The sequence below is a fragment of the Oncorhynchus masou genome, chromosome 28 (genome assembly GCF_036934945.1).
Source record: "Oncorhynchus masou masou isolate Uvic2021 chromosome 28, UVic_Omas_1.1, whole genome shotgun sequence".
Lineage (NCBI taxonomy): Eukaryota > Metazoa > Chordata > Actinopteri > Salmoniformes > Salmonidae > Oncorhynchus > Oncorhynchus masou.
Genome location: NC_088239.1, coordinates 40,423,337 through 40,562,034, shown reverse-complemented (window position 1 = coordinate 40,562,034; position 138,698 = coordinate 40,423,337). Strand labels below are relative to the sequence as shown.

At 43.7% G+C, this 138,698-nt stretch overlaps 3 protein-coding genes across 4 annotated transcripts; 2 read left to right on the top strand and 1 right to left on the bottom strand.

Annotated features, from left to right (window-relative positions):
* Nucleotides 1-35,427: 35,427 nt before the first annotated feature.
* Nucleotides 35,428-104,874, top strand: LOC135517579 (lysosome membrane protein 2-like). Its single transcript, XM_064942008.1, has 12 exons — nt 35,428-35,967; nt 45,488-45,645; nt 59,503-59,650; nt 60,001-60,192; nt 60,399-60,490; nt 62,324-62,443; nt 81,194-81,372; nt 94,763-94,881; nt 95,156-95,229; nt 95,405-95,456; nt 97,268-97,420; nt 104,411-104,874. The coding sequence occupies exons 1-12, from the start codon at nt 35,845-35,847 to the stop codon at nt 104,516-104,518; spliced, it is 1,518 nt and encodes a 505-aa protein (XP_064798080.1). The 5' UTR covers nt 35,428-35,844; the 3' UTR covers nt 104,519-104,874.
* A 3,951-nt stretch (nt 104,875-108,825) lies between these two features.
* Nucleotides 108,826-119,914, top strand: LOC135517576 (serine/threonine-protein phosphatase with EF-hands 2-like). Its single transcript, XM_064942005.1, has 18 exons — nt 108,826-108,877; nt 108,999-109,016; nt 109,184-109,192; nt 109,590-109,717; nt 109,971-110,025; nt 110,278-110,453; nt 110,683-110,797; nt 110,912-110,958; nt 111,083-111,249; nt 114,102-114,138; nt 114,833-114,982; nt 115,330-115,680; nt 116,015-116,200; nt 116,409-116,551; nt 116,924-117,030; nt 117,478-117,641; nt 117,748-117,835; nt 118,773-119,914. Exons 1-18 carry the CDS (start codon nt 108,826-108,828, stop codon nt 118,973-118,975), a joined length of 2,196 nt encoding a protein of 731 aa, XP_064798077.1. The 3' UTR covers nt 118,976-119,914.
* On the bottom strand, nt 119,911-138,416 carry nup54 (nucleoporin 54). 2 transcript variants are annotated; one of them, XM_064942006.1, is made up of 13 exons: nt 138,313-138,416; nt 133,727-133,807; nt 128,353-128,439; nt 127,908-128,063; nt 127,451-127,665; nt 126,988-127,175; nt 126,525-126,721; nt 126,058-126,112; nt 125,850-125,943; nt 123,900-124,007; nt 121,218-121,337; nt 120,707-120,817; nt 119,911-120,508 (listed from the first exon to the last, which is right to left on the bottom strand). In XM_064942006.1, the coding sequence occupies exons 1-13, from the start codon at nt 138,350-138,352 to the stop codon at nt 120,401-120,403; spliced, it is 1,560 nt and encodes a 519-aa protein (XP_064798078.1). In that variant the 5' UTR covers nt 138,353-138,416; the 3' UTR covers nt 119,911-120,400. The 2 variants fall into 2 exon arrangements, with proteins under 2 accessions (XP_064798078.1, XP_064798079.1); XM_064942007.1 differs by lacking the exon at nt 128,353-128,439.
* Nucleotides 138,417-138,698: the final 282 nt, after the last annotated feature.

Sequence of the window (138,698 nt, the reverse complement as noted above, 5' to 3'; positions counted from 1 at the left end):
TAACCTCCCTCCTACACACTGCTGCCACATGCCCATAAGCTTGACACCTGTAAAAATGTAATATATTCGGCACAAAAGATTGTGCAGAATAACTTATATATCCTGACATCACATTGTCGGGCAAAGCCTCAACATCGAAACTCAAAAGAACAGACAAAAACGATTTTGTTTCACCACTCATACCACCCTGTATGCATCGCAGTATACTACAAGTATCACAAACACCAGGAATCTTCCCCTTCAGTTGGTCAGCTTTCACATTTACCACTACCCCAGTAATCACTCCTTGCTTGTATCCAAAGTGGTTCTCAATGGTAAAAATGGTGCCCTTTTCTTGCGAGCAAAACAATTCACATCTCTTTCCCCCATTTGTTTAACACGGAGATCCGACTCTCTCTAACCAGCAGAAACACAAACAATTATCACAAGACCACTTCTGGTTACTCTCACCGATTCCACAGCACCCAACTTTGTTTTCACTCACCCTGAAGCCACAAATGGATCAGCCAAAAGGCAACTGTCCACTTTTTCCAAAAACTAAACTCCTACTGTCAGAGACTCATCTTTAACCTAACCCTCGGTGCAAGCCTCGGGCTAAGATAACTTCACCACACCTACCACCTCATTCACTTCCATTTCTCCTCCTGTCTTGAGCTCACTCTGCTTACACTTTCTACCAGTTTTCTTTATTAACAAACCATCTCCCTTTTTCCCGTCACTCAAGCTCGCCCTCTTCCTCCCTCTCTCAGACCTCCTCTACCTCTCTTTTTCCCTCCATTCCTCCTTATAATAATACTGCACTTCTGACAGACATTTTGTTCTTACCTTCTCAAGGGATGCCATTTAACCGGCTGTCACAATCTCCCCCGCAAATTAAATGTTCAGTTGATATAGTTCTAACATATAAGTTGCAATAGTGATTTTATTATAAAAACTTTTTCTTTCAGACAGCAATTCAATGCTCTAGTTTCTACTGTATATTTGAAATTGAGCATCTAGTTTACCTCATCATAAAACATAGGCTACACAATGTCTTGGTCAATTGAAAAGCCACATCATCTACACCTCACCTGGGGTGTATTCATTAGTGGTCATGTCTAGAAGGGATACAGCTTTTGTTTTGCATTTTGAATAACCCTACCTCGAACCGTAACTTAATTATCCTAACCAGTTACATTAATTATCCTAACCTGCTGCGTAAATTCTCCTAATTTGTTACGAAAAGTACATTTTGACAAAAGCTGCACGCCATCTAGACAAAACCTTAATTAGTCAGATTATGTTGCAAAACGTTGGTCTGTTGCAAAATGTTTTTTTTCTCCCAGTGATTGGGATAATAGTCTTTCTCACAACCTAATAACAGTTGACATTCACTCACCCTCACAACTGTCAAAATGATTCTTGTTGGACTAATTAATTTTTCTAGGCTGTATCACAACTGGCCGTGATTGGCAGTCCCATAGGGAGGCACACAATTGGCCCAGCGTTGTCCGGGTTTGGCCAGTGTATGCAGTCATTTTAAATAAAAATTTGTTCTGAACTGACTTGCCTAGTTAAATAAAACAGAAGTCACAAGACCATTAGTGAGGTTGGAAAGTGATGTTGGGTGATTAGGCCTGACTCGCAGTCAGCGTTACAATTCATCCCAAAGGTGTTCGATGGAGTTAAGGTCAGGTCTCTGTGCAGGCAAGTCAAGTTCTTTCACACCAATCTTCACAAACCACTTCTGTATGTACCTCACTTTGTGTACTGAGGCATTGTCATCCTTCAACAGGAAAGGGCCTTCCCAAACTTTTGCCACAAAGTAGAATATCATTATATGCAGTAGCGTTAAGATCTCCCTTCACTGGAAGGGGCCTAGCCAAAACCATGACAAATAGTCCCAGACCATTATTAACCCATTATTATACCATTATTCCTCCTCCACCAAACTTTACAGTTGGCACTATGCATTGGGGCAGGTAGCGTTCTCCTGGCATCTGCCAAACCAAGATTCGTCCGTCGGAGAACCAGATGGTGAAGCGTGATTCATCACTCCAGAGAGTGCTTTTCCATTGCTCTTCAGTCCAATGGTGGCGAGCTTTACACCACTCAGCCAAAGCTTGGCATCGCACATCTTAGGCTTGTGTGTGGCTGCTCGGCCATGGAAACCCATTTCATGAAGCTCCTGACTAACAGTTCTTGTGCTGACGTTGCTTCCAGAGGCAGTTTGGAACTCGGTAGTGAGTGTTGCAACCGTGAACAGATGATTTTTACGAGCTGAGTCGTTGTATTTGTATTTGCAGCAGCTCCTCTTCCTGGGAACCAGCAACATTAAGGCAGTTATATACAATTTAAAATATTACAGGACATTACATTTCATAACAGTTTTCTCAACACATTAAGGGTGTTCCCTCAAGCCACTACTCTACTATCACATACTGAGTACTGCGCCACTTTGAGAAATAAAATACTTAACAAATAAAGTTATCATATAAGGCAACTGTTTTTGCTCTAGATTGCAAGAAATGGCACTTACAGGTGTTCAAAAACCTTTATCAAGTGAAAATGGCTTAGTTGAGCTTTAGACATCATATTAAACAGGCCTTGAATATCAACTTGTATTTTAAGAGCAACAAGTTAGTACTTACAATGCATTCGGAAATTATTCAGACCCCTTGACTTTTTCCACATTTTGTTACATTACAGCCTTATTCTAAAATTGATTAAATAGTTTCCCCCCCTCATCAAGCTACACACCATACCCCATAATGACAAAGCAAACCATTTTTGAAAATATCACATTTAGATAAGTATTCAGACCCTTTGCTCAGTACTTTATTGAAGCATCTTTGGCAGTGATTACAGCATTGAGTCTTCTTGGGTATCTTCTTGGCACACCTGTATTTGGGGAGTTTCTCCCATTCTTCTCTGCAGATACTCTCAAGCTCTATCATTTTGGATGGGGATCGTCGCTGCACAGCTATTTTCAAGTCTCTCCAGAGATGATCCGATCAGGTTCAAGTCCGGGCTCTGGCTGGGCCTCTCAAGGACATTCAGAGACTTGTCCCGTAACCACTCCTTCGTTGTCTTGGCTGTGTGCTTAGGATCGTTGTCCTGTTGGAAGGTGAACCTTCCCCTCAGTCTGAGGTTCTGAGCACTCTGGAGCAGGTTTTCATCAAGGATCTCTGTACTTTTCTCTGTTCATCTTTCCCTCGATCCTGACTAGTCCCCCAGTCCCTGCTGCTGATGGTGCCAGGTTCCTCCAGATGTGACGCTTGGCATGCTGGTCAAAGAGTTCAATCTTGGTTTCATCAGACCCGAGAATCTTGTTTCCCTCTGGCCACTCTACTATAAAGGCCTGATTTGGTGGAGTGCTGCACAGATGGGAGAACCTTCCAGAAGGACAACCATCTCCACAGAGGGACTCTGGAGCTGTCAGAGTAACCATTGGGTACTTGGTCACCTCCCTAACCAAGGCCATTCTCCCCCGATTGCTCAGTTTGGCCGGGCAGCCAGCTCTAGGAAGAGTCTTGGTGGTACCAAGCTTCTTTGATTTTTAGGAAATAATGGCCACTGTTCTTGGGGACCTTCAATGCTGCAGAATGGTTTTGGTACCCTTCCCCTAGTCCTTGCCGCGACACAGACAATTCCTTCAACCTCATGGCTTGGTTTTTCCTCTGACTTACACTGTCAATTGTGGGACCTTATATAGACCGGTGTGTGCCTTTTTGAAATCATGTCCAATCAATTGAATTTACCATAGGTGGACTCCAATCAAGTTGTAGAAACATCTCAAGGATGATCAATGGAAAAAGGATGCACCTGAGCTCAATTTCGAGTCTCATAGCAAAGGTTCTGAATACTTATGTAAATAAGGTTTTTTTGTTTTTATAAAATTTCTTAACCTGTTTTCGCTTTGTCATTATGGGGTATTGTGTTTAGATTGAGGTAATCAATTAATGTCATACATTTTACAATAAGGCTATAACGTAATAAAATGTGGAAAAGTCAAGACCTCAATTTCACATTCATCACTGTCTGGTAGATAAACTGAGCTCTTCATAGGTTCCCAGCAGTCTCATATAAAACAGAGGGAGTGGATTGTGACGCTGTTTAGTAAAGACTCAGTAAACAGAACTGTGTTTAGGATAGAAATCAGTTGACATTCTTTCGATTCCAGTTAAACCACAGAGACTATGCTTTTATTTTTAGTTATTTTATTTCGGTGCTTTCGATCAGTGCCATCTGCATAGGCTCAGTGATGCTAAAACCTCTTCAGTGTTAGCATTAGCTGGCTGTAGCCTTTTTGCATTTGAACAATCATTCCTGACAGACTGAGTCTCATTGGGATGTATAAAACTATGGAAGTCTTTTGCAGAGTTAGATTAACTTGTGCTGCAAAAAAATAGGTTTTTGAAATGGCTGAGGGACTAGAGCTACCTGTACAGACAGTCTGGGGTCTTAGCAGAGTGCTACCCCTACTCTCTATGTTCTTCTCGAAGATAGCTGGGCTGTCAGTAAACAATTGTGCTTTCAGACGTGTGAAGATTAATCTTCTGTCTGCCAAATGGTTAATATATATTTTAATATATGGAGTTGTGTATTACGAAACCTGTGTATCTTTTGTGTTATTTACCAGGTATCTTTAATTTATTGTTGTGCACTACTTTCCTGCAATAGTCAGGGGTTTGAACATACAGTATTTTGTACTATGGCAATTTTGATGCTATTTTCAAAATGTTTTGACAGTGTCTGCTCTTTTTTGAGGCGTTGAGTTTGAAGCTTTTTCCTCACCCTTATTTTCTTGTATATCCTCCAGGTCATGTTAAAGCATTTCAGGTAACTCTGGATTCTATTGTAAAACATTGACTGAAGATTTAGATTTTTAAAGCAAAAATGTTTGAAGAGATGAAGTATACAAAACATTAAGAACACCTGATCTTTCCATGGTAGACTGACCAGGTTTTTCTAGGTGAAATCTATGAACCTGTATTGATGTCACTTGTTAAATCCACTTCAATCAGTGTAGAGATTAAGGATTTTTAAGACTTGAGACAATTGAGACATGGATTGTGTATGTGTGCCATTCAGAGGGTAAATGGGCAAGACAAAAGATTTGTGTCTTTGAATGGGGTTTGGTAGTATGGGGCCAGGCGCAACGGTTTGTGTCAAAAACTGCAACGCTGCTAAGTTTTCCATGTGTGTATCAATATTGGTCCACCACCCAAAAGGATATCCAGCGAACTTGACACAACTGTTGGAAGCATTGGTCAACATGGGCCATCATCCCTGTGGAATGCTTTCGACACTTTGTAAAGTCTATGCCCCCATGAATTGAGACGGTTCTGAGGGCAAAAGCGGGGGCTGCAACACAATATTAGGAAAGTGTTCCTAATGTTTGGTGTATTTGCTCTTGTACCCTCCATTAAGGGAATTTTGAATTGTTGCACCATTGGTTTGCTATATTCTACAATTCAACTGTAAATGCTGCCTTTTATCATACATTACACCAGGGGTGTATACTGACTTGCCAACCATAACATAAAATGATCTTTCACATTCTTTTACAGTCTCATTTCCTCCCCTTTTTTTACAGCTTGAATCTTAATTTACTGTTAATTTAGTTGGTATTACTGTAATAAAGCTGTCAATGTATAGATTTTAATAATTTTATTGAGAATGAAATACAGAAATGTCTAATTTATGTAAGTCAATTACATGTTATGAATTTGTCTCCCAGTGTTGTTGGAAAACACACTGCAGCAGGTTTTTCTCTAAAGATTTTCCTGTGCTTAGCACATGCTTGAAAATTAAGTCGTACTCAGTGATGTGTTGTGTTGGATTTGCACCAAACATTACTCTTTGTATTCAGGACAAAGTTTAAAAAAAATGCCAAGTGTTTTGCAGTTTTTTACTATTATTAAGCGATTAAAACAGTCAGAGTTGAATGGCTTTAGTCTCCATTGGCCTCATGGTGAAATACCTGAGTGGTTTCCTTCCTATCCAGCAACTGAGTTAGGAAGGACGAATGTATGTTTTTAAAAATACATTATAAGTGACCCATACACTGAGAAGACCTTATCTGTTTTATAGGCTTACTGCAAGTAGGCTAAACACAGACAAGACAGAAAGATAAATGCGGTAAGAGACCCACTAAAGCAGCACCGCCCCCTTAAGATTCTGAGCCTGTCTTGCAGGGTTGGTCTTACAAATCCAAAGCCCCTGGATTGGTGAGCATAATATACAAGGAATTTCTCAGAGCTGCTAATGAGAACATTGATGACCTTGTACCTAGCGGTGGGAATTCCGGTGAGGTGCCCACACCCAGGTAGTGACAGTACTGGCAACACTAGCTGCAGTAACCCATGGGGCGGGGGTCATACAGTCAGAGAGGGGGCAAATTATTGTGGTCCTGATAGCACAAAATAATCAAAGAACTGCACAGAAATGCTTGGGAAAATGGTCATATCGGGAGACGTGTATTGTGTGTATCAGATCTCCATCAGCTAGGACTTGACATTGGTTAATGAAATATCCCCATTATTGCAAAATCTTGCATGACTCTCAAACTGCTACAACTGTAAATGCATTCGCACATCAAGTCCTTTCTTGAGTTGGACTCAGGAATGGAACAACTTGAACATCTGAGCTTGTGGTTGTTTATGGGGGAAGGGCAGGGAGTGTTTGTATTACACATCTGTTGCTGTGGAGTAATGATGTTAAGGACAAAATAGGATGAATCACAATAACTGTTTTGCCAAAATAATTGCTTGACAAAAATGTAATTGTTGTAATGGCAATCATGGTTACAGGTAACAATCCTTAGCATGAACTGCCTACATTATTATGCATATTTTTTTATTGTGGAAATAAATTAAGATATGCAATATTTGTATCTTATAACTGTATATAATACAATCGAGGTGAGGGCTAACACAAATGAGGATTTAGTCAGGAATCGCCATGGACCACATGAGAAAAGCAAGCTTTTTGGAAGACGAGATCACAGCGACCGTAGAGGAGATTGAAGTTAGGCAACACGTATTATTCGGTGGACAAAATAGTGGGTTGACAAACAAAGCCAAACGGGTAGCTTGGGAGTGTGTCGCCGCTGCAGTGAACGAGGTGGGGCAGCAAGACCGAGGCTGATGTGGAAAAAAGGATAGCCATATACATAACCAGCAGGAAAATCACTTACGTAAAGTCTATACTTTTCGTGGAGATAAGATAATTTCCACGACAAAGTAAGGTTTTATAAATAACTACTTACACGTGGTTTTCTGCGTAAATCATACTTAAGATCGAAATTGATCATAAGTCTGTTTTTATAAATGAGGCCCCAGAGGGACAGGGGAAAGTTTTAGCAGGTGGAATAGTGGAGAACAATCAGAGGTTTACTTAGCAGCAATGCAAATATCAAGGTACAGCTATATGGACACTCAATCATACTTTTGAATGGTAAGTTTACAAACATGTTATAATAAATAGAATTGAAACTTGTATCTCATTATGGTGAAACAGATTTGGCTCATTAATCTATACGGTCCAAATAATGGTGATCCACACTTATTTGGAAATATATACAGTAATATATACAGCACCAATCAAACATTTGGACACCTACTTATTCCTGGGTTTTTCTTTATTTTTTACTATTTTCTACATTGTTGAATAGTAAAGACATCAAATATTATGAAATAACAAATATGGAATCATGTAGTAACCAAAAAAGTATTAAACAAATCAAAGTAGCCACCCTTTTCCTTGACAGCTTTGCACACTCTTGGCATTCTCTGAACTTGCTTCATGAGGTAGTCACCTGGAATTCATTTCAATTAACAGTTGTGCCTTGTTAAAAGTGAATTTGTGAAATTTCTTTCCTTAACTTCTTATGGTATAGGGGACGGTTGAGTCCCACTTGGGCAAAAAACGGAAAATGCAGCGCTGCAATTTTTTTTAAACTATATAAAAATCAAACTTTCATTAAATCACGCATGTAAGATACTCAATTAAAGCTACACTCGTTGTGAATCCAGCCAACGTGTCATATTTTTAAAAGGCTTTTCGGCGAAAGCATAAGAAGCTATTATCTGATGATAGCACAATAGTAAACAATGAGGGTAGCATATTTCAACACTGCCGGCGCTACACAAAACGCAGAAATAAAATATAAAACATGCATTACCTTTGACGAGCGTCTTTTGTTGGCACTCCAATATGTCCCATAACATCACAATTGGTCCTTTTGTTCGATTAATTCCGTCCATGTATATATATCCAAATGATAATTTATAAAGCGCGTTTGATCCAGAAAAAACAGCTTCCAAAAAACACAACGTCACTACAAAATATTTAAAAAGTTGCTTATGAACTTTGCCAAAATATTTCAAACTACTTTTGTGATACAACTTTGGGTATTTTTAAACGTTAATAATCTATCAAATTGTAGACGGGTCTATCTGTTTTCAATACAGGAAGACAACAAGCCAAGCTACTTTTCAAGTCTTGTGCAACTCTCAACAGTGTTACGCAGTTCCTAGATGGCCGTACTACTTCATTGCACAAATTAATAACTTCAACCAAATTCCAAAGACTGGTGACATCCAGTGGAGGCGGGAGGAACTGAAAACAAGTTCCAAAGAAATACAGTTTCCCAATGCGAACTCACTGAACAGACAGAGACCCCCCCCCCCCAAAAAAAAATCTGAACGGTTAGTTCTCTGGGTTTAGCTTGCTACATAAGTTCTGTTATACTCAGACATGATTCAAACATTTTTAGAAACTTCAGAGTGTTTTCTATCCAAGTGAAAATGCTGCCGCCCATCTCAACATCAACTGTTCAGCGTAGACTGTGTGAGAAATGGTCGCACTGCAATAGATTTTAATAGAAAGTTAGCAAAAATAGATAAGCTCTTGCTAACATGGTAAGGAAAATACCTGTCTATTTGTGGAAAAAATCACCCTGATTAACTTGAGTCATATCCCAGTTGACCTATTTGCCTTGCCTTACACCTAGCGAATTGTTTTTGAAATTATATGAGTAAAAATAATCAATTTTACTTGGAACGGTAAGCCACACCAAATTAAATGGGCCTATTTATATAATGAATATGAATTCAGAGGGCAGAAATTATTAAAAATTAGACCCCTCTAAAAATATAAATATTAGACCTCTCACTAAAGGCTTCAGTCATACAAAAGCTGCACTTAAATCTGAACTGGTTCTCTAGCAGATTAGTTAAAATTGTTTAAAGAATTGACTTTTTCCTCTTTATTCAGATTACAACTTCTCACTTACGGTTATTTAAAAATGAAATCAGCTCCAAAATTAAGCTGTTTTTAAAACAAGCCATAGAAAGTTTTTGCAATTTCAGTTTAATCCACCAAAAAAGACGGAACAAATAATACAACAAATATTATGGTTAAACTCATACACGAATTGATCAACAACAACAAAACATTTGGGGAAAGAATGTTTATGTCACGACTTCCGCCAAGGTTGGCTCTCCTGCCCATTCGGGCGGTGCTCGGCGGTCGTCGTCACCGTCCTATTAGCCACTACTGATCCCTTTTTCGTGTATCTGTTGGTTTTGTCTAATTGGTTTCACCTGTGTGTTGTTTAGTTAATTAGTGTCTGTATTTAATGTAGGTTGTCCCGCCCTTGTTTTGTGTGGGATTGTTTATTTTGTAATTTTGTTTTGTCTGTCGGTGTTTGCTGTTTGTTTTTTCTCCGGTTAGTCTTTATCCTGTTTTGGATATTTCACCCTGTCTGTATTTTGGGTTGACTGTTGTTTGTTTTTTGTTCACCGGAGAATAAACGTTATTATCGCATTCTGCTCTCTGCGCCTGATTCCACCCACCTTGACTAGACGTGACAGTTTAAAGTATAATCTTTTCTAAATTATATCATAAATAGGACTGGTGGAGTTATGTCACACAGGCAGCTAACAAAAATATATGGAAATGTCTGTCTAAACAAAACTTACAACCAACTAATTGCAGCATTACCGGAAAAATCGGAGAGGAAGGTAAAAAAGGGAATAAAGTAAGGAACTTGTCTGTCTGCCCTGCATTAAAGACCAAAATTTGGTTATAGAAAATTGTGCTAAATTAAAAAGTATACCAGTTTCATTGAAGGACTATATGTGCTATATAGATTGCAAAATAGTTGGGAAGAGATTTTTTATGTACCGATTCCATGGCATTACGGTTTATGAGCTGATAGACCAAATGACGCCGGATTCATAACTTAGAATTTTCCTATTTAAATTTTAGAAAGTTCTTGCAACCAATGTAATGTTATATATTGGGGATACAACCATCCCACCTCTGCAGATTTTCCTGAGAAGAGAGAATGATTAGATCATTTGATTTAGTACTCTCCATATGTAGCCTGTTTTTTGTCACAGGTTCAGGAATGGCTGAAGAATTGTAACATTTACCTGGAGCTAACTCTGCAAATAGCACTGCTGGCTGATTTGAAAAGTAATAGTCAATCGATCAATAATATAACACTTTTAGCAAATTTTTACCTTTAATTTTTGTGAAACATCACAGCACAGTTGATAAATATACAAATCAAAACTGAATCGTGTTCAGAAATGCATGTGAGGGGTTGAGTGGAGCTGAAGGGTAAAATATACTGAGTCTGTAAAATGTATATACTGTAGATTCAGAACTTTGGTGAAACAGCACAGTTAAAAATATATGGCAAATAGAAATCAAAACTGCATGTTCTAGAAATAGATGGGAGGAGTTGAGGGTAGCTGAAATATTATTATGAGCCGTTCTCCCCTCAGGAGCATCCACTGCACTACATTTACTGAAAAAATGTTATATATAGACCCAATATTGTTCTGCTATGGGGACAAAAGTTATATATTACTTTTTTCAGACATTGTATTTGTTAAACCATGCCCTATAATTGATTAGTATGAATTATTAATAGGTCGTGGCTATGGGTCTATCTGTGATTGAAGTGTGTGTAGGGGCAGTGGTCACCAGCTATTTTCCACACAACCATCACACATCTACCTCATATCTTCAGAGCTCTCCCCTCATCGGACCATGAGGGTGTCAGACTCCGGAACCTTCATCAGCCATGATAGATTCTACGGCTGTGGCTCGGGTCAATTCTTCCCCATCTCCCATCAGTCCTCGAGGATTCTTCTAAACCACTCGAGGCAAAAGAAAAGCCGGACCTCCTCAGCCATTTCACCAGCTGTCGTCATAGGCAGCTCTATGGTGAGAAACATCTCGGTTCCCTGGGAAAAAACCCTGTGCTATCCTGGAGCTCAAGTAAATGACATTACACAGCTGCTTCCTACCGTTCTATGACAGCTGCTGGGGGCTGACACTGTTGTAGTCCATGTGGGGTCAAACAACATTAGGAGAACTAGCTCGTAATATAAGGGCACAGGGCGAGACCCAGATGCAGACACGGGAGGCAGATGGTTCGAGTCTCTGATATGTTGTACAATCCAAGGGGTAGGCAAGAGAATGGTTGTGGACAGGCAAAAGATCATAAGGTCAGAGTCCAGGAGGTACAGAGGGGCAGGCAGGCTCGAGGTCAAGGCAGGCAGTATGGTCATGCAGGCAGTTGGATGCAGAACGCCTTCCAGAATTGGGACAAGAACTGAGGACCCCGATCCAAGAACATGTCGACCGTGAGTCCATGGAATCGGAAGATGTGCTGCCCCATGAGCTCGGCCGTCTCTTTGGCTAAAGGTAACTAGGGAAGAGGTATGAAATGGGCGTCTTTGGAAAACCATCTGAAGGGGGAAGCTCAGTGACAAAATCCAGGGAAATATGGGACCAGGGGCGATGAGGGACAGGGAATAGCTGAAGCAGGCCAGACGGAGCTTGCCGCGGAGCCTTGCTTTGAGCGATCACCATGCATGCGGCGACAAAGGCCAAGACATCAGGAGCCATGGTGAGCCACCAGAAGCGTTGTTGGAGGAAAGCCAGAGTACGACGAGCACCAGGATGACAGGTAAGCCTGGAGGATTGAGCCCATTCCAGGACCTGAGGCCGGGCCAAATCAGGAACGAGCATCTGGTTAGCCCCCCCTGGTAAATAACAGGGCCCAAAGAGCTTGCCTTAGGTTGAGTCGCTTGGCAGTGTGGAGGTATTCTAAATTCTTATGGTCCGTCCATACCAAAAATGGATGATCAGCCCCTTCCAGCCAATATCTCCACTCCTCCAGAGCCATCTTAACAGCTAGGAGTTCCCAGTTCCCAACATCATAGTTCCTTTCTGCAGGGTTGAGTTGATGGGACATGAAGGCACAGGGATGAAGCCTTTGGTCCTGGATGGATAGCTGGGAAGCGTCAACCTCAACCACAAACTGATGAGTCCGGTCCGGATGGATGAGGATGGGGCAGTAGTGAATCGCTGCTTTAGATCCCCAAAAGCCTTGTCCGCTGCTGGAGACCATGCGAATGGTACCTTGGGAGAGGTGAGTGCAGAGAAGGTGGCCGCCAGGTTGCTGTAGCCCCGAATGAAACGGCGGTAGAAATTAGCAAACCCCAGAATCCGTTGTAGCTGCACCCTGGATGTGGGTTGGGGCAAATCCACCACCACTCTCACCTTTCCGGGTCCATCTGAACATTCCCTTCAGCGAGGATGTATCCAAGAAAGGAGTTAGGGGAACGGTGGAACTCACACTTCTCATCTTTTACAAACAACTGATTTTCCAGGAGGCACTGAAGGACCTGTCAAACATGGAGAATGTGTTCCTGGGCAGAATGAGAGAAAGACAACAACAAAATGATTCAACATGTCCAGGAGCACATCGTTGACCAGGGTCTGGGAGATAGCGGGTACGTTGGTGAGTCCAAACGGCATGACCAGGTACTCAGTGTCCACTGGCAGTGTTGAAAGCCGTCTTCCACTTTTCTCCTTCACGTTTCCACACAAGGTGGTAGGCATTTCCGAAGGTCCAGTTTGAAAAAGATGGTAGCCCCCTGGAGATGTTCGAAAGTCGAGGAGAGGTAGAGGGTACTGATTTTTGATTGTAATGTCATTGAGGTCCCAGTAATCAGTACATGGACACAGGGTCTTGTCCTTCTTCCCCATAAAGAAGAATCATGCACCAGCAGGAGAGGCAGAAGGACGAACACTCCTAACAGCCAGAGAGTCCTCGATGTACTCCTCCATGGCCTTGGTCTCAGGACCAGACAGGGAATGCCGCCTGCTTCGAGGCAGTGTGGTGCCCGGGAGGAGGTCAATAGCAGAATCATAAGGATGATGTGGAGGAAGGGAGGTAGCACAAGCCTTGCTGAAAACCTCCAGTAGATCATGGTACTCTGTGGGAACTGCAGAGAGATCCGAGGCGGTACTCAAACCTGGAGGCAAACATTTTGGAGAAGGCTGCGCCGCCTTCAGGCAGTGTGAATGGCAGAACGGGCTCCAACCCAGGATTGACCCCCGTGGTCCAGTCAATATCGGGGTTGTGCTTCTGGAGCCAAGAACGTCCCCAAAAAATATGAATGTGGGGAGACTCAATGAGGAGAAGTTGTATTGACTCACCGTGGTTTCCAGTTACCTGTATATTAATGAAACTGCTGTAAGTGACTCTTCCAATGGAGCGGCCATCCAGTGCCCTGGCATCCATGGGAAAGGAGAGGAGTTGAGTAGGGATACTTAGTTCCGACACCAGGGTAGCGTCCATGAAACTCATCTGCCCCAGAGTCAATGAGCACCCGGAGAGACTGGTCACCCCACAGCAAGATCACATAAAAAATACATTTGGGTAATGGGAATTAGAGGGTTCCCAGTCATGCTCACCAGTGTACCTGTACCTACCAAGGATTCAGGTCTCTTCACTGGGCAGGTGGCTATGTAATGCCCTACAGCACCACCATACAGACAACTATTGGAGCTTAGCCTGCGTGACCGTTTCTTAGGCGATAATCTAGCTCTTCCCAGTTGCATAGGTTCCGGTGTATCAGACTCACCCTTCGTCGACGATTCTCGAAGGAGCTTGGGTGGCCTTGGATCCTCTTGGAAAAACAGCCTTTGGGGACTTCCAGATTCCTTCGGATGTGAGTGAGCCGCAGCGGTTGGACGAGAGTGACCTAGGCCAGACCTAGGTCCTAGGCTAGGTCCTCTCACTCCTGTGTTCCTGTGTCATTCCTGGTGATGAGGGAATTGAGGTCCACCGGTAACTCCCGAGCAGCTAGCTCATATTTTATCACCTCTGATAATCCGTGAAGGAAAGTATTGAATAGGGACTCCAGATTTCAGGCACTCTCGGGGCCAACGTGCAAAAGTCTACGGCGTAGTCTTCCACACTACGGGAGTCTTGACATAATTCCAGTAGTCTTCGGGCCGCCTCTCTCCCGGATACCAGAGAATCAAATACCTTCCTCACCGCTGCCATGAAGTCTTCCAGATCACGACAAATAGTGCATTGTTGCTCCCAAACTGCTGTAACCCTGGAGAGCGCCCTTCCCGACATTAGCGTAATAATATACGCTATCTTCGAGCGAGTGGAAGGGAACGAAGATGGCTGCAACTCAAAGATGAGGGACCACTGAGAAAGAATACCCCGGCAGGTTCCAGGATCCCAAGAATATCGCTCCAGAGGAGGTAAGCGAGGTTCTCGGGGGGCTGGGGTTGGCTGTACAAACCCACCACTAATAGCAAAAAGGTTACTGGGTGAGAGGTATCAGAGGTAGCGGGCTGCCTATGAGCTAACTCACTGATTTGCACCATAATAGCCTTGAACCCTTGGTCGTGGTGTTCCGTCAGGGAATGAAGCCCTTCCAAAAGGTTCAGCAGTAGCTCCTCATGCCTCCCAATAGTGGCTCCCTGCAGGGAGACAGCGTGGCGGAGCTGGTCCAAGTCTGCTGGGTCTGTAATGGCCAGTTCGTACTATAAGGGCACAGGGCGAAACCCAGATGCAGACACGAGAGGCAGATGGCTCATTTTAATCCAAGGGGCAGGCAAGAGAATAGTTGTGGATAGGCAAAATATCATGACACGGTCAGAGTCCAGGAGGTACAGAGTGGCAGGCAGGCTCGAGGTCGGGACAGGCAGTCTGGTCAGGCAGGTGGGTTCAGAGTCATGGCAGGCAAGGGTCAAAACCGGGAGGACTAGCAAAAGAGAGATCAGAAAAAGCAGGAGCACGGAAAAACATGCTGGTTGACAAGACGAACTGGCAACAGACAAACATGGAACACCGGAATAAATACCCAAGGACTAACTGGGAAAACGGGTGACACCTGGAGGTGGGTGGGGACAATCACAAAGACAGGTGAAACAGATCAGGGCATTACACGTACTGCTGAAAATTTGATTTTAAAGAACTGATTCTACCATCGCTGGGCCACGGCTGTGAAAAATTCAGGAGGCCACCAGCATTACACTCTTGGCTAAAAGACTTCTGTAAGTCTGTTGGCGTAACTTTTATAGATGAGTTATAGATGACACCTTTTGGAAACAGAAGATGCTCTACAAGAATGTCGGAGTTCATCCAAGTCATCTTTGCTCCTGGACCCTATGCATATTTCAAGGCTGTGCTGAGACTGATTTATCAGTGACCCAAGCCCTGCTCAGATAATCCCAGCCATTTTGTCGCTCAGTTGTCGTAGTACTGCTGCAAATTTACATTGTCCCAAGGCGTTGCCAGTCATAATGTAAGTAAGTTCATTTGTCCCTCTAACTCTTTTGAATACCTGTTAATCCTACAGCTATTATATAAAGTAACCATGCACCTATGAACCTGAATTATACAGTTAGCACTGAGGTTTGCCCTATTAGAAAGTCCACTGCGTGCAGTTCACCTTGCAGCTCAAACATAAATATCACTGTCATGTCTACCTCTCTAATAAGCCTCCCAGTAAATCAATAAAACCAATCAACTGCTAAAAAAGTCCACATTAACACACACTAAGAAATAAGGTTAATGAAATCAACAAGTTGCTCATAACAGATAACATTTACAGTTGAAGTCAGAAGTTTACATACACCTTAGCCAAATACATTTAAACTCAGTTTTGCACATTTCCTGACATGTAATCCTAGTAAAAAATTCCTTGTTTTAGGTAAGTTAGGATCACCACTTTATTTTTAGAATGTGAAATGTCGGAATTATAGTAGAGAAAAAAATAATTAAGCTTTTATTTCTTTCATCACATTCCCAGTGGGTCAGAAGTTTACATACACTCAATTAGTATTGGGTAGCATTGCCTTTAAATTGTTTAACTTAGGTCAAACATGTTGGGTAGCCTTCCACAAGCTTCCCACAATAAGTTGGGTGAATTGTGGCCCATTCCTCCTGACAGAGCTGGTATAACTGAGTTAGGTTTGTAGGCCTCCTTGTTCGCACACACTTTTCAGTTCTGCCCACAAATGTTCTATAGGATTAAGGTCAGGGCTTTGTGATGGCCACTCCAATACCTTGACTTTGTTGTCCTTAAATTTTGCCACAACTTTGCAAGTATGCTCGGGGTCATTGTCCATTTGGAAGACCCATTTGCGACCAAGCTTTAACTTCCGGACTAATGTCTTGAGATGCTGCTTCAATATATCCACATAATTGTCCTATCTCATGATGCCATCTATTTCGTGAAGTGCACCAGACTCTCCTGCAGCAAAGCACCCCCACAGCATGATCATGATCATCCAAGAAGGCGTAGCAGTGAAGACGTGTTTTGTTCGTGTCTCGTGTACTTTTGTATTTCTTGTATATATATATTTCAATTTTTAATTTGATTATACCTTCCGGTAACCTGCCTCACCCAATGTGATACGGTATCGCTATTATTTTTAATTTTAGAACACATTCAAGAACCTAACCTCAAGAACCTAACAGCTAATTAGCTATTCAGTCATTGTTAGCCACTGCTAGTGGCTTTTACCTTCTGCACAGATACCAGCCCTGTTCTTAGCCTGGATAATACTCTACCAGTATCGGACTGTCTCTCCACAACAACACCAGCTTCCTGCCATAATCCCTGGCATAATCACTACTTCTGATCTTCACAGCTAGCTTGCAGCTAGCTAGCTCACCGTGGCACCCAGTACCGAAGCTATCCCTGAGGCACACTTCCCGGCCTACTCAGCTGTTCACCCAAACCCCACTCATACACGGCTAGAGACCGATACTCCACCGGATCCTTGCTGTAAAATCTGGACCTTGGCACCGGATCACCGCTGCTACCGATTGGCTATAGCCACTGCCACAAAGCTAGTCATGAGCCAGGCGCATCTCCCGGCCAGCAAACTAAATTCTACAATTCCTCTTTCGCCATCTGGCTTGGATTCTCTATCGACACGGCGCCCCACCACGACTGGTCTGCCGACGAGTACTCCCTCCGCTGTGCCTTCAACCGGCCTCCGTTGGAGGGCTACTAACTTTAAACGCCTTGTCGCCTGCTAGTGTTGTGGCAGGTTCCCTGTTCCATCTACTGCTGCCTCCTGGACACTGATGCCTGCTGGACTGTCCATTAATCACGGTACTCCGTGATACCTCCTTTGTCCCACCTCCAACACATGCGGTGACCTCGCCCATTACAACCAGCATCACCCAGTGCCTGGCCTTACCTCCGCTGTAGCCGCACCCCACCATACATGCACATTATGCCCTGAATATATATTCTACCATGCCCAGAAATCTGCTCCTTTTATTCTTTGTCCCCAACGCTCGAGGCGACCAGTTTTGATAGCCTCTAGCCGCACCCTCATACTACTCCTCCTCGGTTCCGCGGGTAAACCCAGGCCCTGCATGTCCCCAGGCACCCTCATTTGTTGACTTCTGTGATCGAAAAAGCCTTGGTTTCATGCATGTCAACATCAGAAGCCTCCTCCCTAAGTTTGTTTTACTCACTGCTTTAGCACACTCTGTCAGCCCTGATGTCCTTGCCGTGTCTGAATCCTGGCTTAGGAAGGCCACCAAAAATTCTGAGATTTCCATACCCAACTATAACATTTTCCGTCAAGATAGAACTGCCAAAGGGGGAGGAGTTGCAGTCTACTGCAGGGATATCCTGCAAAGTAATGTCATACTTTCCAGGTCCATACCCAAACAGTTTGAACTACTAATTAAAAAAATTACTCTCTACAGAAATAAGTCTCTCACTGTTGCCGCCTGCTACCGCCTGCTGTTGCCGCCTGCTACACCATTTGTGAATTGATCGCCCCCCATCTAGCTTCAGATTTTGTTCTGTTAGGTGACCTAAACTGGGATATGCTTAACACCCCGGAAGTCCTACAATCTAAGCTTGATGCCTTCAATCTCACACAAATCATCAAGGAACCCACCAGGTACAACCCTAAATCTGTAAACAAGGGCACCCTCATAGACGTTATCCTGACCAACTGTCCCTCCAAATACACCTCCACTGTCTTCAACCAGGATCTCAGCGATCACTGCCTCATTGCCTGTCTCCGCTACGGGTCCGCAGTCAAACGACCACCCCTCATCACTGTCAAACGCTCCCTAAAACACTTCTGCGAGCAGGCCTTTCTAATCGATCTGGCCTGGGTATCCTGGAAGGATATTGACCTCATCCCGTCAGTTGAGGATGCCTGGTCATTCTTTAAAAGTAACTTCCTCACCATCTTAGATAAGCATGCTCCGTTCAAAAAATGCAGAACTAAGAACAGATATAGCCCTTGGTTCACTCCAGACCTGACTGCCCTCGACCAGCACAAAAACATCCTGTGGCGGACTGCAATAGCATCGAATAGTCCCCGCGATATGCAACTGTTCAGGGAAGTCAGGAACCAATACACACAGTCAGTCAGGAAAGCACAGGCCAGCTTTTTCAAGCAGAAATTTGCATCCTGTAGCTCTAACTCCAAAAAGTTATGGAACACTGTAAAGTCCATGGAGAACTCGAGCACCTTCTCCCAGCTGCCCACTGCACTGAGGCTAGGTAACACGGTCACCACCGATAAATTCATGATAATCGAAAACCTCAAAAAGCATTTCTCAACGGCTAGCCATGCCTTCCTCCTGGCTACTCCAACCTCGGCCAACAGCTCCGCCCCCCCACCCCCCACCCACACCCCAGCATCTTCACAAGGTCCTTGTTGTTCTGGGATTGATTTGCACTTTTCGCACCACAGTACGTTCATCTCTAGGAGACAGAACGCGTCTCCTTCCTGAGCTGTATGACGACTGCGTGGTCCCATGGTGTTTATACTGGTGTACTATTGTTTTTACAGATGAACGTGGCACCTTCAGGTGTTTTGGAAATTGCTCCCAAGGATGAACTTTCCTGAGGACGGCTCACCTCTCACAGTCCTGGGCGACTTTAACCTCCCCACGTCTACCTTTGACTCATTCCTCTCTGCCTCCTTCTTTCCACTCCTCTCCTCTTTTGACCTCACCCTCTCACCTTCCCCCCCTACTCACAAGGCAGGCAATACGCTCGACCTCATCTTTACTAGATGCTGTTCTTCCACTAACCTCATTGCAACTCCCCTCCAAGTCTCCGACCACTACCTTGTATCCTTTTCCCTCTCGCTCTCATCCAACACTTCCCACACTGCCCCTACTCGGATGGTATCGCGCCGTCCCAACCTTCGCTCTCTCTCCCCCGCTACTCTCTCCTCTTCCATCCTATCATCTCTTCCCTCTGCTCATACCTTCTCCAACCTTTCTCCTGATTCTGCCTCCTCAACCCTCCTCTCTTCCCTTTCTGCATCCTTTGACTCTCTATGTCCCCTATCCTCCAGGCCGGCTCGGTCCTCCCCTCCCGCTCCGTGGCTCGATGACTCATTGCGAGCTCACAGAACAGAGCTCCGGGCAGCCGAGCGGAAATGGAGGAAAACTCGCCTCCCTGCGGACCTGGCATCCTTTCACTCCCTCCTCTCTACATTTTCCTCCTCTGTCTCTGCTGCTAAAGCCACTTTCTACCACTCTAAATTCCAAGCATCTGCCTCTAACCCTAGGAAGCTCTTTGCCACCTTCTCCTCCCTCCTGAATCCTCCTCCCCCTCCCCCTCCTCCCTCTCTGCAGATGACTTCGTCAACCATTTTGAAAAGAAGGTCGACGACATCCGATCCTCGTTTGCTAAGTCAAACGACACCGCTGGTTCTGCTCACACTGCCCTACCCTGTGCTCTGACCTCTTTCTCCCTCTCTCTCCAGATGAAATCTCGCTTCTTGTGACGGCCGGCCGCCCAACAACCTGCCCGCTTGACCCTATCCCCTCCTCTCTTCTCCAGACCATTTCCGGGGACCTTCTCCCTTACCTCACCTCGCTCATCAACTCATCCCTGACCGCTGGCTACGTCCCTTCCGTCTTCAAGAGAGCGAGAGTTGCACCCCTTCTGAAAAAACCTACACTCGATCCCTCCGATGTCAACAACTACAGACCAGTATCCCTTCTTTCTTTTCTCTCCAAAACTCTTGAACGTGCCGTCCTTGGCCAGCTCTCCCGCTATCTCTCTCAGAATGACCTTCTTGATCCAAATCAGTCAGGTTTCAAGACTAGTCATTCAACTGAGACTGCTCTTCTCTGTATCACGGAGGCGCTCCGCACTGCTAAAGCTAACTCTCTCTCCTCTGCTCTCATCCTTCTAGACCTATCGGCTGCCTTCGATACTGTGAACCATCAGATCCTCCTCTCCACCCTCTCCGAGTTGGGCATCTCCCGCGCGGCCCACGCTTGGATTGCGTCCTACCTGACAGGTCGCTCCTACCAGGTGGCGTGACGAGAATCTGTCTCCTCGCCACGCGCTCTCACCACTGGTGTCCCCAGGGCTCTGTTCTAGGCCCTCTCCTATTCTCGCTATACACCAAGTCACTTGGCTCTGTCATAACCTCACATGGTCTCTCCTATCATTGCTATGCAGACGACACACAATTAATCTTCTCCTTTCCCCTTCTGATGACCAGGTGGCGAATCGCATCTCTGCATGTCTGGCAGACATATCAGTGTGGATGACGGATCACCACCTCAAGCTGAACCTCGGCCAGACGGAGCTGCTCTTCCTCCCGGGGAAGGACTGCCCGTTCCATGATCTCGCCATCACGGTTGACAACTCCATTGTGTCCTCCTCCCAGAGCGCTAAGAACCTTGGCGTGATCCTGGACAACACCCTGTCGTTCTCAACCAACATCATGGCGGTGGCCCGTTCCTGTAGGTTCATGCTCTACAACATCCGCAGAGTACGACCCTGCCTCACACAGGAAGCGGCGCAGGTCCTAATCCAGGCACTTGTCATCTCCCGTCTGGATTACTGCAACTCGCTGTTGGCTGGGCTCCCTGCCTGTGCCATTAAACCCCTACAACTCATCCAGAACGCCGCAGCCCGTCTGGTGTTCAACCTTCCCAAGTTCTCTCACGTCACCCCGCTCCTCCGCTCTCTCCACTGGCTTCCAGTTGAAGCTCGCATCCGCTACAAGACCATGGTGCTTGCCTACGGAGCTGTGAGGGGAACGGCACCGCAGTACCTCCAGGCTCTGATCAGGCCCTACACCCAAGCAAGGGCACTGCGTTCATCCACCTCTGGCCTGCTCGCTCCCTACCATTGAGGAAGTACAGTTCCCGCTCAGCCCAGTCAAAACTGTTCGCTGCTCTGGCCCCCCAATGGTGGAACAAACTCCCTCACGACGCCAGGACAGCGGAGTCAATCACCACCTTCCGGAGACACCTGAAACCCCACCTCTTCAAGGAATACCTAGGATAGGATAAGTAATCCTTCTCACCACCCCCCCTTAATGATTTAGATGCACTATTGTAAAGTGGCTGTTCCACTGGATGTCAGAAGGTGAATTCACCAATTTGTAAGTCGCTCTGGATAAGAGCGTCTGCTAAACGACTTAAATGTAAATGTAAACCAGACTTATGTGGAGCATGAGGTTTGAGGCAAAGCACAAACTATTTAAGAACAACCTCAAAAACTTCAAGAACAATACTTAGCCCCTTGCCAAAAAACATACATTTGCTATTAGCTATCACTGGTAGACATCACCATTGCAACATACTGATTATGGACTGTTGAAAGCATTTTCCCTGAGTGATTTTACTGGTGGTGAGGAGTTGGCAGCATCACTTCAGGTCACTATGCAGAAATCCATTTACTCTACCAGCTGGGTTAAGATGGGTGGCACAGTGTACAGAGTGGGACTGTTAGTTTGCAGTAAGATGGAGCATGAAATGCCAGTCTTTTGTAAAATAACTAAGATCATTGTGGTGACTAATGTATACCTATTGCTGGACACGTTGCATACTGATCATTTCAGTGAACATTTACAATGCATTCACTGTGTTTGATGGTGTTGAATTTGTTGTCAAAGTTGATCATCTGAAATTTTATAAGCCTTTTGTCCTTCAAAGTGCTTATGGTGCTGATGAGAGCCTTTATGTTGTTTGTTGTTTGACATGATTGAGTAATAGTCAGATTATTGACAACCAAAGAAAATTGCATACCTAGTTTTAGGACTTCCACTTGTGTTAAATAACAACTCTGAAAATACTCTTGTTCTCAAATAGTACATGTACTGAGGCACCTGTGATACACTGATTTCATTCTGATGTGCCTGTGATGCACTGTTTTCATTCTGATGCATCTGTGATGCACTGATTTAATTCTGATGCACATGGGATGCACAGTTTTCATTCTGATGCATCTGTGATGAACTGTTTTCATTCTGATGCCGCTGTGATGCACTGATTTCATTTTTAAGGAACCTGTGATGCAGTGTTTTCGCTGTGATGCGCCAGTGATGCACTGTTTTCATTTCTATGCGCCTGTGATGCACTGTTTTCATTCTGATGTGCCTGTAATGCACTGATTTCATTATGATGCACCTGTGATGCACTGATTTCATTCTGATGCACCTGTGATGCACTGATTTCATTCTGATGTGCCTGTGATGCACTGATTTCATTCTGATGCACCCTCTCATTGTGGCCTAAATAAATGAAACAAAACAGGGTCACTACTTTTGTAACAAATCCTTTATTGCACCCCTTTAACTCACCTGCAACTTGCAGGCTTGATTTATGAGTGGGAGAGAACCAGACAAAATGTGTTTATTTCCTAGTGTGAATATTTAGCACTTCCTGGTGTCAATTGAGCTACAGGATGCATTCTCTTGACTCAACACGGAAAGGTGTTGCTGCTTAATACTGAGGGTTTTGCAAAAACACTCCCATGGGTCATTTGGACAACACCTGAAGTGTTATCTTCAGAGAGTGTTTCAATATTAACACTGCAAAAAGTGTTAAATTAACACTGATGAGAGTGGACCTATAAAAAATACCATGCATGGTTTTAAATTAACACTTTCAAATTTGCCGTGTAGTGTTACAGATTAGTTAAATGAATTAAACAACAGCCTACAAATATGTCTGACAATGAAATACTCGCAAGTAAATAAAAACTACTGAAGGGGTGCCAATAGTGTCAACGACCCGCATTTATTTAAGCCTGAGTTTTCTGACAAAGAATTAAGGCCAGGGCCGTAACCAGGATTTGAGTTTTAGGGGGAATGTAATCACTTGCTCCGAGTTAGTATAATGATGAGTGTCCACGCGGGAGACCGGGGTTCAATTCCCCAATAGGGAGGAAGGACTGCTTTTTTTAGGCTGTAGGGTGTACTAGGGTGTACAATGTCCCTAAGTCCACAAAGCAGAAAATATGCTTGGAATTCAAGCTTTCTGATACGATTTCCAGCCTGTGGGGTCATTTCAGTTTTGCAAGGCATTGGTTGTTCAGTGGTAGAATTCTCACATGCCACTAAGGAGGCATTAGTTTGATTCCTGGCCAATGCAACAGCTTTTGAACATGGATTTTCGGCAAGTATATGCAAACCCCAAAGGAACAAATCTGTGTTAGATTGCCAGGCTATACAGAAAGAAGAATTCTCAACTGCCTCTTGAAAAGTCTGAGTTCTCTTTCATTTACAGTTTGGACGTTTATTCATTGTCAGTAGACTTTTGTGAATTCATTGTAGATTTCCAGTGTGTGAGGTGATTTACTTTGTGCAAGGCTTTAGTTGTTAAATGCGAAACGAATATCCAACTAGTCAGTGTCAACTGTCTTGAGTTTGGCATTTGTGACAACAATGTCCTTGGATTTCCCAAAAACACCTTACCTTCTAACTACTATTGTGTGGCTTGTGAGCGGTATAGAGCAAATTACATAGTATGAGTTTGTGAGAGACTCAGCTTTCCATAGATGAGTCATAATAGTTTCTAGCTCTAACCATTCAGCCTCTACAGATGTTTCAGTTAGAAAGGTTAGCACCCAACACTCCAAATTTAGGATTAACACCCAACACACATTTTTTCACACGGCCGACCCACCGTCCTGTGCCTAATAACTTGTCAGCACTATATCTACCAATTAAGTAACAATACGGTACGCCCGCTGAGGGAAGAGCCCTCACGGTCCTCCATCGCTTTTTACTATTATAGGGTAAACATGTAACCACTTGCTCCTCAAAAGGTTCTACAGCTGCACCATTGAGAGCATCCTGACGGGTTGCATCACTGCCTGGTATGGCAACTGCTCGGCCTCCGACCGCAAGGCACTACAGAGGGTAGTGTATACGGACCAGTACATCACTGGGGCTAAGCTTCCTGCCAGCCAGGACCTCTATACCAGGCGGTGACATGAAGGCCCAAAAAATTGTCAATGACTCCAGCCACCCTAATCATAGACTGTTCTCTCTGCTACACGCACGAAAAGCGTTACCTGAGCACCAAGTCTAGATCCAAGAGGCCTCTAAATAGCTTCTACCCCAAGCCATAAGACTCCTGGACATTTAATCAAATGGCTATCCAGAATATTTGCATTGCCCCCCCCCCCATTGCACCCCCCCCCCCCAATAACTCTCTGTTATTATCTATGCATAGTCACTTTAATAGCTCTACCTACATTTACATATTACCTCAATTACCTCGACTAACCGGTTCCCACGTACATAGACTCTGTTCCGGTACTCCCTATATTTAGCCGTGCTATTGTTATTTTATGGCTGCTCTTTAATTATTTGTTACTTTTATTTGTTACTTCTTTTTAATTAAAACTGCATCGTTGGTTAGGGGCTTCTAAGTAAGCATTTCGCTGTTGTATTCGGCGCATGTGACAAATAATGTTGAATTTGATTTCTAAACAACTATTTACTAAGTGTGCACTCATTCTCCGAGGCTTTTTAGTTGTTTTGGAGATGTCTGTAAAAACGTCAGGAGTTTCCGGACTGTTTTAAAATGGCTTTTTGTCCGGCATCTCGCCAACACACTGTTAGCAGCGTCTCTAGTTGCCTACTCAAATCAAATCAAATTGTATTGGTCACATGCACATGGTTAGCAGATGTTATTGTGAGTGTAGTGAAATGCTTATGCTTCTAAATCCGTGCACAAAACCTTATACACACAATCTAGTAAAGAGATGAGATACGAATATATAAGTATAAAATATATGGATGAGCAGTGACAGAGCGGCTAAGATGCAATATATAGTAAAGAATAGATAGGGAAGGATACAGGAAACATTATATACATATGAGATGAGTAATGCGAGATATGTAAGCATTATTAAAAAAGTGACTAGTGTTCCATTTATTAAAGTGGCCAATGATATCAAGTCTGTAGGTAGGCAGCAGCCTCTCTGTGCTAGTGGTGGCTGTTTAACAATCTGATGGCCTTGAGATAGAAGCTGTTTTTCAATCTCTCTGTCCCAGCTTTGATGCACCTATATTGACCTCACCTTCCTGTGACATCGGGTGTTGTAGGTGTCCTGGACGGCAGGTAGTTTGCCTCCAGTGATGTGTTGTGAATACCGTACCACCCTCTGGAGAGCCTTGCGATTGTGGGCGGTGCAGTTGTCGTACTAGATGGTGATAGAGCCTGACAGGATGCTCTCAATAGTGCACCTGTAAAATTTACTGAGGGTTTTCGTGACAAGCCACATTTTTTCAGCCTCCTGAGGCTGAAGAGGCGCTGTTGCGCCTTCTTCAACACACTTTCTGTGTGAGTGGACCATTTCAGTTTGTCACGATATGTACACAGAGGAACTTAAAACTTTCCAACTGATCCACTGCTGTCCCGTCGATGTGGATAGGGGGGTGCTCCCTTTGCTGTTTCCTGAAGTCCATGATGATCTCTTTTGTTTTGCTGACTTGAGTGAGAGGTTATTTTCCTGACACCACACTCCGAGGGCCCACAAATTGTCATGGACCACAGAGCTGGGCTTTATGGAAGAGTGGCCAGAAAATTACTTAATGAAAAGAATAAGCAAACACGTTTGGTGTTCGCCAAAAGGCATGTGGGAGACTCCCCTAAAATATGGAAGATGGTACTCTGGTTAGATGAGACAAAAATTGAACTTTTTGGCCATCAAGGAAAATGCTGTCTGGCGCAAACCCAACACCTCTCACCCCCCGGGAACACCATCCCCAGAGAGAAGCATGGTGGTGGCAGCATCATGTTGTGGGAATGTTTTTCATCATCTGAGAAACTGGTCAGAATTGAAGGAATGATGGATGGCGCTAAATACAGGGATATTCTTGAGGGAAACCTGTTTGTCTTCCAAAGGTTTGAGACTGGGACAGAGGTTCACCTTCCAGCAGGACAATGACCCTAAGCATACTGCTAAAGCAACACTTGAGTGGTTTAAGGGGAAACATTTAAATGTCTTGGAATGGCCTCGTCAAATCCCAGACCTTAATCCAATTGAGAATCTGTGGTATGACTTAAAGATAGCTGTATACCAGCATAACCCATCCAACTTGAAGAAGCTGGAGCAGTTTTGCCTTGAAGAATGGGCAAAAATCCATCATTGTCATGCTGAAAGACCCAGCCACGTTTCATCTTCAATGCCCTTGCTGATGGAAGGAGGTTTTCACTCAAAATCTCACGATACATGGCCCCATTCATTCTTTCCTTTACACGAATCAGTCGTCCTGGTCCCTTTGCAGAAAAACAGCACCAAACCATGATGTTTCCACCCCATGATTCACAGTAGGTATGGTGGTCTTTGGATGCAACTCAGCATTCTTTGTCCTCCAAACACGACGAGTTGAGTTTTTACCAAAACATTCTATTTTGGTTTCATCTGACCTTTTGACATTCTTCCAATCTTCTTCTGGATCATCCAAATGCTCTCTAGCAAACTTCAGACGGGCCTGGACATGTACTGGTTTAAGCAGGGGGACCCGTCCGGCACTACAAGATTTGAGTCCCTGGCGGCGTAGTGTGTTACTGATGGTAGGCTTTGTTACTTTGGTGCCAGCTCTCTGCAGGTCATTCACTAGGTCCCCCGTGTGGTTCTGGGATTTTTGCTCACTGTTATTTTGTGATCATTTTGACCCCACGGGGTGAGATTTTGCGTGGAGCCCCAGATCGAGGGAGATTATCAGTGGTCTTGTATGTCTTCCATTTCCTAATAATTGCTCCCACAGTTGATTTCTTCAAACCAAGCTGCTTACCTATTGCAGATTCAGTCTTCCCAGCCTGGTGCAGGTCTACAATTTTCTTTCTGGCGTCCTTTGACAGCTCTTTGGTCTTGGCCATAGTGGAGTTTGGAGTGTGACTGTTTGAGGTTGTGGACAGGTATCTTTTATACTGATAACAAGTTCAAACAGGTGCCATTAATACAGGTAACTGGTGGAGGACAGAGGAGCCTCTTAAAAAATAAGTTACAGGTCTGTGAGAGCCAGAAATCTTGCTTGTTTGTAGGTGACCAAATAATTAATTTCCACCATCATTTGCAAATGAATTCATTAAAAATCCTACAATGTGATTTTCTGGATTTTTTTTCCTCATATGATGAAAATTACAGGCCTCTCTCATCTTTTTAAGTGGGAGAACTTGCACAATTGGTGGCTGACTAAATACTTTTTTGCCCCACTGTATGCACGCTCAAGTTTTCTGTTTTTTTTTGTCTTATTTCTTGTTTGTTTCACAATAAAAAATATTTTCAAAGTGGTAGGCATTTTGTGTAAATCAAATGATACCAACCCCCCCCCCCCCAAATAAGGCTGTAGGTATTCCTCTTGTCCAGGTGGGATAGGGCAGTGTGATGGCGATTGCATTGTCTGTGGACCTTTTGGAGCGGTAAGCAAATTGAAATGGGTCTAGGGTGACAGGTAGGGTGGAGGTGATATTATCCTTGACTAGTCTCTCAAAACACTTCATGATGACAGAAGTGAGTGCTACAGGGCGATCGTCATTTAGTTCAGTTACCTTAGCCTTCTTGGGAATGGGAATAATGGTGGCCATCTTGAAGCATGTGGGGACAGCAGACTGGGATAGGGATGTATTGAATATGTCCGTAAACACACCAGACAGCTGGTCTGCGCATGTTCGGAGGACGAGGCTAGGGATGCCGTCTGGGCTGGCAGCCTTGCGAGTGTTAAATGTTTTACTCAAGTTGGCCACGCAGAGCCCACAGTCTTTGGCACTGTATTGTCCTCAATGCGAGCAATGAAGTTGTTTAGTTTGTCTGGGAGCAAGACATCGTTGTCCACGACGGGGCTGGTTTTCCTTTTGTAGTCCATGATTGACTGTAGACCCTGCCACATACCTCTCGTGTCTGGGACTCTACTTTGTCTCTATACTGACGCTTAGCTTGTTTGATTGCCTTGCGGAGGGAATAGCTACACTGTTTGTATTCGGTCATGGTTCCGGTCACCTTGCCCTGAATAAAAGCAGTGGTTAACGCTTTCAGTTTTGCGTGAATGCTGCCATCAATCCACGGTTTCTGGTTGGGGAATGTTTTAATTGAAGCTGTGGGTACAACATTACTGATGCACTTGCTAATAAACTCGCTCACCGAATCAGCATATTCATCAATGTTATTGTCCAACACTATGTGGACATTATCCCAGCCCACGTGATCAAAGCAATCTTGAAGCGTGGAATCCGATTGGTCGGACCAGCTTTGAACAGACCTGAACACGGGCGCTTCCTGTTTTGGTTACTGTCTATAGGCTGGGAGCAACACAATGGAGTCGTGGTCAGATTTTCCGAAAGGAGGTTAAGGGAAGGGCTTTATATGCGTCGCGGAAGTCAGAATAACAATGATCCAGGGTTTTGCCAGCCCGGGTCGCACATTCGATATGCTGATAAAATTTAGGGAGCCTTGTTTTCAGATTAGCCTAGTTAAAATTCCCAGCTACAATAGATGCTGCCTCAGCATATGTGGTTTCCAGGTTTCCAGACAAATTAAGTTTGTTCAGGGCCGTCGTTGTGTCTGCTTAGGGGGATATACACGACTGTGATTATGATCGAAGATAATTCTCTTGGTAGATTGGCATTTGATTGTAAGGAATTCTAGGTCAAATGAACAAAAGGACTTGAGTTCCTGTATGTTGCTATGATCATACCACATATCGTTAATCCTAAGGCATACAGACCTGCCCCTTCTTCTTACCAGAGAGATGTTTGTTTCTGTTGGTGCGATGCTTGAAGAAGCCAGGTGGCTGTACCGACTCTGATGACGTATCCCGAGTGAGCTATGTTTCCGTGAAACAAAGAACGTTCCAATCTCTGATGTCTCTCTGGAAGGCAACCCTTGCTCGGATTTCGTCTACCTTCTTGTCAAGAGACTGGACATTGGTGAGTAGTATGCTCGGGAGCGGTGCGCGATGTGCCAATCTACGGAGCCTGACCAGAAAACCGCTCCATCTGCCCCTTCTGCGGCGCCGTTGTTTTGGGTCGCCGGCTGGGATCTGATCCATTGTCCTGGTTGGTGGAACAAACAGAGGATCCGCTTCGGGAAAGTCGTATTTCTGGTCGTAATGTTGGTGAGCTGACGTTGCTCTTATATCCAATAGTTCCTCCCGACTGTATGTAATAAAACCTCATATTTCCTGGGGTAACAATGTAAGAAATAACACATAAAAAAACAAAATACTGCATAGTTTCCTCGGGACTCGAAGCAAGGTGGCCTTCTCTGTCGGTGCCTGAAGTTGCCACCATACAACACGTACATACAACACATACAGGCCTGGTAGAATACATGTATTGTAACCCGTAAAAATTATTTCTAACTATTAGGAGAGACTTGACGTGTTTTACACGTGAAACATTTTCAACACATTTCTGAAAGAAAATGATGTCTACCATCAAACTAATATAGGAATGATATGAGATATTATTTGGAGATTTTCAACCTTGCAATATTTCTTTAATTGTGTATTAATTGTGAACATTGTGTATTAACAGATGAATATAATATTAGACTTTTTGGCATTATAATGATCTTTAAATCATGTTTGAGGCATTCTCCAAGGTACAATTTGTACTGGACTGGTAGGAGACATGATTTGGAGAAATTCAGCTGTGAAAAAGGTAGGAGTGGTATACAGAAGATAGCCCTATTTGGTAAAAAACAAAGTCCATATTATGGCAAGAACAGCTCAAATAAGCAAAGAGAAACGACAATCCATTACTTTAAGACATTAGGTCAGTCAATATTCAAGTGCAGTCGCAAAAAACCTCAAGCGTTATGATGGAACAGGCTCTCATGAGGACCTCCACAGGAATGGAAAACCTGAAGCTAAAAACCTGGAAGACCCAGAGTTACCTCTGCTGCAGAGGACAAGTTCATTAGAGTTACCAGCCTCCGAAATTTCAGCCCAAATAAATGCTTCACAGAGTTCAAGTAACAGACACACTCAACATCAACTGTTCAGAGGAGACTGTGTGAATCAAGCCTTTATGGTAAAATTGCTGCAAAGAAACCACTATTAAAGGACACCAATAATAAGAAGAGACTTGGTTGGGCCAAGAAGCACGAGCAATGGACATTAGACCAGTGGAAATTGTAATTTGGTCTGGAGTCCAAATTAATGATTTTTGGTTCCAACAGTCGTGTCTTTGTGAGACGCGGTGTGGGTGAACGAATGATCATCACATGTGTATTTCTCACGTTAAAGCATGGAGGAGGAGGTGTTATGGTGTGGGTGTTTATTTGGTAACACTGTCTGTGATTTATTTAGAATTCAAGGCACACTTATCCAGCAAGGCTACCACAGCATGCTGCAGCGGTATACCATCCCATTTGGTTTGGGCTTAGTGGGACTATCATTTGTTTTTCAACAGGACAATGACCCAAAACACACCTCCAGGCTGTGTAAGGGCTATTTTACCAAGAAGGAAAGTGATGCATCAGATGACCTGGCCTCCACAATCCCCGGACCTCAACGCAACTGAGACGGTTTGGGATGAGTCGGACCGCAGAGTGGAGGAAAAGCAGCCAACAAGTACTAAGCATATAATGGAACTCTTCAAGACTGTCTAGTCCCAAGTTAACAAAGTAGGCAAAATTGGGGCAAGAGTTGCTTTCCAAAGAGATATCCGGGATTGTATCATATTCTGTTTCACGGAAACATGGCTAGCTGGGGACATGCTGTCGGAGTCAGCCAACAGGATTTTCAGTGCATCGCACCGACAGGAATAAACATCTCTCTGGTAAGAAGAAGGGCGGGGGTGTATGTTTCATGATTAACAACTCATGGTGTAATTGTAACAACATACAGTAACTCGGGTCCTTTTGTTCACCTGACCTAGATTTCCTCACAATCAAATGCCGACCGTATTATCTCACAAGAGAACTCTCCTCAATTATCGTCACAGCCGTGTATATCCCCCTGCGAGCGGATACCAAGTCGGCCATCAAGGACCGTCACTGAACTTTATGCAAACTGGAAACCATATATCCTGAGGCTGCATTTATTGTAGCTGGGGATTTTAACAAAGCTAATCCCAGTCTGCTGTTCCCACATGCTTCAAGATGGCCACCATTGTTCCTGATCCCAAGAAAGTTAAGGTAACTGAGCAAAATGACTATCGCCCCGTAGCACTCACTTCTGTCATCATGAAGTGCTTGAGAGACTAGTCAAGGATCATATCATCTCCACCCTACCTGACACCCTAGACACATTCCAATTTGCTTACCGCCCCAGTAGGTCCACAGACAATGCAATCACAATCGCACTGCCTTAATCTATCTGGAGAAGAGGATTGCCTATATAAGAATGCTGTTCATCGATGCTGTACAGCTTAGCATTTAACACCATAGTACCCTCCAAACTCATCATTAAGCTCGAGACCCTGGTTCTCGACCCCCGCCCTGTGCAACTGGGTTCTGGACTTCCTGATGGCAGCCCCCAGGTGGTAAAGGTAGGAAACAAAATCTTCACTTCGCTGATCCTCAACACTGGGGCTCCACAAAGGTGCCTGCTCAGCCTCCTCCTGTATTCCCTGTTCACCCATGACTGCGTGGCCATGCATGCCTCCAACTCAATCATCAAGTTTGCAGGTGACACAACAGTAGTAGGCTTGATTACCAGCAATGACGAGACAGCCTTCAGGGAGGAGGTGATGTGGTGTCAGGCAAATAACCTCTCAACATCAACAAAACAAAGGAGATGATCGTGGACTTTAAGAAACAGCAGAGGGATCACCCCCATATCCATATCAACAGAACATGAGTGGAGAAGGTGGAAAGTTTTAAGTTCCTCGGTGTACACATCACTGACAAATTGAAATGGTACACCCATACAGACAGTGTGGTGAAGAAGGCGCAACAGTGCCTCTTCAACCTCAGGAGGCTGAAGAAATTTGGCTTGTCAACTAAAACCCTCACAAACTTTTACAGATTCACAGTTGAGAGCATCCTGTTGGGCTGTATCACAGCCTGGTACAAGAGCTGCACCGCCCAGAAACACAAGGCTCTCCAGAGGCTGGGGTGGTCTGAACCATGCATCACCGGGGGCAAACTACCTGCCCTCCAGGACACTTATACAGCACCCGATGTCACAGGAAGGCCAAAAATATAATTAACAACAACCACCCGAGCCACTACCCGTTCACCCCGCTACTATCCAGAAGGTGAGATCTGTATAGGTGCATCGAAGCTGGGGCCGAGAGACTGAAAAACAGCTTCCATCTCAAGGCCATCAGACTGTTCAACAGCCATCACTAGCACAGAGGCTGCTGCCTACATACAGACTTGAAATAATTGGCCACTTTAATAAATGGAACACTAGTCACTTTAATAACACCACTTTAATAATGTTTAACAATATTGCATTACTCATCTCATGTCTATATACTGTATTCTACACTATTTATACTATCTACACTATCTTAGCCTATGCTGACATTTCTCATCCATTCCCAGCAGCACACCACTCTGCATCCCACTGCTAACTTGCTTCTGAAGTTAAGCAGGCTTGTTCCTGGATGGGAGACTCGATTCTGCTGGAAGTGGTGTTGGAGGGCCAGTAGGAGGCATGCTTTCCTCTGGTCTAAAAAGAATATACCATTTCCCTGTATAGGTTGTTGCCTTTTGGATGGGATGTTCAACGGGTGTCCTGCCTCTCTCTGTGGTCACTAACGATCCCATGGCACTTATCGTAAGAGTAGGGATGTTAACACTGGTGTCCTGGCTAAATTCCCAAACTGGCCCTCATACCATCATGGTCACCTAATCATCCCTAGTTTATAATTGGCTTATTCATCTCCCCTGTAACTATTCCCCAGGACATTGCTGTAAATGAGAATGTTTTCAGTCATCTTAACTGATCAAATAAATATCTATATATTCGTTTACTTGGATTTGTGTGTATTAGGTATTTGATGTGGAATCCTTAGTTATTACTTGTTGGATATTGCTGGACTGTCGGAACAAGAAGCACAAGCATTTCACTACACTTGCAATAACATCGGCTCACAATGTGTATGTGACCAATACATTTTATTTTATTTGATGTTGATTTTGGTTCTACCTGGATTATGTTGGAGAGGCTTCCATTAAAGAAGACTCTATTTGTTCTGTTAGACAGGTAACTCTTTATCCACATTATAGCAGGGGGTGTAAAGCCATAACACATGTGTTTTCCAGCAGCAGACTATGATCGATAATGTCAATAGCCACACTGAAGTCTAACAAAACAGCCCCCACAAGTCTCGCTGGCCAGACTCGTGTTGCTTAGACAAGTCAGAGGCTCTTGCGAGCATTATTAAGGGATGGGTTACACTGTTATCTGAATGTGCTGATAGTCTCACTTACAAAACTTGGGGTGGTCCTGACTTGTTATGGAGGTGCCCTACCCCTCATAGCCTAAATGTAATTTGATCCCTGCAGAGAACTCATACTTAGGAAATAACTGGCTATTTCATGGCCCTGAGGCCCTCTATATACAGTATGTGTAATACATGGGTGCAGCACTTATTCAACCCCCCTCTAAAAGTCTTTATTTTGATGAGAAGGCCCCCTAACCATTACTCTTTGCCCGAAGTTGGTAAAAGTTGGTAAAAGGTCTTCTGAAGACTCAGAAGGTCAGGTGTGGCTAAGGCAAGATAAATACAGTATCTGTATGTTTATATTTAGTTCTTCACTCTCTAAAAGTTCTGATTCAAAAAACATTTGGGTTATTTCTAGAATACACTCTGTCTGTATCATGAGGTGCATCATACTGTATGGATAGAGAGAGAAAAAAAGGCTTTGACAATGTATACTTTTATATTATTTGTAATTGCATCACTAGTCCATACAAATACAAGTTTACATAGATGCTCATTTGGCATGCTGCAAATGTATAGTGTCTGACATTATTTATCCTAGCCAGTGCCACACCAGACCTTCTGGGTATTCAGAGAACTTTTTAAGATAGCACTGCATTTCAGGGTCAAGACTCTCCTTGGCTCTCCTTGGCCTCAATGGCCCGTTACCATCCTATTATTTGTAAATTAGAAATTCAGTGCGAAATGAGGGGCAAACTAAACTGAAAATGTGTTTGTGAGAGAAAAGGAAATAACACTCTAAGCTTTAACACGCAATGTTTTACAAACTATGTCTTATTCGAGTAGTCAACATGTTTTGCAACTGACAAATTGTCTTTTAAACATCCTATAACTAAACTAATACCTTTATATTTGAATAGGTTACTATATGAAATGTCTAGAAGTTCTTATATTACTTATTACACTTGTTGACAGGGTTGGAATTATGATTTGACATTAGAGTTACAACTTCCAGCCCTGAATTTGCCCTTGTAGTTTGATGTCAAATAATTTCAATCCATGCAAATAGTGTGAAACAATTAATTACATAAAAAAAAAATATATATATATATATATATATTAAATTATCTCCACATGGATAATTGTTTATGACTTCAAATTATTTTATCCAGCTCACCATTATGAAGCAAGGATCTCGGTGATTTTTAGGCTGTCTGCCCATAACCTGTGTGAGTTGCAAGACAAGCCGAAGCGGGGACCGGCTAACCTGAATTTGTCCAATAACAAACGCTCGTTTTAATTGCAAAGCGTTTTCTACAGTGTGCACTAATGAATACAACAAACACTGTTACTTTTCCTCTCAATCAGGCAGAAACAGTAACCGTATTGACACACGTGTTGAAGGGAGAACAGCAGACATTGCGGTGTGACCAATCAACATTCGCTTAGCGCACAAGCGCGACCTTCTCACCACCCTACAAATATCCACTGGGATTATTCATACAGTTTATTACACCTTCACCACCCCGGATTGCAGACGACCTCCTTTTATTGTGAAAGATCTCATTATTAACCAGGCAGCAGATCACTAAATTTAGCATACATTCCTTTTCTTGCAATGACTTAAAACTAAGAAGAGTAAAGAAGTGGTTACCATTATAGTCGACTAGAATAAACAAATACAATCGGTAACTAATACAGAATCCAAGTTCTACCACTTTACAAGTTACGGAAAAACTGACCACAAACCACAAAAGAGGACAACAAGGTCAACTTTGACGATGCGTTGTGCTTAACGTATGCACGTGAACTGAAGGAACTGAACTGAAGGATAAAAGCGCAGCCGGCTCAGTTGCCACATTTCAACTGTATAGTCCTCTTCTTGCTGTTACAACTTTTACGCGCTGTTGTCCTGCATCATGACTCAAAGATCTTGTGCTGTATATGGAGTTGGGATTGTCTGCGCTCATCTGCTGTTCATCGGAATTGGTTTATTTGTGGCTCAAGTATTTCAAACTGTAATACATAACCGGTTAAAAAAGGTAAGTTAAGCAGAATGCACAAGTTTTTATAACTTTTCATGTTATATTTGCATGTCAAATATTCCACAGGTGTCAAATAAATCAAAATGCAGTGTTACAGCAGTGTTACAATGTCATGAGGCGTGGGAGCAAGTAGCTTAGGGGTTAAGAACCTTGGGGCATTTAACCGAAAGGTCATTTTTTGACTAGGTTCCTGAGCCAACTGAGTGAAAAATCTGTCAATGTGTTCTTGAGCAAGGCACTTATCCCTAATTGCTCTAGGGTTGCTGTCAATAATGGCTGATCCCTGGCCGTGACCTCACTCTCTGAGGGTGTTTCAGGGGAGTAGGATATGAAAACAATTCACACACATTTCCATGTGTGAAATAGGACAAATGTAAGCACCCGCCTAATGAGACAATCATAAATACAGGTTAGCGACTGCAAATCATCGGGCACCAATCTGTCCGAATAATTTTGCTTGGGGTACAGAGAACAAAGTATGCACCCCTGTGTGAAGTTCTCCAACAAACTGCAGCTGAAGTGTTCTCAGAATCAATGCATAGATCACTGAGTTTTAGGGGTTCTATCCAGACCAGGCTGGTCTTATAGACTAGATGTCACATAGTTAATGAAAATCCGGAACTCTCAAATTAGTATGATATGTTACACTTGGTATGGTTACATAAGTCAGTCAGTAAGTCAGGAATCCAATGTGCCATTTGTTTATTTCTGTGACTAATGCTACTACTTTTTGGAAAATGTGTTGTGTTCCGTTCTTATCCTGATGGTGACTATTCCTTTAAGTATATGTTCTGTTTTTATGAGTATATGTTCCGTCCGTCCGTCCGTCCAATGTTAGTCACAACAAATTTGAATTTGCAACATATACGTTTTTCAAATTCGTAACATATCATTCAAATTGGAATTTGCAGCATAACATACAAAATGGTTGATGAACATCCACAAATTAATACATCCATATTTAACATATCACACTAATTTGAGTGTCCCTGATTTTCATTCACTATGTTACATCTACCTCTGAGTCCAGGTTGTCCATATCAAAGTATGAGAATTGGGAAATACTTTTTTAAAGCATAGCAGGCCTACTTACCTATACAGAATAATTGCTCTCTAAGATAACAGATCTTTCCTTACTGAAATTATAATTGTTCACTGAAATCAAATCAAATCAAATTTTATTTGTCACATACACATGGTTAGCAGATGTTAATGCGAGTGTAGCGAAATGCTTGTGCTTCTAGTTCCGACAATGCAGTAATAACCAACAAGTAATCTAACTAACAATTCCAAAACTACTGTCTTATACACAAGTGTAAGGGGATAAAGAATATGTACATAAAGATATATGAATGAGTGATGGTACAGAGCAGCATAGGCAAGATACAGTAGATGGTATCGAGTATAGTATATACATATGAGATGAGTATGTAAACAAAGTGGGATAGTTAAAGTGGCTAGTGATACATATATTACATAAGGATGCAGTAGATGATATAGAGTACAGTATATACGTATACCTATGAGATGAATAATGTAGGGTATGTAAACATTATATTAGGTAGCATTGTTTAAAGTGGCTAGTGATATATTTTGCATCATTTCCCATCAATTCCCATTATTAAAGTGGCTGGAGTTGAGTCAGTGTGTTGGCAGCAGCCACTCAATGTTAGTGGTTGCTGTTTAACAGTCTGATGGCCTTGAGATAGAAGCTGTTTTTCAGTCTCTCGGTCCCAGCTTTGATGCACCTGTACTGACCTCGCCTTCTGGATGATAGCGGGGTGAACAGGCAGTGGCTCGGGTGGTTGTTGTCCTTGATGATCTTTATGGCCTTCCTGTAACATCGGGTGGTGTAGGTGTCCTGGATCAGTGCTCATTGATCATCAACCAGCCCATTCTGCCATTTAGTGCCTAGCCTATTCATTCCAATGAGTGTGTTATCCTTTCAATGCAGCTCTGTTTGAAAATCAAACCCATAATAAGAATGTTGGTAGATAAGTCACTACAATGATGGAATTGTATGTTGTTCACACACCTGCTAAACTAAACTATGGTATTTCAGCCTAGCGAGGAAGAGGGAAAGTAGGCTGTGTCAACATTTATCTCTAGGGAAAGAGCATAATTTACATTTTAGTGTGTACATATTTTGTACTACTTTTATGTTTACACAAATAGGCTACTGAAATTGTATTTTGCCAAATACTTCGATTTTGGATATCATGGGTGTGGCAGGGTCACATTGACATTGACAATAAGGTAGCATGTGAATATGTATTAGAGAACCCCTTCATAATCATTACACAATCTTAGTTTGTGTTTCCAGTCAATCTTCTTGTCTAAAGTGTCTACGTTGACACACTAAACTATCTAGGAAGCTTAACAAGCAAAACAGTAGGTCGTCTAATTTTAAAATACAGTTTTGAGTCCTTTGTTGTCAATAGCATTCAGTCCTCGATATGATAAACCTTTGTTGTGACATGACATGTCATTGTTGTTATTGTTGTTGTGATAAGTACTGTTCAAAATCACTGAGTGTCTTCTATGTGTGGCTTTAATGGGGCTGTGTTATGGTCATGGGTGCTTGCATGTGTTCTTCTTAATCTTTTCCATGTTCTCGTTTAAGCAGCTCAGTCAGAAGCATTTTCCTGAGCTGAACAAATTACTAAGGAAATACAGTGCCTTCAGAAAGTATTCATACCACTTGACATATTACATATTTTGTTGTTTTACAGCCTGAATTCAAAACGGATTAAATAGGGTTTTTTTCTCAACCATCTACACACAATACCCCATAATGGCAAATTGAATACATATTTTAAAATGTGTTGCAACATTTAATTAAAATTGGAGCTGTTGTCTGAGTGACCGAATTGTCCTTAAAGGTGAATTAATATCCCAGTGTCTGGTGGAAAGCAGGCTGAACCAGGTTTTCCTCTAGGATTTTGCTAGTTGGCTAAAGTTTTTGCATCTGGACACAGTAGCAGCTTTTTTGTTTCACCTTGCTGCCAAATCCTGATCTTCTGAGAAAATTATTTGAGGAGTCGCGTAAGAGGAAGAGGAATGGGAGATACAGGAATCGAGCAGTGCTGAGGCAGAGGGCTCGTAGTGAGGACGACTGGCTACTATTCTGAGCTTTGTGTGGTGATCTTTCTGGCACCCAGAGCTGCTGAGGCATCACCCAAGTGGGTGCTACACAGAGTGGAAGAGGAGAAGTCCAGTGGCTATAAGACACAGGCTGGTTCCCAGACTTGCCCTCTGCAAGATCATCAGCAGACTCCATCACCATCTACCCTCCTCTGACCAGCTGTATTCGCTCAAGCCATGAACTAACCCTCTCCATCTTTGGAGGATGCAGCTTTCAAAGACTTGGCTTCTATTGGTTGACCTGTCATGATATTTGCTTGTTTATGTTTGCTCTTGAAGCGCTTTGAGATTCTATGAAAAGTACTAGAGAAATGTGATAAATTATTATTATTATTATACATTTACATTACATTTACATTTAAGTCATTTAGCAGACGCTCTTATCCAGAGCGACTTACAAATTGGTGAATTCACCTTCTGACATCAGTGGAACAGCCACTTTACAATAGTGCATCTAAATCATTTAAGGGGGGGAATGAGAAGGATTGCTTATCCTATCCTCGGTCTTCCTTGAAGAGGTGGGGTTTCAGGTGTCTCCGGAAGGTGGTGATTGACTCCGCTGTCCTGGCGTCGTGAGGGAGTTTGTTCCACCATTGGGGGGCCAGAGCAGCAAACAGTTTTGACTGGGCTGAGCGGGAACTGTACTTCCTCAGTGGTAGGGAGGCGAGCAGGCCAGAGGTGGATGAACGCAGTGCCCTTGTTTGGGTGTAGGGCCTGATCAGAGCCTGGAGGTACTGCGGTGCCGTTCCCCTCACAGCTCCGTAGGCAAGCACCATGGTCTTGTAGCGGATGCGAGCTTCAACTGGAAGCCAGTGGAGAGAGCGGAGGAGCGGGGTGACGTATACCCATAACATGATGCAGACACCACTCTGCTTATGGAGAGTGGTACTCAGTAATGTGTTGTATTGGATTTGCCCCTAACACTTTGTATTTAGGACTAAAAGTGAATTGCTTTGCCAAATATTTTGAAGTATTACTTTACTGCCTTGTTGCAAACAGGATGCAATTTTTTGAATATTTGTATACCTTCTTTTCACTCTGTCAATTAGGTTAGTATTGTGGAGTAATTACAACGTTGTGTATCCATCCTCAGCTTTCTCCAATCACAGCCATTGCCCATCTAGGGTTCTAGGTCTTAGGAGTTAGCCAATTGGGTGACAGACAAGGCCTCTAAATCTTAGGAGTCTTCCAAATGAGTGAGAGACAAGGATTATAGATTGTAGGTGTCAGCCAATTGGGTGACAGACCAGGGTAATAGGTCTTAGGAGTCAGCCAATTGGGTGACAGACCAGGGTTATAGATCTTAGGAGTCAGCCAATTGGGTGAGAGACAAGTGTAAAATAAGCCAGATGTGAACTAGTAGTAACAGTTGTGCCACCCTGACATACCATCCCAGGTGCATCTGTCTTTCCATAAACAAATAATACATAGGAAATGTTGTCAGATAATTAGGGTAGTCTGCTCCAACTGACCTAAATCTACAGTATTACCCCTGTTTACCGTGAGATATGTAGAGCTTATGCCAGCCACACAAACCATGGTCCTTTACTCACTATCCTGATGTGAGACACACATACACATAAACACACACACTGTCTTGATGTGACTGACCTGACCAAGAATATACCACACAAATCTGGACTTTATCTCTGAATTGAATGTTACAAAATGTGGATGTTGAAACAACAAATGTTTGTTTAGCCTCTAGTGTTTGTTTAATTAGGTTACTCATTAAAGGGTTGTGTCCCAAATGGCACCCTATTCCCTATAAAGTGCACTACTACCCTATGGGCCCTGATCAAACGTAGCACACTATAAAGTGTGTAATTTGGGATGCGCAGGGAAACATACTGGAAATGCAACAGGTGCACAGACACAAACGCACATACGCACGCGCAGACAAACTTGTTATTGTCTTGGACCTCTCGGCATAGTGGACAGACCACTCCTCATATCAACTCATGGCTTGAAAGAGGGTTGTGGGCATATGGAATAAGGTGCCATTTGGGACAGAACCGAGCTCATAACCTAAACCACAGAAACCCTTCTGAACTCAGTAGTAGGCCCTCTTTGTGTGGTAAGCCTCTTTCACACAGCATGATAGGCTGGCTTATTGGGTAACAACGAGAGCTGTGGAACCCAATTCCCTATATAGTGATCTGCTTTTGACCAGCTCTGGTCAAAAGTAGTGCACTGTATAGGGAATGGGGTGCCATTTAAGACACAGCCCTGAAGTGTTTGGCAGCTCCACAACCCCTATCTGGGTCACTGTAGTAAAGGATCACCATCGGCCAACTAGAGAGGTGACCTTAGCCCAGACCAGAACAATGCCCACCAACATGTTAGAGAAGGCTGTATACGGAAAGAAATGTATGAATGCATTTGGTCTTAACCCCTAGCTTGTCAACATGAAGAAAGACCTCAACATCAAAGCCTACATCTTAGATCTGCACCAGAAAATGTTACATATTTTTCATAGAAAGTTGTGTGAAAACAACAACCCTGACTGAGGTTGATCACCTTCTATGCTGTGTTTATTTACTTTTATTTAACCTTTATTTAACTAGGCAAGTCACTCCTATCTAAGATGACAGGCACATTATCCTGAGCAACTCAGCTGGTCGTTTTGTCATTGGAGAGGTTGAGAGGGCATATCTTCGCCCCTCACCCACCACACCCACTGGTGGCTTGGGTCTTTGTCCCTGTGCTGGGGTAATTGTGCCACCGTGGCCATCATTAACACAGAGACATCCACTGGGGCTCTCTCTCCCTCTCTCTTCCTCTCTCGCGCTCTCTCTCTCTCTGTGAGTTTGTGTGTTCAGACCAGATGTCAGTGTAATGGAGCTCACCAATCACATGATCAACACACACACACAAATTATAGTGTCTCTCTCAGTCAGCTTGGCTGGTCAAAGGATTTCCATTGGTTACCGTAGACAAAGCGAGGGCCTTTCCTCTCCATCCCTCTACCACTCCTCCCCTCCATCGCCATACCCCCAAATCCCCAGGAGGCATGTTTTTTTTTCTTGCAGCCATGGCGTTCAAAGTTAGGAAGGAACTTTCAATTTCAAAACGTTGGATATGCTGCTCTAGCAGTTAAAGAGTTATGATTGAGGTAAATAAGTATCCTTTCATGGGAAGCCACCTAATAGCCACGTTGACTTTTTCCAAATTTTGTTACATTAATGCCTTCCTCTAAAACAGATTAAATTGTTTTTTTTCCCATCATCAATCTACACACAATACCCCATAATGACAAAGCAAAAACAACCTTAAATATCACATTTACATACGTTTTATTCAGAACTTTGTTGAAGCACCTTTGGCAGCGATTACTGCCTCGAGTCTTATTGGGCAAGACGCTACAAGCTTGGCACACCTGTATTTGGGGAGATTATCCCATTATTTTCTGCAGGTTGGATGGGGAGCGTCACTGCACAGCTATTTTCAGGTCTCTCCAGAAATGTTTGATCGGGTTCAAGTTTGGGCTCTGGCTGGGCCAGGGATGGTGTCAGGTTTCCTCGAGACATGACGCTTGGCAGTCAGGCCAAAGAGTTCAATCTTGGTTTCTTCAGACCAGAGAATCTTATTTCTCATGGTCTGAGAGTCCTTTTGGTGCCTTTTGGCAAACTCCAAGTGGGCTGTCATGTGCCTTTTACCCGAGGAGTGGCTTTCGTCTGACCACTCTACCATAAAGGCCTGATTGGTGGAGTGCTGCAGAGATGGTTGTCCTTCTGGATGGAGGCCACTGTGTTCTTGGGGACCTTCAATGCTGCAGACCTGTTTTCGCCTGTTTTTCGCTTTGTCATTATGGGGTATTGTGTGTAGATTGATGAGATTAAAAAAATAAAATAATAATAAAAAGTTAGCTATTTTAGAATAAGGCTGTAACATAACAAAAGGTGGAAAAAGGGAAGGGGTCTGAATACTTTCCGAATGCACTGTGTACCAGCGTAAATCAAATATTGACATGGTTGAGCATAGTAGATGTTTACATCAGTGGAGCTGATGTTAAGAAGTTACTTTAGGATTCATTCCTGAATCCTCATACTTTGTATCAAAGTTTATACTTGTTGAGTGCAAATGTAGCTTTGAAATCTGAACTGAATCACATTACATTTCACTGTTGTTTCACTGTATAGTGAAATGAGAACACTGAGCTATTGAAATGGATCTTGGAATTGCAACCTGATCAAACAGTAACAGTAATATTTGTTTATATCCTTTACAGGAAATCCAAATAAAATCCATTTAAATTACAGGTTGTAATGCAACAAAATAGGAAAAATACCAAGGGGGATGAATACTTTTACAAGGCACTGTAACGCTGCAGATAGCAATACTGGGTGATTTGAAAAGTCATAGTCAATCGAGCAATAATATTATAATTATTTTAGAAAAAATGTTTATCTTTAATTTACAATCTGTAGAAGCTATGAGAATAGAAAGGTTCAGTACTTTTGTGAAGCATCACGGCACAGTTGAAAAATATATAGCAAATAGAAATCCAAAATTGATGGTGTTAAGAGATAGATGGGAGGGGTTGAATGGAGCTGAAGGGTGGGACTAATAAAAACAAGATAACCAATGTAAAATATACGGGGTTTGTAAAATCTGTAGTTGAAGTTGGAAGTTTACATACACCTTAGCCAAATACATTTAAACTCAGTTTTTCACAATTCCTGACATTTAATCCTAGTAAAAAGCCCCTGTTTTAGGTCAGTTAGGATCACCACTTTATTTTAAGAATGTGAAATGTTAGAATAATAGTAGAGAGAATTATTTTTTCAGCTTTTATTTCTTTCATCACATTCCCAGTGGGTCAGAAGATTAGATACACTCAATTAGTATTTGCTAGCATTGCCTTTAAATTATATGTTTTGGGAAGCCTTCCACAAGCTTCCCACAATAAGTTTGGTGAATTTTGGCCCATTCCTCCTGACAGAGCTGGTGTAACGGAGTCAGGTTTGTAGGCCTCCTTGCTCACACACCCTTTTCAGTTCTGCCCAAAATTTTTCTATGGGACTGAGGTCATGGCTTTGTGATGGCCACTCCAATACCTTGACTTTGTTGTCCTTAACCATTTTGCCACAACTTTGGAAGTATGCTTGAGGTCATGGTCCATTTGGAAGACCTATTTGCGACCAAGCTTTAACTTCTGGACTGATGTCCTGAGATGTTGCTTCAATATATCCACGTAATTTTCCATCTTCATGATGCCATCTATTTTGACCAGCACCAGTCCTTCCTGCAGCAAAGTACTCCCACAACATGATGCTGCAACCACCGTGCTTCACGGTTGGGATGGTGTTCTTCAGCTTGCAAGACTCCCCCTTTTTCCTCCAAACATAATGATGGTCATTATGGCCAAACAGTTATATTATTGTTTCATCAGACAAGAAAACATTTCTTCAAAAGTGCGATCTTTGTCACCATGTGCATTTGCAAACCGTAGTCTGGCTTTTTTATGGCGGTTTTGGAGCAGTGGCTTCTTTGCTGAGTGGCCTTTCAGGTTATGTCAACATAGGACTCGTTTTACTGTGGATTTAGATATTTTTGTACCTATTTCCTCCAGCATCTTCACAAGGTCCTTTGCTGTTGTTCTGGGATTAATTTGCACTTTTTGCACCAAAGTACGTTCATCTCTAGGAGACAGAACGTGTCTCCTTCCTGAGCGGTATGACGGCTGCGTGGTCCCATGGTGTTTATACTTGAGGACTATTGTTTGTACAGATGAACGTGGTACCTTCAGGCATTTGGAAATTGCTACAGTTTTTTTTCTGAGGTCTTGGCTGATTACTTTTGATTTTCCCATGATGTCAAGCAAAGATGCACTGAGTTTGAAGGTAGGCCTTGAAATACATCCACAGGTACACCTCCAATTGAATTAAATTATGTCAATTAGCCTATCAGAAGCTTCTAAAGCCATGACATCATCAATTTCGGGAATTTTCCAAGCTGTTTAAAGGCACAGTCAACTTAGTGTATGTAAACTTTTGAGCCACTGGAATTGTGATACAGTGAATTATAAATGAAACAATCTGTCTGTAAACAATTGTTGGAAAAATTCCTTGTGTCATGCACAAAGTAGATGTCCTAACCGACTTGTCAAAACTATAGTTTGTTAATAAGAAATTTGTGGAGTGGTTGAAAAACGAGTTTTAATGACTCCAACCTAAGTGTATGTAAACTTCCGACATCAACTGCACCATGTTCTCACCGGCCTAAACACCAAAGAGCAGGCAATACAGAAGTTGAAGTGCACTAAACAGACCACATTATTCAGCATTATTCATATTCAAATTGACAACTGATGTAAAATGGGCTTTATAAAATACATTTGATTGATTGGTTCTATGTTTGTGTCTTTCAGGAGTTAACTCTGACAGAGGGCAGCCGTGTGTTTGAAACATGGAAGAACCCTCCTCCTCCCATCTTCATGCAGTACTTCTTTTTTAACGTCACCAACCCAGACGAGTTCCTGGCTGGAGCCAAGCCTTTCGTCTCTCAGGTTGGCCCTTACACATACAGGTAGGATTTGTGATGAATTGATGTAGTGTTTATAAATACTTTTTGAATGATGTATGAAGCTAACTTCTAGTTTATCGCTCAGGTTGGCTCATACACCTCATACACCTACATCATACACCTACAGCTATATGTAGGCAAAGCACCAGCTATATTGATATTTTAAATCACCCTTTATGTAGTATGACATTGCTTATAAATGATACGTGAAGCATTTATGTAGTGCTTATAAAGCCTTTATGAAGCGATTATGAAGCCTGTATAAGTTTAAAGTTTGACCAAACTAGAGACGTTTTTTAAGGATCTGCACACCAATAAAGCTATGTCCTGCTCCTTCCCTGACTTTTCCTAAATATTTGTATTTTACACTGCTCATATCCGTGCTGTCCATGCATTCAGCACATGACCACTCGCGCTGTAACATTTACAGTTACTTTGCTGCTATAAGCAAAAACTAAAACTAAAAACTAACATAATAAACAAAAAACTGAAATATGCTCTTCTGTAGTCAATGGATGATAGGGCGCAAGAAACCAGATGGAAACTGAAAGTGGCGCACGTAACTTCAGTTAAGTTTTGGTCAGCCGATGTTGAAACCAACTACTTGCTCAATTGCTTTGCATATCTGGGTGAAAAATCAACCAGGCCAGCGGTGAGTGACTGTCTGAGACTGTGGTTTTGAGACCCGTGGAAGCAGAAATGTGACCATTGGCAACTTTTCACTTTTATTTGCCAGGCAGACAAGTTGATTGCAAACAAGACTAGCCTGCTCGGAACAGTGAACAAACAAAGGTGGGAGCTACCCCCCTCTGCGCAAAACAACTGAGCAGTGGAGCTGTACATCAGTGATGGAGAGTGGTAAAGCAACACTCACGGTGTACAGATGTAATTTTGCATCCTCAGCACCATGCATCCCACTGGATCTGGCATGTGAGCTTTGTGAGAACCACATGACAGCAAAGAAAGAAGCTACAGCCGCCAAGCAGGCCGCAGGTCCTGCTCTCCCTCTTCCCCAAGCACCACAGCTCCCACTCGGGATAATAATAATAAGACACAATGTCAAGTCAAGAGGTGCGATTGATTCATGAGTAAAGGTACGGGTATAAGGGCACAATACAGTGTCTGATACAATTACCAAATGAGTGTTTTTATATCTTGTCATGAATATACTTCCATTAATATTTCTTCATGCAATTAATCCAGTTGTTCATACACTGGTGCTTTTGTTTAGGAATATACAGCAAATATTTTCACTTGCACCTGGCTGATTATATTATTATTATCATCTTTTCGTTTCTACTTTTCAAAATAAGCTATAACTGGACTTTATTAATTCCTATAAGTCTAAAACTAATCGAATCTACAAATAAAGTTGATCAAATTAATTACACTGTAATGTTTTTATTGTAAGGGAAACGAAAATAGGCTATAGGCCTATGTTTTTACTAGGACTTTGTAGAATTATACAAAATATATCCTTGACTCTAAGTGTAATGCATAGGTGTAATAGGTGGCAGGGAAGTCAGGCGCAGGAGAGTCAAATGGAGTGTAAAATGGAGTCTTTTAATAAAGTCCATGGAGTATGCTCCATAACACTAAATGTACATAACAAACAAACATGGGTACAAGGACCCGACGCGCACCTATACAACAAACACACTACACTGACAATAAAACAATCTCTGACAAAGACATGAGGGGAAACAGAGGGTTATATACACAACAGGTAATGAATGGGATTGAAAACAGGTGTGTGGGAAGACAAGACAAAACCAATGGAAAATGAAAAAAGGATCAATGATGGCTAGAAGACCGGTGACGTCGAACGCCGAGCACCGCCCGAACAAGGAGAGGCAACGACATCGGCAGAAGTCGTGACAGTACCCCCTCCCTGACACCGGCCTCGGGGACGACCCGGAGGTGCGAGGTGCATGGCGATCCGGATGGAGACGGTGGAATTCTGATAACATGGAAGGATCTAACACGTCCTCCACCGGAACCCAGCATCTCTCCTCCGGCCCGTACCCCTCCCAGTCCACGAGGTACTGAAGGCCCCTCGCCCGACTTCTCGAATCCAAAATGGATCGAACAGAGTACACCGGAACCCCCTGGAGCGGGCTAGCCACCATCGGCCTGAGAAGAGACACATGGAACGAGGGGTTAATACGGTAATGAGTGGGTAGTTGTAACCTATAGCATACCTCGTTCACTCTCCTCAGGACTTTAAACAGCCACACAAACCGAGGAACCAGCTTCCGGCAGAGCAGGCGAAGGGGCAGGTTTCGGGTCGAGAGCCAGACCCTGTCCCCTGGTGCGAACACTGGGGCCTCACTGCGGCGGACGGTCTGCGCCAATTTTCTGGCGCCTTATGGCACGCTGAAGGTGGACGTGGGCTGCCTCCCAGGTTTCCTCAGCGTGCCGAAACCAATTGTCCACCGCAGGGGCCTCGGGCTGGCTCTGATGCCAAGGAGCCAGAACCGGCTGATACCCTAATACACATTGAAAGGGAGTAAGGTTAGTGGAGGAGTGACGTAGCGAGTTCTGAGCCATCTCTGCCCAGGGCACGAACTTTGCCCACTCCCCCTGCCAATCCTGGCAATAAGACTGCAGAAACCAACCCACATCCTGGTTAACTCTCCACCTGCCCATTACTCTCGGGGTGAAAACCTGAGGTAAGACTAACCGAGATCCCCAGACGCTCCATGAACGCCTTCCAGACCCTTGATGTGAACTGGGGACCACAATCAGACACTATATCCTCAGGCACCCCATAGTGCCGGAAAACGTGTGTAAACAGGGCCTCTGCAGTTTGTAAGGCCGTAGGGAGACCGGGCAAAGGGAGGAGACGACAGGACAGGGCTCCGGGCAGCCGAGCGGAAATGGAGGAAAACTCGCCTCCCTGCGGACCTGGCATCCTTTCACTCCCTCCTCTCTACATTTTCCTCCTCTGTCTCTGCTGCTAAAGCCACTTTCTACCACTCTAAATTCCAAGCATCTGCCTCTAACCCTAGGAAGCTCTTTGCCACCTTCTCCTCCCTCTCTGCAGATGACTTCGTCAACCATTTTGAAAAGAAGGTCGACGACATCCGATCCTCGTTTGCTAAGTCAAACGACACCGCTGGTTCTGCTCACACTGCCCTACCCTGTGCTCTGACCTCTTTCTCCCCTCTCTCTCCAGATGAAATCTCGCTTCTTGTGACGGCCGGCCGCCCAACAACCTGCCCGCTTGACCCTATCCCCTCCTCTCTTCTCCAGACCATTTCCGAAGACCTTCTCCCTTATCTCACCTCGCTCATCAACTCATCCCTGACCGCTGGCTACGTCCCTTCCGTCTTCAAGAGAGCGAGAGTTGCACCCCTTCTGAAAAAACCTACACTCGATCCCTCCGATGTCAACAACTACAGACCAGTATCCCTTCTTTCTTTTCTCACCAAAACTCTTGAACGTGCCGTCCTTGGCCAGCTCTCCCGCTATCTCTCTCAGAATGACCTTCTTGATCCAAATCAGTCAGTTTTCAAGACTAGTCATTCAACTGAGACTGCTCTTCTCTGTATCACGGAGGCGCTCCGCACTGCTAAAGCTAACTCTCTCTCCTCTGCTCTCATCCTTCTAGACCTATCGGCTGCCTTCGATACTGTGAACCATCAGATCCTCCTCTCCACCCTCTCCGAGTTGGGCATCTCCGGCGCGGCCCACGCTTGGATTGCGTCCTACCTGACAGGTCGCTCCTACCAGGTGGCGTGGCGAGAATCTGTCTCCTCACCACGCGCTCTCACCACTGGTGTCCCCCAGGGCTCTGTTCTAGGCCCTCTCCTATTCTCGCTATACACCAAGTCACTTGGCTCTGTCATAACCTCACATGGTCTCTCCTATCATTGCTATGCAGACGACACACAATTATTCTTCTCCTTTCCCCCTTCTGATGACCAGGTGGCGAATCGCATCTCTGCATGTCTGGCAGACATATCAGTGTGGATGACGGATCACCACCTCAAGCTGAACCTCGGCAAGACGGAGCTGCTCTTCCTCCCGGGGAAGGACTGCCCGTTCCATGATCTCGCCATCACGGTTGACAACTCCATTGTGTCCTCCTCCCAGAGCGCTAAGAACCTTGGCGTGATCCTGGACAACACCCTGTCGTTCTCAACTAACATCAAGGCGGTGGCCCGTTCCTGTAGGTTCATTCTCTACAACATCCGCAGAGTACGACCCTGCCTCACACAGGAAGCGGCGCAGGTCCTAATCCAGGCACTTGTCATCTCCCGTCTGGATTACTGCAACTCGCTGTTGGCTGGGCTCCCTGCCTGTGCCATTAAACCCCTACAACTCATCCAGAACGCCGCAGCCCGTCTGGTGTTCAACCTTCCCAAGTTCTCTCACGTCACCCCGCTCCTCCGCTCTCTCTACTGGCTTCCAGTTGAAGCTCGCATCCGCTACAAGACCATGGTGCTTGCCTACGGAGCTGTGAGGGGAACGGCACCGCAGTACCTCCAGGCTCTGATCAGGCCCTACACCCAAACAAGGGCACTGCGTTCATCCACCTCTGGCCTGCTCACCTCCCTACCACTGAGGAAGTACAGTTCCCGCTCAGCCTAGTCAAAACTGTTCGCTGCTCTGGCCCCCCAATGGTGGAACAAACTCCCTCACGACGCCAGGACAGCGGAGTCAATCACCACCTTCCGGAGACACCTGAAACCCCACCTCTTTAAGGAGTACCTAGGATAGGATAAAGTAATCCTTCTCACCCCCCTTAAATGATTTAGATGCACTATTGTAAAGTGGCTGTTCCACTGGATGTCATAAGGTGAATTCACCAATTTGTAAGTCGCTCTGGATAAGAGCGTCTGCCAAATGACTTAAATGTAATGTAATGTAATGTAAATGACTTTGAAAACCGATCCACAACGACCAGGATCGTGGTGTAACCCTGTGAAGGTGGAAGATCAGTCAAAAAATCCATGACAGGTGCGACCATGGCCGTTGAGTAGAGGTTGTAGCTTACCTCTGGGCAGATGTCTAGGAGCCTTGCACTGGGCGCACACCGAGCAGGAAGAAACATAAATCCTCACGTCCTTAGCTAAAGTGGGCCACCAGTACCTCCCTTCAAGACAGCGCATCGTCCGACCTATCCCAGGATGACCAGAGGAGGGTGACGTGTGAGCACATTATATCTATCGGTCGCGGACAGCAGACGGAACGTACAGACGACCAGCTGGACACTCAGGGGGAGAAGGCTCTGCATGTGACGCACGCTCAATGTCCGCGTCCAGCTCCCACACTACCGGCGCCACCAGACACGAAGCTGGGAGTATGGGAGTGGGATCCATGGACCGCTCCTCTGTGTCATACAGCCGAGACAATGCATCTGCCTTAACGTTCTGGGAGCCTGGTCTGTAAGAAAGAGTAAACACAAAACGAGTGAAAAACATGGCCCACCTTGCCTGGCGAGGATTCAATCTCTTCGCCTGCCGGATGTACTCCAGATTGCGGTGGTCAGTCCAGATGAGAAAAGGGTGTTTAGTCCCCTCAAGCCAATGCCTCCACACCTTCAAGGCTTCTACGACAGCTAACAGCTCTCGGTTCCCCACATCATAGTTTCGCTCCGCCGGGCTGAGCTTCTTCGAAAAGAAAGCACAGGGGCGAAGCTTCTGTGGCGTACCCGAACGCTGAGAGAGCACTGCTCCTATCCCAGCTTCGGATGCGTCCACCTCCACTATGAATGGCAAAGAGGGATCCGGATGAGCCAGCACAGGCACCGAGGTAAACAGAGTCTTCAGGTGCTCAAAAGCCCTGTTCGCCTCAGCCGACCACTGCAAGCGCACCGGGCCCCCCTTTAGCAGTGAGGTAATGGGAGCTGCCACCTGACCAAAACCCCGGATGAACCTCCGGTAGTAAATGGAAAACCCCAAGAAACGCTGCAACTCCTTTACCGTGGTTGGAGTCGGCCAATTACGAACGGCTGTAATGCGGTGGCTCTCCATCTCCACTCCTGAAGTGGAAATCCGATGACCTAGGAAGGAGATGGATTGTTGGAAAAACAAGCATTTCTCAGCCTTGACATATAGATCATGCTCCAACAGGCGACCAAGCACCCTGCGCACCAGGGACACATGCTCGGCGCGTGTAGCAGAGTATATCAGAATATCATCGACATACACCACTACACCTTGCCCGTGCAGGTCCCTGAAGATCTCATCTACAAATGATTGGAAAACTGATGGAGCATTCATCAACCCATATGGCATGACCAGGTACTCATAATGACCTGAGGTGGTGCTAAATGCCGTCTTCCACTCATCACCCTTCTTAATACGCACCAGATTGTACGCACTCCTGAGATCCAATTTTGTGATAAAACGTGCCCCGTGCATTAACTCAATAATCGTATTGATCAGAGGTAGCGGGTAACTATATTTCACTGTGATTTTATTAAGACCTCGATAATCAACGCACGGGCGTAAACCGCCATCCTTTTTTTTTTACAAAAAAGAAACTTGAAGAGATGGGTGAAATGGAGGGCTGAATGAACCCCTGATGCAGGGATTGAGACATATGTCTCTATAGCCTGCGTCTCCGCTTGCGACAGGGGATACACGTGACTCTTGGGATATGCAGCGTCTACCAGGAGATCTATCGCACAATCCCCCCGTCGATGGGGTGGTAATTGAGTCGCCTTCTTTTTACAGATCGGCATATTCGGGGGGAATGTGCACGGTGGAGACCTGGTCTGGACTTTCCACCGTAGTAGCACCAACGGAAACCCCTAAACACCTACCTGAGCATTCTCGCGACCACCCCGTGAGAGCCCTCTGTGGCCAAGAAACAGTGGGGTTATGACAAACTAACCAGGGTAGGCCTAGCACCACAGAATACGCAGGAGAATCAATAAGGAAAAAACTAATCTTCTCCTTGTGACCCTCCTGCGTTATCATACACAAAGGTGCGGTTACCTCCCTGATAAACCCTGACCCTAATGGTCGACTATCTAAGGCATGAATAGGGAAAGGCATATCCACAGGAACAATAGGGATCCCTAAACTATGAGCTAGACTTTTATTAATGAAATTCCCAGCCGCACCTGAATCTACTAGCGCCTTATACTGGGAATGCAGTGAAAATTCAGGAAAAGAGACAGAGACAAACATTAGTGCAGCAGAGGGCTCTGGATGAGAATGGTGCCTACTCACCTGGGGTGACGCCAGAATACCCTGCCTGCCCTCTCTATTCCCAGAGGAACCAACCCGGCACCGACCAGCAGTGTGCTCTCTGCGACCTTGAATGGTGCTCGAGCGGGAACCCCCTCCGGTCTCCCTGCGCACCATCCCTCCCAATTCCATAGGTTCGGGAGAGAGGGTGCGGGAGGATGGAACAACCAGACCCCGATCTAGACGTCCACGAGGAGCCAGCATGTTGTCCAGCTTGATGGACATGTCCACCAGCTGGTCGAAGGTGAGGGTGGTATCTCTACAGGCCAGCTCCCGACGGACGTTCTCGCGTAGACTACACCGGTAATGGTCGATCAGGGCCCTGTCGCTCCATCCAGCGCCGGCAGCCAAGGTCCTAAACTCCAAAGCAAAATCCTGTGCACTCCTCGTCTCCTGCCTCAGATGATAGAGAAGCTCACCCGCTGCTTTGCCTTCAGGTGGGTGATCGAATACTATCCGGAATTGGCGGGTGAACTCCTCAAAATGGTCCAGCGCCGCATCCTCCCTACTACACACAGCGCTGGCCCATTCCAGGGCTTTCCCAGTGAGGCATGAGACGAGGGTGTAACTCTTCTCATGATCAGATGGTACTGGGGAGGCCGTGGTTAGATACAAGTTCAGTTTAAGGAGGAAACCCTGGCAGCCAGCAGCATCTCCGTTGTATCCCGTAGGTAGAGATAAATGGATCTTTGATTCCGGAGAGGAAAAAACGTTGACGGGAGATTCCGGTTGTGGTGGTGGCGCTGGAGAAACTCCCTGTCTCTCCCAGCGATCCATTTTCATGACAATGTGATCCATGACAGAGCTGATAACGTCAAGCTCCCTCGCTTGTTCTTGAACGCGTTCCTCCAGGTCCATGGGCATAGTGTCCTCTCCTGCTGACTTCATATATGGTCAGAGATTCTGTCATGCATAGGTGTAATAGGTGGCAGGGTAGTCAGGCGCAGGAGAGTCAAATGGAGTGTAAAATGGAGTCTTTTAATAAAGTCCACGGAGTATGCTCCATAACACTAAATGTACATAACAAACAAACATGGGTACAAGGACCCAACGCGCACCTATACAACAAACACACTACACTGACAATAAAACAATCTCTGACAAAGACATGAGGGGAAACAGAGGGTTATATACACAACAGGTAATTAATGGGATTGAAAACAGGTGTGTGGGAAGACAAAACAAAACCAATGGAAAATGAAAAAGGATCAATGATGGCTAGAAGACCGGTGACGTCGAACGCCGAGCACCGCCCGAACAAGGAGAGGCAACGACTTCGGCAGAAGTCGTGACACTAAGCAATCTTAATTCTCAGCTTTTTTTATTTTTCAATGTGTGTTTTAAAAGAGATGTGTGTGCAAAAATGTTCAGTTTCTCAGGGTCAATATTACAAGATCTAGAGAACAACATAAACATGCTTTTATAAGCATTTAGCACTAGTTTAAGATCAGTAAGCAATTTTTGAATTGAGTCAAAACCATGCTGAAGGTCATAAATGGCCTGTTGTACTGAGGGGGCACAGGAGTAAATTACTGAATCATCAGTGTGGAGATGAATGTTAGAGGTTTTAACAGATAGACCAATATTATTTATGTAAATACTGAAGAGAACAGGGCCCAAAATCGACCCTTTCAGCACACCTTTCGGAATATTGAGGAACTAGATTTGATACCGTCAGTAAGCTAGATATTGTAGTTTTTGAACCAATATAGGCCTATTTCAGACAATCTTTGAACAGGGAATGTGATTAAAGAAATAAAAGCTGAAATAAATCATTCACTCTACTATTATTCTGACATTTCACATTCTTAAAATAAAGTGGTTATATTATATTTTAATCACTATATTTTAAGTATGTGAAATGTCACATACTTATTTGTCACGCCTTGGTCTTAGTATTTTGTGTTTTCGTTAATTAGTTGGTCAGGGTGTGACATGGGTTTATGTTGTTGTATTTCGTAGTGGGTTTTTTAGTTATTGGGATTGCGGCTGAGTAGGGGTGTTGCATAGGTTTCGCTGCCCTGAGGCGGTTCTCAATCAGAGTCAGGTGATTCTCGTTGTCTCTGATTGGGAACCATATTTAGGTAGCCTGGGTTTCACTTTGTATTTCGAGGGTGATTGTTCCTGTCTCTGTGTAGTTTCACCAGATAGGCTGTAATTAGGTTTCACGTTCCGTTTTGTTGTTTTGTATTTGTCTCAGTTATTTCATGTACCGCGATTAATTTCATTAAAAGACATGAGTAACCACCACGCTGCATTTCGGTCCGACTTTCTTGCGACAAACGAAGAACGCCGTTACAATATTGGTTCAAAAACTACAGTATCTAGCTTACTGACGGTATCAAATCTAGTTCACCTTACAAAAGGTGTGTGACCAAGCTTTAACTCCCTGACTGATGTCTTGAGATGTTGCTTCAATATAGATGTCGCTTCAAAGTAGATGTCCTTAACCAACTTGCCAAAACTATATTGTTAACATATGGGGCTACGGGTTCCCAACTAGGAACACCCCCCCCCCTTCAGCCCAAACGGTGGCGCAGGGAAAGCAAAAATATTCTTAAAAATATTTAACCTCCACACATTAACAAGTCCAATAGCTTACATGAAAGATAAACACCTTGTTCATCTACCCAGCATGTCAGAATTTTAAAATGTTTTACAGCGAAAACATAGCACATATTTATGTTAAACCACCACTAGGAAAACATACAATATGTAGCCACATGGCTATGCAAAATAGCACAATCACAAACTCAGGATTAAAAGAAAAATAATTCACTAACCTTTTGAAAATCTTCATCAGATGACAGTAATAGCACATGTTACACAGTACATTTATGTTTTTTTCAATAATATGCAATTTATATCCATAAATCTCCATTTACATTGAGCCATGTTCAAAAAATGCAGCAGAAATGACCGGAGGAATTATAAATATCTCCGGCAGCTAACGCCAGATAACAGCAATAAACATCATAAACTTTGACTAAATATACATGTTCTACATATATTTAGAAAGATACACTTCTTCTTAATGCAAACGCTGTGTTACATTTATTTTTAACGTTACAGAATTCGTTCACTATTCAATAATCTGAGACGGCGCTCAGCCATTAGCATTATTTCTCTACTATGTTGGATTCGACAAAAATACAATTTTATAACATAAATATTCCCTTACCTTTGATGGTCTTCGACAAGAATGTCGTGGAAGGAGTGATACTTACCTAATATAACGTTTGGTTGCTGTTGGTATGTCTTTGTATTAGCAAACGCTAACATCTTCAGGTGAATTACCCCAAAAAGGACTTCTGATCACGAAAATTGCGCATCAAAAATTCAAATTTACATATTATATGTCGACTAAACTGGTCAAACTAAGTGCAGAATCAAGCTTTAGGATGTTTTTAACGTACAAAACAATTGGCGATTAAATCAAACATAACGAACTCTCTTCAGGCAAGCCGGAAAAAAAATACCCTTTTCACAGAGCGCGCACCTGAAAACTCGTGACACCTCAGTATTTTGCCCGCCAAGCAGTCAAAGCTCGTGCTATTTTCTCCGTTCCACGTCTCATTGAAAGACGAGAGCGCGCTGAAGAAATAGAAACTGTTCTCAGATCCATAGCTGGTTGGGAAGGGTGGGGGAGATGACGTCAAAGTTGCATTGCAGTCATGCGTAACTGGCCGACTCCCACCACGGTAAAGGAGTTGCAGCGATTCTTAGGTTTTGCCAGTTACTACCGGAGGTTTATCTGGGGTTTCGTTCAGGTAGCGGCTCTACGAAGGAGTGGCTTCGTAAGAAGCATTTCAAGGTCCTGGAGTGGCCTAGCCAGTCTCCAGATCTCAACCCCATAGAAAATCTTTGGAGGGAGTTGAAAGTCCAAGTTGCCCAGCAACAGCCCCAAAACATCACTGCTCTAGAGGAGATCTGCATGGAGGAATGGGCCAAAATACCAGTAACAGTGTGTGAAAACCTTGTGAAGACTTACAGAAAACGTTTGACCTCTGTCATTGCCAACAAAGGGTATATAACAAATTATTGAGATAAACTTTTGTTATTGACCAAATACTTATTTTCCACCATAATTTGCAAATAAATTCATTAAAAATCCTATAATGTGATTTTCTGGAATTTTTTTCTCATTTCGTCTGTCATAGTTGAAGTGTATCTATGATGAAAATTACAGTCCTCTCTCATCTTTTTAAGTGGGAGAACTTGCACAATTGGTGGCTGACGAAATACTTTTTTGCCACACTGTAAGTATACTCACCAACTAAAAAATAAGCAGCTGTAAAAGTGGAAATGAAAAATGCAAACAAAATGGAAATCAAAATGAAAAGGCCTAGAAAAGGCGTGGAAAGAACTGAAAACTGCTGTTCACAAATGCTCTCCATCCAACCTCACTGAGCTTGAGCTGTTTTGCAAGGAGGAATGGGAAAATATTTCAGTCTCTCGATGTGCAAAACTGATAGAGACATACCCCAAGCGACTTACAGCTGTAATTGCAGCAAAAGGTGGCGCTACAAAGTATGAACTTAAGGGGTCTGAATAATTTTGCACGCCCAATTTTTTAGTTTTTGACTTGTTAAAAAAGTTTGAAATATCCAATAAATGTTGTTCCACTTCATGATTGTGTCCCACTTGTTGTTGATTCTTCACAAAAAAATACAGTTTTATATCTTTATGTTTGAAGCCTGAAATGTGGCAAAAGGTTTATTATGGACAGATTTCTCCCCATCTTAGCTACTGTTAATGATTTGTTCCAATTCAGTTTCTGTAATAGCTGACGTGCAAAGTGTTGAGTCATCCGCATATGTCACGCCTTGGTCTTAGTATTTTGTGTTTTAGTTTATTAGTTAGTCAGACCAGGGTGTGACATGGGTTTATTATGTATTGTAGTTTCGTATTGGGGTTTGTAGTATATGGGATTGTAGCTGATTAGGGGTGTGTGTGTTTAATAGGTTTGGCTGCCTGAGGCGGTTCTCAATCAGAGTCAGGTGATTCTCGTTGTCTCTGATTGGGAACCGTATTTAGGTAGCCTGGTTTTCGATTTGTATTTCGTGGGTGATTGTTCCTGTCTCTGTGTAGTGTGCACCAGTCAGGCTGTATTAGGTTTCACGTTTCTGTTTGTTGTTTTTGTATTTATTAGTTATTCGTGTATAGTTCGTTCGTTTGTCTTCCTAATAAACATGAGTAACTTACACGCTGCATTTCGGTCTGACTTTCTTTCAACAAAAGAAGAACGCCGTTACAGCATACATAGACATGCCAGCTTTACATGCCAGTGGCATGTCGTTAGTAAAGATTGAAAAAAGTAAGGTCCGTCAGTTTTTGTAAAAGAAAAAGAGACCCACACAAGGAGAGACCCACACTCAGATGCAATAATTGAAAAACATAATATCCAACGTTTCGACAGACAAGCTGTCTTCATCAGGGTATAATGGCAAACACTGCGGGTGACCAGTTTATATAGTATCAAAAGTGTCTCATCATGGCAGAGACCAAAGGGAGCAAGGGTCTTTAAATTAACGATCCAGGCAGCCTCTTGTTTTAACAATAAATATATGATGTCCCCCCCTCTCCTAGGGAGACCTATGTGTGTGTCCTTTGACACTATATAAACTAGTGATCAACAGTGTTTGTCATTGACACACCATACCCTACCTTGTTTGATGTTTTTATTGTTACTGGTATTAGTTTTGAGGTTGCTTTGTCAAGTTGCTTTGACATTTGATCGCAATCAGGATTTTGCAAACTGCCAGATGGTGAAGCATGATTCCTCACTCCAGTGAATGCGTTTCCACTGCTCCAGAGTCAAATGGCGGCGAGCTTTACACCACTCCAGCCGATGTTTGGCAGTTTGACAGACAAATCTGGGTTTGGTGGATGCCAGGAGAACACTACCTGCTCAAATGCATAGTGCCAACTGTAAAGTTTGGTGGAGGAGGAATAATGGTCTGGGCTGTTTTTTACGATTCAGGCCCATTAGTTCCAGTGAAGGGAAATCTTAACGATGCAGCGTATAATAACATTGTAGATGATTCTGTGCATCTAACTTTGTGGCAACAGTTTGGGGAAGACCCTTTCATGTTTCAGCAGTAACAATGCCCCTGTGCACTAAGCAAGGTCCATACAGAAATGGTTTTATATAAGCCTACAGTTTCTTTATCTGAATCTCTGATATTCAATGAGATTTAAATCAATCAAATGTCTTTATTAAGCCCTGTTTACATCAGCAGACGTCACAAAGTGCTATACAGAAACACAGACTAAAAACCCAATCAGCAAGTAATGTAGATGTAGAAGCACAGTGGCTAGGAAAAACTCCCTAGAAAGGCAGGAACCTAGGAAGAAACCTAGAGAGGTACTAGGCTTTGAGGGGTGGCCAGTCCTCTTCTGGCTGTGGAGATAGTACATGGTCATAAAGGCCAGATTTTTCTTCAAGACGTTCAAACGAACAGCAGGGTCATTTAGAGGTCGAGTGTTCCATAGCGGCAGGCAGAACAGTTGAAACTGGAGTAGAAGCACGACCAGGTGGACGGGGGACAGCCAGGAGTCATCAGGCCAGGTAGTCCTGAGGCATGGTCCTAGGGCTCAGATCCTCCAGGAGGGGAGGGGGATATTGACTTTCCCCATGTCTCCTCTGTCCCAGGGAGTACAGGCCCAAGGAGAACGTGACCTTTTTAGAGAATGGGACAAGGGTCGCTGCCTACCAATGCAAGACCTTTGTGTTTCTGCCAGAGAGGTCAGTGGGTGATCCTGACGTAGACATGATCACAACCATTAACATCCCAGCTGTGGTGAGTAAAAGTGCGTGTGTGTGTTTACACTGTTATGAGCTCTTATTTTTCTCTTCGAAGGCCAACTATCATGTTTATGTAATGGTTTAACAGCTCCTAAGTTGAAGCATACCATTAATTTCTTAATTTTTTGCTGTTTTCTCTTTTTTCTTGTTGTTATTTTAAGTTGTTGTTTTTTGGTCATTGTGTATGACAATAAGTAATCTCTCCCACCCTTTCCATTAAACCCCCCCCCCCCCTCTCTCTCTCGCTCTCTCTCTGTCTCCCCCCTCTTATCTCTATTTATCTCCCTCTCTATCTCTCTCCCTCTATCTATCCTACACTCCCTCCCCCTCCCTCCTCTTGCTCAGGCTGTGATGAACAAGGTAAAGGATAGCTTCTGGAAGAGTTCTTTGGTGTCTATCTGGATGAACTCCCTGCATGTGGGCATGTTCATGACGCACTCCGTCAATGAGCTTTTGTGGGGCTTCAAGGACCCTCTACTGTCCCGCATACACCCCATGAACCCTGAGATCGACGAGTACTTTGGCCTCATGTATAAGGTAGGTCAGGGAGTGAATACAAAATACAGCATTTGACACACTCAACCCCTTTTAAGTTCTGTAAAGAACAATTTAAACTGTCTACGGTCCTTGATACCTGTTGTGTCTGCTGGTGGTTACCACTTTCACCTGAATATAAAATATTAATATAATAAAATAATATTAATGGCCTTTTAGAATGATTTTCCTTCTCTTTTCCACTGTAGAAAAATGGAAGCAATGATGGTGAAGTTGTTTACCATACCGGGGAGGCAGACTTCATGGACTATGGCAGGATAGCCAGATTTAAAGGAGAAAGGTACTGAAACATAGTGGCCATATTTGGGGAGTTTATCCCATTCTTTTCTGCAGATCCTCTCAAGCTCTGTCAGGTTGGATGGAGAGCATCGCTGCACAGCTATTTTCAGGTCTTTCCAAAGTTGTTAGATCGGGTTCAAGTCCAGGCTCTGTCTGGCCACTCTACTATAAAGGCCTGATTGGTGGAGTGCTGCATAGATGGTTGTCCTTCTGGAAGGTTCTCCCATCTCCACAGAGAAACTTTGGAGCTCTGTCAGAGTGACCATTGGGTTCTTGGTCACCTCCCTGACCAAGGCTGTTCTCCCCCGATGGCTCAGTTTGGCTGTTTAGCCAGCTCTAGGAAGAGTCTTGCTGGTTCCAAACTTCTTCCCTTTAAGAATGATGGAGGCCACTGTGTTCTTGTGGACCTTCATTGATGCAAACATTTTGTGGTACACTTCCCCAGATCTGTGCCTCGACACAATCCTGTCTCTGAGCTCTACCCAACAGTTGCTTCAACCTCAGGGCTTGGTTTTTGCTCTGACATGCACTGTCAACTGTGGGAACCTATATAGACAGGTGTGTGCTGTTCCAAATCATGTTCAATCAATTCAATTTACCTCAGGTGAACTCCAATCAAGTTGTAGAATCATCTCAAGGATGATCAACAGAAACAGGATGCACCTGAACTCAATTTCGAATCTCATAGCAAAGGGTCTGAATAGTTATGTAAATAAGGTATTTCTATTTTAATACATTATGGTGTATTTTGTGTAGATTAATGAGGATTTTTTTTAAATTTAATACATTTTAGAATAAGGCTGTAACGTAACAAAATGTGGGAAAAGTCAAACAATTTGAATACTTTCTGAATGCACTGTCTTAAGATATTTCTTAAAAGTGTCAACAGTTTCTGAAGCTCTCAGATCCTCTGCAAGACTGTTCCAAAGGCCAGGACCATAGTGACTTAAAATTAAGGCAGCCTCACCAAATGTTTTGGTTCTGATCTTTGGAATGACTTAACGACCAGTGACAGAAGATCATGACATGTTTTTGGGTGCCATGCCGAACAGTGCATTAAAAATCCATAAAGCAATTTGTAAATCAACAGACCATCGTTCAAAAATCATTCTCAAAAGTTGACTGCTGGATCCTCTTAGTCAATTCTTTAGAGAAATAAATGTACAGCACTCCAAAAGATGCTGTGTTGTAACTGCCTCCTACAATACATACTGCACATCATCTTCCCTGAACACACACTGGACATTCTGTTCAAGATTTATATACTTTATTCTAATGATATGAAACCCATCATTGAGTAAGTGTAAAGGACTGGAACAGAACAGTCCATCTGTTTCCTAAGAACTTCTTCATACTGCCAGATAGAAACAGAGGACAGGGTTATGACCCAAATGGCACAATGTTCCCTATGTAGTGCACTACTTTTGACCAGAGCCCCTATGGCCATTTGGAATGCAGACTGCAGCCCCAGAAATAGAGACTCCCCAGTGGCCCCTGGCCTAGCCAGAACCCAGAGCACAGAGCTGTGTGCTTGACACATCCTAGTACTTAGCCCAGTTGGAAAGATCTCAATGAAGACTTCCTGTTAGCTTTCTTCTAATGTAATAACAAACCTACCAGTATGTATCATGCAGCACCCTTTCATTCCCCCTTTGATTAGATAAAGCACAAATGTTGATTAGCTTTCTTTAATATGTTGACTGATAAATCACACAAGCCTAAACAATCAAGCATTGGGCTAGATGGCGATTTGTATTTAATAGGTATCATAAAGATGTACATGTATATTTTTTCTTTAATCAAGTTACATTTAGAAATACATTTTGTGTTTCAGCAAACTGAGTCTGTGGACATCTGAGCAGAGTAACATGATCAACGGTACAGATGGCAGTGCCTTCCACCCCCTGCTGTCCAAGAAGGAGAGACTGTACATCTTCAGTCCTGACCTGTGCAGGTAGGCTATAATACAGAATCTTACAGATCAGAACAGAACAGATGTCTCACTAAACTGTATCTCAGAGGTCACTAAAATGCACACATTTTGACAGGGTGGGGTCAAATCCATTTCAAGTCAAGTCAGGAAGTATTGCTTTTAAATGAGGAAATTGAAATGACCCCAACTCTGCTTAACAGTATGTCAAAGGTCAGTGTTGAATATATACAGTTTTACTTTGGTAAATGGATCCCACAAGAAAATTGTAAGTTCAGAAGCAATGTTGCTCATTTGAGTGATGGCCTGTGGGCTCATGTGTGACTTTTGTGGTAGTTTGTTTACTATCATATGAGGAGAGACAAACTTATCACGGAGTATATCGGAGTTATACTTGAACAAAATCTTTATTCTCTTATTAATAAGGGTCAATACAACACACACATATAAAGTGAATCGATTGAGTGAGCTATGATAATGATAGCTGGTCGACGAATCACCCTCAGATGATTCATTGAGAGCCCAGAGACAAAGGTACAAAGGTCTTTTATAGCCAAAATACACCTCCTTCAGTCTGCATGACAAACAACAGATGTATGGAATGGGTCACAAGGTTAAGATTTGTATAAAAGATACAAAGACTGTATCTGCTGTAAAAACTGTTATCATTGTGTAGAGACCAGAGTCTGGCCCCGAGCCATCTCTCCCTGGTACCTTCCAGTCAGGCGCACAGACACTAATCATGCTATGGAATGTCGGCTTGTTAGGTTTATCACTAATCCATCGTAAATCTTCTGTCATTGTTAAATCTTCCAGAGGCCCATCCTCAGTAGAACACACACAGATGAGTGTTTTAACAACCCCTTATTCTGTTGCATAAAACAACCATTTGATGCAATAACAGTATTATATAAGTATTATATCTTTATTATAATTAAGATTATAATCTTGTAATTTATCTCACATTCCCCAATGTTGAGAGTCCTCTCAATTTAAAAGAAAATTACAATATTTAAGAACATTAATTCACTTGTAGAACATGCATACATTCTTCATAAAACAAGAAGCATAAAAGCAATAATTCATTGCATGTATTCCTGCATGTGACAGGCTTGTATAGCACTGGCTCAGCCTTTTCCAAAGAAACTTCAAAGCACTGTCTCCCATTTCAACCTCCAACATAATGTGTCTGGGGAAGTCCTGATACACAGACACCTGCTTGCAGTTTATATGATTCAAGGCTATATCTTCATAGACAGTGAAAATCTAATATTTAATGCATAATGCAGTGCATGCAACAATGGAGTTTAATAAAATAAGCTTTCGTTTTCTATCACACTCTAATGGATCAGCAAGGTGGAAATAACTATTTCCATCCCAGAAACTAAAATCTTATTGGACAAATCCAGGTAGTGGCTCCTGATTTAAGTCAAATGTATTACGTTTGTGCCTAATGAACATGACCCAAGACAAGCATCATGATTCCACTATTTATAAGGCAATACCTATAGATAAAACATATTAGGATCAGTTTCACTCTCCGGATCAGAGTTCACCCTTTCCATTCACCAGGGCATGCTGAGAATAGTGTCAACATCTTTAGCTCACAACAGCAATCAAAACAATCAATCCATAATACATTAATTGCTTCACTCATATAGTTATTAACATATTACACTCAAATCAATCCTTCAGTTTTAAAAATCATTCAGTTACCAAATCAAATCATAATTAGAACCCAATTCATTACCCAATTCATTATCCAACCAAAGAATGACATTGCTCAGTGATAGGACCAATCACTTAAAATCCTCAATTTAACACACATCGACATTGGCAGAATGTACATGTATATTAACATACAGTATAATTATCCTATAATTCTAGTATTAACATTCGTATCATGATTATAATTACAGATCAGTGTCCTAATATATTCTTAATCTAAATGACTATAATTTTAGCAGTGTGTAGAGTGGATGGCCCATGATAATGTTCCAATTTCAATGTCTCACCTGAGCCACCACTACCTTTATCACCCATTAGGTCTTGTCCATTTGTCAACCAGTATACCAGCGACATAAGAGAAGTTTGGAACAGATTTATCCCCACCACATGGACTCCTGTCACACTCCTGAGAGAAAAAACAGCTTAGATTGGGTGCTGTACACCGGTTGCTGGTTGTCTCAGGTCTCTCAGTAGACAATAGATGTGGTGCGGACGGGGCTGTTTTGAACGCATTTGTCGCTCTTCTTCAGTCAGTTAGAGGGGGATTGGAAGTACACACACTGTTTGGTCCAATTATCTCTTCCATGCATTAAGACACCAACTAACACCTTTCATGATAACCTCAAGAGAGGACAGATCAGAACAGTTTAGTTCAGTTAATTTTTGATTCCGGAAATCCAGACTATATAATACTAAATTATTATACTATATTATATTATACTATATTATATCAATATTATACTATATTGACTATATGATAAATGATTACTTTTACCAACTATTCTTAATACCAATATCTAAACATATGTCAAAGAGAATAACACATTCTACTGAAACAATTTTTTCAAATTGGCTATACTCCCCATCACACTGTCAACTTCACCGCAGAGCCACAGGATAAGGAAGTTGGACCTATAACCCATCGGGAGAAATCCCAACCAGCCATCTGTCAGGACCCGATTACGAACCTGGGTCTCCGGAGTGAGAAACAGTCACTTAACCAACTGAGCCACGAATAGTCAGCAGATCCCAGAAGATGAGGCAGACACAGCAGTACTTAAGACTGTGTATTTAATAAAGTAAAAGGAGAAGTCCTTCAATACAAAAAAGGCAAATCCAAAAGGTGGTAGGAATAGCACAAAAAAGCCTCAAGAGATACTCAAAAACAAAAACAGAATTCCACAAGAGCATCCACCGGAATCGACAAGAATACACAGAACACTAGGGCTGGGTGCTAACATACAAACACAGAGCACAGAACTGAGGGAAACTAAGGGTTTAAATACAATCAGGGAAAACGAGGCACAGGTGCAAATAATAATGGGGAACAAGGGAAAAAACATAAGGTCAAAAAGCACAATGGGGGCATCTAGTGACCAAAACCCGGAACAACCCTGGCCAAATCCTGACAGAATCCCCCCTAGGAACGGCTCCTGACGTTCCTACCAGCTCTCTCAGGGTGGAGGGCCCTGAACTGACGAATGAGGTCAGGGTCCAGGATGTCTTTGGCAGGAACCCAGGAGCGCTCCTCGGGACCGTAGCCTTCCCAGTCCACCAGATACTGCCAGGACCGCTGCACCCGGCGGGAATCCAGTATCCGATGGACGGTATAAGCCGGCTGGCCTCCAATGACACGAGGCGGAGGGGGAGGTCTGTCTGCCGGGACAAGGGGAGAAAAAACAACAGGTTTTAACAATGAAATGTGAAATGTGGGATTAATCTTAAGGGATCTGGGTAAGTCTAGGCGATAAGAAACTGGGTTAACTCTCCTGGCAACCTTGAAGGGACCGATGTATTTTTGGGACAGCTTGCGAGACTCCACCCGTAGAGGTAAGTCTCTTGTGGAGAGCCAGACTCTCTGGCCGGGGCGCAGGATAGGCCCGGGACGGCGACGTCTGTTGGCTTGTTGTTGGTACCTCTGTGAGGAACGCATAAGATTAAGACGGGTCTTCCTCCACATAAGCCGACAGCGTCTGACGAACTTCAAGGCTGAAGGCACTCTGACTTCTGCCTCCTGGTCCGGGAACAATGGAGGAGCATAGCCAAACTGACACTCGTGCGGGGACATACCAGTGGAGGAGGAGCGCAAGGTGTTGTGCGCGTATTCGGCCCAAACAATAAAGGATGACCATGTGGACGGGTTGTCACGAGTCATACATCGGAGGGTGGTTTCCAGCTCTTGATTCATCCTCTCTGTTTGGCCGTTGGACTCCGGATGGTACCCTGAAGATAGACTGGCAGAAGCCCCCATGAGTTGGCAGAAGGCCTTCCAAAACCTTGAGGCGAACTGGGGACCTCTGTCAGAAACCATATCTTGAGGAATGCCGAAGACTCGGAACACATGATTAATTACCAACTCAGCCGTTTCCTTGGCAGAAGGTAACTTAGTCAGAGGGACGAACCTGGCCGCCTTTGAAAACCTGTCGATTATGACTAGGATAGTAGTATTGCCATGGGATGGAGGAAGTCCAGTAATAAAGTCCAATGAGATATGGGACCAGGGTCTGTGGGGAACAGGTAAAGGGTGAAGGAGTCCTTGAGGGCGGAGGTGAGAAGATTTGCCCTGGCAGCACACGGGACAGGCATTGACGAAAGTGGCAACGTCTTCTCTTATGGTAGGCCACCAGAACTTACGCTGGATGAACTCCAAGGTGCGACCTACGCCCGGATGACAGGTGAGGCGAGAGGAGTGCCCCCACAGAAGGACCTGAGTCCTCACTGCCTTGGGGACAAACAACCGATTGGCAGGACCTCCTTTCGGGTCCGGTTCGCTAGCTTGAGCACGTCTCACGGTATCCTCAACTTGCCACGAGATCGGAGCCACAATCTTAGCAGCAGGAAGGACAGGCATGTCCATGTCATCTCGAATGGCAGGAGCGTAGACTCGGGACAGGGCATCCGGTTTGAGATTCTTCGACCCGGGCCGATAGGTGAGGATAAACTGGAATCGATTGAAGAAAAGAGACCATCTAGCTTGTCTAGAGTTCAACCGCTTCGCCTGCTGGATATACTCCAGATTTTTGTGGTCCGTAAGCACTTGAAACGGGTGAGAAGCCCCCTCGAGCCAGTGTCTCCATTCCTTCAATGCCATCTTAACCGCTAGGAGTTCACGATCCCCCACATTGTAGTTCCTCTCAGTCGGGGTAAGCCGGAGAGAGAAGAAAGCGCACGGATGAAGCTTCTTGTCTTCACCCCTCTGAGACAGGACAGCTCCAACACCAACCTCTGATGCGTCTACCTCCACCACAAATGGTTCATCCGTAGTCGGTAGTATCAGGATGGGAGCAGAGAGAACGCGCTGCTTGAGTCCTTGGAAGGCCGTCTCAGCTTCTCTTCCCCACAAAAACCTTGCATTGCCACCTTTGGTTAAAGCTGAGAGAGGGGCTGCCACCAAGCTGAAGTTCTTGATGAACTTGCGGTAAAAGTTTGTGAAGCCCAGGAAACGCTGAACTTCCTTAACGGATTTGGGGGTGGGCCAATCCGCTACCGCCCCTACCTTCCATTTGGACTTGACCGGGTTCCACTACAAATCCCAGGAATTGTACTCGGGATGAATGGAATTCACATTTTTCCGGCTTAACGTACAGATGGCTGTCCAGGAGGCGTTTGAGTACTTGTCTGACATGCTTAGTGTGTTCTTGAAGGGAGCTCGAAAAGATGAGGATGTCATCCAAGTAAACGAACACAAAAATGTTAAGCATATCCCTAAGCACATCGTTTATGAGCGCTTGGAACACCGCTGGGGTGTTGGTCAGGCCGAAGGGCATCACCAAGTATTCATAGTGACCAGTAGGCGTGTTGAAAGCGGTCTTCCACTCGTCACCAGGTCTGATCCGCACAAGATGGTATGCGTTCCGCAGGTCAAGCTTAGTGAAAACAACTGCTTCCTGGAGCAGCTCGAAGGCTGTGGCCATAAGGGGTAGCGGGTAACGGTTACGGACGGTTATGGCATTGAGTCCCCGGTAGTCGATGCAAGGACGTAATCCACCGTCTTTCTTGGCCACAAAGAAAAACCCTGCTCCCGCCGGGGAGGTGGATGAACGCATGAGGCCTGCTTCCAGAGCGTCCTTGATGTAGGTATCCATAGCAGCTCGTTCGGGTGGAGATAGGGAAAAGATCCGACCCCTGGGGGGGCAAGTGCCCGGAAACAGGTCGATGAGGCAATCGTAAGGTCTATGGGGTGGTAGCATGGTGGCCCTCTGTTTGCTAAACACCAGTTTGAGGTCATGGTAACACTCGGGAACTCGGGTCAGGTCGATGGATACTAAAGACTCGGGAGTAGAACTCGGGGAATTCTGGAAAATACAAGTAGCTTGGCACGTAGGACCCCACTGCTTGATAGTGCCCACAGACCAGTCAATGTGAGGGTTATGGCTGTGAAGCCAGGGGTATCCAAGGACGAGAGGGAACTCGGAACAGGAGATCAAATGAAAGTTCATCAATTCCTGGTGTTGTGAAACTGAAAGTCGCAAGGAGGTAGTGACATGAGTGACAAGTCCAGATCCCAAAGGGCTTCCATCCAATGTAGTGACCCTCATGGGTTCACTTAGAGGTTCAGAGGGAACGCCATTCTCCTTCGCCCAGACACCATCCATGAAGTTACCTGCGGCTCCAGAGTCTACCAAGGCTTGAAGGTGAAGCTTGTGGTTGTCCCAGGAGAGGGTGACTGGAATGAGCAGATGGGAGTTGGACGGATGGGAGGAGGTTATGTTTCCCGTTACAGTTCCCCCCGGTCTGTACGGGACAGAGCGTTTCCCTGGAGCCCGGGACACGTGGAACGGAAATGGCCCGGTTTGCCGCAATATAGACAGCGTCGCTCCCTCATCCGGCGGTCTCTCTCAGCCTGGGAGATGCGTCCAATCTGCATGGGTTCCGATGGAGCCAGCGAGGAAAAAGGTGGGGACTCGGAGCTGGGACTGATAGGGGCTAGAGGTCTACGGTTGAGTTCTCTCTCTCTCAGACGCTGGTCAATGCGTGAGGCCAACTTGATCAGGGACTCGAGATTGTCCGGTGGTTCCCGAGTGGCCAGTTCATCTTGGATAGTGTCGGAAAGGCCTTTCAGAAAGCACACCGTGAGCGCCTCGTTGTTCCAGCCACTTGCTGCTGCCACCGTGCGGAACTGTATGGCATAGTCCGTCACGCTGCGCCAACCTTGGTGGAGAGTCAGGAGCTGTTTGGCTGAGTCAGAACCACTGCTTGGGCCTTGAAACACTCGTTTGAATTCCTCAGCAAAGGCAGAGTAGCTGGCACAGCAGGAACTATGGGCATCCCACACAGCAGTAGCCCAGGCCAGGGCTTTTTCCGACAGCAGGGTGATGATATAAGCGATCTTAGACCGGTCGGTGGGAAACGACGAGGGTTGTAGCTCAAAGGAGAGAGAACATTGGGTGAGAAACCCTTTACAAGCACTTGGATCACCTGAGAACCGTTGGGGAGGTGGAAGACGAGGTTCAGCCAGGGGGTTAACTGCCATGGGTACATGAATCTGAGGTACTGGGACAGGAACTGTTGCTGGGGTAAGACGATCAGATATTTGCTTAATGGAAGTCAGCATCTCCGACAGAAGATGAGAATGTCTAGCCATTAAGGCCTCTTGCTGAACCAGGGCGGCTTCGTGGCGTTGGACAGTCTCCTGGTGGTGGGACAGCATGGCAAAAAGGTCCTGGGAACTGGCTGCCTCTGGGTTCATTTTTGGCTCTGTGTTTCTGTCAGGACCCGGTTACGAACCTGGGTCTCCGGAGTGAGAAACAGTCACTTAACCAACTGAGCCACGAATAGTCAGCAGAACCTGAGATGAGGCAGACACATCAGTACTTAAGACGGTGTATTTAATAAAGTAAAAGGAGAAGTCCTTCAATACAAAAAAGGCAAATCCAAAAGGTGGTAGGAATAGCACAAAAAAGCCTCAAGAGATACTCAAAAACAAAAACAGAATTCCACAAGAGCATCCACCGGAATCGACAAGAATACACAGAACACTAGGGCTGGGTGCTAACATACAAACACAGAGCACAGAACTGAGGGAAACTAAGGGTTTAAATACAATCAGGGAAAACGAGGCACAGGTGCAAATAATAATGGGGAACAAGGGAAAAAACATAAGGTCAAAAAGCACAATGGGGGCATCTAGTGACCAAAACCCGGAACAACCCTGGCCAAATCCTGACACCATCAGACCTAATCTGGTGAGATTTGTATCAAAACGAACAGAACAAACAAAACAAGCAACACAGCAATACTCTTCTTCACATATCACTCAATACACTCCTACATACAGTTGAAGTCGGAAGTTTACATACACTTAGGTTGGAGTCATTAAAACTCGTTTTTCAAGCACTCCTGTCATGCATAGGTGTAATAGGTGGCAGGGAAGTCAGGCGCAAGAGAGTCAAATGGAGTGTAAAATGGAGTCTTTTAATAAAGTTCACGGAGTATGCTCCATAACACTAAATGTACATAAATAAACAAACATGGGTACGAGGACCCGACGCGCACCTATACAACAATCACACTACACTGACAATACAACAATCTCTGACAAAGACATGAGGGGAAACAGAGGGTTAAATACACAACAGGTAATGAATGGGAATGAAAACAGGTGTGTGGGAAGACAAGACAAAACCAATGGAAAATGAAAAAAGGATCAATGATGGCTAGAAGACCGGTGACGTCGAACGCCGAGCACGGCCCGAACAAGGAGAGGCAACGACTTCGGCAGAAGTCGTGACAGTACCCCCCCTGACGTGCGGCTCCAGCTGCGCGTCGACACCGGCCTCGGGGACGACCCGGAGGGCGAGGTGCAGTGCGATCCGGATGGAGACGGTGGAATTCTGATAACATGGAAGGATCTAACACGTCCTCCACCGGAACCCAGCATCTCTCCTCCGGCCCGTACCCCTCCCAGTCCACGAGGTACTGAAGGTCCCTCGCCCGACGTCTCAAATCCAAAATGAATCGAACAGAGTACGCCGGAACCCCCTCGATGTCTAGAGGAGGCGGAGGAACATCACGCATGTACTGGAGCGGGCCAGCCACCATCGGCCTGAGGAGAGACACATGGACGAGGGGTTAATATGGTAATGAGTGGGTAGTTGTAACCTATAACATACCTCGTTTACTCTCCTCAGGACTTTAAACGGCCCCACAAACCGCGGAACCAGCTTCCGGCAGAGCAGGAGAAGGGGCAGGTTTTCGAGTTGAGAGATAGACCCTGTCCCCTGGTGCGAACACTGGGGCCTCACTGCGGCGACGGTCTGCGCCAATTTTCTGGCGCATTATGGCACGCTGAAGGTGGACGTGGGCTGCCTCCCAGGTTTCCTCAGCGTGCCGAAAAGCAATTGTCCACCGCAGGGGCCTCAGTCTGGCTCTGATGCCAAGGAGCCAGAACCAGCTGATACCCTAATACACATTGAAAGGGAGTAAGGTTAGTGGAGTAGTGATGTAGCGAGTTCTGAGCCATCTCTGCCCAGGGCACGAACTTCGCTCACTCCCCCGGCCGATCCTGGCAATAAGACCGCAGAAACCTACCCACATCCTGGTTAACTCTCTCCACCTGCCCATTACTCTCGGGTGAAAACCTGAGGTAAGACTAACCGAGATCCCCAGATGCTCCATGAACGCCTTCCAGACCCTTGATGTGAACTGGGGAACCCCGATCAGACACTATATCCTCAGGCACCCCATAGTGTCGGAAAACATGTGTAAACAGGGCCTCTGCAGTTTGTAAGGCCGTAGGGAGACCGGGCAAAGGGAGGAGACGACAGGACTTTGAAAACCGATCCACAATGACCAGGATCGTGGTGTAACCCTGTGAAGGTGGAAGATCAGTCAAAAAAATCCACCGACAGGTGCGACCATGACCGTTGAGGAACGGGTAGAGGTTGTAGCTTACCTCTGTGCAGATGTCTAGGAGCCTTGCACTGGGCGCACACCGAGCAGGAAGAAACATAAATCCTCACGTCCTTAGCTAAAGTGGGCCACCAGTACCTCCCTTCAAGACAGCGCATCGTCCGACCTATCCCAGGATGACCAGAGGAGGGTGACGTGTGAGCCCAATATATCAATCGGTCACGGACAGCAGACGGAACGTACAGACGACCAGCAGGACACTCAGGGGGAGAAGGCTCTGCACGTGACACCCGCTCAATGTACGCGTCCAGCTCCCACACTACCGGCGCCACCAGACACGAGGCTGGGAGTATGGGAGTGGGATCCATGGACCGCTCCTCTGTGTCATAGAGCCGAGACAATGCGTCTGCCTTAACGTTCTGGGAGCCTGGTCTGTAAGAAAGAGTAAACACAAAACGAGTGAAAAACATAGCCCACCTTGCCTGGCGAGGATTCAATCTCTTCGCCTGCCGGATGTACTCCAGATTGCGGTGGTCAGTCCAGATGAGGAAAGGGTGTTTAGCCCCCTCAAGCCAATGCCTCCACACCTTCAAGGCTTCTACGACAGCTAACAGCTCTCGGTTCCCCACATCATAGTTTCGCTCCGCCGGGCTGAGCTTCTTCGAAAAGAAAGCACAGGGGCGAAGCTTCAGTGGCGTACCCGAACGCTGAGAGAGCACTGCTCCTATCCCAGCTTCGGATGCGTCCACCTCCACTATGAATGGCAAAGAGGGATCCGGATGAGCCAGCACAGGCACCGAGGTAAACAGAGTCTTCAGGTGTTCAAAAGCCCTGTTCGCCTCAGCCGACCACTGCAAGCGCACCGGGCCCCCCTTTAGCAGTGAGGTAATGGGAGCTGCCACCTGACCAAAACCCCGGATAAACCTCCGGTAGTAATTGGAAAACCCCAAAAAACGCTGCAACTCCTTTACCGTGGTTGGAGTCGGCCAATTACGCACGGCTATAATGCGGTCGCTCTCCATCTCCACTCCTGAAGTGGAAATCCGATGTCCTAGGAAGGAGATGGATTGTTGGAAAAAACAAGCATTTCTCAGCCTTGACATATAGATCATGCTCCAACAGGCGACTAAGCACCCTGCGCACCAGGGACACATGCTCGGCGCGTGTAGCAGAGTATATCAGAATATCATCGATACACACCACTACACCCTGCCCGTGCAGGTCCCTGAAGATCTCATCTACAAATGATTGGAAAACTGATGGAGCATTCATCAACCCATATGGCATGACCAGGTACTCAAAATGACCTGAGGTGGTGCTAAATGCCGTCTTCCACTCATCACCCTTCTTAATACGCACCAGATTGTACGCACTCCTGAGATCCAATTTTGTGAAAAAACGTGCCCCGTGCATTAACTCAATAACCATATTGATCAGAGGTAGCGGGTAACTATATTTCACTGTGATTTTATTAAGACCTCGATAATCAATGCACGGGAGTAAACCGCCATCCTTTTTTTTCACAAAAAAGAAACTCGAAGAGACGGGTGAAATGGATGGCTGACATATGTCTCTATAGCCTGCGTCTCCGCTTGCGACAGGGGATACACGTGACTCTTGGGATATGCAGCGTCTACCAGGAGATCTATCGCACAATCCCCCCTTCGATGGGGTGGTAATTGAGTCGCCTTCTTTTTACAGAAGGAGAGAGCCAAATCGGCATAGTCGGGGGGAATGCGCACGGTGGAGACCTGGTCTGGACTTTCCACCGTAGTAGCACCAACGGAAACCCCTAAACACCTACCTGAGCATTCTCGCGACCACCCCGTGAGAGCCCTCTGTGGCTAAGAAACAGTGGGGTTATGACAAACTAACCAGGGTAGGCCTAGCACCACAGAATACGCAGGAGAATCAATAAGGAAAAGACTAATCTTCTCCTTGTGACCCTCCTGTGTTATCATACACAAAGGTGCGGTTACCTCCCTGATAAACCCTGACCCTAATGGTCGACTATCTAAGGCATGAATAGGGAAAGGCATATCCACAGGAACAATAGGGATCCCTAAACTATGAGCTAGACTTTTATTAATGAAATTCCCAGCCGCACCTGAATCTACTAGCGCCTTATACTGGGAATGCAGTGAAAAATCAGGAAGCGAGACAGAGACAAACATTAGTGCAGCAGAGGGCTCTGGATGAGAATGGTGCCTACTCACCTGGGGTGAAGCCAGAATGCCCTGCCTGCCCTCTCTATTCCCAGAGGAACCAACCCGGCACCGACCAGCAGTGTGCCCTCTGCGACCTTGAATGGTGCTCGAGCGGGAACCCCCTCCGGTCTCCCTGCGCACCATCCCTCCCAATTCCATAGGTTCGGGAGAGAGGGTGCGGGAGGATGGAACAACCAGACCCCGATCTAGACATCCACGAGTAGCCAGCATGTCCACCAGCTGGTCGAAGGTGAGGGTGGTGTCTCTACAGGCCAGCTCACGACGGACGTCCTCGCGTAGACTACAACGGTAATGGTCGATCAGGGCCCTGTCGTTTCATCCAGCGCCGGCAGCCAAGGTCCTAAACTCTAAAGCAAAATCCTGTGCACTCCTCGTCTCCTGCCGCCGATGATAGAGAAGCTCACCCGCTGCTTTGCCTTCAGGTGGGTGATCGAATACTATCCGGAATTGGTGGGTGAACTCCTCAAAATGGTCCAACGCCGCATCCTCCCTACTACACACAGCGCTGGCCCATTCCAGGGCTTTCTTCTCACCCTTTTCTCAGGAAAAGGAGGAAACCCTGGCAGGAAACCCTGGCAGCCGGCAGTATCTCCGTTGTATCCCGTAGGTAGGGATAAATGGATCTTCGATTCCGGAGAGGAAAAAATGTTCACGGGAGATTCCGGTTGTGGTGGTGGCGCTGGAGAAACTCCCTGTCTCTCCAAGCGATCCATTTTCTGGACAATGTGATCCATGACGGAGCTGATAACGTCAAGCTCCCTCGCTTGTTCCTGAACGCGTTCCTCCAGCTCCATGGGCATAGTGTCCTCTCCTGCTGACTTCATATATACCGTCAGAGATTCTGTCATGCATAGGTGTAATCGGTGGCAGGGAAGTCAGGAGCAGGAAAGTCAAATGGAGTGTAAAATGGAGTCTTTTAATAAAGTTCACGGAGTATGCTCCATAACACTAAATGTACATAAACAAACAAACATGGGTACGAGGACCCCGACGCGCACCTATACAACAATCACACTACACTGACAATACAACAATCTCTGACAAAGACATGAGGGGAAACAGAGGGTTAAATACACAACAGGTAATGAAAGGGATTGAAAACAGGTGTGTGGGAAGACAAGACAAAACCAATGGAAAATGAAAAAAGGATGGCTAGAAGACCGGTGACGTCGAACGCCGAGCACCGCCCGAACAAGGAGAGGCAACGACTTCGGCAGAAGTCGTGACAACTCCATACATTTCTTGTTAACAAACTATAGGTTTGACAAGTCGGTTAGGACATCTACTTTATGGATGACACAAGTAATTTTCCCAACAAATGTTTCCAGACAGATTATTTCACTTATAATTCACTTTATCACAATTCCAGTGGGTCAGAAGTTTACTGTGCATTTAAACAGCTTGGAAAATTCCAGAAAATGATGTCATGGCTGTAGAATATTCTGCGGCAGGGTAGCCTAGTGGTTAGAGCATTGGACTAGTAACTGATAGGTTGCAAGTTCAAACCCCTGAGCTGACAAAGTACAAATCTGTCGTTCTGCCCCTGAACAGGCAGTTAACCCACTGTTCCTAGGCCGTCATTGAAAATAAGAATTTGTTCTTAACTGACTTGCCTAGTAAAATAAAGGTATAAAGAAAAATAGGCTAATTTATGTCAATTGGAGGTGTGGATGTATTTCAAGGCTTACCTTCAAAACCAGTGGGAGAAGGGAAAAATCAAAAGAAATCAGCCAAGACCTCAGAATTTTTTTTGTAGACCTCCACAAGTCTGGTTCATCCTTGAGAGCAGTTTCCAAATGCCTGAAGGTACCATGTTCATCTGTACAAACCAAAGTATGCAAGTATAAACACCATGGGACCACGTAGCCGTCATACCGCTCAGGAAGAATATGTGTTCTGTCTCCTAGAGGTAAACGTACTTTGGTGCAAAAAGTGCAACTCAATCACAGAACAAAAACAAAGGACCTTGTGAAGATGCTGGAGGAAACAGGTACAAAAGTATCTATATATATCCACAGTAAAACGAGTCATATATCGACATAACCTGAAAGGCCGCTCAGCAAGGAAGAAGCCACTGCTCCAAAACCTCTGGTCTGATGAAACAAAAATATAACTGTTTGGCCATAATGACCATCATTATGTTTGGAGGAAAAAGGGTGAGGCTTGCAAGCTGAAGAACACCATCCCAACTGTGAAGCACAGGGGTGGCAGCATCATGTTGTGGGGGTGCTTTGCTGCAGGAGGGACTGGTGCACTTCTCAAAAAAGATGGCTTCATGAGGGTGGAAAATGATGTGGATATATTGAAGCAACATCTCAAGACATCAGTCAGGAAGTTAAAGCTTGGTCACAAATGGGTCTTCCAAATGGATAATGACCCCAAGCATACTTCCAAAGTTGTGGCAAAATGGCTTAAGACAACAAGGCCAAGGTATTGGAATGGTCTTCACAAAGCCCTGACCTCAATCCTATAGGAGATTTGTGGACAGAACTGAAAAAGCCTGGCTGGTTCCCCTCTCTCCACTGGGATTCTCTCCTCTAACCCTATTACAGGGGCTGAGTCACTAGCATTCTGGTGCTCTTCCATGCCGTCCCTGGAAGGGGTGCATAACATGAGTGGGTTGAGTCACTGACGTGATCTTCCTGTCTGGGTTGGCGCCCCCCCTTGGGTTGTGCCGTGGCGGAGATCTTTGTGGGCTATACTCGGCCTTGTCTCAGGATGGTAAGTTGGTGGTTGAAGATATCCCTCTAGTGGTGTGGGGGCTGTGCTTTGGCAAAGTGGATGGGGTTATATCCTTCCTGTTTTGCCCTGTCCGGTGGTTTCATTGGATTGGGCCACAGTGTCTCCTGACCCCTCCTGACTCAGCCTCCAGTATTTATGCTGCAGTAGTTTATGTGTCGGGGGGCTAGAGTCAGTTTGTTATATCTGGAGTACTTCTCCTGTCTTATCCGGTGTCCTGTGTGAATTTAAGTATGCTCTCTCCAATTCTCTCTTTCTTTCTCTCTCTCGGAGGACCTGAGCCTCAGGACTACCTGGCATGATGACTCCTTGCTGTCCCCAGTCCACCTGGCCGTGCTGCTGCTCCAGTTTCCACTTTTCTGCTTGCGGCTATGGAACCCTGACCTGTTCACCGGACGTGCTACCTGTCCCAGACCTGCTGTTTTCAACTCTCTAGAGACAGCAGGAGCGGTAGAGATACTCTTAACGATCGGCTATGAAATGCCAACTGACATTTACTCCTGAGGTGCTGACTTGCTGCACCCTCGACAACTACTGGGATTACTATTATTTGACCATGCTGGTCATTTATGAACATTTTAACATCTTGGCCATGCTCTGTTATAATCTCTACCCGGCTGAGCCAGAAGAGGACTGGCCACCCCTCATAGCCTGGTTCCACTCTAGGTTTCTTCCTAGGTTTTGGCCTTTCTAGGGAGTTTTTCCTAGCCACCTTGCCTCTACACCTGCATTGCTTGCTGTTTGGGGTTTTAGGCTGGGTTTCTGTACTGCACTTAAACAATTGTTATCAAATACTAATTGAGTGTATGTAATCTCTGACCCACTGGGAATGTGATGAAAGAAATAAAATCATTCTCTCTACTATTATTCTGACATTTCACATTTTTTAAATAAAGAGGTGATCCTACCTGACCTAAAACAGGGACTTTCTGTCAGGAATTGTGAAAAACTGAGTTTAAATGTATTTGGCTGGTGTATGGTGTAAGGTGTAAGGTGTATGTAAACTTCCGACTTAAACTGTATCACTCAAGGTGTGTAAACTTCAATCTAAAGTACCTCCCCCATAATTTTGACACATGACTAGCAATGTGAGTAATGTGTAAAAAAAATAAAAAATAAAAAATAAAACAGTACTACTGGTTAAAAAAAATATATATATTTTCAAATAACAAAATCAAATTAGCATCACTACCCTTAATATCTCCATGAAGAAAAATAATTGTACCCATACGGTCATAGTAAAATAGACTTAAGACAGCCTACCCATAGTCAAAGGCAACGCCCTCTCCTTCTTCACATTGGTCCAAATCACAAATATGGCTAACTATAAACTTCATCATAATTATCAATATTACAAATTACCTTCAAATCACTATTACAAATGTATTATCCAAATGGCTTTCCAGTGAGGGTGATCAAACCACACAGGAAAGTCAGGACAGAGGTCAGAGGTCATACAAACCCTTCAAATAAGTGTTTCTTACTATATTAGACTAATTAATAAAAAACAGTCAAACATTTCATACATTTCGTATCCTAGGGTTCCAGTACGTTTTCAGTACTTGTCTTATCAAAAGAATTCATATGTTCAATTAAAACTCAGAAAATAATAACTTCAGAAAAATCCATGTATGTGTGTCCTTTTAAAAACTTATCTAGGATAGGGGGCAGCATTCGGAATTTTGGATGAAAAGCATGCCCAAATTCAACTGCCTGCTACTCATCCCCAGAAGATAAGATATGCATATTATTAGCAGATTTGGATAGAAAACACTCTGACGTTTCTAAAAATGTTTGAAGCATGTCTGTGAGTATAACTTATTTAGCAAGCGAAACCCAGAGGACAAAACATTCAGATTTTTTTTAGGTCACTCTCTTTTCAATGAGGTTTCATTGGGAATCCAGATTTCTAAGGGACCTTCTTGCAGTTCCTACCACTTCCACTGGATGTTAACAGTCTTTAGAAATTGGTTGAGGTTTTTCCTTTGTGTAATGCAGAAGTACGGCCATCCAGAACGAGGGTAACTTGAAGTGTTCTGTTAGATAGTTGCGCATGACCAGAAAGCTAGCTACAGTTTGTTTTCCTCCTGTATTGAACACAGATCATCCCGTCTTCAATTTTATTGATTATTGATGTTAAAAAATACCTTAAGTTGTATTATAAAAGTCGTTTGAAATGTTTTGGCAGAGTTTACAGGTAACTTTTGAGATATTTTGTAGTCACGCAAGTTGGAATCTGTGTTTTTCTGGATCAAACGCGCCAAATAAATGGACATTTTGGATATATATCGATGCAATTAATCGAACAAAAGGACCATTTGTGATGTTTATGGGACATATTGGAGTGCCAACAAAAGAAGCTCGTCAAAGGTAAGGCATGGATTATATTTTTACTTCTGCGTTTTCTGTCGCGCCTGCAGGGTTGAAATATGCTTCTCTCTCTTTGTTCACGGAGGTGCTATCCTCACATAATAGCATCGTTTGCTTTCGCCGAAAAGCCTTTTTGAAATCTGACATGTTGGCTGGATTGTGTAGCTTTAATGTGCTATCTTGCATGTGTGATTTCATGAAAGTTAGATTTTTATAGTAATTTATTTGAATTTGGCGCTCTGTATTTTCACTGGCTTTTGTCCAGGTGGGACGCTAGCGTCCCACATATCCCAGAGAGGTTGATACCTTGGCACAAAGACAAACGGAAAACTCACTAAACCCAAATGAAAAAGCACACTCACAATAAATCAAACATAGTATTTTAAAACACCAACAAATAGTCATAACAAGTGTTTTATGTGTGGGTATTTGCAAACCTTAAGGTAAAAACAAACAATAAAGGCCAGGCCTTATTTAATTTGGTAGTTTACGGTTTCAATCTCACACAACCCCTCTCCCCAAGACCATAGCCCTGTGAAACATTTCAAAGAGAGAAAATGACTACCCCCTTTATGCTGGAAAAATAATTCAATTTCATTAGCATTCACTATACTAATATCATAATCAGTAACCCAAAGGTTTTTACACACATTGGTTTAAGAATTAGGGAAGAGCTGATGCACTATGTCCCACATCGGCAAAATGTCCTTTGGCAATGACCGAAGGATCAAGTCAACTGGATGTACCAGTTTTGGGGTCAATTCCATTTGGAATTTCTCTTTAATTCCACATTGGAAGAATGTTAATCTCTCATGAAAAATAATGATATAAATGTAAAGTTAAATAAAGTTAAAGATCTAGTTGTGGATTTCAAGATTAGTTCAACTTAAAGATCATCTGGAGTTAGTATTAGGATTTTGGTCAATTACGTTTAGAATGTCAGTTTATGCCCTGAGTTAACTTAATTGAAATTGATCAGAAACCTGGGTACCAATACCCCAGGAATCTCCAGAAGTAATTTCCCCTGTGGGTGACTTGTTGTGAGTGACATGACCTGTGACCCCTTGACTAACCTATGCATGTAAATTGGAGGGTGTGTGGGTAGAAGCAAGTGTAGTTCAACACATGTTCACCATTACACAGCTTTCTGAAAGATGAGCTCATGTCTCAGACAATAAAGAGCGTTGTTGCAGGTGGCCTACCTGAAGGCCTGACAGTCAGACCTGGGTTCAAGTACTATTTGTAATAATTTCAGATACTTTAGCTGGGCTTGTTTCATCTTGCCTGGTATAATGGAACCAATAGAATCGTCACAATCGCCTCCAAGTAGTTTAGAACAAACTTTCAAAGGATTTGAAAGATTTTGAATACTATTTGATCCCAGGTCTGCTTACAGTATCCTTCCAGCCTTGGCTCAGACTGTGTGTTGGCATTCATCTTTTCTAAACACCACAGAATCCATGGCCATGTTTACAGTATGGTGCCTACACCATTATCTTATTGTCTAGTGCACTGCAGTTCAGTAGCAAAATTTAACCCTTTTCACTAGGGGGAATGCAACACTTAATTTAATTAAAAGACCACCCATACTGTTGGTGTGGCTCCATTCATTCATATCAGTCCAAATGTGAGCGAGATAGTTCCGCAGATATTATGAGCTGTATTAATTTTAAACATTAGTGGGGAATGCTCTAAGTGAATATTGTGCTTGTTTTTCATAATCATGTTTGTAATGTAGTATTTTATTGTGATTTATATTGATGTGTGTGTTTTTTATTGTGCAGGTCTCATTTGAAAAAGAGACATTGTGTCAATATGACACCCTGTTAGACAGTACTTTTTCTGTTGTGATCCTCAGGTCCATCTTCATGGAGTTTGAGAAGGATGTGGAGGTGAAGGGACTCCCAGCATATCGTTTCACCCCTCCTCGTGACGTGCTGGCCAGCAAGGAGGAGAACCCAGCCAACGAAGGCTTCTGTGTCTCTCCCAAAGAGTGCCTGGGTAGTGGAGTACTCAAAGTCAGCGTGTGTAAAAAAGGTAGTTAGCTCCAGCTCTCTACCTCCACCTCCTCTCCACCTCTCCTCTCTCTCTGCATTTCAGATCGGTGTAGTAGGCCCTATTCCATTTCAATCAGGTGTGTTCAGGGAACAAATTGAGATATACACACCCCAGAACACAGACACACTTACATGCACGCACGCACGCACGCACGCACGCACGCGCACACACACACACACACACCATATGATACAGCTGCACCATCGAGAGCATCCTGATCGGTTGCATCACCGCCTGGTATGGCAACTGCTTGGCATCTGACTGTAAAACAGCAGGGGCGGCAGGGTAGCCTCGTGGTTAGAGCGTTGGACTAATAACTGGAAGGTTGCAAGTTCAAATCCTCGAGCTGAGAAGGTACAAATCTGTCATTCTGACCCTGAACAGGCAGTTAACCCACTGTTCCTAGGCCGTCATTGAAAATAAGAATTTGTTCTTAACTGACTTGCCTAGTTAAATAAAGGTAATAAATTAAACGCACTACAGAGGTTAGTGCGTATGGCCCAGTACTTCACTGGGGCCAAAATTCCTGCAATCCAGGACCTATATAATAGACTGAGCGCCAAGTCATGTTATTGTGTTACTTTTTATTATTTTTACTTTAGTTTATTAGGTAAATATTTTCTTGACTCTTCTTGAACTGCGCTGTTGGTTAAAACTTCTTCTGCCCCTTTTTTTAAAGGAAACACTTTAAAGTTTGTGGAAATGTGAAAGGAATTTAACAGAATATAACACATTGGGTCTGGTAAAAGATAATACAAAGAAATACATCTTTGAAAGGCTATTACTCAAGCCCAGGCGCAATTTACATGTTGGCCACTTGATGGCAGCAGTGTATGCAGCATTTATGTTCAATTTTTTTTGTCACGACTACCCAAATGTGCCTAATTGGTTTAACTTTTCAAGTTCAAAATTGTGCACTCTCCTCAACAATAGCATAGTATTAGTTCACTGTAATATCTACCGTAAATTGCACAGTGCAGATAGATTAACAAGAATTCAAGCTTTCTGCCAATATCAGATATGTCTATGTCCTGGGAAATGTTCTTGTTACTTACCACCTCATGCTAACTGCAGTAGCCTACGTTAGCTCAACCATCCCATGGGGGACCCACCGATCCTGAAGAAGTTTTAACAAACTATAGTTTTGGCAAGTCGGTTAGGACATCTACTTTGTGCATGACACAAGGAATTTTTCCAACAATTGTTTACAGACAGATTATTTCACTTATAATTCACTGTATCACAATTCCAGTGGGTCAGAAGTTTACATACACTAAGTTGACTGTGTCTTTAAACAGCTTGGAAAATTCCCGAAAATGATGTCATGGCTTTAGAAGCTTTTGATATGCTAATTGACATCATTTGAGTCAATTGGAGGTGTGCCTGTGGATGCATTTCAAGGCCTACCTTCAAACTCAGTGCTTCTTTGCTTGACATCATGGGAAAATCAAAAGAAACCAACCAAGACATCAGAAAAGAAATTGGAAAACCTCCACAAGTCTGGTTCATCTTTGGGAGTAATTTCCAAATGCCTGAAGGTACCACGTTCATCTGTACAAACAATAGTACGCAGGTATAAACACCATGGGACCACGTAGCTGTCATTACCGCTCAGGAAGGAGACACGTTCTGTCTCCTAGAGATGAACGTACTTTGGTGCGAAAAGTAGAAATCAATCCCAGAACAACAGCAAATGACCGTGTGACGATGCTGGAGGAAACAGGTACAAAAGTATCTATATCCACAGTAAAACGAGTCCTATATCGACATAACCTGAAAGGCTGCTCAGCAATGAAGAAGCCACTGCTCCAAAACTGCCATAAACCACCACATTTTGCAACTGCACATGGGGACAATAGATCATACTTTTTGGAGAAATGTCCTCTGGTCTGATGAAACAAAAATATAACTGTTTGGCCATAATGACCATCGTCATGTTTGGAGGAAAAATGAGCACGCTTGCAAGCCGAAGAACACCATCCCAACAGTGAAGCACGGGGGTGGCAGCATTCATGTTGTGGGGGTGCTTTGCTGCAGGAGGGACTGGTGCACTTCACAAAATAGATGGCATCATGAGGATTGAAAATTATGTGGATGGAAAATTACATGGATATTTTGTAGCAACATCTCAAGATATCAGTCAGGAAGTTAAAGCTTGGTCGCAAGTGGGTCTTCCAAATGGACAATGACCCCAAGCATACTTCCAAAGTTTTGGCAAAATGGCTTAAGGACAACAAGGTATTTGAGTGGCCATCACAAAGCCCTGACCTCAATCCAATAGATCATTTGTTGGCAGAACTGAAAAAGCGTGTGCAAGCAAGGAGGCCTACAAACCTAACTCAGTTACACCCGCTCTGTCAGGAGGAATGGGCCAAAAACCTATTGAGGGAAGCTTGTGGAAGGCTACCCGAAATATTTGACCCAAGTTAAACAATTTAAACAATTTAAAGGCAATGCTACCAAATACGAATTCAGTGTATGTAAAGAAATATAAGCTGAAAAAAATAATTCTCTCTACTATTATTCTGACATTTCACATTCTTAAAATAAAGTGGTGATCCTAACTGACCTAAGACAGTGACTTTTTACTAGGATTAAATGTCAGGAATTGTGAAAAACTGAGTTTAAATGTATTTGGCTATGTTGTATGTAAACTTCCGACTTCAACTGTATTACGCTCCAAAATGACACCGTGGGCTGTGGTCAAAAGTGCACTATATGGGATAAGGGTGCCATTTGGGACAAAGCTCTTGTGTTATGAAGTCTTTTGCTTGCCATGCTAATGCCCACTCTCTCAGGTGACCGTGGCTAGCATTTTAGTCACACCACCACTCACTCAAACTCAAATCAAATAAAAAATTCAAAGTGCATTTAGAATTGCAACACAATTTGCATTAAAGCAATAATAGAAGAACATAGAAAGCAAAAATATCTATTATTAAAATCCGGCTCAAGAGGTGCGTTTTTAATAGTGATTTAAAAACCTCAATGGTGTTTGCCCCTCTTACCTGACAGGGCAAGCTGTTCCACAACTGATGTGTTTTAATAGAGAATGTTCCGCCCCAGCCTTGGTTCTGCATCTAGGAACCTGGAGTGGAGCGCCCTCACTGGATTGTAAGGAACAAGCATGTCTGTCAGATAAGAAGGGGCATGCAGTGACTTAAAAGTTAGGAGAAAGATCCTTAAAATCGAAAATCAGACTGATGCGTCACAGAGTAACTGGAGTGATGTGAATTCTCCTCAATTATAATCACAGCCGTATATATTCCCCCCCCCCCAAGCAGACACATCGATGGCCCTGAACTAACTTTATTTGACTCTATGCAATCTGGAAACTACATATCCTGAGGCTGTATTCATTGTAGCTGGGGATTTTAACAAGGCTAATCTGAAAACAAGACTCCCTAAACTGTATCAGCATATCTATTGTGCTACCAGGGCTGGTAAAACCTTGGATTTTTCTATTCTAACTTCCGCCCTCCCACCGGCCTCCATTCGGAAAAACTAACCACAACTCCATTTTGTTGCTTTCAGCCTATAGACAGAAACTAAAACAAGAAGCTCCCGTGCTCAGGTCTGTTCAATGCTGGTCCGACCAATCTGATTCCACGCTTCAAGACTGCTTTGATCACGTGGGTTGGGATATGTTCCGCATTGCGTCAAACAACAACATTGATGAATACGCTGATTCGGTGAGCGAGTTCATTGGAAAGTGCATTGACGATGTCGTACTCATAGCAACGATGAAAACATTCCCAAACCAGAAACCGTGGATTGATGGTAGCATTCGCATGAAACTGAAAGCGCAAAACACTGCTTTTAACCAGGGCAAGGTGACCTGAAACATGACAGAATACAAACAGTGTAGCTATACCCTCCGCAAGGCAATCAAACAAGCTAAGCGTCGGTATAGATACAAAGTAGAGTCGCAATTCAACGGCTCAGACACAAGAGGTATGTGGCAGGGTCGACAGTCAATCACGGATTACAAAAAGAAAACCAGCCCCGTCGCGGACCAGGATGTCTTGCTCCCAAACAGACTAAATAACTTTTTTGCCTGCTTTGAGGACAATACAGTGCCACTGACACGGCTCGCTACCAAAACCTGCGGACTCGCCTTCACTGCAGCCGATGTGAGTAAAACATTTAAACGTGTTAACCCTCGCAAGGCTGCAGGCCCAGACGGCATCCCCAGCCGCATCCCCAGAGCATGCGCAGACCAGCTGGCTGGTGTGTTTAAGGACATATTCAATCAATCCTTATCCCAGTCTGCTGTTCCCACATGCTTCAAGAGGGCCACCATTGTCCCTGTTCCCAAGGAAGCTAAGGTAACTGAGCTAAACGACTACTACTCCGTAGCACTCACTTCTGTCATCATGAAGTGCTTTGAGAGACAAGTCAAGGACCATATCACCTCCACCCTACCTGACACCCTAGACCCACTCCAATTTGCTTACCGCCCGAATAGGTCCACAGACGACACAATCACAACCACACTGCACACTGCCCTTACCCATCTGGACAAGAGGAATACCTATGTGAGAATGCTGTTCATCGACTACAGCTCGGCATTTAACACCATACTACCCTCCAAACTCATCATCAAGCTCGAGACCCTGGGTCTCGACCCCGCCCTCTGCAACTGGGTACTGGACTTCCTGACGGGCCGCCCCCAGGTGGTGAGGGTAGGTAACAACATCTCCACCCCGCTGATCCTCAACACTGGGGCTCCACAAGGGTGTGTTCTGAGCCCTCTCCTGTACTCCTTGTTCATCCATGACTGAGTGGCCATGCACGCCTCCAACTCAATCATCAAATTTGCAGAAGACACTACAGTGGCTTGATTGCCAACAACGACGAGACGGCCTACAGGGAGGAGGTGAGGGCCCTCGGAGTGTGGTGTCAGGAAAATAACCTCACACTCAACGTCAACAAAACTAAGGAGATGATTGTGGACTTCAGGAAACATCAGAGGGAGCACCCCGCTATCCACATCGACAGGACAGTAGTGGAGAGTGTAGTAAGTTTTAAGTTCCTTGGCGTACACATCACGGACAAACTGAATTGGTCCACCCACACAGACAGCTTCGTGAAGAAGGCGCACCAGCGCCTCTTCAACCTCAGGATGCTGAAGAAATTCAGCTTGTCACCAAAAGCACTCACAAACTTCTACAGATGCACAATTGAGAGCATCCTGTCGGGCTGTATCACCGCCTGGTACGGCAACTGCTCCACCCACAACCGTAAGGCTCTCCAGAGGGTAGTGAGGTCTGCACAATGCATCACTTAGGGAAAACTACCTGCCCTCCAGGACACCTACACCACCCGATGTCACAGGAAGGCCATAAAGATCATCAAGGACATCAACCAACGAGCCACTGCCTGTTCACCCTGCTATCATCCAGAAGGCGAGGTCAGTACAAGTGCATCAAAGCAGGGACCGAAAGACTAAAAAACAGCTTCTATCTCAAGGTCATCAGACTGTTAATTAAACAGCAACCACTAACATTGAGTGGCTGCTGCCAACACACTGACTCAACTCCAGCCACTTTAATAATGGAAATTGATGTAAAAATATATCACTAGCCACTTTAAGCAATGCTACTTAAATATAATGTTTACATATCCTACATTACTCATCTCATATGTTTATGTATATACTGTACTCTATATCATCTACTGCATCTTTATGTAATACATGTATCACTAGCCACTTTAAACTATGCCACTTTGTTTACATACCCTAGATTACTCATCTCATATGTTTATGTATATCCTGTACTCAATACCATCTACTGCATCTTGCCTATGCCGTTCTGTACCATCACTCATTCATATATCTTTATGTACATATTCTTTATCCCTTTACACTTGTGTGTATAAGGTAGTAGTTTTGGAATTGTTAGGTTAGATTACTCGTTGGTTATTACTGCATTGTCGGGACTAGAAACACAAGCATTTCGCTACACTCGCATTAACATCTGCTAACCATGTGTATGTGACCAATAAAATTTGATTTGATTTGATTTCTCTAGTATCTAAGAAAGGAAACAGAGATTTGAGATTGGCCTATTGTTTTTTATTTTTTAGTCCTATAATATTGTTTTTTTAGGTCTAATTACAGCCTATTTAAGAGATTCAGGGACTATCCCAGTATGGAAAGATGTGTTTACAATTATTAGTGGGAGAAGTTATTTGACAAGCTTCGTGGGTTTAGGGTCAAGTTGGCAGGTGGAAGGCTTGGAGTGCATAATGAGTTCAACCAAGTCAGGGGTGTTAAACAATCCAGAATAGCTGTGATCTCCTCATACTCCTGTAGGGTTTGTGGCATATCAGATGACTTCATTGAGATTTTAACTCTAATTGTAGTAATTTTCTCATTTAAAAAAATCATTAAATCTCTTACAGGTGAGGCTAGAAAATGCTCAGGCAGGCTGGGGCCTGCTTCTATGTGGGACTTGCTACAGTGCTGAAGAGAAATCTAATCTATTTGTTATCATCTATTAATTTAGGAGTAGGACGCATGCGCAGACCTTAAGGCTTGCTTGTAATTTGTGATGCTGTCTGTCTGTCTTGCCATGCCATGCCAGCCAGCGGACTTCAAGCTTGGAGGAATGCTATTGTGGTATTAATGCTAGAATCTATCATTTCTGCGAGGCAGCTAAAATAAAATCCAGGTTCAGCTGGACTATCAATTCAATTTAAAAAGTTCTAAGTACATGGTTTGAGAGTACAGAATTTTGAGGAGAGACTGATACATTTAAAATATCAATACCATAGGATAGGGCTAGATCTAGCGTATGGCTATGGCAGCGGGTGGGCACAATACATTCTTAGCAAAGACTAAATACTCTATAAGAGAGGAAAATGCTATTCCCAGGGCATCACTGTTATTGTCCACATGTACATTAAAATCATATATAATTACTATTTTGTCATATAGGATTACAAGGCTTGATAAGAATTCAGCAAATTCTGGCAAAAACATAGTATAAGGACCAGGTGGCCTGTAAAATTCAAGTAGTATTTTGCCTTAAGCATGGCATAGTTCAATTGTGCCAATTGTGCGGCTCCCTATGGGACTCCCAATCACAGCTGGTTGTGATACCGCTTGTTTTCTAACCAGAGTGTATGTAGTGACGCCTCTAGCACTGAGATGTTGTGCCATAGACCGCTGCGCCACTCGAGAGCCTGTTAGTAATAAGTTCATTTACAGTTTAAGTGTAGGTTTAGGACTGAGAGCTCTAATAGGCCAAGTCTGATAAATTGTTTAGTGCCTGTAGCTGAGATGTGATGAGTCTGTATCATAATAAGATTACTCACATTTGATCCAGGCTGTTTTTGTTGTCTTTGAAGTCTTTGTAGTCTGGGTCTGGGGTATACAGGTTGGATGGAATTAATCAAATCGTATTTGTCACGTGCCGAATACAACAGGTGTAGACCTTACCTTGAAATGCTTACTTACAACAATACAGTTTTAAGAAAATAAGTGTTAAGAAATTATTTACAAAATCAACTAAAGTAAAAACGCTTTTAAAGAACCAATAAAATAACAATAATGAGGCTATATACATGGGGCACCGGTACCGAGTCAATGTGCGTGGGTACAAGTTAGTCGAGGTAACTGAGGTAATAAGTACATGTACTATAGGTAGGGGTGACTCAGCATAGATAATAAGCAGCGAGTTGCAGCAGTGTAAAACAAAAGTGTGTGGGGGGGGGTTAGGGGTCAATACAAATAACCCCTAACCCCCCCCCACACACACTTTTGACATAAACAAACATGGGTACGATGACCCCACGCGCACCTATACAACCTAAAACTACACTGACAATAAAACAATCTCTGACAAAGACATGAGGGGAAACAGAGGGTTAAACAGAGGGTTAAATACACAACATCCCAGTGGGATTGAAAACAGATGTGTGGGAAGACAAGACAAAACCAATGGAAAATGAAAAATGGATCAATGATGGCTAGAAGACCGGTGACGTCGACCGCCGAGCACCGCCGAACAAGTGGAGGCAAGGACTTCGGCAGAAGTCGTGACAGTACCCCCCCTGACGCACGGATCCAGCAGCGCGTCGACACCGGCCTCGGGGGACAACATGGAGGACGAGATGCAGGGCAATCCGGATGGATATGGTGGAATTCTGATAACATGGAAGGATCTAACACGTCCTCCACCGGAACCCAGCATCTCTCCTCCGGCATCTACCCCTCCCAGTCCACGAGGTACTGAAGGTCCCTCGCCCGACGTCTCAAATCCAAAATGGATCGAACAGAGTACGCCGGGACGCCCTCGATGTCTAGAGGAGGCAGAGGAACATCACGCACTTCAAGCCTCCTGGAGCGGGCCAGCCACCACCGGGCTGAGGAGAGACACATGGAACGAGGGGTTAATACGGTAATTAGTGGACAGTTGTAACCTATAACATACCTCGTTCACTCTCCTCAGGACTTTAAACGGCCCCACAAACCGCGGACCCAGCTTCCGGCAGAGCAGGCGCAGGTTTCGGGTCGAGAGCTAGACCCTGTCCCCTGGTGCAAACACCGGGGCCTCACTACGGCGACGGACTGCGGCAATTTTCTGGCGCCTTATGGCGCGCTGAAGGTGGACGTGGGCTGCCTCCCAGGTTTCCTCAGCGCACCAAAACCAATTGTCCACCGCAGGAGCCTCGGTCTGGCTCTGATGCCAGAAGTGGCTGATACCCTAATACACATTGAAAAGGAGTAAGGTTAGCGGAGGAGAGACGTAGCGAGTTCTGGGCCATCTCTGCCCAGGGCACGAACTTCGCCCACTACCCCGGCCAATCCCGGCAATAAGACCGCAGAAACCTATCCACATCCTGGTTAACTCTCTCCACCTGCTCATTACTCTCGGGTGAAAACCTGAGGTAAGACTAACCAAGATCCCCAGACGTTCCATGAACGCCTTCCAGACCTTTGATGTGAACTGGGAACCCCGATCAGACACTATATCCTCAGGCACCCCATAGTGCCGTAAAACGTGTGTAAACAGGGCCTCTGCAGTTTGTAAGGCCATAGGGAGAATGGGCAAAGGGAGGAGACGACAGGACTTTGAAAACTGATCCACAACGACCAGTATCGTGGTGTAACCCTGTGAAGGTGGAAGATCAGTCAAAAAATCCACCGACAGATGCAACCACGGCCGATGAGGAATGGGTAGAGGTTGTAGCTTACCTCTGGGCAGGTGTCTAGGAGCCTTGCACTGGGCGCACACTGAGCAAGAGGAAACATAAATCCTCACATCCTTAGCTAAAGTGGGCCACCAGTACCTCCCATCAAGACAGTGTATCGTCCAACCTATCCCAGGATGACCAGAGGAGGGTGACGTGTGAGCCCAATAGATCAATCGGTCGCGGACAGCAGGCGGAACGTACAGACGACCAGCTGGACACTCAGGGGGAGAGGGCGCTGCACGTGACGCCCGCTCAATGTCCGCGTCCAGCTCCCACACTACTGGCACCACCAAACATGAAGCTGGGTGTATGGGAGTGGGATCCATGGACCGCTCCTCTGTGTTATACAGCCGAGACAATGCGTCTGCCTTAACGTTCTGGGAGCCTGGTCTGTAAGAGAGTAAACACAAAACGAGTGAAAAATATGGCCCACCTTGCCTAGCAAGGATTCAGTCTCTTCACCTGCCGGATGTACTCCAGATTGTGGTGGTCAGTCCAGATGAGAAAAGGGTGTTTAGCCCCCTCAAGCCAATGCCTCCACACCTTCAAGGCTTTTACAACAGCTAACAGCTCCCGGTCCCCCACATCATAGTTTTGCTCCGCCGGGCTAATCTTCTTCAAAAAGAAAGCACAGGGGCGAAGCTTCAGTGGCATACCCGAACGCTGAGAGAGCACTGCTCCTATCCCAGCTTTGGATGCGTCCACCTCCACTATGAATGGCAAAGAGGGATCCGGATGAGCCAACACAGGCACCCTGTCGATGGGGTGGTAATTGAGTCGCCTTCTTTTTTTACAGAAGGCGAGAGCCAAATCGGCATATTCGGGGGGAATGCGCAAGGTGGAGACCTGGTCTGGACTTTCCACCGTAGTAGCCCCAACGGAAACCCCTAAACACCTACCTGATCAGTCCTGCAACCACCCCGTGAAAGCCCTCTGTGGCCAAGAAACAGTGGGGTTATGACAAGCTAACCAGGGTAGGCCTAGCACCACAGAATACGCAGGAGAATCAATAAGGAAAAGACTAATCTTCTCCTTGTGACCCACCTGTATTATCATACACAAATAAACCCTGACCCTAATGGTCGACTATCTAAGGCATGAATAGGGGAAGGCATATCCACAGAAACAATAGCGATCCCTAAACTATGAGCTAAACTTTTATTAATGAAATTCCCAGCCGCGCCTGAATCTACTAGCGCCTTATACTGGGAATGCAGGGAAAAATCAGGAAAAGAGACAGAGACAAACATTAGTGCAACAGAGGGCTCTGGATGAGAATGGTGCCTACTCACCTGGGGTGATGCCAGAGTGCCCTGCCTTCTCTATTCCCAGAGGAACCAACCGGGCACTGACCAGCAGTGTGCCCTCTGCGACCATGAATGGTGCTCGAGCGGGAACCCCCTCCAGTCTCCCTGCGCACCATCCCTCCCAATTCCATAGGTTCGGGAGAGAGGGTGTGGGAGGATGGAACAACCAGACCCCGATCTAGACGTCCAGGAGTAGACAGCATGTTGTCCAGCCTGATGGACATGTCCACCAGCTGGTCAAAGGTGAGGGTGGTGTCTCTACAGGCCAGCTCCCGACGGACGTCCTCGCGTAGACTACAACGGTAATGGTCGATCAGGGCCCTGTCGCTCCATCCAGCGCCGGCAGCCAGGGTCCAAATCTCCAGAGCAAACTCCTGTGCACTCCTCGTCTCCTGCCTCAGATGATAGAGGCGCTCACCCGCCACTCTGCCTTCGTGTGGGTGGTCGAATACTATCCTGAAATGGCGGGTGAACTCAAAATGGTCCAACGCCGCATCCTGCTCTCTACACACAACGCTGGCCCACTCCAGGGCTTTCCCGGTGAGGCATGAGACGAGGGCAACAACACTTCTCACGGTCCGATGGTACTGGGGAGACCGTGGCCAGATACAAGTTCAGCTTAAGAAGGAAACCCTGGCAGCCGGCAGTATCTCCGTTGTATCCCGTGGGTAGAAATAAATGGATCTTCTGAGGTTCAGGAGGGGAAAAGTGTTAAAGGGAGATCCTGGTTGTGGTGGTGGAGGTGCTGGAGAAACTCCGTCTCTCCCCAGTGGTCCATATTCTGGACAATGCGATCCAAGGCGGCGCTCAGACAGTCAATCGCCTCAGCTTGTTCCATGACTCATTCCTCCACCTCCATGAGCGATGTGTCTTCTCCTACTGACTTCATAATTTGGTCAGAGATTCTGTCAGCGTTGTATGTATAGGTGGCAGGGAAGTCAGGCACAGGAGTCAAAATGGGGTGTAAATGGAGTCTTTTAATAATTGACCACGTAACATGCTCCATAACACAAAAATGTACAGACATAAACAAACATGGGTACGAGGACCCAACGCGCACCATTACAACCTAAAACTACACTGACAATAAAACAATCTCTGACAAAGACATGAGGGGAAACAGAGGGTTAAATACACAACAGGTAATGAGTGGGATTGAAAACAGGTGTGTGGGAAGACAAGACAAAACCAATGGAAAATGAAAAATGGATCAATGATGGCTAGAAGACCGGTGACGTCGACCGCCGAGCACCGCCCGAACAAGGAGAGGCAACGACTTCGGCAGAAGTCGTGACAACTACACTGTTCAGGATGTGGTTTTATTGGTCTTGTGAATCCTGAGCCATCTGTGTGTTGATCTAGTATTAGCTGCATCTCAAGGGTTTGTTTCTTTTGCTGCCCATTCACATTTGACATATTCCACTAATATATTGCAAACAAGAGGATCCAATCGTATTTGATTACTTCCTCATTGAGCTTGAACAGCCTCTCCCTTTTCTCGTCATCAGAGTTTCAGAGCAGGAAGGGGAGGACCATCCTCCTCAGTGAATTTTTTTTAAAGCATTTAAAAAGTTATCATTTTTAGATAAACTGTACCAAATACAGTCATGTCACCAAATAAATTATTAAAACACACTATTTTGCAAAGGTCTAAAGTAGCCTCAATAGCACTCTGTAGGGTAGCACCATGGTGTAGCCGGAGGACAGCTAGCTTCTGTCCTCCTTTGAGTACATTGACTTCAATACAAAACCTAGGAGGCTCATGGTTCTCACCTCCTTCCATAGACTTACACAGTAATTATGACAACTTCCGGAGGACGTCCTCCAACCTATCAGAGCTCTTGCTCTTGCAGCATGAACTGACATGGTTCAAATAATAATTAATGTAGTGCTGAAAGCTTAAGCTACAGCTAGCTAGCACTGCGTGCATAAAATGTGGTGAATAGTAGAAAATAGTTGAACAGTTTTGAACAAATTATTTTTTTCCTAAATGAAGGAGAAACAGGAGAGAGAGAGAGAGAGAGAGAGAGAGTGTGTCATTTTTTTCCACTTTCAGTTTCACTTACTTAGCTAGAAAATGCAGCTAGCTAGTTACGCCTACTGAAACACCCTGCTCAAACAGAGGGTTGCTATGTTAGCTATCTGGCTATGACTATCCAACACAACACTGGAACTCTTCTAAGTTGAGATAAGCTTTTGGTTTTACAAATGTATTGCCACTGGAGCACGCCGGTGTAACTTGATTACTGACTGTACACTGTAATGTTACTGCATGATTGTAGCAGGTTTGCTAACACGTTAGTTCTATTAGCTATGACATTACTTTAGCTAATATGGTAACAACGATGTAGGCTGTGTGTTGCGGTTTGGCTTGGAAAGGTTTATTCGCCTGGTCACATATGTATTCATTCTGCCGATTCTGTTGAAAATGTTTCTTAAACAGAAGCAAACTGAACAAAACGGGGATAAACGTACCTGAAATTGTCCAATATAATCTATTGTTTGCAACTGTTGGACTAATGATTACACCCAATACCAGCTAGATACAGGCAATAGTGTGTAAGACGGTGTTGATTGTCACTCTGTCCATGTGTCACTGTCTGACACATCAAATTTGTCTCTTGACCTGTGTGCACCAACATTGTAAACTTTCATTCATAGGCTAGGTTGTAGCAACCTCATGATGAGTATAGGTAAAATTTGAGTATCATGTAGAAGCCTAATAAACCTATCGCTGTTTCTTTTAACTGGATGAATGGAATATGAGTGACAGTCATCCAATATGCTGTAATAGAAATAAGGTGATGATCATGAAAAAAAAATGCACTGAAACTGCACTGACCACCATTGCTCTCCAGGTGCTCCAGTGGTTGTATCTTTCCCTCATTTCTACCTGGGCGAAGAAATGTACACTAACGCCATTGAAGGACTGAGTCCTGTGAGAGAGCACCACCAGACCTACCTGGACCTGAACCCGGTACACTACCCTCTAGTGTTCACTTCTCTGGGGGTCTGCCCTAGAGTAGAATAGATTGTCGACTTTAAAATGCATTGTTGCACCACCTAGTGTTACAATTGTGGAGAGAATTGCACCAACTGTAAAACATGAACATAAAACATGTTCCCAACCTACCAGCCTATATTTATTCATGTTTAACCTAGACATACATCATGTATCTAGTACATTGAGCATAACACCTGCAGTTCACATGGCTCATCAAAAGTGTGTATGTGTTTTTCTACACTTCCAGACCACTGGTGTTCCTATCCGTGCCAGTAAGAAGGCTCAGATCAATATCCTCATCAACAGAATCTCTGGCTTCCCGTGAGATATCACAAATCCACAACCCAAGTTCAAATAGCTAAAGGCTTTTATAATCTTTGTTTCTATATGATTTCCTTCCATTGTTTAATGATTTCCATCTCACAACCACCAATTATTTCTATATTATTTCCTTTCTTTGTTGAATGATTTTCTTACAATCTCTTCTCCTTCACAGGAAAACCAAATCCCTGAATGAGACTATCTTCCCTGTCATGTTTATCAATGAGGTAAGATCGACTACACAAAAACATACAACTTTGGGAGAATATAACATTTAATTTAAAAAAAAATAAGGTTTTATCTGAGCACTGAACGCAAATTTGCAATGACATCTCTGTCCTTTTCGATTGTACTGTATCCCTTTACAGGGTGCTGTGCTGTAAGTGACACCCCCAGATAGTACAGTCGTGGCCAAAAGTTTTGAGAATGACACAAATATTAATTTTCACAAAGTCTGCTGCATTTAGATTTAGTCTTTAGATATTTTTGTCAGATGTTACTATGGAATACTGAAGTATAATTACAAGCATTTCATAAGTGTCAAAGGCTTTTATTGACAATTACATGAAGTTGATGCAAAGAGTCAATATTTGCAGCGTTGACCCTTCTTTTTCAAGACTTCTGCAATCTGCCCTGGCATGCTATCAATTAACTTCTGTGCCATATCCTGACTGATGGCAGCCCATTCTTGCATAATCAATGCTTGGAGTTTGTCAGAATTTGTGGGTTTTTGTTTGTCCACCCGCCTCTTGAGGATTGACCACAAGTTCTCAATGGGATTAAGGTCTGGGGAGTTTCCTGAGTTTCCTGACCATGGACCATGTTTTGTTCCCCAAAGCACTTAGTTATCACTTTTGCCTCATGGCAAGGTGCTCCATCATGCTGGAAAAATGCATTGTTTGTAACCAAACTGTTCCTGGATGTTTGGGAGAAGTTGCTCTCAGAGGATGTGTTGGTACCATTCTTTATTCGTGGCTGTGTTCTTAGGCAAAATTGTGAGTGAGCCCACTCCCTTGGCTGAGAAATAACCCCACACATGAATGGTCTCAGGACGCTTTACTGTTGAAATTACACAGGACTGATGGTGGCGCTCACCTTGTCTTCTCCGGGCAAGCTTTTTTCCGGATGCCTCAAACAATCGGAAAGGGAAAATGAGAAAATGACTTCCTCAGCAGTCCAATCCCTGTACCTTTTGCAGAATATCAGTCTGTCCCTGATGTTTTTCCTGGAGAGAAGTGGCCTCTTTGCTGCCCTTCTTGACACCAGGCCATCCTCCAAAAGTCTTTGTCTCACTGTGCGTGCAGATGCACTCACACCTGCTTGCTGCCATTCCTGAGCAAGCTCTGTACTGATGGCGCCCCGATCCCAAAGCTGAATCAACTTTAGGTAACGGTCCTGGTGCTTTCTGGACTTTCTTGGGCGCCCTGAAGCCTTCTTCACAACAATTGAACCGCTCTCCTTGAAGTTCTTGATGATCCGATAAATGGTTGATTTAGGTTCAATCTTACTGGCAGCAATATCCTTACCTGTGAAGCCCTTTTTGTGCAAAGCAATGATGACGGCACGTGTTTCCTTGCAGGTAACCATGGTTGACAGAGGAAGAACATTGACTCCAAGCACCACCCTCATTTTGAAGCTTCCAGTCTGTTATTCAAACTCAATCAGCATGGCAGAGTGATCTCAAGCCTTGTCCTCGTCAACACTCACACCTGTGTTAACGAGAGAATCACTGACATGATGTCAGCTGGTCCTATTGTGGCAGGGCTGAAATGCAGTGGAAATATTTTTTGGGGGATTCAATTCATTTGTATGGCAAAGAGGAACTTTGCAATTAATTGCAATTCATCTGATTACTCTTCATGACATTCTGGAGTATATGCAAATTGCCATCATACAAACAGAGGCAGCAGACTTTGTGAAAATTAATATCTGTGTCTTTCTCAAAACTTTTGGCCACGACTGTACATTGTCAGTGAGTTTACAGTGTCTACTCTGTCTGTGCTGATATATTCTGCACCTTCTTTACCCCCTTCTTCAGACGGTGGTGATAGACGACACGTCCGCTGCGAAGCTCCAAAAGCTGTTGCTGATGGTGACGTTGGTGTCCAACTTCCCTCTCATCATTGTTGGTCTGGGGGTCTTGCTGCTGCTGGTGTTCATCTGCCTCATCGTCTGTGAACGCAAACTGAAGGTACCACTGACCTGTGTGTCTGTGGGAGTGTTGAGGGCTTAGCCGAGGGAGATGTGAGGTAAGGTAGAAGCAGAACAACATGTCTTTGAATCAATATACTATAGTTAGGGCCCAGAGTTTTTCCTGGTCAAGTCACATGGTCAAGAATAAGTCCTGGGCTCGGTTGGATAAAACATATTAAGTGTTTCCCTTAAGTAATATTTTCCCCTTACTTAAGGGAATTGTTTATGGGTGTTGCACCTCAATCGGTTTGAACCGTCATCCAACATGGAATTTCAAGTCAGAAACTCTGGCATCTTTCTAAAGCTCTGACATTCTGACCTGAAGATCACTGAAGTTATGATTTTACCTTCTTTTTGTTTTTACAAGTTTCCAGTTGTCTTAAGACGCCCATTAACACAATGCTAAATTACTTACATGTTTGTGTAACTAATCATTTTCTTAACTATGATGCCACCATGATTCAGTAAATGTCTTAACCAGTGCATCTTAAACCATTGTAAGAGTACACTGTATGCATGTGCTTCCATTATGTTTCTGTTCAGAATAAATTTAAACATATTGTTTTTGGCGAAGCTCTCTATTCAGCTCCTGTAAATCCTAATAATCCTACATAATTCTTCCCTTTATCATTAAGATATATTGGTTGTTCTTGATTCTTTATATCATTGCCTTCCTACATGTATAATTAGCATGATAGTTTTCTCATAATCCTCTCTTATGTTTGAGGTAGTGAACAGTATATACTGTATATTGTCATTGATAAAAATTATACACTATTTTGAATAACATACAGTGGGGCAAAAAAGTATTTAGTCAGCCACCAATTGTGCAAGTTCTCCCACTTAAAAAGATGAGAGAGGCCTGTAATTTTCATCTAGTGAATGACCTGCAGAGAGCTGGAACCAAAGTAACAAAGCCTACCATCAGTAACACACTACGCCGCCAGGGACTCATATCCTACAGTGCCAGACGTGTCCCCCTGCTTAAACCAGTACATGTCCAGGCCCATCTGAAGTTTGCTAGAGAGCATTTGGATGTCCCAGAAGAAGATTGGAAGAATGTCAAAAGGTCAGATGAAACCAAAATAGAATGTTTTGGTAAAAACTCAACTCGTCGTGTTTGGAGGACAAAGAATGCTGAGTTGCATCCAAAGAACACCATACCTACTGTGAATCATGGGGTGGAAACATCATGGTTTGGGGCTGTTTTTCTGCAAAGGGACCAGGACGACTGATTCGTGTAAAAGAAAGAATGAATGGGGCCATGTATCGTGAGATTTTGAGTGAAAACCTCCTTCCATCAGCAAGGGCATTGAAGATGAAACGTGGCTGGGTCTTTCAGCATGACAATGATCCCAAACACACCGCCCGGGCAACAAAGGACTGGCTTCGTAAGAAGCATTTCAAGGTCCTGGAGTGGCCTAGCCAGTCTCCAGATCTCAACCCCATAGAGAATCTTTGGAGGGAGTTGAAAGTCCGTGTTGCCCAGCAACAGCCCCAAAACATCACTGCTCTAGAGGAGATCTGCATGGAGGAATGGGCCAAAATATCAGCAACAGTGTGTGAAAACCTTGTGAAGACTTACAGAAAACGTTTGACCTCTGTCATTGCCTACAAAGGGTATATAACAAAGTATTGAGATAAACGTTTGTTATTGACCAAATACTTATTTTCCACCATAATTTGCAAATAAATTCATTAAAAATCCGACAATGTGATTTTCTGGATTTCTTTTCTCTCATTTTGTCTGTCATAGTTTAAGTGTACCTATGATGAAAATTACAGGCATCTCTCATCTTTTTAAGTGGGAGAACGTGCACAATTGGTGGCTGACTAAATACTTTTTTGCCCCACTGTATTAGTGATAATCCTGAAAGCTAAACTATTTTGAGGACACCACAGGAAGTTGGTGGTACCTTATCTGGGGAGAACGGGCTCGTGGTAATGACTGGAGCGGAATCAGTAGAATGGTATCAAAGACATCAAACACAGGGTTTCCAGGTGTTTGATGCTATTCCATTTGCTCCGTTCCGGCTATTATTATGAGCCGTTCTCCCCTCAGCAGCTTCCTGTGCCGGACACAGATTAAGTTTAGTCCTAGACTAAGAGGGTATTTCAGTGGAGATTCTCCATTGACCATATTTTTTAGTCCAAGACTCGGCCTAATCTGTATCCAGAAAACCAGACCTTTGTACAGCATAATACCAGACCTTTGTACAGGTCAAATAAAATAAAATTGCATTCATCACATGCACCGAATACAACCTTACATTGAAATGCTTACAAGCCCTTAACCAACAATGCAGTTTTAAGAAAAATAAGTGTTGAGTAAAAATATATACAGGAGGTACCGGTACAGAGTCAATGTGCGGGGGCACAGGTTAGTCAAAGTAATTGAGGTAATATGTACATGTAGGTAGAATTAAAGTGACTATGCATAGATAATAAACAGAGAGTGGCAGCAACGTAAAATGGGGGGTGGGACAATGCAAATTGTTTGGGTAGCCATTTCATTAATTGTTCAGGAGTCTTATGGCTTGGTGGTAGAAGCTGTAAGAAGCCTTGTGGGCCTAGACTTGGCGCGCCGGCACCGCTTGCCGTGCGAACAGTCTATGACTAGGGTGGCTGTAGTCTTTGACAATTTTTAGGGCATTCCTTTGACACCACCTGGTAATTTGTAAGTCGCTCTGGATAAGAGCGTCTGCGAAACGAAATGACTTAAATGTAATGTAATGTAAATGTATAGAGGTCCTGGATGGCAGGAAGCTTGGCCCCAGTGATGTACTGGGCCGTACGCACTACTCTCTGTAGTGACCTGCGGTCGGAGGCCGAGCAGTTGCCATACCAGGCGGTGATGCAACCAGTCAGGATGTTCTCGATGGTGCAGCTGTTGTCACAACCTGATCTGTTTCACCTGTGTTTGTGCTCATCTCCACCCCCTTCCACATGTTGCCCATCTTCCTCATTATCCCCAGTGTATTTTCACCTGTGATCTCTGTTTGTCTGTTGCCAGTTCGTCTTGTCTTGTCAGGTCTTACCAGCATGTTTTCCCTTCTCAGTGCTTTCTCAAGTGCTGTTCCCTAGTTTCCCCGGTTCTGACCATTCTGCCTGCCTTGACCCCAAGCTTGTCTGCAGTTCTGTATCTGCCTGACTCTGACCCGTTTACAAACCTCTGCCTGTCCTGACCCCAAGCCTGCCTGCTGTTCTGTACCTTATTGACTCTGCCCTGGATTACGGACCTCTGCCTGCCTTTGACCTGTCTTTTGCCTAACCCCTGTTTGGGTCGATAAACATCTGTGACTCTAGCTATCTGTATCTGTTTTTTTTCCTGAGTTTTGATAGTTGTAGAACTTTTTGAGGATCTGAGGACCCATGCCAAGTCTTTTCAGTCTCCTGAGAGGGAATAGATTTTGTCGTGCCCTGTTCACAACTGTCTTTGTGTGTTTGGACCATGATAGTTTGTTGGTGATGTGGACACCAACAAACTTGGAGCTCTCAACCTTCTCCACTAAAGCCCTGTCAATGAGAATGGGGGAGTGCTCCGTCCTTCCTTTTCCTGTAGTGTTGTTATCATAGCACCACACGGCCAGATCTCTGACCTCCTCCCTATAGGCTGTCAAATCAAATCAACGTTTATTTGTCACGTGCGCTGAATAGAACAGGTGTAGACCTTACAGTGAAATGCTTACTTACAGACTCTAACCAATAGTGCAAAAAAGGTATTAGGTGAACAATAGGTAGGTAAAGAAATAAAACAATACAGGCTATATACAGTAGCGAGGCTATAAAAGTAGCGAGGCTACATACAGACACGAGTTGATCAGGCTGATTGAGGAAGTATGTAGATATGGTTAAACTGACTATGTATATATGATGAACAGAGAGTAGCAGTAGCGTAAAATAGGGGTTGGCGGGTGGTGGGTGGGACACAATGCAGATATCCCGGTTAGCCACTGTGCGGGAGCACTAGTTGGTCGGTCTAATTGAGGTAGTACATGAATGTATAGTTAAAGTGACTATGCATATATGATGAACAGGGAGTAGCAGCAGCATAAAAAAAAGGGGTTGGGGGGCACACAATGCCCCAAGTCTGGGTAGCCATTTGATTACCTGTTCAGGAGTCTTATGGCTTGGGGGTGAAAACTGTTGAGAAGCCTTTTTGTCCTAGACTTTCCACTCCGGTGCCGCTTGCCATGCAGTAGTAGACAGATCAGTCTATGACTGGGGTGGCTGGGGTCTTTGACAATTTTAGGGCCTTCTCTGACACCGCCAGGTGTAGAGGTCCTGGATGGCAGGCAGCTTAGCCACAGTGATGTCAGAGGCCGAGCAGTTGCCGTACCAGGCAGTGATGCAACCAGTCAGGATGCTCTCAATGTTGCAGCTGTAGAACCTTTTGAGGATCTCAGGACCCATGCCAAATATTTTTAGTTTCTTGTAGGGGGAATAGGCTTAGTCGTGCCCTCTTCACGACTGTCTTGGTGTGTTTGGACCATTCTAGTTGGTTGTTGATGTGGACACCAAGGAACTTGAAGCTCTCAACCTGCTCCACTACAGCCTTGTCGATGAGAATGGGGGTGTGCCACTGTCGGTGAACTTAATGATGGTGTTGGAATCGTGCCTGGCCATGCAGGGAGTTAAGGAGAGGACTGAGCACGCACCCCTGAACGTCCCCCTTGTTGAGGATCAGCGTGGCAGATGTATTGTTACCTACCCTTACCAAATGAGAGCAGCCTGTCAGGAAGTCCAGGATCCAGTTGCAGAGGGAGGTGTTTAGTCCCAGGGTCATTAGCTTAGTGATGAGCTTTGTGGGCACTATGGTGTTGAATAATGAGCTGTGAATAGTGAATAGTGTAATGAATAGCATTCTCACCTAGGTGTTCCTTTTGTCCAAGTGGGAAAGAGCAGTGTGGAGTGCAATAGAGATTGCATCATCTGTGGATCTGTTGGGGCGGCAGGCAAAATGGTGTGGGTCTAGGGTTTCTGGGATAATGGTGTTGATGTGAGCTATGACCAGCCTTTCAAAGCACTTCATGGCTGCAGATGTGATTGCTACGTGACAGTAGTCATTTAGGCAGGTTACCTTAGTGTTCTTGGGCACAGGGACTATGGTGGTCTGCTTGAAACATGTTGGTATTACAGACTCAGTCAGGGTTGAAAATGTCAGTGAAGACACTTGTCAGTTGGCCAGCGCAAACTCGGAGTACTCGTCCTGGTAATCCGTCTGGCCCTGCGGCCTTGTGAATGTTGACCTATTTTTTAAGTGTTACTTACATCGGCTATGGAGAGTGTGATCACACAGTCGTCCGGAACAGCTGATGTTCTCATGCATGCTTCAGTGTTGCTCGAAGCGAGCATTGAAGTAATTTAGCTCATCTGGTAGGCTCGGGTCACAGGGTAGCTCGTTGCTGTGCTTCCCTTTGTAGTCTGTAACAGTTTGCAAGCCCTGTCACATCGGACGAGCGTCAGAGCCGATGTAGTACGATTCAATCTTAGTCCTGTATTGACGCTTTGACTGTTTGATGGTTCGTCGGAGGGCATTGCGGGATTTCTTATAAGCGTTTGGGTTAGAGTCGCGGTCCTTGAATGCGGCAGTACTACCCTTTAGCTCAGTGCGGATGTTGCCTGTAATCCATGGCTTCTGGTTTGGGTATGTACGTATGGTCACTGTGGGGATGATGTCATCAATGCACTTATTGATGAAACCAGTGACTGATGGGGTGTACTCCTCAATGCCATCAGAGGAATCCCGGAACATATTCCAGTCTGTGCTAGTAAAACAGTCCTGTACATTATCATCTGCGTCATCTGACCACTTCTTTATTGACACCCTGTGCTTCATGCTTTAGTTGTTGCTTGTAAGCAGGATTCGGGATAGAATTATGGTCAGATTTGCCAAATGGAGGGTGAGGGAGAGCTTTGTAGGAGTAAAGGTGGTCTAGAGGTTTTTTTCCTCTGGTTGCACATTTAACATGCTTATAGAAATTTGGTAAAATGGATTTAAGTTTCCCTGCATTAAAGTCCCCGTCCACTAGAAGCGCCCCCTCTGGATGAGTGTTTTCCTGTTTGCTTATCGCCTTATACAGCACATTGAGTGCGGTCTTAGTGCCAGCATCAGTTTGTGGTGGCAAATAGTGTGGTCTACAGCTTATCATGAGATACTCTACCTCAGGTGAGCAAAAACTCGAGACTTCCATAATTTTATGCACCAGCTGTTGTTTACAAATATAAACAGACCCCTTGTCTTACCGGAGGCAGCTGTTCTATCTTGCCGATGCAGCGTAAAACTGCCAGCTGTATCTTATCCATGTCGTCGTTCAGCCACGACTCGGTGAAACACAAGATACTACAGTTTTTAATGTCCCGTTGGTGGATTTTCATGATCGTAGTTCATCTATTTTGTTGTCCAATGATTGTACATTGCCTAATAGGACTGATGGTAGAGGCAGATTGCACACTCGCCGTCGGATCCTTACAAGGCACCTCGACCTTGACCCCGATATCTCCCGATATCTCGAATGACAGGGATTTGGTCCTTGTCGGATGTCTGAAAGTAAATCCTTTGCATCCGACTCGTTAAAGAAAAAATCTTTGTCCTGTACGAGGTGAGGAATCGCTGTCCTGATATCCAGAACCTATTTTGGGTCATAAACGACGGAGACAGAAACATTATGTACAAAAGTTACAAATAACGCGAAATAACACACATAATTTGTTAGGATGCAGCCCTCTCCTCCGGCGCCATTGGACAACAAATACTGTATCTGAAAGATTATGATCCTGAAAAGCTCTTTTGTCCAATGTCTTGCCACTAATATTGTACTCTGTAACCTCCCTCCCCCTCCCTCCCTCCCTCCCTCCCTCCCTCCCTCCCTCCCTCCCTCCCTCCCTCCCTCCCTCCCTCCCTCCCTCCCTCCCTCCCTCCCTCCCTCCCTCCCTCCCTCCCTCCCTCTACTCTCTCTCTCCCTCCTTAAACTCTCTCCATCTATAGATGACAACAAAGGAGGACACATCTTATTCTCCTGTGAGCAACAAGGAGGGTGACGAAAAAAATGTCAGCGCCTACATTGGCATGACTCCAATTATTGAAAAGTCTTGAGGAGCGAATAGGACGGTTTTGTTGTTGTTGCGATTCACAGATCTACTGTGTGTGAGTAGCTGTTCAGAGTTGAATTGTTGCCTTTCTCTGCCTCAAAGTTATAGTCTTGATCAATGTGACACAAGTTACACTATTATTGTGATATCTCCCCATTTGTTTGTTTGTTTGGATCTCGTTTAACCCACAATGGAGGCTATTCTTCCAAGAGTCCCTGTAATATTGGTTGATAATACACGTGACCCTTTGACCTGCTGTTTCAGACATTCTCTGAAAGTTAAACTGTTTGATACCTGTTATTCACTTCTAATCTCATTGTAATATAATGTAAATAAAAATACAATATCCTGTAACAAAAATATGCATCCTTCGTTCTTCCCCTGATTGAATGGATGAAAACAGTATGGTGGAGGGCTAAGTAAAGCCATCGCTATATTGCATGATTAGAGATGGCAAGGGAAGGGAACATGTTTTTTGAATCCAGCTGATCACTATGGTCCAGTTTCCCAGACACAGATCAAGCCTAGTCCTTCTCAATGGATAATCTCCATCGAAACAGCTTTTTAGTCCAGGACCTGGCTTAATCTTTGTCTGGGAAACCAGTCCTACTCCATGTGTGTGTCCTAAAGGTGTATGTATACTCATTTAGGTACTATGCTAGGAACTATGCCATTGTGCATCATGGGATGGTTTAAAATGTAGTATAATTCTCTACCCATGAGTGTCAAAGAAGGTCAAGTAAGTTGTAAAATGCTCTATTGAGCAATGAAGGCTAAACAATTCATGCAATGAGGATGTCCTTTTTATGAATTTGGATTCATATTAACACTGCAATTTTTTAAATGTTCTAATTATTACATTTCTACAGCTTATCACGTTTTTAATGCACTGATTAAATTGATAGTTGGTTGGTTGAATACGTTCAAATATGTAAGGAACGAAAATGAAGTCTAACTATGTTTATAAAAATATGTTACAGAAAATATCTCTGTCCATACCTAATACATAGGTTACCTTCACTATGAACTTGTAAGTGGTGATATGGTTGCAAGTCAGTGTCAAGTTGGTATGAATAGATTCGGGAGACAGGGCTGGAATGCGTAATAGTTTTTTTGTTAAGCCCAAATTACGCCCTGCCGTGTAAAGGCACTGGGACAAAGACCAAACAAACACGTAAAGCAACACAGGGTAGAAACCCAAAACAAAAGAGCGAGGAGTACCTCAAATAAATAACACATGCACACAATGATTAACACACTGGACGAGACCCGTAATCATCTGCGCAATCCAGAATGGCACAAAAGCCAAAAGACACAGCACAGGTACTCACACGCACCAACGGACATAGTAACAATAATCGACACCACTATGGTGAACAAAGGGCACATGCATACAAATACAATCAGTGGGAATAGGGGCCAGGTGTGCGCAATGAAAGTTCCAGAGGGATCCGTGACAGTGTGCATTTTTAAGTGTTATGTGTATGACATTTGAAATTTAGGGCCAGGTTTCATTTTGGGCCTACTTTTATCACGGTCACTGCGCTCAGACCGAGTGAGCTACGGTCAAGCTGGGCATCTCGTTGAACTCGGCACAGCCTAGAGAGTATGGTAATGCCATTGCAGGCTCTGTGTGTCTTTAATCCCCGCACAGTGTCACTCCATCCTTGCTGTCTGTGTGTGTGTGCGTGAGAGTTTTTTCTTTGACATCTGTTGGGTGAAATGACTGATTTACAGTTCATGAGGGTTGCCTAATCACACATACAAAGTTTTGGAAAGATCTGACCTTTTTAACCCGATAAGGTATTCATAACCCACATAGGCTTCAGGTTGAATTTCGGGGAGCAGGCAATGTATTCCTATTGGAAGAGAAGTCATTGCAAACTGTTTGATGTAAACACCTTTTCACTGTTAAGGGTTAATGCCACATGGTCAAGGTTAGGCTTGCACAGATCGGGAGGACCTCAGGAATGCTCCTGATGGCTTTGTGTTTCTTTAAGCCCCGCACTGTGTCTCTCCATCCTTGCTGTGTGTGTGTGTGTGTGTGTGTGTGTGTGTGTGTGTGTGTGTGTGTGTGTGTGTGTGTGTGTGTGTGTGTGTGTGTGTGTGTGTGTGTGTGTGTGTGTGTGTGTGTGTGTGTGTGCGTGCGTGCGTGCGTGCGTGCGTGCGTGTGTGTGTGTGTGTGAGTTTTTTCTTTTCTGTTGGGAGAAATGACTGATTACAGTTCATGAGGGTTGCCTAATCACACATATGAAGTTTTGGAAAGATGTGATCTTTTTAACCCTTCGAAACAGCCCCTATGACCCAATTTAAGGCACTTCCGGTTGACGCAGGAAACTGAAAGTGAACACATATCCTCCTTGGGGTAGGCTCTTACAGATTTTTGAGTTTTAAGTATTTTACGTTAAGAACTGACTTATTTACAGAGGGTTGAATGATTGAGTGTTATTTCAGAAAATCACAGAAAATCACAGAAATCACGTAGAGTTCCGAAACCCACCATAACGGATTCGTCTGAACATGCCGCAACTGGATATGTAATTTCTTGGGGAAAAAACACATTTGTACATTGTACGATTTCTCTTACATTATGATAGGTAAATGTCTGGTTCTTTTTTTCCTTACACCGTAGGTTCATGTACTTTGATGTGAAGCGGTCAAATTAGCCTTTAATCCCAGAAAAATGGCCTTAATGTTAAGGGATTTTTATGAATAATGAATCAATAATTATGTATACATTTCAATCAGGACTGACTAATCAGAATACTATTGTGTTACTGTATAGATGTATGAATTTTCTTTTAATCTTAGTACTGAATATAATGTGTGTAAATATAATCAAGAATTAGAACAATGACTCTGTTCCTTGGTAGAAATAAATGAACTTATCGTCAGACTGGCTAGAATGCTTATCTACACAGGAAGACCTTGGCTCGGTCATAAATTATTTTAAATTGGTAGGGAGACGATGTGGGAAGGCTTGAGATACTGCCTTTGTACCAGGGTGGGAGAAGAGACGGGACAGTTTGAAAAACTAATGACGTCAGGCCTCGACGCCATCTTGTTTCGGGGCTAACAGCCCATTAGTCCAAACCTATGCTCACCAAGTTTAGTCTTTTCCATTTAGGAGATGTTTTGTACATTTGCAATAAGATTCCATTCTCCATCTGGTGGAATTTACCAGGACAGCGGAAGAATTACAAAAATCTAAACATTTTAATAAACGGAAACTGAATGTCCGAGAGACTTCGTTTAATGACTTCCCACAAGATCTGGCCCCGGTGCACGGGCCGCCGCCATCGGCAAATTTTACAAACATTCACGGCCGTCTAGTAAGGGACCGTACATTTTCAATATGGAGTTTCTCATTGATCATACAGCAAATGCTGAAAAGTGGCCTTTATGTATGTAAATGAGATATTTATATATTTCATTTTCAATAAATGTGCAAACATTTCTAAAAACATGTTTTTACTTTGTCGTTATGGGGTATTGTGTGTGGATGGTGTAATGCAACAAAATGTGGAATAAGTCAAGGGGCATCAATACTTTCTGACAGCAATGTATATTTCTTTCTGCTATGTGTTGCCCTTTATCTAATCCTTCATCCATATATTCAGTATAGAGGCCAGCCATAGTGACTGTGAGGCTTAATCCTAATCCATTTATGGCTTGTTGTTTTGATTAAGTGGTCACGGGGCTTGGCTGAGAAGACACTTGGCGATTTTCACTACCAGCCTATAGCCATGGACTGGACTAGAGAGAGCTATACTACACCTGGAGCATGACTGAGGCCCTGTGTGTACCAACCTAGAGGTACCACCCATCATCACAAAAACAACTGGAACAAGTTGTCTCCTGTTTGAATAAATATGTCTGAAAAATCATCCAAACATCCCTTTTTCTTCCCTCAACGTGTTCTGGAGGCTGAAAAGAGTTAGAAAAATAAGGTCTTTGCTGCTGATGTGCTAAAATACTGAGGTGGAGACCTCATCGTGGAGAGGAAACCTGGCCAGGTAAGATGGGTCTTGCAATTGTGTTGCAGTTTTCTAGTGTGATGAAGGGATTTGACTGCTTGAAATAGAGAAGGTTGTTGTAAAATATGATCATTATAGGCTTTGTTGGTTGACTATAATTTCAAAATAATCTTGCCAGGCCCATTTTATATGTCCAAATATTAATCAATCACAGAACAGTTAATTAAATGCACATTTTAATCATGGAAATAGTGCTTGTAAATGTCTTCAAATAATAAATGCATATTCTTTTTTATATTTTTTATATAACTACAGTTGTACCTCACACAAGGTCATGGGATGTGGCTTTGCAAAATCAGACCAGCTGAAGAAACGCGACAGAGAAAGTAAATGCTTTTTCTCATGTATTATCACCTCTATAAACAATTAAACCATTATAAACCAGTTTGGATTAGCCTAGAGAGAAATGAACTAATCTTTTCTGTCTTGTTTTTCTGTTACTTATAGCCAGCCTCTTAGTCCCAGGTAAAGTCTTACAATTCAACATTTGGTTAATTCAAATTTGTTTTCAAAATGGACATCAATGTTATTATCAACATCACATACAGTGCACGATAACACTTGATTAACTATGATTAACACTTGTACTTCTTTGGTTTATGTGTCTTTGTTACCTACAACGTGATGTGAAGCTGCCACAGGTGAGTCAGTCAGTCTTCAGCTCGAGGACTAAATCACTACAGATCATTATGGGGTATTTGAGGATCTGAATTTGTAATCTATGACTGAGTGCTCCAGTAGTTACCATTAACATTATCATCAGACAAGCTAAGAATAGCTGTAGAACTCTTCAGACGGGTATCAGTCTACAAATAGCTGTAATACTGCTTTAAAAAAAAACTGAAGTGAAACAACTAAAGATATAGTAGGTCCCATAATGATAACTAGCTACAATTGCACGGTAAACCTGTGTGTTCTTTTGGTAATGGGATCGCGATAGCAATGAGAGGGTTGTGAGTTCACGTCCCACAAGGATCACATACTGTAAGTGCCTATGTGTTGTAATATGCTCTCTCCCGACGCTACTTATTCCCCCAGCAATGAGGGCAGCTCTACTAATCCAACGTTGGTACCGTCAGTACGTGGCACGGCTGGAGATGAGACGCAGGTGCACCTGGAACATCTTCCAGTCCATCGAGTATGCAGGAGAGCAGGATCAGATTAAGGTGGGACAACAGACATACATACATACATACATACATACATACATACATACATACATACATACATACATACATACATACATACATACATACATACATACATACATACATACCTAGCATTGCGGGAAAACTACACATTCATATGACACCATGTGATTATTTTAGTTTTCTTTTCAAATAGAATTTAATCAATTATGTATTTTCTTCTTCTTCTTCTTGTTCTTCTACTTCTTCTTGTTCGACTTCCTTATCTCAGCTCTACAACTTCTTTGGCTACCTCATGGATCACTTCACTCCAGCCAGCAGTGAGCGTAAGCTATCCTCTCACCTCTTCCCCAGGCTATAGGCGAAGAAGTCAGGTGTACGAGATTAGGGATGTGTCCCAAATGGCACCCTATTCTTCATATTGTGCACTACCTATGGGCCCTGGTCAAAGGTAGTGCACAACATAGTGAATACTAGATTGCCATTGGGGATGCAGCCCAGCTTTCCTCCCATTAGCTCATTTGACTAATTACCTACAGTACGTCCTCTGAAAAACCTGTGTCCTATCTCTATCTTAGGGAACCTGATCTCACACATCTTCCGTGAGAACAACATCTGCCGTAATGTAGATTGGGAGAGGTACTTCTGCTACAAGAGCATTGAGGTACCAAAGCTGTACTCTGGTCCCCATCTCTCTTTCCCCATAACATGTTCCAATGCAGCTGAGCTGGTGGAGGCCTTCAAGAACAAACAAGTAGGTATTCCTACTCACAAGTGATCCAGCAAGCAAGTGTAGGCAGGGCCATCAGTGGCCTCCATGTGCCAAACATCCATTCTACCACCAACTGTTGGGCAGAGGCTTGCCATTATGCTAGTTTTCTCTGCTGACTGCCGTCTGTTGTTGACTTTCTACTAACGACTTTCCTCTCACTTCTCGTTTTCCCTCAAGCGTTCTGTTCTTCTCTGTCTGTTTTTCCCAGTAGCAGCTCCATTCTCGCTATGTCCTTCAGCTCCTTGGGGAGACCTGGAGACTGCTGAGGATCCTCCCCAACATCAGCCAGATCTCCACCTGCCACAGCAAGGAGATCACCATCTGTGGTAGAAACATAACCACACATCAGGCTTTTAAACAATTCACTGGTTGTATAGCTTTATTGCTTCTTATGTTTTACCAACTTGTCACTCACTGGTAAACCCTCTCCCTCCCAACAGGAGACTTACATGGGCATCTGGAGGATCTTTTGTTGGTCTTCTACAAGGTGGATGCCACTTTTTTGTCAACGCACCACATTACAATTCACATGACATGGTTCCCATTCATAATGAAGGCAAACTAATTTAAGCTTTCTTTGTATTTGACATGTGCTTACCTATCCTGATTAGAATGGTTTACCATCATCTGAGAAGCCTTATGTCTTCAATGGAGACTTTGTGGATCGAGGAAAAGATTCCCTGGAGATCCTCCTCATCCTGTTTTCCTTTCTCCTGGTCTATCCTAATGATGTCCATCTGAACAGAGGCAACCATGAGGACCATATCGTTAACCTAAGGTACTATCAGACATACTGTATGTACAGTATAATCCCTGCACTAACATACATAACATGGACATGTCTACTTCTGCTAAGCTTCCCAGTAAAGCAATGAAAACAGTCAAGCAGTGCTAAAAATAGCCCACATTAACATATGTAGATGACATTCCTATTCTGACAATTCTGAAACTTACTTAGATAATACCTTTGATGATACATGGTTATGACATCTACAGAAAATACAGAAATGCCAAAGCTGTAGGTGTTGCCGTTTACATTCAGAACAAGTGATCGCACTACAGTAGCCATATCTAGGAAAACCAAACTTCCAAAGGCTGGGCCTAATATAGTGTATAAGAGGTCATACAATATGTTTTGTAGTGATTCCTATGTTGTTGATGTAAATAATACAGTGCCTTGCGAAAGTATTCGGCCCCCTTGAACTTTGCGACCTTTTGCCACATTTCAGGCTTCAAACATAAAGATATAAAACTGTATTTTTTTGTGAAGAATCAACAACAAGTGGGACACAATCATGAAGTGGAACGACATTTATTGGATATTTCAAACTTTTTAACAAATCAAAAACTGAAAAATTGGGCGTGCAAAATTATTCAGCCCCCTTAAGTTAATACTTTGTAGCGCCACCTTTTGCTGCGATGACAGCTGTAAGTCGCTTGGGGTATGTCTCTATCAGTTTTGCACATCGAGAGACTGAAATTTTTTCCCATTCCTCCTTGCAAAACAGCTCAAGCTCAGTGAGGTTGGATGGAGAGCATTTGTGAACAGCAGTTTTCAGTTCTTTCCACAGATTCTCGATTTGATTCAGGTCTGGACTTTGACTTGGCCATTCTAACACCTGGATATGTTTATTTTTGAACCATTCCATTGTAGATTTTGCTTTATGTTTTGGATCATTGTCTTGTTGGAAGACAAATCTCCGTCCCAGTCTCAGGTCTTTTGCAGACTCCATCAGGATTTCTTCCAGAATAGTCCTGTATTTGGCTCCATCCATTTTCCCATCAATTTTAACCATATTCCCTGTCCCTGCTGAAGAAAAGCAGGCCCAAACCATGATGCTGCCACCACCATGTTTGACAGTGGGTATGGTGTGTTCAGGGTGATGAGCTGTGTTGCTTTTACGCCAAACATAACGTTTTGCATTGTTGCCAAAAAGTTTAATTTTGGTTTCATCTGACCAGAGCACCTTCTTCCACATGTTTGGTGTGTCTCCCAGGTGGCTTGTGGCAAACTCTAAACACCACTTTTTATGGATATCTTTAAGAAATAGCTTTCTTCTTGCCACTCTTCCATAAAGGCCAGATTTGTGCAATATACGACTGATTGTTGTCCTATGGACAGAGTCTCCCACCTCAGCTGTAGATCTCTGCAGTTCATCCAGAGTGATCATGGGCCTCTTGGCTGCATCTCTGATCAGTCTTCTCCTTGTATGAGCTGAAAGTTTAGAGGGACGGCCAGGTCTTGGTAGATTTGCAGTGGTCTGATACTCCTTCCATTTCAATATTATCGCTTGCACAGTGCTCCTTGGGATGTTTAAAGCTTGGGAAATCTTTTTGTATCCAAATCCGGCTTTAAACTTCTTCACAACAGTATCTCGGACCTGCCTGGTGTGTTCCTTGTTCTTCATGATGCTCTCTGCGCTTTTAACGGACCTCTGAGACTATCACAGTGCAGGTGCATTTATACGGAGACTTGATTACACACAGGTGGATTGTATTTATCATCATTATTCATTTAGGTCAACATTGGATCATTCAGAGATCCTCACTGAACTTCTGGAGAGAGTTTGCTGCACTGAAAGTAAAGGGGCTGAATAATTTTGCACGCCCAATTTTTCAGTTTTTGATTTGTTAAAAAGTTTGAAATATCCAATAAATGTCGTTCCACTACATGATTGTGTCCCACTTGTTGTTGATTCTTCACAAAAAAATACAGTTTTATATCTTTATGTTTGAAGCCTGAAATGTGGCAAAAGGTCGCAAAGTTCAAGGGGGCCGAATACTTTCGCAAGGCACTGTATGTGTTGGTCTGTTGTGTGTAATGAGGAACAACCAGATGCTGCAATTTACACATTTTTGACGTTGCTTATCTCAGTTACTAATAAGCATGCACCCATTAAGAAAATGACTATAAAAACTGTTAAATCCCTGTGGATTGTTGAGGAATTGAAAAATGGCATGCCTATTATTGACTGAGCAATTAGAAACAGCAAATAAGTCTGGCTACATAACCGATTTGCAAACAGGGCAGAACAGCTCTACTTATTTTTGGAAGAAGTGTTGACATGCTGAATTCACCGAGGTGTATGTTAATTAAAACTACTAGCACATAGCTCAGACACCCATGCATACCCCACAAGACGCGCCACCAAAGATCTCTTCACAATCCCAGAGTCAAGAACAGAACATGAGAGGTGCACATAGAGCCATGGCTAAATGGAACTCTATTCCACATCAGGAAACTGATGCAAGCAGTAGAATTGGATTTCAAAAACAGATAAAATACACCTTATGGAACAGCAGGGACTGTAAAGAGATACACATAGGCACAGACACATACATATACACATGATAAGACACGCACTCTACACTCGATCACCTGGATGTTGTATTGTAAATATGTGGTGATGGAGTGGTGGCCTGAATGTGATGGGTAAGGTGTTATGAAAAGTAATGTCATGTAGTATTTTAAACTGTATGTATGTTGCTGGACACCAGGAAGAGTCATTTCTGCCTTAGCAGCAGCTAATGGGGATCCATAATAAATACAAATACAAATACAAAAAATATCTTCTTCTCTGGTATTCCCCAGTAGAAACATCATTCAACACACGTTTCTTTCCCCCCCAGATATGGCTTTACCAAAGAGGTGCTTGGAAAATACAGGGTAGGTCTCACCTTGTGTCATTCTATAACATTGGATACTTGTTCAAATTGCTTTGCCTCTGCCCCAAACCAAGTGTTTAAAAAAAAACTATGATTTTCCCAGGGGAGTCCTATTTATTTGATATGGATGAACCACATCAAAGGGAATTTATTCTGCTAATCAGAATCATCTAATTTTCCTGAGTATTATGTTAACCAGTGATCAGAGTCCACTTATATCAAGCCTATCTATTTCAGTGTGTAATGTAGGTCACTCTCCCTCTTGACTAAGGAGATTACAGGATCTTTCTCTCTGTCAACTGTGTGACTCTTCGTGACTCTCTTTCTCTTCCTCTTCCTCTCTATCTTTGTGTGTTTGTGTACGTGTGTCAGTCAGTCAGTCTTAAATAGGCAGCACACTGACCCAGTTAGTCAGGAATACCTATTTGTTTTAGGTTACATGGTTACAGTAGCCAATGGATAAACTGTTGGTAGATAACACCATCCACATCCGCTTTGTTCTTGATTAAAGACCTACTGTATTTGATGTGTTAATAGTGTGTATCCCAAAAGGAAAAAATAGCACTACACAGGTTACTGCACAGGCCTTATAGTTTTCAATATAATCAATGACGCTGACATGTTGAATCTTATACTAACGTATGCATAATAAGAAATATTCTGATTGACATTGTTGTCACTTGACTTGTGCTTAGCTTCATGGCAAGAAGATTCTAAAGCTTCTCCAGAAGATCTTTAGCTGGTTGCCCCTGGCAACAGTAATTGACAACAAGGTGTTGGTTCTGCACGGCGGTATCTCAGACACCACGGACCTTCACCTCATATCCAGGGTGGACAGACACAAAGTAAAACAACACTAACACCTCACTTAAAGGAATAGTTCACCTGTACCAAAGTATAACCTCACAGAACCCTTCTCTTTAGTTCACCCACATTACTTAAATGTAGCTGAGCATCAATTAGACACTAATTGATGATTCATCTTGGTCTATTCTGGCCTTAGTATAGACAGGTGTAATGAACACCCCAAAATAGTGGGTCCCTAAATATCCCTAAACCTAAATATATAGCGGGCCTGAGAAGCTTAAGTTTATTGCATGCCCAGATCACTTTGCTCATTGTTTAATAATGTCTGTGCTAAGTGCAGCATTGTTCACTGTAGAATGGATCATGACAATACTTGTATCTGTAGTATGTTTCAGCTCTCCGGCCTCCCAAGAGGAAGAGGCAAAACAGGTCAGGTATGACGGACTCCGATCTAGAAGACGATGAGCCAACCGCCAAGCCTGTGGACAGCAGCAGGCGCCGGGTCCACTCCCTGACCCACAGCAGCAGCACGGGGACCAGGCATGAGGTCCAGCGTCGCTCACTGCAGGGCCTGAACAACAGGGTGACCTGCTCTGTAGAAGAGGAGCTGAAGGAGAGACGCAGGCAGGCCGGACTTAGCCAGTCCTACGGAGACCTCCGTAACTCCCTGGCTAACTCTGACTCTGACCCAGACTCTGGAGAGCTGCTGGAGGCGTACGGGGACGAGTGGAAACAGGTAACTGAGATCATAAACCATTTACATCACATATTTGTTAGAGTATGAATAAAGTTAAAATAACAGTTTGTGATGTTTTAGGAGGATTATCCATATTGGGGTGAAAGGATTAGGATAGCAGGAGCTGATGGAGTTAAAGGCTGACATTTATTTATATTATGGGGTGGAATGATTTGAGTTCTACCTTTATTTGAAGAATAGCAAAGATGACTGAAAGCAAGAGATAGACTGATTTAGGTGGACATTGTTAGTCTACAGAACCAGTGAATGGCCATCCCCCTAGTGGTGGTGTTAACTAGTAACTACACCTTGGTGTTATCTGTCTGGGCTGCAGATTGTAGACATGCTATGGAGCGACCCCATGCCCCAGGATGGCTGTGTCCCCAACGAGGTGCGAGGTGGAGGATGTTACTGGGGTCCTGATGTGACAGAAGAGGTCCTGCGACGTCACAACCTCACACTGCTTATACGCTCACATGAGTGCAAGCAAGAGGGCTACGAGTTCTGCCACAACCGCAGGGTGAGGAAAGCCACAGACATAGCACAATCAAAAGAGAATGAAATATGCAATAAACTGTAGCAAAATGTTTTTACTGCAGCCATCTATTTGAAAAAAAAGGAATACAAACTCTGTGAGTGTTTGATAAAATCCTCTAAGAGTAGGCAAAATAGCTTTGAGTTCTAAAGCAAAATAGAACCTTTGAATAATGCTTGTTCTCTTTCTCTAGGTCCTAACCATATTTTCTGCATCTAACTACTATGAGGTGGGAAGCAACAGAGGAGCGTACATCAGGATGGGTCCTGACCTGGTGCCTCACTTCATCCAGTACCAGGCCAACAGGGCTACCAGGGCGCTCACACTGAGACAAAGGTAACATAGGTCACACGAACCACAGATAGATGTTTAAATGACTCTGAGACACAGGCAGCCCAATTCTGATATTTTTCCCCGCTAATTAGTGTTTTGACCAATCAGATCAGCTCTTTTGGCAATAATTGGGGAAAAAGATCAGTTGGACTGCCTGTGTAAACGCAACCATTGTGTCATCAATGTGTCATCTGTGCGGAGAAGGTCATGAAATGGCACTCTGAACAATTGAATATCAGACTAAAAGAAGATTACCTCAGATGTGTATATGTCTGACATCTCACTCATACCACACTGAAAACCCTGCATTGAATTCCTTGTATACCTCAGACACATTATCCACTGTTTGAGGTGGTTGATGCCTTGTGTTTTCAGTGTTGGGCGGACTGAGCGTTCAGCTCTCAGGGCTTTGAGGGAAAAGCTGTTTGCACATAAGTCAGACCTTATCAGTTCCTTTCAAGAATATGACCCGGAAAATACAGGTACTGAACCACACACTCACCGTTTCACTCATATCACCTACCAGAAACCTCTTAGTACTTTAGTGAATACATTATATAAGATTGACTACTATTCATCACCATCTAGTGGCAACAGTATATTTAGCAGTCTTAAAATCCTACCATAAAGGTTCCAAATGTACACTGAATGGTGTCAACATCAAATCATGTTTTATTGCATCTCTCTCTGTGATGATTTTCTTTATGGCTCAGTATAGGATATAGATAGGATATTCTCTATGCAGTAAAAAGTCTGTCAGTGTTTTATGTTTATCTGTGTGATCACTGCATGGTCTGGTCTCTCTCCCAGGGCTGATCTCTCTGTGGCTGTGTTGAGACTGGGTTTACCCTGAAGGGTTAGTGTAGCAGTTTGAGGCTGACTGTGCGACTGCGGCATGGCCTCTGTAATATGGCTGTGTGGTCTCTCAGGGCTGATCTCTCTGGGCCACTGGGCCTGTGCCATGGAGGCTGTGTTGAGGCTGGGTCTACCCTGGAGGGTGCTGCGGTCTCAGCTAGTGGGAGACACTCTGGATGGCATGCTGGACTATCATCTTTGGTTCAGAGAACTGGCCATCACCGAGCCCAACACAGAGGTGAGGTTTACTAACACACAAAAGTAAACATACATACGCACACACACAAAAAAAACAGCAAACAAGCACCTAACAAAATTCCTGGTTGCTGCCTTTTATCTATCAGCTCTCGAATGCCAGTCTGCTTGAGACCATGTATAAGCACCACTCCAACCTGGAGACCATCTTCAGGATCATAGACACAGACAACTCAGGTGAGTAAATAATCAGCTTGGCCCAGATACCTGCCCTGTTGTGTTTTACAAACATGACCTTTCTCAAGCCTCTCAGGCCCCTCTCTGTCATAACATACAGAGAGCTTATTAGTAACAAGCTGAATATGATGTTCCATTGAAAACAAAGAGATTAATTGAACTGCATTGATCCCCAGAGGGAAAATTGGATGTGTCACCAGCATAGGACACCTACAGGAACAGACACACGTGTAACAGACGTTGTGCTTGCTTAACAGTACTTAACTAGGCAAGTCAGTTAAGAAATTCTTAATTACAATGACAGCCTACAGTAGGCTATAGTTTATTTCCTAAAAGCCCACACTGGTGGTACTCGATCTCAGATCCTCTGCCTTGCGCAAACACGTGATCGCATCCCTTGACCAATTACACTATAGAAAAGCTAGTGAATCGATAGGACAACTAGAGACATTTCAAGCTGGGGAGTGAGGCTATGAATCCAAGTCTGTTACACAGGCACATATCAGAACACATAGACCTGATGTACATTATTTTTCCTTGTCTGATCTGTGGGCTATATATCTTACATGTGAAATAAACCCATCCGATTGAGTATAAATCAGTACCATATGAAGCCAGGTTTAAAACTGCAGATTGTCACCGTCTTTCACTCAAAGACCCCTAAAATTCTTCTGGTGCACTACAGATTAAATAATGTGTGATCTGGGGGGGGGAGAAACACATTTCTATTCAAATATGTAAAGCTGAAGCAACCAGATTCCACAATAGAAATGTAAAGGTCATTCCCGATTGAGTCGATATATTGCATTCACGGTTAACACTGCATAACATTGCATTTAAATGTCAATCACACTTTAATGCTAAACTTCCATGATGCAGATTGAATAGAGTCCATGATCTAAAATACAAAGCACTATTCTCTTTCATTGTCTCCCAGGTCTGATATCGTTTGAAGAGTTCCGTCAAACGTGGAAGCTGCTTAGCTCCCATCTGCAGACAGAGATCAGTGACGAGGCCATCAGTGACCTGGCCGTCTCCATCGACTTCAACAAAGACGGCAGCATAGACATCAACGAGTTCATGGAGGCCTTCCGGCTAGTGGGAGGAGACCTACTGCAGAATGAAGGTGACCCCCACTGACACATCTTCAAACTAGAATCTACTCATTGCAATCAATGGTCAACAGTACCATAGGAGGGCTTCCAGCCGACCTACTGCAACAACGGACATGATAAAGCACTTCAAGAGGAAATACAGTATATTACTACCAACTGGAATCTACCCATTCAAATCAAATGGCCTAGCCCTGGAGGGGGTCAACAATACGATCGGGCGAGGGCTTCCAGCAATCTGCTGCCACATCAACAGTAGTCTTGCTTGCCAGCCTCATGGTGCTCCACCATGCTGCGGGGAAGGACTACAGGAATGCTAGTGAAAAAGGAGGGGGATGAACCTCTTGAGTTTGAGTTTATTTATTTCTCTGATACCCACTTCTAGAGAAAATATACTACAAACTGGGAATCTACTTATTCCAATCAATGGACCCATTTCCAGCATCTCCAAAAGGACAGATATTTAGAACCAATGAGAAAAGATGCAACATAGTCAAAAAAGAACAAGATTGAAAAGATTTTGGGGCATATTGATTATTCATACAGGCCTCTCTCAATAGGTGACCATAATATTATGACCTATGGAAATATTGATTCTATAGATGAAAACTATACAGCCATTGGCTAGTCATTGTGTGAGAGACCCAAACAGAACACGGGATATGGATTTGCAAAGCATTCGTTTTAGAAATGGTGCCTATGCTTGTGTAACAGATTAAGACTACCGGATAAACTCACCAAAAGACTAAAATGTTGCCAATGGTGCCATTGAATCAGATCCTTTTCAGTGTAACAACTGGTTTGTATGTTGTCAAGCGGGCATTCATGGGAGACAGGGACCCTGGTTCAAGCCCAGTCAGAGGCAGATTGAGGGAGGAAACAAAGCTGCTATGCTAGCACTGACACCGGTTACACTTGGGTAAGAAAGAGATCCAAACAAAGGAGAGTCATGTTGAAAAAGGCTCCTCAATGACATTTTATTAAACCATGTTGGGGTTGTGTATAATTCTTATTCAATCATATAAAATATTACTAAAGCAATAATAAAAGGCGTATTTATTTACAATGTGTTGAATATCGCACTTGAATATCACACCAAATCATCGAACAGTCACATTTCACTGGCTGTCAACCAGACAGTGTCCACCAGATGGTCTGGCAGTTTTTCTAAGGCAGTCTTGTTCCAGTTTAGATGTTTGGGGGTTTTAGGGCAGTTTCCAAGACAAAAATGATACCTAGTCCTGGACTAAAAAGGATTTTTGATTGAGATTCAATATTGAGCCATTAGTCCAGGACAAGGATTAATCTGTGTGAGAAAGCACCTCTGAGTTGAAGACAGAGACCATAGAAAAGACAGATATATGCCTTGCTAAGAAGATGCATAAACCTTTAACTTTTGTCAGCAGTGAGAGAGAGATTCAGGGTCACGTGGGGCCTGGGAGGACCTTTGAGGTCAGCCGAGTCTGTCCAGGAGGCCATGTTCTATCAGTTTGATGTCTTCCACGTCATCTTTGATCACACTGATCAGCTGACTCAGACCCTCCTGCTGCTGCTTCAGGTGCTGTGGAGAGGAGAACGGAGAGACACTTGGTCAGCAATACTGACCAACCACACACAAACAAAGACACTTAGAACTACTGACGGACTAACGGCAGACCACACACATCTGTAAGCAAACAGACAAAACACTTACATAATTTGCGTAAACATATAAATGCAGTATGTCTTGCCCATAAAAATAGAATTTTAACAGTCTCACCTGTCTGATCTCTCTGAGGAGGTCTCCATCCACACTATATCGTTCCTCTGAGCGCACCGCCCCAAAGTGGTTCTGCATCCGGATCTGAGACATCAGCTCGTTCAGACGCCCCTAATAGAGCAACAACCATTTCAAGTAAATTTTATAGACAAGGTCCTCAAATTACATGAGAACTACTGTACATCCAACAAGAAAGGGTCATCAAATCTGAATCAGTGAGAGGCGACAGGTAGCATAGCAGTTAAGAGCATTGGGCCAGTAACAGAAATGTTGCTGAGTTCCCGAGCAGACTAGGTGAAAAATCTGCTGATGTGCCCTCGAGCAAGGCATTTAAACATAATTGTACCTGTAAGTCGCTTTGGATAAGAAGAGCGTCTCCTAAATGACCAAAATGTAAATAGGTAGGGTGTCCAGAGTTGCAGCTAAAAGTCAGCTTTTAGCATAGTCACGTAGAGGGCATGGCGGAGTGCCAGCGTTTGTATGGAATAACCAGATGTTGCAGTGAACTTACCTTGAACTGCGTGGGGGCATTGAGTTCACACTGGATGGTGTCCAGCTGCACTCTTAGGTGCTCCTCATCCACCTGGATGGCATAGCCACTCTTCCTCTGAATCTCCTGCTTGATCAGCACCTAAACACACACAAACAGTTTATATACTAAGGCTGTCCCTGACTAAAAAAAAAAAAATCTTGGTGTTTTGCAGGTACCATTTAATTTAATGAGGCTGCCAGTTGAGGACTTGTGAGGCATCTGTTTCTCAAACTAGACACTAATGTAGTTGTCCTCCTGCTCAGTTGTGCATCGGGGCCTCCCACTCCTTTCTATTCTGGTTAGAGACAATTTGCACTATTCTGTGATTTTGGGCATGTAATCAAACCCACAAATGCTGATGCTCCAGATACTCACAGTTTTATTGCTTCTTTAAAATCAGGACAACAGTTTACAATTGTGCTAACATAATTGCAAACAGGTTTTCTAATGATCAACCAGCCTTTTAAAATTGTAAACTTGGATTAGCTAACACAACGTGCCATTGGAACACAGGAGTGATGGTTGCTGATAATGGGCATCTATGTACATATTCCATTAAAAATCAGCCGTTTCCAGCTCCAATAGTCATTTACAACATTAACCATGTCTACACAGCATTTGATCAATTTGATGTTATTTTTTTTATTTTAAATTTGCCGTGATTTGCCACCCAAACGTTTGAATGGTGTATATATTACATACACGCACACACAAAGTTTTGGATATACCTACTCATTCAAGGGTTTTTCTTTAGTTTTTACTATTTTCTACATTGTAGAACAATAGTGAAGACATCAAAACTAAGAAAACACATGGAATCATGTAGTAGCCCAAAAAAAGTTAAACAAATCAAATATATTTTAGATTCTTCAAAGTAGCCACCCTTTGCCTTGATGACAGCTTTGCACACTCTTGGCATTCTCTCAACCAGCTTCATGGAATGCATTTCTATTAAATGGTGCCTTGTTAAAAGTCCATTTGTGTAATTTCTTTCCTTCTTTAAAACCTGTCTAGGACACATGTTCCGCTAGCGGAAAAAAGATACACTTGTCAATGCACCCACTGTGTCAGAATTTTTAAAAACTTTTTAAAAACGGAAAAAGCATACCATGCGATAATCTGAGATGGCTCAGAAGTACACAACATGGGGCGGCAGTGTAGCCTAGTGGTTAGAACGTTGGACTAGTAACCGAAAGGTTGCAAGTTCAAATCCCCGAGCTGACAAGGTACAAATCTGTCGTTCTGCCCCTGAACAGGCAGTTAACCCACTGTTCCTAGGCCGTCATTGAAAATAAGAATTTGTTCTTAATTGACTTGCCTGGTTAAATAAAGGTAAAATAAAAAAATAAAAATGTCTCCGCCATGTTGGAGTCAACAGAAATACGAAATTACATCATAAATATTCCCTTACCTTTGATGATCTTTCATCAGAATGCAGTGCCAGGAATCACAGTTCCGCAATAAATCATTGTTTAGTTCGATAATGTCCATTACTAGTGTCCAATTAGCTACCTTTGCTAACACGTTAATTCATATGTCCAAACGCTGGCGCCAGTCCAGGTGAACTCGGACGAAAACTTTAAAAAGTTATATTCCAGGTTGAATAAACTGGTCAAATTAAGTAGAGAATCAATCTTCAGGATGTTGCTATCATATATATCAAATAACGTTCCAACCGGAGCATTCGTTTTTGTCTACAGAGTAATGGAACACATGACAATATCATGAGAAATGCGCCTGGCCAGGAACTGGCATTCTGCTAGACCACTGACCACTGATGGCTGCCATCCGGTCCCACATCACACTAGAGGCTTCATTCCACGTTCTACTGACATCTAGTGGAAGGCATAGGAAGTGGGAACAGATCCACATCTTACCGGGATGTGAATAGGCGATGAGTTGAAAATCAACCTGCCCCAGAATTTCCACTTCCTGTTTGGAAGTTTGTCTGCCATATGAGTTCTGTTATACTCACAGACATAATTCAAACAGTTTTAGAAACGTCAGAGTTTTCTATCCAATAGTAATAATAATATGCATATATTAGCATCTGGGACAGAGTAAGAGGCAGTTCACTATGGGCACGCAATTCATCCAAAGTGAAAATGCTGCCCCCTATCTGTAAAAAGTTAACCGGTCTAGGATCAGCGGAACCCCGCGCCAACAGCCAATGATATTGCAAATACAAATCAACAGAAATCTCAAATTAAATTTCACCATTTTAAAGATAAAATTCTCGTTAATCCAGCCACAGTGTCTGATTTCAAAAATGCTGTACAGCGAAAGCGCCACAAACGATTATGTTAGGTCACCACCAACTCACAGAAAACCCAATTTTTCCAGCCAAAGAGATGAGTCACAAAAAGCACAATTAATAATACTACATGATTCCAAATGTGTTATTTCATAGTTCTGATGTCTTCACTATTATTCTACTGTGTAGAAAATAGTAAAATAAAGACTGGTACTGTATATTACTGCTCGGCTAAAATAATCTTGGTCGACCAACAGCTTAACGACCAAACAATCAACTAACTGGGGTCAGCCCTATTATACACAGTTAACTTCATGATATTCTGTCGACATTCAAAATATGTTCACACACCCCTGTACCAACTGACAACAGCCAGATGACTTGACTTAATAATAAATGGCACATACCTGTAGTACTCTGTGAGAGAGATCCATCAGCTTCCTCTTGTATTGAGCGATCTTAGCCACTGTTGTTGCCTGGTTCTTCTGCAGTTCACTGATGTCATTAGAGATGATCTGGTGAAAGACCACAGGAAACGTGTACATTACTACATAGGAGGAACCCACCTACAGCATATAAAAGAGGGTACTGAGAAGCATGTGAGGCAGTACAGGAAAGCTGTAACAAAAGGCCAGCGTAACGTAGCTCCCCTCCTGGATAGGTCTTAGTAGCCAGATTCGTCTAACAGTCCTTCAAGCTGAATAAGAACCAGCAACCTAAGGTTCTTTATTCATTATGGTACTGCAATTTCCCTATCCCTCTACACTCTTATAACACTTCTAGAAGCAGGCCATATACAGTGGGGCAAAAAAGTATTTAGTCAGCCACCAATTTTGCAAGTTCTCCCACTTAAAAAGATGAGGCCTGTAATTTTCATCATAGGTACACTTAACTATGACAGACAAAATGAAAAAAAAAATCCAGAAAATCACAATGTAGGATTTTTAATGAATTTATTTGCAAATTATGGTGTAAAATAAGTATTTGGTCACCTACAAAAAAGCAACATTTCTGGCTCTCACAGACCTTCTTTAAGAGGCTCCTCTGTCCTCCACTCGTTACCTGTATTAATGGCACCTGTTGAACTTGTTATCAGTATAAAAGACACCTGTCCACAACCTCAAACAGTCACACTCCAAACTCCACTATGGCCAAGACCAAAGAGCTGTCAAAGGACACTAGAAACAAAATTGTAGACCTGCACCAGGTTGGGAAGACAGAATCTGCAATAGGTAAGCAGCTTGGTTTGAAGAAATCAACGGTGGGAGCAATTATTAGGAAATGGAAGACATACAAGACCACTGATAATCTCCTTCGATCTGGGGCTCCACGCAAGATCTCACCCCGTGGGGTCAAAATGATCACAAGAATGGTGAGCAAAAATCCCAGAACCACATGGGGGGACCTTGTGAATGACCTGAAGAGAGCTGGGACCAAAGTAACAAAGCTTACCATCAGTAACACAATACGCCGCCAGGGACTCAAATCCTGCAGTGCCAGACTTGCCCCCCTGCTTAAGCCAGTACATGTCCAGGCCCGTCTGAAGTTTGCTAGAGAGCATTCGGATGATCCAGAAGAAGATTGGGAGAATGTCATATGGTCAGATGAAACCAAAATATAACTTTTTGGTAAAAACTCAACTCGTCGTGTTTGGAGGACAAAGAATGCTGAGTTGCATCCAAAGAACACCATACCTACTGTTGAAGCATGGGGGTGGAAACATCATGCTTTGGGGCTGTTTTTCTGCAAAGGGACCTGGACGACTGATCCGTGTAAAGGAAAGAATGAATGGGGCCATGTATCGTGAGATTGAGTGAAAACCTCCATCAGCAAGGGCATTGAAGATTAAACGAAAAAAGCATTTCAAGGTCCTGCAGTGTCCTAGCCAGTCTCCAGATCTCAACCCCATAGAAAATCTTTGGAGGGAGTTGAAAGTCCGTGTTGCCCAGCAACAGCCCCAAAACATCACTGCTCTAGAGGAGATCTGCATGGAGGAATGGGCCAAAATACCAGCAACAGTGTGTGAAAACCTTGTGAAGACTTACAGAAAAGGTTTGACCTCTGTCATTGCCAACAAAGGGTATAAAACAAAGTATTGAGATAAACTTTTGTTATTGACCAAATACTTATTTTCCACCATAATTTGCAAATAAATACATTAAAAATCCTACAATGTGATTTTCTGGATTTTTTTCCCTCATTTTGTCTGGTCATAGTTGAAGTGTCCCTATTTTGAAAATTACAGGCCTCTCTCATCTTTTTAAGTGGGAGAACTTGCACAATTGGTGGCTGACTAAATACTTTTTTTGCCCCACTATGTGTACGGGTAAGCAGCGCAATTGTAGCGGAAAGCTCACGTCTACTCTGGACTGGTGCTGTTTGGTCATCTGGTCCTGAATCTTCAGTCTGCGGAGTAGTTCTTTGAAACCAACCATGGGGACGGGGATCAACCTGTAGGATTACAAATATCATCAGTTCCATATACAGTTTCAAAATGATCATCTAGCTCAGAAGAATTAATGATAACAAGCTTTTAATAACCTTGATTCACATTGAACAACTTACTTGTCCGCATCAGGGTTATCCACCTTTGCCTGTTCCCAAATGATGGGATCCACACCTGAAAACAAGCAACAAAACTCTGAGTCATATACAAGTCACATTCTTAGTGCTACATGTGGACCAAGTAGTCCATACGCTGTTGTTTCAATAAACCATGAAATGAAACTAAACAGAAATCCATGAAGTCACAGCTGTTGTACAACAGACATCTGTTTATCTAAAAGCCATGGCCTTGTTCCCATGCATCAACCAATGGTTCCGTGTCAGATCATCGGGCACCAGATTGCTATAACATGATGTGCTTCAGCTGATATGGAAAATGCTTATTCAGACGCGGTAAAATCTGGCATGCATCAGCAACGTCTGAGCCGGGGAATGGGACCATGCTCTCAACATAATGACTCAGTTAACTTAGTTGTGATGGAGGTGAGAGAAGAGCGAGTATGGGGAAGACACACAACCAAATTTACCTGCTGGTGCATTCGCCAGCAGCTGTTTGAGCTGTGCTGGTGAGAGCTCAGTGCGTGTAACAGACATGAAAACTGCTAGCTGTGTGAGCTGGGCCTTGGTGTTAGCCTGCTCTACATAGCTGTACAGTGTTGTAGCTGGGATCCTCTTAGATGTGCCGTTAGGGGAACGCTCCACCACATAGATCACCACCTCCGTCCTAGAAAGAGATAGACAGGCATTCAGTGTTACACGGTTACAGTGTTACAATTTGAAGAAAATGGCAGCCCTGCCACTTGGTTTGCTATCAAAGTGAGTATTGGGTCTGGAGAAATGTAATCTCTGTTAATAGGGTCATAGATTGAACAATGGATGCAGGGACTGACAGAACATGAGGACAATGTGATAAACTTAACGATACTACATACAGTATATTTTCTGTTGTGTACCCATAGACTGTGTCTGGTAGCGTCCACTACTACTCACTGGTCATCAGGCAGGGCTTTGACTCCCTCTACGTTGACGGTGAGAGTCTGGTTCCCTCCCAGCACCTTGTGTAGAGACTCAACCAGCTGCTGCTGTTGGCTACGAACATCAGCCTCCTTCTTATTGAAGGCCAGGACAACCAGACCATCCTCATCCTTACTGCCTGGGATACAGCTGTAGCCCACCGCCTTGCAGACACAAACAAATATGATAAACTTGCAGTTTGTGTCCTTTGTATTCTCTCGATAGGACTTTGGTGGTCTCTCTTATGCCGACATATGTGACAGTTAATTGAACGCAAAGCACTGGTCTACACCACTGCAGTTACCTGCAGCCGGTAAAAGAAAGGAATAGTACAACAAACCTCGTCAACATGTGAAAAAAGTTTAAGATTAAAACGGCAATTTGCTTTATTAAAATAACAAAACACTTAATGTCAAAATATGCTGATACGAGGCATTACCTTGAACCTGCAGAAAGGGTTCTCCTGTGTGAAGTCTACAGGGGGGAGTTGGTTGTTGAAATAGCCCTTGCCTGTTCCCCAGAAGGCCTGGAGCTGATTCCACTTGGCCAAGATGGCATCTCTCTCGTCCCCAAGCAGGGTGGGGGCAGACAGGGCATTAGCTGTGTGGACAAGCTGATTTGACTGGGCCGGGGCCTGCTGCCCAAAAAAGCTTCCTATATAGAGCAACACAAAAGAAAAGTTGTTTTGCTAGGATAGCTAAGTTGTTTGGTTTGCATACACCGGGGGTCAATCGCAATAGTCTATCCTTAATTCCTCCTTGAGTTCTCTCCTCGTCTCCGTCTCAAATCGTTGGATCTTCTGTTCCCTCTAAGGTTAAGGAAGCGAGGAGAGGACCCTAGGAATTGAGGAAGGACTTTTGAGATTCACCCCTGCTCTTAGCCAGAGGAACGCTTACCTTGCTGTTGCTGCTGTGGCTGGATATTGAAGCCACCAAATCCACCTCCTAGAGTTGTCCCCAGACCTGTTCCAAACCCAGCTGCAGCAGTAGTGCCAGTGCCCAGCCCAGAGGAGAACCCAAATCCCTTATTCTGGGTATTACCAAACAGTCCTCCTGGAAGGATAAATAATTATATCAGTAAAACCATTAAATGGAAAATAAGGATTTGTTGAGTATTTTGGCTTAGAATCTTAGGTTCGGGTTATAGTGTGTTGGTAATCTGAGAATGGAATGCTAGTATCGGGAGAGGCCATGGCAAGGAGATAACATGTTATGGTAGAGTGCACCATCTAGTAGTTGCCATGCAGAATAGCAGGAGCAAGCAAAGTAGGACAAGGCCGTTCCTGCCCTGGCTCTCTCCGTCTGTACCCAGCCCTGCCCCAGCGAGTTCCACAGTCCTGACCTGTTGTGCTTGCAGGAGCGGCGAAGCTGAAAGTTGACCCAGGCGCAGCAGCGGATGTAGTGGTTGTCCCAAAACCCCCAAAAGCACCTGAGCAAGACAAACCAGACCGTCAGAGAGAAGTCAGAGAGCATGGATGAATGGATGGATAATGGAAAGAAATGTTGCTTAAATTCATTTAAAAAAAAGTTAGCTTATAACAGTGAACCTTTTTTTGTGGAATACACACAAGGCAATTCTAGGTCTTGTGGCATATTTTGGTTAAACTATCCCCAATTCAATGGAATTGCAACCCTCTGCATGCACAGTGCGTTCTTCCATCACATGATGCTGATTCTCAAGATCTTGCACACTAAGGAGATGCTATTGAGCCAACACTAATACACTGTCTGAGCCAAGGACAACATACTTTCTGGTAAGTTTTAATTACAATACTGGGTGGGGTGAATATATTCTATACGGCATACATTATTTTTTGTTAACTAGTAAATAGTAACCTACAACAATGTGTGTTTAAATCATTTCTAACTTGTTAACAATTTCTGCTAGTTAGTTTTTGCGACCTTGTGGGTTTTGGCTTGCTTGAGCCTGCTAACTGAGTGTTAATTCACTTGTTTCCATACATGTTTCATTTTAAAACTTTTCTCACAAAGGAGTTGTTTAATCTAACCGCTTAACTATTTATATGTACATGGTGTGTGTGAGTAATATATATAATTTTTTAAATCTAATCTTGACAGGAAAATGCCACAGGCACTATCTGATGTGTGGAGATATTTCACTGCAACTAATGTAGAAGGAAAAGCTGTGTACAGAAGATGAGCTGAAGGCAGTCATCAATGACCTTGAACCACAGAAGGTATTTGCACTGGTGGCAGACAATGCTGCGAACGTGACGGCTGCTTGGTCTAATGACATCATGGCACTGAAAACAATGGATCAACTCTACAAGAGAGCCAAGGAAATGGTTAGGTATGTGAAGGATCATCAAGTTATAGCAGCAATCTACCTCACCAAGCAAAGTGAGAAGAAGAAGAGCACCACATTCAAGCTGCCCAGCAACACCCGTGGGGGTGGTGTTGTCATCATGTTTGACAGTCTCCTGGAGGGGAAGGTGTCTCCAAGAAATGGCCATATCTCAGTCTGCCGATATGGACAGCACAGATCGTCCTAGATTATGTGTTTTGGGAGAGAGTGGTAAGTAGCCTGAAACTTCTGAAACCGATAGCAGTAGCCATTGCACGGATTGAGGGAGACAATGCCATCCTGTCTGATGTTCATACTCTGCTTGCAGATATAAGAGAAGAAATCCGTACCGCCCTGCCCACTTCACTGTTGCTCCAAGCAGAGGAAACTGCCATTTTTAAATACACTGCTCAAAAAAATAAAGGAAACACTTAAACAACACAGTGTAAGTCCAAGTCAATCACACTTCTGTGAAATCAAACTGTCCACAAAGGAAGCAACACTGATTGACAATAAATTTCACATGCTGTTGTGCAAATGGAATAGACAACAGGTGGAAATTATAGGCAATTAGCAAGACACCCCCAATAAAGGAGTGGTTCTGCAGGTGGTGACCACAGACCACTTTCTCAGTTCCTATGCTTCCTGGCTGATGTTTTGGTCACTTTTGAATGCTGGTGGTGCTTTCACTCTAGTGGTAGCATGAGACGGAGTCTACAACCCACACAAGTGGCTCAGGTAGTGCAGCTCATCGAGGATGGAACATCAATGTGAGCTGTGGCAAGAAGGTTTGCTGTGTCTGTCAGCGTAGTGTCCAGAGCATGGAGGAGCTACCAGGAGACAGGCCAGTACATCAGGAGTGGTGGAGGAGGCCGTAGGAGGGCAACAACCCAGCAGCAGGACCGCTACCTCCGCCTTTGTGCAAGGAGGAGCACTGCCAGAGCCCTGCAAAATGCCCTCCAGCAGGCCACAAATGTGCATGTGTCTGCTCAAACGGTCAGAAACAGACTCCATGAGGGTGGTATGAGGGCCCGACGTCCACAGGTGGGGGTTGAGCTTACAGCCCAACACCGTGCAGGACGTTTGGCAAATTTGCCACTTGTGTCCTTTGCTCTTCACAGATGAAAGCAGGTTCACACTGAGCACATGTGACAGAGTCTGGAGACGCCATGGAGAACGTTCTGCTGCCTGCAACATCCTCCAGCATGACCGGTTTGGCGGTGGGTCAGTCATGGTGTGGGGTGGCATTTCTTTGGGGGGCCGCACAGCCCTCCATGTGTTCGCCAGAGGTAGCCTGACTGCCATTAGGTAACGAGATGAGATCCTCAGACCCCTTTTGAGACCATATGCTAGTGCGGTTGGCCCTGGGTTCCTCCTAATTGCAAGACAATGCTAGACCTCATGTGGCTGGAGTGTGTCAGCAGTTCCTGCAAGAGGAAAGCATTGATGCTATGGACTGGCCCGCCCGTTCCCCAGACCTGAATCCAATTGAGCACATCTGGAACATCATGTCTCGCTCCATCCACCAACACCACGTTGCACCACAGACTGTCCAGGAGTTGGCGGATGATTTAGTCCAGGTCTGGGAGGAGATCCCTCAGGAGAACATCCGCAACCTCATCAGGAGCATGCCCAGGCGTTGTAGGGAGGTCATACAGGCACGTTGAGGCCACACACACACTACTGAGCCTCATTTTGACTTGTTTTAAGGATAGTTTGTGTCATTTTGTTGTCAGCACATTCAACTATGTAAAGAAAAAAGTATTTAATAACAATATTTAATTCATTCAGATCTAGGATGAGTTATTTTAGTGTTCCCTTTATTTTTTTTGAGCAGTGTACATCAAAGTGTGAAGACTTCTGCCTGAAGCCCATACATGCCGCAGCGTACATGTTGGACCTCAAATATGCTGGCAAGAGCATACTGTCTGGCGCAGAGATCAACGATGCCTATGGTGTCATCACTACCTTCTCACCAACATGGCCTGGATGAGGGCAGGGTTCTTGGCAGTCTGGCGAAGTACACATCCAAGCAAGGGCTTTGGGATGGAGACATAATACGGCAGTTGTGCCAACATATCACATCAGCCACCTGATGAAAGGAATTTTGTGGATCTGAGGCTCCTTCCCTTGTTGCATCCATCATCCTCCAAATCCTACCAACATCAGCCGCCTCAGAGCACAACTGGTCCTTGTTTGGGAACACACACACACCAAAGCACGCAACAGACTGACCAATACAACGGTTGAAAAATTGGTAGCAAATTCTGAGGCTTTTTGAGCTTGACATTGAGCCACCCCCAACAAGGTTGGAAAGTGACAGTGAAGATGAGGCCTCAGAATCTGATGTTCAAGAGGTGGACATTGAGGAGGTCCAGGGAGAAGACATGGAAGCCTGAGAGGAAGACAACCAAAGCTTTAGTTTCTAGACTATCATTGTACAGATATGTTGAAAACACATTTGGGAGATGCGATGGATCATTGGGGATCATTCAAAATTCCCTTTTGTTGTTCAGTGAAATCGTCCCATGTTTAGAGTCAACTCATTTAATTAAATTTCAATTTGTAACTAAATTGTACTTATGATAAGGTGAAAGGTGTATATGATATGGTAAATATATCCAATGCAAAAAACATCTACATTGAAATGGTATTAATATTATTTTGAATATATTCCCGTTAATTCCCATGTATCCCACGGAAAGTTTCCACCTCTAAATATTCCCAAAAATGTGCAACCCTAGAAGAGATCAATTGATTTCTCCAAGGGAGGGGGTCCCTAATGCTTTTTTAGAGTGGAGAGGATAAATACTCTTGAGAAATAACACAGAACATGTCATGTGCCTGCCAGGCAAACAGTGGCCTAACAGATTCAGGAAAATGTGATAAGAAACACATAACATATTCCACAAAAATAATCTAGCACAGCCTTTCCCAACTCCGTAATCAGAGCCCACCAGTTTGACACAGGGATTGTGCTGACAAAGGCTGTTGTAGCAGAGAGAGGATGTACGCAAAACAGGCAACATGCAAAACATCAGATGAGCATTTAACATATGCATAGGGTGAGATGGAGATATACAAAAACACCACAACAAAATACACAGTCGTGTAGGGAGAAATGGAGAGGACAAATGTGTGCTGTAGACATACTAGACGGATTGACTGATTAATATATATTTTTAAAAGGCATCTACCTGCGCTAGCCAGGCTATTACCAAAATTGAACACAGTGGCTGCTGTGGTAGCTGCACCAAAGCCCCCAACATTAAAGCTGATTGCAGCCACGTTGGGAGCTGCTGCATTTAATCCAAACCCCCCAGAACTAAACCCACCAGACGTGGTGCTCCCGGCTCCTAGCCCCCCAAATCCTGTAGCCAGCAGGCAGGCAAGGCAGGCAGCGAGAGAGAGAGAAAGGGGTGCAGAGGAGGGTTAGTGTAGAGAAGAGCACCACGACAGTCCCACACTGGGAAAGCTTCAAACACATTGTTTGTACAAGAGTACGCCCGGTAGCGTCATAACAGATGAGCCCCAACAGTGATGTTTTCAGTTGATGGAATTACTAAGCAGAGGAGATGCAACTGAAACTAATTAACAGCCACAAACCTCAACTCCCTGCTCTGTTAGTCAGTCAGTTAATGAATAAGATACTAGTATTATGCTGAATACACAGGTGTAGTTGAATGGTTATTTAGTAGTAACCACATTTCACACTTATGTGGTAAGCTGGTAGCCTGGGTGCCAGTTTGTTTCTACTCTCTTGCCAACTCCTTATAGTTTCGGAAATTCCAGACCTAGGGCAGAAATAGCACTCGGTCTGGGAAACATGGCGGATTCTCTTGGCAACTACGAAAAATAAAAGATCCTGGGGAGTTCTCTTCAAACAGACAACTCTCCCTACAAATCACGAGTTTGGGTAGGCAAGGCTTAAAACGTAGGCAGGAATTGTGCTCATGAAAAACTTACCACAGGCAGACATGCCAGAACGTTGCGTTTCTATACCTAAGTTCACAGGCAAAACCTTTGCAGTGGTTTCAGTGTCAGTAGTTGAGGCAAACTAGTAAAAAAACACTAATTTAAAATAACTCTATGATACTATTGTGTGTCCAGGAGATGTTTACGCTAGGGCAACAAGCAGATAAAGCAGTTATGAAAGCAGAACTCTTCCCTTTCCTCTATTCCAAACTGACATTGTATATGTACAGACAAGTTAAGCTGGAAGGAAACCAGTCTGTCTAAAAAGACTAAACTCTTTCTGTCATTGTCATGCAAAACAGCATCATGCTATGTTTGGTTTGCCAATGAAGTATGCAAGAGAACAAACAGATCTGGTACAGGGCTAGTTGGCTGGTTAGTTAGTAAAGTTGGCGTGACTGTCAAACACTGATGTAGTGGACAGTCCCAGTCTTACCTGTGGTGGTGGTGCCAAAGCCGCCGAAGCCAGCGGGGGCCGCAGCAGTGGTGGTGGTCCCGAAACCAGGGGCTGCAAGACCTGGTATAGCCAGGAAGAAAATTATTTAAGTCTTTACAACCAAATTACAATCCGTTAGTGTCTTGACCAACAATAAAATATGTAGTCAGACAGTGGAATGTTATGAGGATGGATGAAGTGGATAAAGTTGATGCCGCAATGGGCAACTGCATCCCTGAGTTAAGACAATCTGCAGAACAGGCTGCTACATTTCAGAATGTCGCATTTTGATACAGAGGTTCACAATACAGAAAGAGAAACACAACACTGCTTTGAGAATCACTCCTATCAATAATCACATTGAAATCAATTGCGCGAGAGGGGGGATATGAGGTTGAAAGTCCTGTAAAAACAAACAGCTCAAAAACCACATGGAATCTGGCAATAATGTGTACATCACTGGTTAAAAGACAATTTGTAGAAGGCAGATCTAATTTTTTTTGAAGTGGGTCTATCACTTCCATTGAGATCACCCTGAAATCAATAGAACAGGGGGGAAAGGTTTGGGGTTTAACACGGTTTAAAATTAACACTATTCAAAGGCGCCACAGAAACTTGGAAAAATGTATACATGGTTGGTTCAGATGAGAATTTGTTGAAAGCATCCATCTATAGTTTGGCATGGCGGGTGTTGATTTCGGGAGGCTTCCATCACGGTAATGGAAACAATAAGTAAATAAGTTCTGTTAGTTAACTAATGAATCACGACCCACCATAGGATATCAACAGTGACCACGGTTGGCTGCTATTTAAGTGATATGTTGGTTGACTTTCAAATCCGTGTATTGATGTGGCCAGCAACTTCTGTAGAGACTGCCCAAATTTACCTAGCTTTTGTACCGCAACTAGCCATTTAAATGATCATTTATATTAAATTTGCCAGCTTTCATAGAGTAGGTGTATATTAAATATATTATTATACGCCTAGACATGCACTCAATTGACTGTAGCGCATATAAAGCACCCACAAGCTACCGGTGGCTGAAAACACAATCATCGCGGGATAAACGAGCGATGAATTTCCCAGCCAAGGGTGGTCCAGATAACCTCTCCCGGGTAGGGGGCAGTATTTTCACCTCCGGATGAAAAGCGTGCCCAAAGTAAACTGTCTGTTACTCAGGCCCAGAAGCTAGGATATGCATATAAATCGGTAGAATAGAAAACACTCTAAAGTTTCAAAAATGGTTAAAATAATGTCTGAGTATAACAGAACTGATATGGCAGGCAAAACCCTGAGGACAAACCATCCAGGGGGAAAAAAGTCATATGTCATATGATTTTCCAAATGTTTTCTATCGGATACCCTTATTATTAGGAACCTGGTTGCAGTTCCTATGGCTTCCACTAGATGTCAACAGTCTTTAGAAATTGCTCTATGTTTTTCTTTTGAGAAATGAAGTAGTTCTATTCATTATAAGTGTCACTCCAGGTGGACTCCACTGTTTTGGTGCGCATGAACTGGAGCTTGCTCCATGTTGTTTTTATCTGGTATTTTTAACAGTATTATTCCGTCTTAAATTTTTGCGATTATTTACGTTTACCTGAGGTTGAATTAGGAATGTTGTTTGAAATGTTTGTCGTAAAGCCTTTCTGAAATCTGACACAGCGACTGGATTAACAAGAAGTTACACTTTATTTCTATGTATAACATATATTTCCAAGAATGTTAAATATTTGAATTTGCCCATAAGAAGTAATAAAAAATAAAATCATGCCTTCTTCCCTGCAAGTGTATACTCGTCAGACGTCATCAGAAGTGTCAACTTAATTTGAGGGCTGAGCGGGTAGAGTGTCTTAAGTGTTTGGACCGCAGCCAGTGTGTCGGTGTCTTCAAGCAGTACATTGACAGTTATTTTGGTCGACCATCGGTGGCAGCATTGAGTCTGTTCTACAGGGTTTCTAATTTTGCAGCCCCTAGACGTAGAAGAGTGTTTCCGGTGGAAAATGTGAATACTAGAGGTCGACCGATTAGTCTGAATGGCCGATTTATGAAAACTTGAAATTGGACCTAATTATCGGTAATCGATCATGGCCGATGACATTGCACTCCACGAGGAGATTGCGTGGCAGGCTGACTACCTGTTATGCGAGTGCAGCAAGGAGCCAAGGTAAGGTGCTAGCTAGCATTAAATGTATCTTTTAAAAAACAAATCGATCTTAACACAATCACTAGTTAAACTAGTAATATCATCAACCATGTGTAGTTATCTAGCTTGTCCTGCGTTGCATATATTCAATGCAGTGCCTGTTAATTTATCATTGAATCACAGACTACTTCGCCAAACGGGTTATTTAACAAGCGCATTCACGAAAAAAAGCACTGTCGTTGCACCAATGTGTACCTAACCATAAACATCAACGCCTTTCTTAAAATCAATACACAAGTATATATTTTTAAACCTGCATATTTAGTTAAATTCATGTTAGCAGGCAATATTCTTTTAACTAGGGAAATTGTGTCACTTCTCCTGCGTTCTGTGCAACAGAGTCAGGCTATATGCAGCAGTTTGGGCCACCTGGCTCGTTGCGAACTGTGTGAAGACTATTTCTTCCTAACAAAGACAGCCAACTTCGCCAAACGGGATGAAAAAAAAGCGCAAAAGCGCATTTGCGAAAAAAGCACAATCGTTGCACGAATGTACCTAACCATAAACATCAATGCCTTTCTTAAAATCAATAAACAGAAGTATATTTTTGTAAAACATGCATATTTAGTTAAAAAATTAATGTTAGCAGGCAATATTAAACTAGGGATATTGTGTCACTTCTCTTGCGTTCATTGCACGCATATGCAACAGTTTGGGCCGCCTGGCTCGTTGCGAACTAATTTGCCAGAATTTACATAACATTGAAGGTTGTGCAATGTAACAGCAATATTTAGACTTATGGATGCCACCCGTTAGATAAAATACGGAACGGTTCTGTATTTCACTGAAAGAATAAATGTTTTGTTTTCGAAACGATAGTTTCCGGATTTGACCATATTAATGACCTAAAAGCTTGTATTTCTGTGTGCTATTATATTATAATTAAGTCTCTGATTTGATAGAGCAATCTGACTGAGCGGTGGTAGGCAGCAGCAGGCTCATAGGCATTCATTCAAACAGCACTTTACTGCGTTGCGAGCAGCTCTTGCTGTTAATGACTTCAAGCCTATCAATTCCCGAGATTAGGCTGGCAATACTAAAAAACCTATTAGAACATCCAATAGTCAAAGGTATATGAAATACAAATGGTATAGAGAGAAATAGTCCTATAATAACTACAACCTAAAATGTCTTACCTGGGAACATTGAAGACTCATGTTAAAAGGAACCACCAGCTTTCATATGTTCTGAGCAAGGAACTTGGCATTTGTTTGGCACATTAGTTTCTTCTCCAACACTTTGTTTTTGCATTATTTAAACCAAATTGAACATGTTTCATTATTTATTTGAGATTAAATTGATTTTATTAATGTATTATATTAAGTTAAAATAAGTGTTCATTGTTCATTCAGTATTGTTGTAATTGTCATTAGAGATATATATGTATATAGTGATAAATCGGGTGATTTTTATATATATCGGATTTTTTTGGTCCTCCAATAATCTGTATCGGCGTTGAAAAATCATAATCGGCAACTAGGCATCTAACATTAAAAGTCAGTCAAAATGTTAATTAAAATGGTCATTTAAATGGCTAGTTGGGAGACAAATATAAATTATCCGTGCCATTTGAGAAAATCCTGCAAAATTAGTACAAAACCAAAGATATTGATACATTTTATGCAATTGATCTTGTCATTGTGTTGACTATACACTTTTAAACTATCACCACCAATCTGAGGGGAAAATTGTGTGTAATTCCCGCCAATTTGATGTAGTCAAAACGTCAATTTGTGTAATGTAGGAACACAATCATAACATCATGGAAAGAAGTATATGGTAAAATAATAATTCAATATCCTAATTTAGGATAATAGTAAATAAAGCAAACGCAGAGGTTTTCACATTGCTATATTCTTCTCTAGTTTAACCAGTTAGACAGATAAAAAAAGTGTCCTAAACACAATTTAACCAGGCGATCTAAACTAGTATACGGATCTATACGGAAGGATGAATATTTGACGTCCTTACACTTGCTCGTCCGCAACATAAGGGATTCAACAGAATGTTGCTGACGACTAGGTAGCTAATGTAGTTAGTTAGCTTCGCTAGTTAACTATATTAGAAAGTTTACAACTGGCAGTTTAAATAGCAAGATGACTTAAATCGATGATTCTCCATTTATGTGAGAATAGTTCAAACAAACTGACTAGCTAGCTAGTGTATGAACATTCTAGTAAGCTAGCTAGCTACTTCGTTAGCTAACCTTAACTGGCTTGACCTGCAGTCAAGGCCGCCTTTCTTACTTTTGTGGTTTCGTTAGCTGTGGCGTACGTAAATTAAATCATAGCCATCCGTCCATCACAATCTCTGCTGTTGATAGTAATGTAAAGTGCTTTCTCATAAATTCGATATCAATAGATGGAAATATCTCCTTACTTGCTGGGTTGGTGGCAGCGCCGCCAAAGTTGAACGCCATGATTTAATCCTGTTCACAGCAAATTGGGTCCGTGGAGGAAGTGTCGTTGGATTGTACAGTTCCGCGAAATAAATTCTTCTTCTTTGATGAGGTTTAATGGTGGTTGGCATCCAATAAATGTTGCATTACAGCCACCTACTAGACTGGAGTATAACTGCTTTATAACTTTGCTTGAATTTTTTAAAACAAATAAACAAATACCCTACTATCTAACACTACACTCACAAAAAACAGCATGTTTAAATATATTTAGTCCTACTTCAGGCCAACAGCCTGAAAGGATGGGACACCACCACTTAACACACCCTGTAACTCTTCTGACGTTCAGTCTCGCACACCCAAATAC

Bases quoted from the DNA above. Each gene is read 5' to 3' on its own strand.
- LOC135517579 (XM_064942008.1), top strand. From the start codon at position 35,845: ATGACTCAAAGATCTTGTGCTGTATATGGAGTTGGGATTGTCTGCGCT. The intron at 60,193-60,398 runs GTAGGTCAGGGA...TTTCCACTGTAG, and splicing joins ACTTTGGCCTCATGTATAAG to AAAAATGGAAGCAATGATGG. The intron at 95,230-95,404 runs GTGAGATATCAC...TCTCCTTCACAG, and splicing joins AACAGAATCTCTGGCTTCCC to GAAAACCAAATCCCTGAATG.
- LOC135517576 (XM_064942005.1), top strand. From the start codon at position 108,826: ATGGGATGTGGCTTTGCAAAATCAGACCAGCTGAAGAAACGCGACAGA. The intron at 109,718-109,970 runs GTGGGACAACAG...TCCTTATCTCAG, and splicing joins GAGAGCAGGATCAGATTAAG to CTCTACAACTTCTTTGGCTA. The intron at 117,031-117,477 runs GTACTGAACCAC...GTGGTCTCTCAG, and splicing joins ATATGACCCGGAAAATACAG to GGCTGATCTCTCTGGGCCAC.
- nup54 (XM_064942006.1), bottom strand. From the start codon at position 138,352: ATGGCGTTCAACTTTGGCGGCGCTGCCACCAACCCAGCAA. The intron at 128,440-133,726 runs GTAAGACTGGGA...TGTCTTGCTCAG, and splicing joins CTTTGGCACCACCACCACAG to GTGCTTTTGGGGGTTTTGGG. The intron at 128,064-128,352 runs GTCAGGACTGTG...TTATCCTTCCAG, and splicing joins CGCTCCTGCAAGCACAACAG to GAGGACTGTTTGGTAATACC.